Raw genomic sequence first — 115,162 nt, forward strand, 5'->3', positions numbered from 1 at the left:
TTTTAACACCTCAAGTTCAAGCTCTGGTTTAGAGTATGAATAGAGGAGGGCTACACAGGTAAATCCAGTGGACATTTGTAGGTGCTCAGATAGCATAAAGGAATAAACAGCTCCTAATATAGAATGGTGTCCAGACAATTTTACTGTTGGGCAACTAACATGAAGTTGTTCTGAGCAACCTAAAGGATAGGCCCTTTCAGACGGAAATTTGAAGAGGTGGGACTAACAACCAGTCGACTGGGTTCAGTTGAACCAAGGGTCAAGTGCTGATACCTGATTACTGTCACCTAGAGGTTTTGCCAATATTCCAGTAACCAGAAGGAATGACCAGGAAGGTAGGACAACCACTAGGTATCTCAGAAGCCAGGACAGATGAGGAGGTATGGTCGGCTGGGCTAAATGCTGCTGAAGGAGCAATGAGAACGAGGACTGAGCAAAATCCATGGGTTAGTTCACTGATCTGGAGGTCATGGCAGATGCAGTTTCACTGGGAGGATAAGAGCTACTTGCAGGGCGTTAACTGGTGGTAGAGGATGAGGAAATGGAGGGGCTCGTGTGTTCTCTTTCAAGCAGTTTGATGGTGGCTAGTAGGAGAGAGAGGATGGAATCCAAAAGGATAACTGGATCCAGGGAAGATTTCCTTTTCTGGAAAGAGGATTTTTAAGCATACATAGAGCAAAACATGGGAAAAGATGGAAGAGAAAGAGAGAGGAGATGATGGAGCAGGATGCTGGGAGAGATAATTTAGTAGAGAGCTGGAAACGGGAGGGTTTGAGCACCTCTGGTCCTTCCTTCAGGGAGCTCGAAAGAAGACCCTGAAAAGGCAACTTTCACCCAGTACTAAAAGAGACTCATGCGCTTTGCCCTTTGCGACACACAGGTGTCCATGAACACATGGAGTATTAGTCTGAGTGTTTTTGAGGGCAAGTGGGAATTCAAATAGATGAGCCCTACCTAAGGCACAGCCAGATCCAGGAGTTCGAAAGATATCATCTCTCTCCCATCTCCATCTCTCAGCAAGGCCTGCCTTCAGTCTTAGCCAGGATGGCCACTGGCAGCCTCACACCTCCATCAGCATTAGAGCCTAAGCCTGGAGAAAGAGAGAAGGGCCAATCAAGAAGAGCCAAAGGAGGAGCTATTCCAGGGGACCAGCAGGCACAAAGGCCTAGAGGCAGGAGATAGGTTGATGTGGCCAAGGATGAGAAAGGAAGCTGGGCCAATGCAGGTAAGAGGAGAAGAAGGAGGGTTCTAGCAGATGAGGTTGAAGAAGTAGGTGGGGCCAGGACACGAACAACTTTGCCATCCCCGGAAGGAACTGGGATGTTATTCTCAGTGCAATGCAAAACCCCGAAAGATTGTAAGCAGGTCAGTGACATAATCTGATTTATGTTAAAAGATCACCCAGCCTCCATGGATCTCAACCTGGTGATGGGTGAGGTGGGGCTGACTGGTATCACCTTTCCCCCAGAGCGACATTTGGAAGTCAGTGGAGGCACTCACTTGGGGGGCTACTGGACGGAGGCCAAGGATGCTACACACTCTGAAATGGACAGGTCAGCCCCAGTAATGAAGCCTCAACAATGAATAATGATTAGCTAATGCCCCAAATATCAATAGCATTTATTTATTTATTTATTTTTTGCTGTAGGGAAAATGGGTTGTAGCTGGGATAGGAAGAGGACTAGAGCTTTCTAGGGGAGGGATAAGTGTGTACTTTAGGCAGGAGACGTGGTGAAGCCAGGATATAATTTTCAGGTAGAAATCCTAGCAGCTCCTGACGGGTTTGATGCGGGGGTGAGAAAGAGGGAAGGGAAAGATAACTCCTGGATTTGTGGCTTTGCAGACTGGGTACGTGGTGGTGCCATTCACTAAGAGAGAGGACACGGATTCATTTCATTTGAGTTACCTTTCCTTCTCTCCTCTCTGACTTGAAATTGTGCGGTTGGTTCTCCTTTCCTTTCCTTTCCTTTCCTTTCCTTTCCTTTCCTTTCCTTTCTTTTCTTTTCAAGATTTATTTATTTATTTTAGAGAGAGTGTGTGTGTGCGCGGGCACATGGGCGAGCACAAGCGGGGGAGGGGCAGAGAGAGAGGGAGAGAGAGAATCTCAAGTAGACTCCCCACTGAGCACAGAACCTGACTGGGGACTCCACCCCAGGACACTGAGATCATGACCTGAGCTGAAATCAACAGCTGGCCCCTTAACCGACTGAGCCACCCAGCGCCCCTGCAGCTGAGTTTTCTCTGTCAGGCTTACCCATGCCTTGATCTCATGCCTCTCAAGGAAGCATTGAATCCAACAGACCTGAGTGACCTGGGTCGAACTGCTTCACCTCTCGCTTCTCATTGCCCTCATTCTACAACCAGGTGTATGCAGCAGCCTGGCAGGGCGACAGCAAGGATTCAATGAGATGCCAGAAGTATATGCTTGGGACTTTCTTGACATGTGCTAGGTTCTCAGTAAGTGTCCTCCCTATCTGCCTCCTGTCCTCTGATTTTGGTGGCTTCAGAAGATTATGTGCTTGACCTTCTCTTAAAGGTGTACTCTCTCCTGAGCAAGTCTCATGATTTAAACTCTCAGTCTTGAACAGATAACATCCAACTCTACAGCTCCAGTTTGGGTCTCTTTTTTGAATTCCAACATTGCGTTTCCAGAAGTCTCCAGGATTTCCTCACTTGAATTTACCAAGAACAATTTCCTATGTGATTTATTTTATCTAAGAGATGCAGACCTGAAGACTCAGCATTATTCAGAACGTGCACATTCTAGAAAAATGTCTTCACAAGAATAAACATAAATTGGAGAGGATGAGTTATGGAGCTGTGAAGTCTCCTGCACTTATAGCACATTTTTTGCATTCACGTTGCTCTATATTTTCTCAGCACTGTCTTCAATATTTTGCAGACGGCTCTCTCCTAAATTATAGCATTGCATGCGTCTCACTTACTTGCCATCTTAGTGGCTTTTTAATCACATCTAACTCTTGTTCCAAGGTTATTGAATTTCAGGTGTATTTTTCAGTACTGGTGCCACCACCACGAATTAACAATGTTTGGTGAATATTAGGATGATACCAATATTTGCAACTATGATAACATTGAACATTAGAATAAATGAAGAGCAGTCATCAAAATCACTCTTCGAAATTTTGCTACTCATGGAAAAAGTGTGGTTCCCATGATACTGACAAAGGGTGCTGGGTATTTCTCTTCCATGGGACAGTCATACGGCAATGTCATAAATAAGGCTTACAATGTACTTACTTAAAAAATACTCAATCTTTGGCTAATTTTTTTTATCTTTTAAAAATAATTTTTTTGAAAGGCAGAGAGTGCGTACACATGCGTGAGCCAGGGTGAGAGGTGGGGGGAAAGCCAGAGGGAGAGGGAGAGACAGCATTTTAAGCAGGCTCCGTGCCCAGTGCAGAGCCTGACACAGAGCTCAATATCATGACCCTGAGATCAGGACCTGAGCTGAAATCAAGAGTCAGATATTAAACTGACTGAACCACCCAGGTGCCCCAATCTTTGGCTAATTTTTAAAATTGGGGGAATTCAAGTTGTTTCTAATTTTGTATATAAGGTGAGACTTTATTGCTATTTTAATATCCCACTGCTGAAAATTTGCATGATTCAAAATCATGCGATGTCACTATCATAAGATATAACTATTTTGTATGTGCAAACTTCAACCGGTCCATTTCTCTTCCAAACTGACTCCCATCCCTGCATCTTTCCCATTTTGTTTCCTAACACCTAGTCACCCAACAATTAAAATTTTATTCATCAAAAGGTAAATTCTGGTTTTTTTAGTCTTTAAGATTTAGGGCAAGTATATGTAACCTATATAATATAGCACTCTTAACATTGTTTCCCAGTTAATTGCTTTCATAAAATATTGCTGGTACTAGCATATACTGCTCCTCCTGCTTCTAGCCCTTTCCCTACCCACCCCTACCCAGGCCCCCAAGCCCCCAAGGACCACTAGGACTATGTGAAATACAATGCTGACTTACTAGCATTCTAATCACTATATATATATATAGAGAGAGAGAGAGAGAGAAAATAAAAAGGGTTCATTCAGTAGGTGGTGACTCTAGCCCTCCTCTCATGGCCTTCCCGAGCTGAGAATATTCACAGTGTTTATCACAGCATTATTTGAAAAAGCAAAAATTGTAAACATCATACATTTTCTGTAATGATGACTGACTAAATTTTGTTACATCCATTCCATGGACTACTACACAGAAATTTAAAATCATGTTACCAAAACATAACAATTCATATAGGAAATTATTCATTATATATTTTGAAATCACAAGGCAGTTTTTAAAATTAGGATCCTAATTTTGTATATAGGCATAATCATATTTACACACAGGCGTGAAAATTACAAAATAACTGAAAGAAGAACACTAAAATATTAATAGTGATTGAATCTAAGTTATGGAATAATGAGTTGTTTTTCTTTATTATATTCTTTTCTATAGTTTCTAAACTTTCTATAATGCTCATGTATTAATTTTATAGAAAAAACTTTTTATTTTATTTTGTTTGCTTAGAGTGGGGGTTAGGAAACTTCTATCAAGGACCTGCTAGTACATGTTTTAGGCTTTGTGGGCCATATGGTCTCAGCTACTTGACTGTGTTGTTGTAGCAAGAAATAGCCATAGACAATACCTAAACACAGGGGCATGGCTGTGTTCCAATAAAACTTTATTTACAAAGTTAACAGTGAGCTGCATCTGACCCTCAGATCGTAGTTTACCACAGTGTCCTAGAACAGTAGAAACAAAGAGAAATGGAATTGGGAGACCAATGGTGTTCCTAGAGCAGGGTGATTCCCTGTGGAGTTGGGTGCTGGTCCCTAGAGTCCGCGTGGTCAAGGAAGAAAGGAGCTAGACTGTTGCCATGGGGATGATGAATTTGTCTGAACAATAGCAGGGTGAGGGTGGAGGGCAGGAGTGTAAGCCAGGGGCGAAAAGCTTCCCAGCAGAGAGGGAGTGAGTGGAAGGTCACATGACCATCACCGGAAGTGGGAGGCTGATGCAGCCATGTGACATGACTCTCAGAGAAGCAGGGTTTACAGAGGTAGAGAGGCTTAACCATCTGGAAACAGCACTGGAAATGGGGAGGGTGCCAACGCTACCAGATGTATACATCTATCCCACAGTTTTTATGGAGCAGCTGTGCCTTCGGTTGAGCCCAGGAACTGGCAAGCTTAATAACATAGGTAGGTTTATTTACTAAGGAAAGGGCATTTCAGAAGGCACAGTGGAAAGAAAGATTTAGGCAAAAGAGGGATGCTTGATGGTATATCAGTTTGCAGGAGATGACACAGAGAGCACAAAGATGACACTACCAAGAGAGGACAGATAGCAAAAGGGGTTCTGTTGAGGGCACGTGGGACCTGTGAGGTTAGTGTTGAGAATGAGTAGGCAGTAGTTTGGTGATTCAAGGGCAGGCCATGAGACGAGTCCATTTCCAGGCCTTCAATACAGGAAACAGCAGCAATCTCTGGAAGATGCGAGGCCTTTCCCTCACGAGGTCACTGCCGTGCCCTCCTCCACCAGTCTCACCTTACCCACAGTCCATCCATGACTCTGTAGCCTTTAGTCCCCACTGACACAAGCCCCGATGTAACTGGACTCAATAATGTGTCCATCATCTCTATTGCCTCCTCCACTGTATTCCTTTCTATTTACTTTACCTCCTCTCGGGGCATTGCCTAGAGGAAGAACTCAATGAGTAAGTAAAAAAAGATTGACCTCCTAACAGATCTTGTCAGCTCCAGCCCGCCTCCTTCCAACAGTCTCATACTGGGCTGCCAGAGGCCCATGCACAAAGACCAGGTTGCAGGACTAACCTGCAAACGGAGGATTCGTATGACCTCAGGTCTCCAAAGCAAGGGGTGCACACCCCCGGGAGTGCACAAGATAAATCACCGTCTTGTGGGGGACGAAGTGTCAGAAATCTATTTCTCTGGCTTTTAATACTTTACTCTATTTATTGGCTGTGTACATTTGGTCATATGAGAGTGAATTTTATTATTTTTTCTAAAGATTTACTTATTTATTTATTTATTTACTTATTTTAGAGAGAGAGATAAAGAGCAGGGGGAGGGGCAGAGGAAGGAGAGAGAGAGAGAGAATCCTCGAGCAGACTCCCCACTGAGCATGGAGCCAGACATGGGGTTTGATCCCAGGACCCCAAGATCATGACTTTAGCCAAAATCAAGAGTTGGATGCTCAACCGACTGAGCCACCCAGGCACCCCATGACTTTTCCTTTTAAACAGACTTTATTTTTTGGAGAAGTTTTAGGATCACAGCAAAACTTAGCAAAAATACAGAGAATACCCAAAGGCCTGTCCCCACAGGGGCCCAGCCTTCCCTACTATCAACATCCCTGACTAGAGGGTTACATTTGCTGTAATGGGTGAACCTATGTCGACACATTATTTTCACCCCGAGTCCACAGTTCATATTAGGGTTTACTCTTGGTGTTGCACATTCCATAGGTTTAGACATGTGCATAATGACATGTATTTAGCATTATGGTATCATACATACATTTCACTGCCCTGAAAGTGTTCTCTCTCTTCCACCCCCCCGCCCCCAGCAACCACCGATCTTTGTACTGTTGTTTCCACAGTTTCACCTTTTCTGGAATGTCACATAGTCAGAATCATACAGTATGTACGAGCCTTACATCGAAAACTGGGGATGTACTGTATGGTGACTAACATAATATAATAAAAAATCATTATAAAAAAAAAAAGAATCATACAGTATGTAGCCTTTTCACATTGGCCTTTTTCACTTAACGATATGCATGTACAATTCCTCCATGAGTTTTCATGGCTTGATAGCTCATTTCCTTGAGTAATAGTAATATTACTGAGTAATAGTCCATTGTCTGGTTGGACCACAGTTTATCTGTCCATTCACCTATGGAAGGACATCTTGGTTGCTTCCGAGTGTTGAAAATTATGAATAAAGCTGCTGTAAACATCCCCGTGTAGGTTTTTGTGCGAACGTTGTTTTTGTTTCATTTGGGTAAATACCAAGGAACATGGCTGCTGGATTGTTTGTATGGTAAGAGTATGTGAGGGGTGAGGGAGGGGCAGAGAAGCAGACTCCCCACCGAGCGTGGAGCCTGATGTGACTCGGGGCTCGATCTCACAACCCTGAGATCATGACCTGAGCCGAAATCAAGAGTCCAACACTCAACAGACTGAGCCACCCAGGTGCCCCTGCCATTTTTCAATCAGGTTGTTTATTTTACTGTTCAGTTTTAAGAGTTCTTCGAATGTTTTGGATGCAGTCTTTTATTAGATTTATCTTTTACAAATATTTTCTCCTGGTCTGTGACTTCCTTTCTCATTCTCTTAAAAGAATGTTTTTATTTGTTTTTACTTACAAAGAAAGAAATTAAGCTTTGCTAATATTTAATATATTAATTGTTGATATAAACACATATAATAAATTGTCATACATATATTGGGGATGCATATTCTAACATTTTACTACTAACAGGGTGCATGATTTAAAAAATTTAGAACCCCCTAATGCATGGGATAAAGTCTAGATTCCTTACCTGGGCATTCAGGTCCTTCCAAGATTGGCTCCCTCCTCTTCTATACCCTGTTTCCTGTACATACTATGTTCTAACCAAACTCAGCTACTAGATCTCATCTGAACAAACCCTGGGATTTCTGGTTCCTGTACCACCTCATGCTACTCCCTGTCTTCTCCCCAACGCCCCCAAACCATATGTCTAAGTGCTATTCTAAGACCCATCTCCAATACCCTCTTCTTCAAAAAGCCTTCCCTAAGTCCCAGCTGAAAAACCCCACCCTTTTCTGGACCTATTTTATGGCACAGAGCCCTTTCTATTCATTTTTGTGGCTATTTGTTTGCATGTCTCAGATTGTCTCGTTCATTTTAATTCGCCCTTTTACTCTTCAGCCTGCATAGCACGTTGCCTTGTCCTTAGAAAGGCTCAAATAAAATCTTTGTTGAGATGACACATGGTAAATGACACCACTTCCCTCCCACATCTTGACCCTCAACAGATTGAGATTCCTAGCTTCCAAATAAAATAAATGTTCCCCAGTGAAAAATCCCTCCACTTCCCTCCAGTACATTCTAGAGTTGCCCATTCTTACCTCCTCTCTTGCTCGAAACAGATGTCTTTCCCCTCTCTCAAGCTACTCTCTCAACCCGACCATCATCTCCCCCTCACCATCCCTGATTACTGTGTCCTTCTCCTGGCATCTTTTCTCTCCTAAATCAGCCTCACCCTTCCCCCTGACCACAAACCCTTTCAGATAATCCCCATCCTAAAAACCCACTCCCTCTCTCAAGCCACTCTCCTCCCCCTCCCCTTCCCTTTACCACCAAACCTCCTTTTAAAAAATGCTTAATTTTTTTTTAAATGTTACATGTTCACGAAAGAAAACCCAGAACATCCTGAAAACTGAAAGAATAAAAATAGGGATCTCCTATATATAGTCCTGTATCTCTGATACAGGCACTAGTAACATTTTCCTATATTGTATTCATGCAACCCCTGCCCCCAGCATAGAAATGCTTTATAAACACTATAAAATTACCCTGTAGTTTCAATGGTCTATCCAGCTCTGTAATTTAACATAATAACATAAACATCTTTCCATGCTATAGGGCTCACTGACATAATTTGTGTTAACTAGTCAGGATTTTAGCAAACGAACATACTACAGTTTACTTAACTCTTCTCTCTTGTCGGAAATTTAGGTGGCTCCCACATTTTTGCGGTTATAAGTAGGCTGACAATAAATATTATTAGGCATAAATTTTCCAATATTTATGAATACCTTCTAAGAGTAGAGTCTTAGAAATAGAATACTCCAAAATATGAATATTTAAAGTTAATGGCACTTACTGTCAAATTGCTTTCCAAACACAGTTTACCAAACTGCACTGCACCAGGGTGCCCACTGAACTTCTGCCATCACTCGCAGTGCTCTCCCACAAAGTGCTAACTTACGTCAAATAGAAGCGACTTTATCACATTCTATCACAGCTCAATCAGCCACACTTTGGCTGAGGTTCACCCCAATATAATGAAATTACTCTGGGAAAAGATTGCCAGTAACCTCCTTATTTGCTAAAACCATGGATGCACTGGGTTGTTTCTCCTTCTTACACGGTTTATTCTCTCCGTGAGGCTGTGGTCTACCTCCCATTCGGAGCTCCTTCTCCGTCTCCGTCTCCTCCAGCCATCTCCAAAGCGTCCCAGGGAGTCTCCCGTCCACTCTTCTCACTTTGAAAGCTCCTCCTGACAAGTTGATCCACAATGTCAGCTCACGGAGTGGGGTTCTTCCATCGTTCCCCCCCTTTTTTTAAAGATTTTATTTATTTATTTGAGAGAGAGAGAGAGACAGCCAGCGAGAGAGGGAACAAAGCAGGGGGAGTGGGAGAGGAAGAAGCAGGCTCCCAGCAGAGGAGCCTGATGTGGGGCTTGATCCCAGAACACCCGGGATCACGCCCTGAGCGGAAGGCAGATGCTTAACGAATGACTGAACCACCCAGGTGCCCCATCATCGTTCCCCCTTCTGCTCTCTTTCTAATATTTCCTCTCAAATGGGCCCATACCCTCAGCAAACATACTCAGATTTTTCCATTTCTAGAAAGGTCCTTCCTCAATCCTGTATTCCTTTTGCTCATGTGTTGCTTTTTTCTATCTACAGCCAAGCCTTTAAAGATAGTGGTCCTGTCTCAACTTCTTGAACTCCCATCTTATTATTTTTTTTCTGCAATTTGGCTTCCACCTCCACCCCCACCCCACTGAAACTTCTGTCAACAATGGTCACCAGGAACCTCCTGGGTGCTAAATCCACTGGACCCATACTTAGCCCTTCTTTTGGTTCAAGCTCTTAATGGCATCTGACCGTCTGACCCCTCTTTCTTTTCTGAATTCTTCCGCCCTCGTCCGTGGAGTCTGGATTTCTCCTCTGCAGCCTCTCAGACTTTATTCTTATTATTTTTAAGCTCACCTTCCTCTGCTTATCCCTTAAATATTAGTTTTTCCAGAGTTCCACCTCGATTCTTATTACCTGACCTGCCTTCCCAGAGGGAGCTCACCCATTGCCACGGTGTTAGCCTCCGTGTGGTACTGATGATGGTCCTGCTCAGCCCCCATGAGCTGTGGGTCCATGTATCCAACACCTAGTACAAATCTCCACTTAGAGATTGTCAAGCTTTTCCGATTTAGCAGTCTCAAATGCAGGTCTCCAGCTCTCCCTAACCACCCCCCACACCCCTAGCCAAAATCCCTCCACCCAGTCACCTCACCTGCAACCTCTGGGGTCATTCTTGAGCCCTCCCTCCTCCTCATTGCCATTTTTGGTGGGTCGCCAAGTCTTGACTCCCTACATGTTTAACATCTCAGATCCATCCCTTCCTCCCTGGATGCACTGTCACTTCTGTCTTTGTAGCAGCAGCACCTCCGATAGGCCCCCTTTGTTCAGGATTGTCAGGGGTCAACCAGAAGAACGGAATCAGTGGGAGGTATTACAGGGAACTGACTTATGCAATTATGTCCCCCCCTTATTGTGGGGGCTGAATAAACAGCTCCTGTAAGACTGTGTTCATATCTGCTACTGGAGCCTGAAGTCCATGGGGCAGCTGTTCAAGAACAGAAGATCAATTGTGAAGTGGGGTGGGAGAGCAGGCTGGAACCCACAAACATGGGCTGGAACCCCATTAGGATGGATGGACACGCAAGTCCATTCTTCTGCCTCTGACATTGGTGACATGGGTATCCTGAAGAAGCTGGGCCTTCCATCACTGCTACCTTGAATGATCTTTATGAGAACCAAATCCTTAAAACCCTTTCACTTTAGGAAATGATGAAAATTCCTTTTGTCCAGGAATCCCATTTCTAGGCATTTGTACTAAGAAATAATTAAGGGCATGAACAAAGACTTACCCACAAGAATGTTAATTGTAGCATGTTCATAACAGCAGAAAATTGGAAACACTCTGCATATCCATCAAAGACAATTGGTTTGGGTAGCTGAATCCACTGTCGATGGACTACTGTGTAGTAATTAAAAATTAAGTTGTGCAAGTGGGTTTATTTATATGTTAAGGTGTTCATGATCTATTATTGGACTTTAAAAGCAAGTTACAATATAGTAACTCAGTATTATGTTATCTGTATATAACATGTTTATTATATGTGCATAGAAGAAAGTCTAGAAAGATATCCATCAACTATTAATATGCAGTGGGATATTGTCATCTTTTTCACTTTCTGTCTTTTTGATTTTTCTATAATGTGCATGAATTGCTTTGATTATATTCTTTTCATGAGAAAAAAGTTTAAATAACTTCTGGTGAGTTCTCTAAGCCTTTCACCCAACATCATTAATAGGCATAAATACCTTTTAACCAAAAAGAAGGAAAAGGAGGAGGAAGAGGAGGAAAAGATGACCAAGTATTAAGACTTAAAATTGATGGAACATGCATCACACACATGATCTCATTTAGTCCTAGAAAATATACATGTTGTTCCCATTTTTACTGAAAAGAGAACTGAGTGTTGGAGAAAATAAATTGTACCTGTGCCTGAAATCACACAGTGACCGATTCCATTCAACGGGCCTACCCAGCTAGAAGTCTTGGGCCTTTCATGCAGTGACAATATTCCACTGCATGTTAATAGTTGATGGATATCTTTCTAGACTTTCTTCTATGCACATATAATAAACATGTTATATACAGATAACATAATACTGAGTTTCTATAGTGTAACTTGCTTTTAAAGTCCAAAGCAGAAGGCCCACTTGGAAGCATCCACCCTTGAGGCCAGTGCCCGCACCGAGAAGGGTGAAAACAAATTAGTTCCCGAGGTCATTGTCCTCTGATGTAAGCCCACTGGAGGCCAGGGAACCTTGGATTAATAGAAGTTAGATCAAAGCTAGGGGGTGTATATTGGTTTTTCCCTGCAGTTAATGGATTATTAGTCTATCTGTCTGAGTATTTACCCAACCAGATCCATGATGAAGGAGAACAACAAACACCACCCACTCACTGAGGAAAGCACAGGCGTGGAGGGTTGGTGTTCAATCCCTGGCTGGACGCATGGTCTTGGGCAGGTCATTGAATTTCTCAGGATTGTGGTAGATCATTTAAAAAAAGTGGAGGGTGGTCTGTTCAATCTCTAAGGACACTTCAATACTGTGATAAAAGGTATATCACACAACATGTAGGAAAGGCATCTTCTTACAGGTAGCAGAACAGGAACAAACATTTCCAATGTCTCAAAGACCCCAGTTTCATCAAACCTCGGAGAGAGTTTTTCCTGTTCTTATTTTCTTTTTTTTCTAAGATTTATTTGTTTATTAGAGAGAGAGAGCATGCACAAGTGGGGGAGGGGCGGGGGGGAAGCAGACTCCCCTCTGAGTGCAAAGCCTAACTCCGGACTTCATCTCACAACCCTGAGATCATGACCTGAGCTGAAACCAAGAGCCAGACACTTAACCGACTGAGCCACCCAGATGCCCCTCCTATTCATATATTCAAGATGAGAAAACCGGTTCTTTAAAAAGATACAGGGACAATTTCTTGAGCTTTTGAGTATCTTCCTGCATAGAACTTCACACTCTTGGGGCGCCTGGGTGGCTCAGTCGTTAAGTGTCTGCCTTCGGCTCAGGTCATGATCCCAGGGTCCTGGGGTCTAGCCCTGCATCAGGCTTCCTGCTAGGCAGGAAGCCCGCTTCTCCCTCTCCCACTCCCCTGCTGGTGTTCCCTCTCTAGCTGTGTCTCTCTCTGTCAAATACATAAAATCTTAAAAAAAAAAAATCTGCCTTTGGCTCAGGTCATGATCCTAGAGTTCTGGGATCGAGCCCCACGTTGGGCTTCCTGATCAGTGGGGAGCCTGTTTCTCCCTCTGCCCCTCCCCCATCCTCATGCTCATTCTCTCTCACAAATAAATCAATAAAATATTTTTTAAAAGTGGGGGGCACCTGGGTGGATCAGTTGGTTAAGCATCTGCCTTCGGCTCAGATCATAATCCCAGGGTCCTGGGGTCGAGCCCCACATCAGGCTCCTTGCTCAGTGGGGAGTGTGCTTCTCCCTCTCCCTCTGCCTGCCTCTCACCCTGCTTGTGCTCTCTCTCTCTCTGTCAAATAAATAAACAACCAAAATCTAAAAAAACAAAAACAAAAATTTCATATTCTTTCTTCCTCTCCCCACCCTTTCCTTCTTTTTAAGAATCTGTGATTATGATAACTTCCAGGTTTTCTAGAAAATGAGTGAAGGATAAGTTAACACTTTTGCCAACAGAGTAGCAAAGGGCTGACACATCTTTTTCCTCTGATGGTCCCATGGAAGTCTCTGCCCAGCTCAGCCTCACTTCCCCTTCGGCCTGGCTCAGGGCGTGCAAGACCAAATCTTTAAAGGGACATTCCTCGAAGCTGATTTATCATTTCTTTATTTCCCAGAAATAAACTCTGAATGCTGCAGACTCTTGTCTCCACCCAGAAATCTCTCACAGCCTCATTTTCTCTGGATGCTTGAGGAGCGGGATCCTGAGAGCTCACACATCCAGTCCTACCAATGGTACTGCTCAGAATCTCCCAAGACTTCTCCACTGAGATTTGAAAGTGAAGGAAATTAAACAAAGTTTTCCAACATTGAAAAGTGGCAAGGTAATGCTCATAATTTAGAAAGAAAGAAAATGACTTCAGAAATTTTGTTCTCTGTTCATGTCCTAACAGGAAGATACTGGTGCAGTGGGAAAGAGGCAGGAAATGTAAAAAGATCCCCCACTCCCTGAAGATTCACGGTAAGAGTTTTCAGTCTTCCCTCCGTCTCCGCTAACCCACCCGTGTATTCTCATCCCTCTTCCTGCTGCCTTCTTCACTCTCTTTCCCACCCACGCTTACTCTTCCAGCATCAACAGGAACTGCTCAGCTCAGCAAGTACACGGTCATTACCAGCAACAGGCGTAATTGAGGTGTCACATCCTGGAGGACATAACCCTCGTCCTGCCTCCAGTGCCTTGCAGACAGGGTTTGCTGCCTTCTCTCCTCTGTGCTGCCGCAGCATTGTGTCGGGGTGTGTGTGTGTGTGACAGAGAGACAGAGACAGAGACAGTGAAAGAGGGAGGCAGTCTTCATTACGTGGGGATCCTGTATTTGCGAGTTCACCGGCTCACTAGATCTAATTGTAACCCCCACAGTCATAGCCCTACGATCTTCGCAGTCGTTCCAGACGTGCGCACAGTGGTGAACAAGTCGAGTCTCCCGAGGCCGCCTGAGCGCCTTCCTGGCTGAAGTCAAACAAAGTGCGTGGCTCCTTGTTTCAGCTCTCATGCCGCACGCAAGCGTGCTTGTCACCGTCTATTTAGTGCCACTTGTTGCACGGTTTTGTGCTTTTGTTGATTTTGCTGCTTGACATGACCCCCGAGCATCATGCCAAAGTGCTGCGTGGTGTTTCTAAGAACAGGAAGGCTGGAAATGCGTGTGTCAGGGAAGCGCGATTCAGGCATGAGTTACAGTGTCGGTGAGCACGGTGTTAAAGAACTGACAGTGTGGAGGAGTTAAGATGGCGGAGGAGTAGGGGACCCCTTTTTCAGCCGGTCCCCTGAGTCGAGCTGGATAGGTAACAGACCAGCCTAAATAACCACGGAATCAGCCTGAGACGCAGGATGATGCATCTGGATCTCTACAAATGAACATCTCCAGTGCTGAGTATTGAGGTACCAAGAGGGGAGCTGTAAACCGTGCACGGATATCGGAAGATAAACGGAAGGGGGAGGGAGCCGCCGTGTTTGGGCGCCGGGAAGCGGCAGCCACCTGCACGGGGTAGCGGGCGGACTCACGGAGGGCACCCGCGAGAGAGCGGACTGAGACCGGTGAGCCCTGAACGCGAGCGCCACCAGGCATCTCCCGGAACACCGGAATCCCGGTGTGCTCACGGGATCCAGACTGAGACCGGGAGCTCCCGGAGCGCGCGCGGGGCGGCTGGCGGCTGGCGGGCCACCTGCACGGGGGAGCGGGCGGACTTGCGGTCGGCACCCGCGAAACAGCAGACTGAGACCCTGAACCGGATGCGCGCGCCACCAGGCTTCTCACGAAACTCCGGAATCGAGGTGTGCTCACCGGGCATAGACTGAGACCAGGAGATCCGGGAGCACGCGGGCGGCCGGTGGCTGGCGGCATTAGAAACACAAAGGACAGAGACCGGAGGCCGGCGGCTGGCGGCATTAGAAACACAAAGGACAGAGACGCGCCGGCCCTGGAAGTGAGGGCAGGGTCGCCGAGTTGGTGCGCACATCCCGGGACGCTGCAGGGTTGAGCAGCACCAACAGTAACAGAGTTAAAGTGGCCAGAACATCAGCGGAGAACGGGCCGCAATCCCTCTGTTCTGTGACAATGCAGCCTCTGCTGCTCTGACTCTCAGAAGAGGCATAGCCGGCCGCCAGGGAAAGCCGCCAGAGAACAAAAGCCTGGAAATACCAGCTCAGAGAGTGCCCATCCCCATCCCCCCTTGCAGGGGACACGGAGACTCTAACCAAACAGGGTTGCCTGAGTATCGGCACGGCAGGCCCCTCCCCCAGAAGGCAGGCTGAAAAATCAAGGAGCCCACAACCCGGGCGCCTGGGTGGCGCAGTCATTGAGCGCCTGTCTTCGGCTTAGGGCGTGATCCCAGCGTTCCGGAAAGGAGTCCCTCATCGGGCTCCTCCGCTGGGAGCCTGCTTCTTCCTCTCTCACTCCCCTGCTTCTGTTTCGTTCTTGCTGTCTGTCTCCCTCTCTCAGATAAGTAAATAAATAAAATCTTTAAAGAAGAAGCCCACATCTCTAAGATCCCTATAAAACAAGGGGCACGGCCTGGGACCCAGTCAATAATTTGGGCTCTGGACAACCCCGCAACCTCTCCTCATCAGAATGACAAGAAGGAGAAGCCCCCCCCAGCAAAGAAAAGACAGTGAGTCTGTGGCCTCTGCCACAGAAGTAACGGATATGGATGTAACCAAATTATCAGAAATGGAATTCAGAGTAACAATGGTCAAGATGATGAGTAGACTTGAAAAAAGTATTAAGGAAAATGTTACTGAGAATATAGAATCCCTAAGGGCAGAAATGAGAGCGAATTTGACAGAAATTAAAAATTCTATGAGCCAAATGCAGGCAAAACTAGAGGCTCTGACGGCCAGGGTCACGGAAGCAGAGGAAAGGGTTAGTGAATTGGAGGATGGGTTAATAGAGGAAAAAGTGAAAATAGAAGATGGTCTTAAAAAAATCCATGCCCACGAATGTTGTCTACGGGAGATTACTGACTCAACGAAACGATCCAATGTTAGAATCATCGGCATCCCCGAGGGGGTGGAGAAAAACAGAGGTCTAGAGGAGATATTTGAACAAATTGTAGCTGAAAACTTCCCTAATCTAGCAAGGGAAACAAACATTCGTGTCCAAGAGGCAGAGAGGACCCCTTCCAAGCTCAACCACGACAAACCTACGCCACGTGACGTCATAGTGCATTTCGCAAATATTAGATCCAAGGATACAGTATTGAAAGCGGCCAGGGCAAAGAAATTTCTCACGTACCAAGGCAAAGGTATCAGAATTACGTCAGACCTGTCTACACAGACCTGGAATGAGAGAAAGGGTTGGGGGAGCATATTTAAAGCTCTTTCAGAGAAAAACATGCAGCCAAGGATCCTTTATCCAGCAAGGCTGTCATTCAGAATTGATGGAGAAATAAAGACATTTCAGAATCGACAGTCACTAACCAATTTTGTAACCGCGAAACCAGCCCTACAGGAGGTATTACGGGGGGTTCTATAAAAGTAAAAAGGCCCCAAGAGTGATACAGAACAGAAAGTCACAGCCAATACAAACAAAGACTTTACTGACAACATGGCAGCATTAAAAGCATATCTCTCAGTACTCAGTCTTAACATTAATGGTTTAAATTCTTGCTTAAAACGCCACAGGGTTGCAGATTGGATAAAAAGAAATGACCCATCCATTTGCTGTCTACAAGAGACTCATTTCGAACCCAAAGATACATTCAGACTGAGAGTAAGGGGATGGAGTACCATCTTTCACGCAAATGGACCTCAAAAGAAAGCTGGGGTAGCAATTCTCATATCAGATAAACTGTATTTTAAACTACAGACTATAGTTAGAGACGCAGAAGGCACTATATTATTCTTAAAGGAAGTATTCAACAAGTGGATATGACAATTATAAATATATATGCCCCCAACAGGGGAGCAGCAAGATACACAAGCCAACTCTTAACCAGAATAAAGAGACATATAAATAAAAATACATTAATAGTAGGGGACCTCAACACTCCACTCTCAGAAATAGACAGAACACCCTGGCAAAAACTAAGCAAAGAATCAAAGGCTTTGAATGCCATACTCGACGAGTTGGACCTCTTAGATATATATAGAACACTACACCCCAGAACCAAAGAATACTCATTCTATTCTAATGCCCATGGAACATTCTCAAGAATAGACCATGTTCTGGGACACAAAACAGGTCTCAGCCGATACCAAAAGATTGAAATTATCCCCTGCATATTCTCAGACCACAACGCTCTGAAATTGGAACTCAACCACAAGGAAAAATTTGGAAGAAACTCAAACACTTGGAGACTAAGAACCATCCTGCTCAGGAATGACTCTATAAACCAGGAAATCAAAAATCAAATTAAACAATTTATGGGGACCAATGAGAATGAAAATACAACAGTCCAAAACCTATGGGATACTGCAAAGGCAGTCCTAAGGGGGAAATACATAGCCATCCAAGCCTCACTCAAAAGAATAGAAAAATCTAAAATGCAGTTTTTATATTCTCACCTCAAGAAGCTAGAACAGCAACAGAGGGACAGGCCTAATCCACGCACGAGGAAGCAGTTGACCAAAATTAGAGCTGAAATCAATCAAGCAGAAACCAGAAGTACAGTAGAGCAGATCAACAGGACTAGAAGCTGGTTCTTGGAGAGAATCAATAAAATTGACAGACCACTGGCAAGACTTATCCAAAAGAAAAGAGAAAGGACCCAGATTATTAAAATTATGAATGAAAAAGGAGAGGTCACGACGAACACCATTGAAATTGGAAGGATTATTAGAAATTTTTATCAACAGCTATATGCCAATAAACTAAGCAATCTGGAAGAGATGGAGGCCTTCCTGGAAACCTATAAACTACCAAGACTGAAACAGGAAGAAATTGATTTCTTAAACAGGCCAATTAATTATGAAGAAATTGAGTCAGTGATAAACAACCTTCCAAATAACAAAACTCCAGGCCCGGATGGTTTTCCTGGGGAATTCTACCAAACATTCAAAGAAGAAATAATACCTATTCTCCTAAAGCTATTTCAAAAAATAGAAACAGAAGGAAAGCTACCAAACTCATTCTATGAGGCCAATATTACCTTGATCCCCAAACCAGGCAAAGACCCCCTCAAAAAGGAGAATTACAGACCGATTTCCCTAATGAATATGGACGCCAAAATCCTCAACAAGATACTTGCTAATAGAATCCAACAGTACATTAAAAGGATTATCCATCACGATCAAGTGGGATTCATACCTGGGATGCAAGCGTGGTTCAGTATTCGCAAATCAATCAGCGTGATACATCATATCAACAAGAAAAGACTCTGGAACCATATGATCCTCTCAATCGATGCCGAAAAAGCATTTGACAAAATACAGCATCCTTTCCTGATTAAAACGCTTCAGAGTGTAGGAATAGAAGGTACATTTCTCAATCTCATAAAAGCCATCTATGAAAAACCTACTGCAAATATTATTCTCAATGGGGAAAAGCTGGAAGCCTTTCCCTTAAGATCAGGAACACGACAAGGATGCCCACTCTCGCCACTATTATTCAACATAGTACTAGAAGTCCTTGCAACAGCAATCAGACAACAAAAAGGGATCAAAGGTATTCAAATCGGCAAAGAAGAAGTCAAAATGTCTCTCTTCGCAGATGACATGATACTCTATATGGAAAACCCAAAAGAAGCCACTCCCAAACTATTAGAAGTTATAGAGCAATTCAGTAACGTGGCGGGATACAAAATCAATGCTCAGAAATCAGTTGCATTTCTGTACACGAATAATGAGAACGAAGAAAGAGAAATTAGGGAATCCATCCCATTTACAATAGCACCAAAAAACATACGTTACCTTGGAATTAACTTAACCAGGGACGTAAAGGACGTTTATTCTAGAAACTATAAATCACTCTTAAAAGACATTGAGGAAGACATAAAAAGATGGAAAAATATTCCATGCTCATGGATCGGAAGAATTAACATAGTTAAAATGTCCATGCTACCCAGAGCAATCTACACTTTCAATGCTATCCCGATCAAAATACCGAGGACATTTTTCGAAGAACTGGAACAAATAGTCCTTAAATTTGTATGGAACCAGAAAAGATCCCGAATCTCCAAGGAACTGTTGAAAAGGAAAAACAAAGCTGGGGGCATCACAATGCCGGATTTAGAGCTGTACTACAAAGCTGTGATCACAAAGACAGCATGGTACTGGCACAAAAACAGACACATAGACCAATGGAACAGAATAGAGAGCCCAGAAATGGACCCTCGGCTCTTTGGGCAACTAATATTTGATAAAGCAGGAATAAACATCCGGTGGGAAAAAGACAGTCTCTTCAATAAATGGTGCTGGGAAAATTGGACAGCCTCATGCAAAAGAATGAAACTTGACCACTATCTCACACCATACACAAAAATAAACTCCAAATGGATGAAATACCTCGATGTGAGACAGGAATCCATCAAAATTCTAGAGGAGAACATAGGCAGCAACCTCTACGACATCGGCCAAAGCAACCTTTTTCATGATACATCCCCAAAGGCAAAAGAAACAAAAGATAAAATGAATTTATGGGACTTCATCAAGATTAAAAGTTTCTGCACAGCCAAGGAAACAGTCAGAAAAACTAAGAGGCAGCCCACGGAATGGGAGAAGATATTTGCAAATGACACTACAGATAAAGGACTGGTATCCAAGATCTACAAAGAACTTCTCAAACTCAATACACGAGAAACAAATAAACAAATCAAAAAATGGGCAGAAGATATGAACAGACACTTTTCCAATGAAGACATACAAATGGCTAACAGACACATGAAAAAATGTTCAAAATCATTAGCCATCAAGGAAATTCAAATCAAAACCACACTGAGATACCACCTTACGCCAGTTAGAATGGCAAAAATAGACAAGGCAAGAAACAACAAATGTTGGAGAGGATGTGGAGAAAGGGGATCCCTCCTACATTGTTGGTGGGAATGCAAGTTGGTACAGCCACTCTGGAAAACAGTGTGGAGGTCCCTTAAAAAGTTAAAAATTGAGCTACCCTATGATCCAGCCGTTGCACTACTGGGTGTTTACCCCAAAGATACAGACGTAGTGAAGAGAAGGGCCATATGCACCCCAATGTTCATAGCAGCAATGTCCACAATAGCTAAATCGTGGAAGGAGCCGAGATGCCCTGCAACAGATGACTGGATTAAGAAGTTGTGGTCCATATATACAATGGAATATTACTCAGCCATCAGAAAGAACGAGTTCTCAACATTTGCTACAACATGGACGGCACTGGAGGAGATAATGCTTAGTGAAATAAGTCAAGCAGAGAAAGACAACTATCATATGATTTCTCTCATCTATGGAACATAAGAACTAGAATGATCAGTAGGGGAAGAAAGGGATAAAGAAAGGGGGGTAATCAGAAGGGGGAATGAAACATGAGAGACTATGGACTATGAGAAACAAACTGAGGACTACAGAGGGGAGGGGGGTGGGGGAATGGGATAGGCCGGTGATGGGTAGTAAGGAGGGCACATATTGCATGGTGCACTGGGTGTTATACACAACTAATGAATCATCGAGCCTTACATCGAAAACCGGGGATGTACTGTATGGTGACTAACATAATATAATAAAAAATCATTATATAAAAAAAAAAAGAACTGACAGTGTGTATTACATACGATGTCTTTCATCAGAAACACAGAAAACGAGGCTATGTATTATTGATCAGTTGATGAAAATGTGGCCAGAGGCTTCTTGGTCTCACACACACACACACACCCCGACAATGTCTTGTATTTTCTCTTTACAAATAGCTCCTCTCCTCCAGGCTCCGAGTGCTTTATGAGTCGGGACTCCGTCTTATTCACAGCTCACCTCCCGTGCTACTTAGTCCCTGGTACATGTAGGTCCTTGGGAGGAGTTTGGTGAATGAAGCACCAATGACCATCTTCTGGAGCTGTTTGAACCACACTGGAAAATCCCCAGTTCGTCGGACACTTCCCACAGGCTTGAAGCCCCGTGTGGGTTGTTCCTCAGTTTTCTCCAGGTGATGAGTGTGGGAGGTGTCAAGGCAGTTATTTGTAATAACACCGACTGAATAAAACCAATGCCAGCTTTGTCCCTTCAGTTGTATTCCCTGTGCACCTGCCGTAACACATATTAATTATAATATGAGCAAGCCTTGCTTCCCTAGGGTTTACTGGCCCTGGGAGAGTAAATACTGACCAGATAGATAGATAGACAGATAGATATGTAGATATGTAGATAGATTGATATAGATATAGACATGATGGGCTGGCATCTTGTAAAGGATGGGTCCATCTTACAAAAGAATGAGTCTTTTTCCTTAGAAAGTTACAGAAATGTATAGAACTCTGACATCCAGTCTATAAAATCCGCACAGAGATAGTACAAAAATATTGTCCTTGACTCTTGCCCTAAATTCAGCCCTGGTGGCCTTATTGATCGTCATAGCTTCCACTGTCACCCCCAAGGGGTTGTCTTGCAGCCCTCCCACTCAGTCGGAGAACACTGAGCAGCTGCTGTCTGGTAAACATACCCGGATATCCTGCCGCAATATTTAACCTCATACTTATTCCAAAATTCAGCTCCTCGTGTCTTTCCTATCTTTCCCTCGAAGCTGCTCTCCCCTCTGGTACCTCGTTTCCATGGTGCTCCTTGCCCACATTTTCCCCAGACCACAACTCTGCAGCCGTGCAGCTGTTTCAGGTCCTCTTCCTCCCTTGTCCCCCATCAGCTGCCTGCCGAGGCCCCGCACACATGTGGGATGAATGAACAAACTAAGGAGACTAGTGACTCAGTCCTGGGTTCAAACTGTTGAAACCTTCCCTCCTTGATGGTGTCAGGCTCTGAAGTGTGAGGCAGAGATGATCAGATGTGAGGGTAAGGAGGAAGGCACAGGGCTGAAGGCTGGGTCAGCACACGCAGCATCTGGCTTCTGGACCCAGGGCCCCAGAGGTGGTGTGGGATCCCCTGCGCGGTGAGTCCCTTTGTAGAGAAATGGGCGCGTGCACACATGACGTGCTGGTGGGAGTGGGAATTGGGCACTTTGGGAATCCATGTGTACTGCTGTTGGACATGTTGGCTCAAGGGATATGCAAGGGATAAGAGCATATCTTCCCCTTGGGAGAGCACCTGGGTTTCCTGTTATTTGGTGCTTAGTCAGCTAGGGTTGCTGGAACAAATCTCACAGACTGAGTGGCTTAAACGGCAGGAATTTACTTCTCACAGCTCTTCATGCTAGATGTCCACGGTCAGGGCGCCAGCATGGTTGGATTCCTGATGAAGGTTCTCCCTGGCTTGTCACCTCATGGTTGCATCCTCCCATAACTGAGAGAGGGAGAGAGCTCTGGTCTCTTAATCCTTTAGGCGGGCACTAAACCCATCTTGAGGGCTCCACCCCATGATGTCGCCCAATCCCAATCATCTCCACAGTTCCCGCCTCCAGATACCATCACACTGGGGACAAGAGTCTCAGAATATGGACTTTGAAGGGACACACACATTTAGTCCATAGTATTCGGGGATTTATGGTAAACAATGACATTAATAATTTCCTCTTCCTAACCATTATATAACTTATATAACTAGCAAATTTTAATTTTTATAGTACTTCTAACTTTTTATTTTGATTATATTCAAAAGTGCAGAATTATAAAGTACCATATGCCCTTTGTCCAGATTCACCAACCACTGATATTTTGTTGCTTTGATATTTTTTTGATTTCCCTCTCTCGCTCTCCTTCCCGACATACACACTCACAATCTAAAAACTTCATGTCTGTTTCATAAGAACAAGCACATTTTCTTACATAATCACATTATAGTTCTCAAATTCAGAAAACCTAATACATACATACTATTATATAATTTACATTCCATATGCAAAATTTGCTAACTATCTCAATGGAGTTCTTTAGAGCAATCTTTCCTCCTTATCCCAGGATTCACATTGGAATGACACATTGTACTTAGTTATAAATTCATTTTTTATTATTATTTATTATTTTTTATTAAGTAATCTCTGTGCCTAACATAGGGCTTGAACTCATGACCCCAAGATCAAGAGTTCCATGCTCTGACAACTGAACCAGCCAGGTGCCCCAGTTATAAATTCTTTTTAATGTCCTTTAGTCTAGAACAGTTCTTGAGGCTTTGTCTTTCATGAATTGCCATTTTGGAAGAGTATAAGCTACTTGTTCTGTAGAATGCCCTTCAAATTTGGGTTTGTCTAACCTTTGCTCATGATAGAGTGAGTCTATGCTTTCCCCTCCCCCCAGGAATACAAGGGATGTTGTGTCCTCAGAGAAGCACATCAGGAAACACATAGTATCTATGTGTCCCATTATTGGGGACGTCAACTCTGATCCCTTAGTTAAGGTGATGTCTTCCAGGTTTCTCTGCTATTTAATTATAATTTGCCCCTTATAATGAACAAGTAGTTAATGAAATCAATTAATTATAGTTAATTAATTATTAAGTAGTCTGTAGGGAGATACTTTAAAGAGTGTATAGATATCCTATTCCATATAAAATTTTTCCTCACTAGTTAATAGACTGATGATTCTTGCCTCAGTTCATTATTAGAACAATGATTACAGTGTTAATTTTCTAACTCTATCGTTTCATTGATGTTTTTAGTCATTGGCATTTTATTGTGAGGAAAGTTTTGCCTTTTCCCTTCTTTAGTTAGTACTAATATGCGATCTCTATTTTATTCAACAGATTTGAATACTCTCATTATACTCTCTCTCATATATACTCTCAAAATACTCAAAAAGTAATTTGCTACTCTCATTCCTCGTTGTAATGCCCAGGTCGTGCCAGATTCCCAAGTGGCTTCTTTTTGCAGCCCCTCGTCATTCTTCGAGTGCTTTCTTACTTCCCGGCACAAGCTCATCTTGTACTTCCCTTCCCCAGGGTCAACCATTTCTTGCAGGAGCTTTGGCTGCTCCTAGTGGGGAATCCCACCTAGGAAGCGAGACCTGGGTACTAAATGGGCTGAGTGCTCTCGCTTCTAGGCCTCCACAGTGGATGAACATGGGAAGAATAGTCATTTCATTAGGTCCAGCGCTCATTCATGCCATCCACGTAAAATTATGAATTCGTACTACTCCCTCTAGCACCAAACCAAACTCCCAACTCAGAATTTTCCTTGTCTTTCCCTGTCCCCACTCTCCTCCTTGGTGAGAATCCTGGTTCCCTAAGTACAAAACAACAGTATCATTTGCTCGATATTGCAACACATAAAATAGTTTCAGGAACTGCTACACCCATTCCGCTATGAAAAACAAGCCTACTAAGTAGAGTTCAACATTTGTTTGTGTTTCTTTTTTCTTCAGACTGATGATAGACAATCAAAGAATTGTGTTCAAAAGTTACTTGGATTAGTCCACATTTCCCCTTTCACTGTGTCTGGTATTCATTTGAAACACAGGCTCATTTGTTTCTGTTCATAATAAGTTTCCACTTTCTCCCCCCAGCTTTATTGAATTAATTTAATTGTTTTGAATAATTAAAACATTAACATAATTCCAAAAGTCAAAACTCCACAAAAAGGAATATTTAGAAAATAGTACTGGCAATTTTGACTGATTTTTTTGTCTCTTATTTATATTTATTTTATTATTTTTTAAAGATTTTATTTATTTATTCGACAGAGATAGAGACAGCCAGCGAGAGAGGGAACACAAGCAGGGGGAGTGGGAGAGGAAGAAGCAGGCTCATAGTGGAAGAGCCTGATGTGGGGCTCGATCCCACAACGCAGGGATCACGCCCTGAGCCGAAGGCAGACGCTTAACCGCTGTGCCACCCAGGCGCCCCTCTTATTTATATTTAAAATTCTCTTTTAATTACCAGTTATGCCTCCCTTTAATAGGATTTGGTGAGATTTCCCCTTGAACGCGCCTCCTCCTTGCTCCACTCAACCTTGGCCGTCTCACATCCCTTTCCTTTCCAGCTTTATGGACATATAATTGACATGTAACATTATGTAAGTTTAAGGTTTACCACCTTAACCATGATGACTCGTACACGTATATATTTAGAAATGATTACCGCAGTAAGGTTAGTTAACACATCCGTCACCTCACATACTTACCATTTGTTTCCTTGGGGGGGGATGGGCATTGTGCTGGTGAGAACATCCAAGATCTCCTTTCTTAACTTGCAAGTATACAGTACAGTATGGTTGACTGTAGTCACCATGCTGAACATTATAGATCCTCCAACTTTATTCATCTTTCAGCTGCAAGCTTGTACCCCGTGACCACCTTCACCCATTCGGACCACCCTCGAGCCCATATCCTTTTATCTCTTCATCAGAATCTCCTTAACCTCCAGCATTCAAGCTAAATCCGGAAGAGAAGTCACCGAATTGAAGCTGAGCTTCCACTGAAAGCGAATGTGCCAGAGCCACCACGCCTCCGCGACCGTGTGTCCTAGGGCGAGTTCTGGTTCTGTGACTCTGGGAGATGTTACCGCACAGGGAGTATAGGAAAGGGCACATGCCCTGGGGTGACACAGTCATCCGATGGAGATAAACATACCTTCCAACAAAGTCTGAGGCTTGAGTGTGAGACCTCCCACCGGGAGTGCTCCCTCCCCTCCCTGCTTCGGTCAGTGAACGGGCAGTACTGGTTAGGATGGAGTACTGCAGTAAGGCCAGCCACTGGCAGTGAGACCCGTGAGAACCAGCACTTCTGGGAGAAGGGAGCCATTTGCTCCACGTTGGCTCGTACAGGTGTTGGTGAGGTAATGTGGGAAGTCCCAGGTCTAAGCAAGGTGCTGGGCGGCTCCTCAGAAAGAAACCGCACCTAGTTAAAGAGGAGCCTTCTGCCCCCAGCTCTAATTTGGGAACCAGTGGAAGGCAGCTAATGAGGGCTGCAGCCCAGCCAAGTGCATCGTTGCCTGGCCTGCCGAAGGGACAACGCGGTCTGTTTGCAAGATGTGAAAGGGGGGTCGGAGGGGAAGAACTTGTCAGTGTCTGTCCAGCCTGCTGGGGAGATGCTGGAGAGGCATCCTTCTCCGGTGTAAATTAACCAGCAGGCTTCTGGTTTGTACATCAGTTGCTTGTGCATAGAGTTAGTGTGAGTCAGCCCCCATGTCTCAGTGACTCTGGGTCCTTCAGAGAGCCTGAATGTGTGGCCTGCACAGCTGACCATGCTTGACATCTCTTCATAAACCAGCGCTGCTCCCTTTAACTCATGCACGATGGTGAGTAGGAGATGTGCGTTTGGAGATCCTACCTGCTTTTCCTTAGGGCACTTTCTTACCTTTTAGAAACCCTTTGGAGAGGGTTTTGTTTGTTTGTTTGTTTGTTGTTTTTTTTAAGATTTTTTAAATTTATTTGACAGAGAGCGCACAAGCAGGAGGAGTGACAGGCAGAGGGAGAAGCAGGCTGAGCAGGGAGCCTGATGCTGGGCTCAATCCCAGGATCCTGGGATCATGACCTGACCCGAAGGCAGATGCTTAACTGACTGAGCCACTTTCAGGCACCCCTCTTTGGTGAGATATTGAGGAAAACTGTGTGCCAGGCACTTTATTTGTGTGTGGGAACCCACCTAACCCTCACATCCGTCCTATGGTGTAACTATGGCCTCATTTATCAATGAGGAAGCTGAGATTCAGAGGGCGTGAGGAGCCCATCTTTCGTCACATGACTGATTAGTGGTAGAGCTGGAGTCCAACAGAGGGTTGTTCGAGCCCAGCGTCTGTCCTTTGGCTACAACACTATATGGGTTCTTAGAAGAAATCCCACTCGTGATACTATAAGGCAGGTTTGCCCAATGAATATTTTTGATACTGAAGAAGGTGCCCTAAACATTCTGAATTTTCTCAAACATTGCTTAAATATGATTGATGGAAGTAAGGGAAAGAAAGAGGTTCCAGATGTAGGGTACTTTAGGAGACAAACTGCCAAAAGTTAACAGAGGCCACTGAGTGGGTTGGGAGAACAAATACCATTCAGTTTATAGAGGAGACAGCTGAAAGGACATGGAGGATAAACTATGTAAATCACATTTTAAACTTTTACTGAATCCTGATCCTACTTGCTTGGGCTCCCCTCCTATCGGGCATACTTTTACTCATCCTTCAAGCCCCGAACAGAATGTCATCTCCTCCGAGAAGCCTTTCTTGACTTCCCCAGCAGAGCTAGTTTCTCCTCTGGTTGCTTTTCTGGTACCCACTCAAGAGGGCCTTCCTCTCCGAAGCCACATAGGCTGGATGCAAACCCTAGCTGTAAGACTTCGGGCGACCTACTTCCCCTCTCTGTTCCTCAGTTTCCCCTGTCTGAACAACGAAAATAATAGCACTCACAGCCCTGGGGTGGCTGTGGACTTGCAATGAGAGAAGGAGCACACAGTGTTTAGCACGCGGCTGGACACGTCCTGAGAACTCATTAGTGTCGTTTATTATTTATAACGCTGGGCGTTGGCAGCATATGGAATAAATGTTCATTCAGTATTTGTGGAAGGAAGAAAAGATACAGGGAGGGAAAGAGAGGAGAGAGAAGAGACCCAGCGGCCATCTTCAGCCAGGGCAGTGCCGGCCTGGCCTTTGGAGCTGTGGGTGCCGCCCAGTTCCCCTCCATACACACCCTGCCCTCCCAGGGCAAGACTTGGTGCCTGTATTTCTAACTCCCCAGAGACCTAATCCCATGCACTGCGCCTCTCCCAGCTCTGCGGCGAATAATGACTCACCCGTCTGACCTCTTCCTACTCTCGAACAATCACGAATCACACCTGTGTCAGCGGGTGGATGGGAGGCCAGGTACCGCCCCTCCTAGATCAAGGAAAACCAGCCCTGTCTCTCGTGACCTGGCCGGCTTGGCGGTGACTCCGTTCGGGTGGACCCAGACAAGGCGACCAGCAGAGTGGCACGGGATCTGCAGTGTGTGAGACAAGGTGAGGGCCGCAGGGGACATTGCAGCACTGCTAGCAGAGAGGGTCGCCGTGCTTCCCAGGGCCCCGGGCTGTGCCAAGCACCCTGCACGCACCGGCCCTGAGTCCGGTCCTGACCGCAGCCTCAGGCGGCCTCTGCCCGGGAGCAGCCGTACGGCCTAAGCAAGTGGCCACAACGGACCGCTGAGCCCCTTCACTGAGGTCTGCCGCAGTGTGAAACGGGGGCCGCTGGCTCAGCCCCAGTGTTTCTGTTAATTACAGATTGAAATGATGGTGTTTTGAATACACTGGGTTGAGGAAAATATTAAAATGAATTGCATCTCTTTTTTTTTACTTTTTAAACGTGGCTGCTAGAAAATGTAAACTTAAACTTGGGCGTGGCAGGTTAGGTGGTGACCCTAAGCAGACCCAGGACGAATGTCTCCATGGCCCCGCTCTTCACTCTGATGCTGAAACCAAACTCCGAGGCCGCCGCTCAGATCATCCCCACACGTGATGGGGACCAAACATAAGTGTTACCTGGGGTGCGGTTCCTGGGGAGATGAAATATGTTCCCCTCTTTCTCCAAGGGGGTGCAACTGCGTGTGTGTGTGTTTCTGGAGAAAGAAACTAAGTGTTAGGGCACACCCACAGCGTCTGAGGCCCTCCGCCATGCAGATGGTAGAAGGGGAACTTAAACCCAGGTCTGTCTGCCTCCAAAGACTGGCCTCTTCCCCGAGGCCTCTCCCAGGGCTCCCGTACTCCGCAACCTAGAAGGAGGCTGGGCCCAGCTTGTTTGAAACAGAGTTGAAACCCAGATCCCATGGAAATGGAATGCTGTTGGGTAAAGAGAAAGGCAGGAAGGCCTTCACGCAGCTGGAAGGGCTCTAGGAGATCGTGGGACCCCAAACCCAATTTCACAGGTGAGGAAACCGGGCTTCAGAAAGCCATGCCTCTCCCTCTTGGTTACACAGCTAAGGCCTGAACCGGGACATCTGGGTCAGAGTCTGCTTTACTCTCTGGTCAGTGCGTCATCGGATTTTAATCTGGTTTTTGGAGCCCTGCCTTTCATTCCGGTTGCAGTAGCGGCCTTCAGCTGTGCACATCTGATGCATGTCCTCAGGCCTCAGACCGCCTCCTCCTGTCCTGTGTCCTCCGTCCTTCCCGACCTCTTTCCACCCGTGGCTCAAGCCCTGTGAACGTTTGTGCACTCACTGGCTGGAAATCTCTGTTGGACCCTGGAATTTGAGTATCTAGTTTCCATGCCCATTTTCTGGCTTCCGTACCCCCTTCCTACCCATTTTCGCAAACAATGCCCAATGCCCAGGTCTAAGTAGTTGGGATCATTAGATCTGGGTTTGTAAATCAAGCCTCAAAAACTCTTTACTTGCTTGCAGAAATCAGCGAGGGGCAGTATTTTATTAATCTAATTAGTCTGATTTCTTGATTCCAGAAAGCCTCCCACAGTCCCTGGCATTGTAGGGGTGCTCAGTAAGTGCTTGTGGAATTTCAAGGAACAATCATGATCATACTGACAGCAATAGCTCCCACTGTGTGCCAAGTGTGGGTCTAGCCCTTAGTGTGCTTGTAATCTCCTATGAGGGAGATGTTATGATTAGCCCATTTTATAGATTTGGCTACTGAGGCTTATAGTGGTTAAGTGGTTTTTCAAGTTCATTTAGCTGGTAATTAAAAGAGTTACAGTTAGGTCATTGCTATGTGTGGTTTAGAATTCTAAACTGGAAGGTTTCTGTACTGGTTCTACCGCCAATTCGTTTATGAGTTTTGTTTACACACGCTGCATTCCTAAACCTCGGTTGTCTCACCTGAGAAGCGTGCTGGTTAGATCCACCCAATTTCCATTACAGGCACTTCTCAGTGAGGCTGGATACTACCACCAGGTGACCTACAGCACCATGATTTAGCTAAGAGCATGGTTACTAAATAAGAAAAAAACTATTTGGGGGGCGCCTGGGTGGCTCAGTCGTTAAGCATCTGCCTTCTGCTCAGGGCGTGATCCTAGGAGAGTCCCGCATCGGGCTCCCTGCTCTGCTGGGAGCCTGCTTCTTCCTCTCCCACTCCCCCTGCTTGTGTTCCCTCTCTCGCTGGCTGTCTCTCTCTCTGTCAAATAAATAAAATCTTTAAAAAGAAAAAGAAAAAACTGTTTTCCATTCAGCTTTTAAATAAAAGTTTAAAATTTATCACAATAGCTAATTACAACAGTCCTAACCAGCAACACAAATCATTATATTTAAGTTTCACATGAAATCAAAGTTTTAAACCCAGGTCAATTGGAATGCCTTGCTCCCATTGAATTTGCTGTTATCAGCCATGGCTGACCGTATCCTGAATTTTGGTTCAGGCCAGAGGGACATTCCTTCAATCCATCTGAAGTATCTCCCCCTCCAGTCAAAATCTTCACACCTCTCACCAGCTTCTTAGCAGAAAACCTCAGAGATAGCTATCCTTAGCTGCACATACAGCAATTGCAAAGGCGTATTTTGTGAATTCTTATTAAGGTTTACAAAAACCTCTCCTACAGTCAAGTAAGTATAGGAAACTGTGGTATAAGGAGGTTTCTTCCCCTTAAAGGTTTGGAGAGCTTTCCACAGGCTAATGTGTGTTGTGGATGCAGTTCCTGGAGGTATCTGAGCACAGAACACTGAGGCCAGGGGTGGGGGTGGGGACACATTTCCTGGACTAGCATTCTACGGAATACCTTCTTGTGAAATCCTAATCTAGAAGCTTCCTTCCAGTCCTGCCTCTTTTCTCTTGCAACAAACTACCTCTGATGTGTGTGGGAGGTTTTTTAATAGAAAAATTAAAATGATATTTGTGTTTTGTAGTTTCAATCTGTAGAAACTTCCTGAACCCCAAGCAGAAGCTGCAAGAAACAAAGCAAGAAACAGTGTATTACTGGCTTTCCAGCCCACCTACTAATTATTAGCTGTCTCTTCTTTATTGTTTGATGCTTGTACACATAAGTTAATTTTTTTAAGTTTTCATTTTAATTCCAGTTAACATACAGTGTGATACTAGTTCCAGGTGTACAATATAGTGATTCGACCCTTCCATACAACACCCGGGGCTCATCAGGACAAGCGCCCTCCTTAATCCCCATCACCTGTTTCACCCATCCCCCTGCCCACCTCCCTCTGGTAGCCGTCAGTTTGCTCTCTGTAATTAAGAGTCTGTTTCTTGATTGGTCTCTCTCTCATTTTTTTCCCCTTTGCTTGTTTGTTTCGTTTCTTAAGTTCCACATACAGTGAAATCATATGGTGTTTGTCTTTCTCTGATTGACTTTTTTCACTTAGCACAATACGCTCTAGCTCCATCCATGTTGTTGCAAGATCTTATTATTTTTTATGGCTGAGTAATAGTCCATTGTATATGTGTACCATATCTTCTTTATCCACTCATCAGCAGTCCACAGACACTTGGGCTGCTTCCATATCGGGGCTATTGTGAATAATGTTGCTATAAACATAGAGGTGCACGTATCCCTTTGAATCAGTGTTCTTGTATTCTCTGGGTAAACATCCGGTAGTGCGATTGCTGGATCACAAGGTAGTTCTATTAACTTTTTGAGAAACCTCCGTACCGTTTTCCACAGTGGCTGCACCAATTTGCATTCCCCCCAACAGTGCATGAGCGGTCCTTTTTCTCCACAGCCTCGTCCACACTTGTTGTTTCTTGTGTTATTGATTTTAGCCTTTCTGACAGTGTTGATTTCCGTTTCCCTGATGATGAGTGATGTTGAGCATCTTGTCATGTGTCTGTTGGCCATCTGCGTGTGTTCTTTGGAGAAATATCTGTTCATGTCTTTGCCCACTTTTTAATTGGATTATTATTTTTTGGGTGTTGTGGTTTTTTAAAATTTTTTATTATTATATTTAATTAGCCAACATATAGTACATCATTCGTTTTTGATGTAGCGCTCAACTATTCATTAGGTGCATATTAACACCCAGTGCTCATCACAAAATGTGCCCTCCTTAATACCCACCACCCAGGGTGTTGAGTTTTTTAAGTTGTTTGTGTATCTTGGATAATAGCTTTTATTGGATACATCATTGCAAATATCTTCCCCCGTTCTGTAGGTTGCCTTTTAGTTCTGTTGATTATTTCCTTTGCTGTGCAGAAGCTTTTTATTTTGATGAAGTTTCAATAGTTTATTCTCGCCTTTGTTTCCCTCGCCTCAGGAGACATAGTTAGAAAGAAGTTGCTATGGCCAGTGTCAAAGAAGTTACTGCCTGTGCTCCTTTCTAGGATTTTACAGTTTCAGGTCTCACACTTAGGTCTTTAATCCATTTTGAATTTATGTTTGGGTGTAGTGTAAGAAAGTGGTCCAGTTTCACTCTTTTGCATGTGGCTGTCCAGTTTTCCTAACACCATTTGTTGAAGAGACTGTTCTTTTCCCATTGGATATTCTTTCCTGCTTTGTTGAAGACTAATTGACCGTATAATTGTGGGTATATTTATGCGTTTCCTATTCTGTTCCATTCACCTGTGTCTATTTTTGGGCCAGTACCGTACTGTTTTGATTACTGCAGCTTTGTAATATAACTTGAAGTCCAGAATTATGATGCCTTCAGCTTTGCTTGCTTTTTCAAGATTGCTTTGGCTATTCAGTGTCCTTTATGGTTCTCTACAAATTTTGGGATTGTTCTAGCTCTGTGAAAAATGCTTTTGGTATTTTGATAGGGATTGCATTAAATGTGTAGATTGCTGTGGGTAGTATGGACATTTTAACAATATGTTTTTCCAATCCATGAACATGGAGTATTTTTCTATTTCTTTTTTTTTTTTAAAGATTTTATTTATTTATTTGACAGAGATAGAGACAGCCAGCGAGAGAGGGAACACAAGCAGGGGGAGTGGGAGAGGAAGAAGCAGGCTCATAGCGGAGGAGTCTGACGTGGGGCTCTGATCACGCCCTGAGCCGAAGGCAGACACTTAATCGCTGTGCCACCCAGGCACCCCTATTTTTCCATTTCTTTGTGTCATCTTCAATTTCTTTCTTCAATGTTTGTAGTTTTCAGTGTACAGGTCTTTCACCTCTTTAAGTTCATTCCTAGGTATCTTATTATTTTTGGTGCAATTATAAGTGGGATTGTCTTCTTAATTTCTCTTTCAACTGTTTCATTATTGGTGTATAGAAATGTAACAGATTTCTATACATTGATTTTGTATCCTGCAATTTTACTGTATTCGTTTATCAGTTCTAGCAGTTTTTTGGTGGTCTTTTGGTGTTTTCTATATAGAGAATTATGTCATCTGCAAATAGTAAAAAGTTTTACTTCTTCCTTACAGATTTGGATTCCTTTTATTTCTTGTCTGATTTCTGTGGCTAGGACTTCCAGTACTATCTTAAAAGTGGCAACAGTGGACATCCTTGTCCTGTTCCTAACCTTAGGGGAAAAGCTTTCAGTGTTTCCTCACTAAGGATAACGTTAGCTATGTGTTTTTCATATATGGCCTTTGTTATGTTGAGGTATGTTCCCTCTAAACCTTCTTTGTTGAGGGCTTTTATCATGAATGGTTGTTGTACTTGGTCAAATGCTTTTTCTGCATCTATCAAAATGAGCATATGGTTCTTATCCTTTCTCTTATTGATGTGATGTATCACAGTGATTGATTTGGGAATATTGAACCACCTTGTATCCTGGGAATAAATCCCACTTGATCACAGTGAATATTTTTTTAAGGTACTGTTGAATTCAGTTTGCTAGCATTTTGTTGGGTATTTTTGCATCTATCTTCGTCAGGGATATTGGCCTGTGGTGAGTTTTTTATGTTTTTTTTTTTTTAATGTCTTTATCTGGTTTCAGTATCAGAGTAACGTTGGCACCATAGGATAAATTTGGAAGTTTTCCTTCCTCTTCTATTTTTTGGAATAGTTTGAGAAGAATAGATAGTAACTCTTCCTTAAATGTTTGTTAGAAGCCTGAGACCATCTGGTCCTGGACTTCTGTTTGTTGAGAGTTTTTTGTTTACCAATTCAATTTCTTTGCTAGTAATTGGTCTGTTCACATTTTCTATTTCTTCCTGTTTCAGTTTTGGTAGTTTATATGTTTCTAGGAATTTATCCATTTCTTCCAGGTTGTCCAATATGTTGGCATATCGTTTTTCATAATATTCTCTTACAATTGTTTGCATTTCTATGGTATTGGTTCTTATTTCCCACTCTCATTTGTGACTTTATTTTTTGGGTCCTTTCTCTTTTCTTTTTGATAAGACTGGTTAGGGGTTTATCAATTTCATTAATTTTTTTCAAAGAACCAGCTTCTGGTTTCATTGATCAGTTCTATTGTTTTTTTTAGTTTCTATATCACATGTTTCTGCTCTAATTGCTATTATTTCCTTCCTTCTGTTGGGTTCAGGCTTCATTTGTTGTTCTTTTTCTAACTCTTCCAGGTGTAAGGTTAGGTTGTTTATTTGAGATTTTTCTTGCTTCTTGGGGTAGGCCTGTACCACTATGAACTTCCCTCCTAGGACCACCATTTTTGCTCATCCTAGAGGCTTTGGACTATTGTATTTCCATTTTTATTTGTTTCCATGTACTTTTTTATTTCTTCTTTTATTTCCTGGTTGCCCCATTCATTGGTTAGTAGCATGCTGTTTAACCTCCATGTATTTGTGGTCTTTCCAGATTTTTTCTTATGGTTGATTTTTAGTTTCATAGCATTGTGGTCAGAAAATAAGCATGGTATGGGGCGCCTGGGTGGCACAGCGATTAAGCGTCTGCCTTCGGCTCAGGGCATGATGCCGGCGTTGTGGGATCGAGCCCCACATCAGGCTCCTCCACTATGAGCCTGCTTCTTCCTCTCCTACTCCCCCTGCTGTGTTCCCTCTCTCGCTGGCTGTCTCTGTCTCTGTCGAATAAATAAATAAATAATCTTAAGAAAGAAAGAAAGAAAGAAAGAAAGAAAGAAAGAAAGAAAGAAAGAAAGAAAGAAAGAAAGAAAGAAAGAAAGAAAGAAAGAAAGAAAGAAAGAAAGAAAGAAAGAAAAGAAAAGAAAAGAAAAGAAGCATGGTATGATTTTGATCTTAAATTTGTTGAGGTTTGTTTTGTGGGCTAATATGTGATCTCTTCTGGAGAATGTTCCATGTGCACTTGAAAAGAATGTGTATTGTACTGTTTGAGGCTAGAATATTCTGAATATATCTGTTAAATCCATCTGGTCTGGTGTGTCATTCAAAGCCATTGTTTCTTTGTTGATTTTCTGTTTAGACGATCTGTCCATTGATGTAAGTAGGGTATTAGAGTCCTCTACTATTATTGCATTATTATTGAGTAGTTCCTTTCTGTTTGTTATTAATTGCTTTATGTATTTGGGTACTCCTATGTTGGATGCATAAATATTTGCAATTATTGTGTCTTCTTGTTGGATTGTCCCCTTTATTACCGTATAGTGTCCTTCTTTGTCTCTTGTGACAGTCTTTGTTTTAAAATGTTTTGTCTAAGTATTGCTACTCCAACTTTCTTTCCAGCGACATCTATTTGCATAATAAATGTTTCTCCATCCCTTTACTTTCAACCTGCACACGTCTTTAGATCTAAAATGAGTCTCTTATAGGCAGCATATAGATGGGTCTTGTTTTTTTATCCACTCTGTCACTCGATTTCTTTTGATTGGAGTGTTTAGTACATTTACATTCAAAATTATTATTGATAGGGACACCTGGGTGGCTCAGTCAGTTAAGCCTCTGCCTTCAGCTCAGGTCATGATCCGGGGGTCCTGGGATCTAATCCCACATCAGTCTCCTTGCTCAGCAGGGAGTCTGCTTCTCCCTCTGCCAAAAACAAAAACCAAAATTGTTATTGATAGATATGTATTTATTCCCATTGTCTTCTGGTTGTTGCTGAAGATTTTCTCTGATCCTTTTTTGTCTTTCTCTCACATCTTGCTGATTTTCTTTAGTGATGTATTTGGATTTCATGCTCTTTATTCTTTGCATGTTTATTAGTGGTTTTAGATATACAGTTACTATTAGGTTTGTATATAACCTCTTCTTCAAATAATAGTCTGTATTATGTTGATGGTTCAAGTTTGCACCCATTCTTTTCTCCTCTCCTCCCCACGTTTTAGGTATATGTTATTATATTTTATATCCCTCTTTTTCAAAGATTTTATTTATTAGAGAGAGAGAGCATGAGAGGGGGGAGGGTTAGAGGCAGAGGGAAAAGCAGACTCCCTACCGAACAGAGAGCCTGACGTGGGACTCGATCCCAGGACCCCAAGACCATGACCTGAGCTGAAGGCAGATACTCAACTGACTGAGCCACCCAGGCACGCCTATATTTTATATCCTTTATCTCGTGTGAGTTCCTTGACTGCTTTTTTACAGAAATACTCATTTTACTGCTTTTATGTTTCCTACCCTTATACTTTCATTTTTGGTCTCTCCTTTCCACTCAAAGAGTCCCCTTTAATATTTCTTGCAGGGCTGATTTAGTGGTCATGAACTCCTTTAGTTTTTGTTTATCTGAGAAACTCTTTATCTCTCCTTCTATCCTGAATGACTAGCTATCTCTTCTTAACCATAGTGTTTAACGAGTTTGCTTCCATACAGATCCACAGAAAGAGAGGTAGACTTGCAATATGATGAGAGAACTATTGATGTATCATTCACTTCTTTTTTCTTTATTTAAATGAAGACTTTGTTTTGAAAAACTTAAATAAGGCTAAGTAGAATACTTTCTAGCCACGTCCCAAATGCATTAGGAATGTCAGTGGTGCTTTATGCAGGTGATGTGAAGTTAGAGCTCTTTTCCTGATCTAACAAGACTGGTGAACACGGGAAGTCAGGCAGGAAATCTGAACTCACTGAACACCATTGGGACCGAACCCCAGGTTCCATGCCTGAGTAACTATTCCTGTGGCCCAGGACATCGGCTGGAGGGCAGGTGCCAGGGGAGAAGGAAGAAGGTGACAGTCCACATATTCTGGTTCGGATGGAGCCCTGGACACAAACCAGAATCCAGTCATGACCTCCTAGGAGCCTTGACCCAAGTGTTTATTATCGTTTCTTAGGAAAAGGTTAGGAAACAAATTTGTTTACATGACACATGAATATGAGATTGCTCCGGGGTCTAAGGTTAGAAGCATTGGCAAATCCCATCCAAAGTATTGACTAAATCCACATTTAGAATTCAAGGAGATAAGATGAAACATCGGGTTTCAAAACCTGGTTACTGGTTCAGGCTGTGATTACAAAACTGCAAATTGGCTTTGCAGAGAGAGTGCTGTGAGCAGCCTGATCCCTGAAGCTCTACATCCTGACTCATCCTGGACCTTGTTCCCCACAGAATGGGTCTGCTCCTTCCGCTGGTGCTCTGTGCCCTGGCTGCATGCTGCAGGGCCAGATCTCCAACCGCGCCGCCCCTCCCCTCACCTGTCCATTCCCGTGGCTGCAATGACTCAGATGTTCTGACAGCCGCAGGCTTTGCCCTTCAGGACATCAACAGGGACCGGAAGGATGGCTACGTGCTGAGCCTCAACCGAGTGAGCGATGTCCGCGAACACAGACAGGCAAGTGACGGTCCCCTATCCTGGGCAGGTGCTTACACAAGCTAAGGAGGCCAAGCAGGGGATGGGACCCCAGAGACATGCGTTGACAGGTGCTTTCCATATTGGAAACCCTGCTAAGAACGTTCCTTTCTTCTCTGCAAGGGTGTGCTACGTGTTCTTGTTAGTGTGCTAACAGTTATCCTACTCTGACGTTTGTCTGGGGTCCCCCAGGTTATCCAAAATCTTCAGAAACACCCCAGACTTTGGTTCTGTCATAAAACAGAGACTTTTTGGCCAGCCTTTAGGGGTTTCTGCTTCCTGTGGGGTGCAGTGCATTTCTCAACCCCCTCACACAGGTTGGCCTGGGATCTCTGTTCTATCTCACGCTGGACGTGTTAGAGACGGACTGTCATGTACTCAGCAGAAAGGCGTGGAAGGACTGTGGGGTGAGGCACCTTCATAGATCGGTAAGTGCTTGTGCGAGGGTTCTCTGACCTGGGAGAAGGTTGCTCAATGTGAGCCATCTCTTTAATGTCCTTCATTATAACCTCTCGGGCACGGTGCCCATGTGGTTTTGCCAATGCTGTAGATCAAAGAGTTTAAGCAAAGGCGTTTCTGAGGGTCCCACTGGGAGTCATGACCTTAACATTGAAGTTGCCCCCAAGTTGTTTCCTACCTTCAAGACCCTGAGGCTCTGAGCTAGTGTTTGAGGGGTGAGAAAAAAGAATTGAGATGTAGTGCTCTGGATGTGTGTGTGAGGAAGACTATCGGAGCAAAGGCGAGACAGCTGCTTTATTGGTTTTATTTTGCTTTGTTTCATTGAACACTGATAGGAAATATGAGGCTGGGGAGAGGGAAGGCTTACAGTCTGGAAGCTCCCAGAGGTGTCATGGAAGGATTTCCTGGAATTCTAGAACCTAAAAGTCCTCAGGATTCAACCTTTTAAAGGCGACTATTGAAGAAGCTTGAAAATAACATTGTCAACTATCTTTTGATTCCCAATTATCCTGAGGTTATATCCATTAATTGATACGAAACTTTACATTTTGAGTGCAGAACTGTGTTTAGAAGTAAACTATTTGATCGATATATCTTTTTTAATCATTTAACCAAATCTGTCAAATTACACCTATCTGGTTTTGAAGAGCAAAGAGTGTCCTTACCCTGTTGTGAATATTTGTTAAGGTGACACTAGCTGCTATAATATATATACCCTAAAAAATGTATACTGATTCCAACATGATAGAAGTCTATTTCTCACTCTTGTAAAGTTCAAAATAGAAATTCCTGATCAGGGGCGCCTGGGTGGCACAGCGGTTGGGCGTCTGCCTTCGGCTCAGGGCGTGATCCCGGCGTTCTGGGATCGAGCCCCATGTCAGGCTTCTCCGCTGGGAGCCTGCTTCTTCCTCTCCCACTCCCCCTGCTTGCGTTCCCTCTCTCGCTGGCTGTCTCTATCTCTGTCGAATAAATAAATACAATCTTTAAAAAAAAAAAAAAAAGAAATTCCTGATCAAGAGGGGGCTTTCCTCCAGAAGTGATACAGAGACCCAAGTTCCCTCTCCATTGTGGTTCTAGACTGCCACCTTCAACTCGTGCTTTCTCTGACCGCCGTGCTGATTTGCATCAGGCTAGGGAAAGAGAAAGAACATGGCGGACAGGTCACATGTGAGAAAACTTCATGGGCCACTTGGAAATGGTTGCAATCACTTCTGCTCACCTTCCTGTGGTTGCAGCTCAGTTATACCCAGTCACACCTAATCTGGAAGGAGGCTGGGAAGTGTAGACTAGGTGCGTTTCAGAAGAAGCGTGACCTATTTGTTGATTTGCTGGCAGTTTCTCACACCCCAAACTGCTAACACTGACCTTAGTTTTTCATTATTTAAAAAGAAAATGTCCGGGGGCCCCTGGGTGACACAGTGAGTTAAGCATCCGACTCTTGGTTTCAGCTCAGGTCGGTGATCTCAGGGCTGTGAGATCGAGCCCCAAGTCAGGCTCCGTGCTCAGCGTGGAGTCTGCTTGAGATTCTCTCTCCCTCTCCCTCTGCCCTTCCTCTCTCTCAAGTAAATAAATCTTTAAAACTAAATGTCCAATCTAATTTTGGAGATATTTTTAAAAGACAGAGTTTGTTCCACCATCTCATAAAATGTGTGTGTTTGTTCCAGGTTTATGGTCAATGCAAAGCATTATTTTATGTTAACAAGCCAGCAAGGGTTGTCTACTTACCTGCTTATAACTGCACTCTTCGCCCAGGTAAGAGAGCGCTCTGATTTTGTTCGTTTTAATAAAATATGGAAAAAGAGCATTAAATAGGGCTATGCCTAGAGTATATAGGATTCTCCCAGCCTTACTGCCTATTCATACCAAGGCCATGTTCTTATACCCAGTGTTTGCCCCTCCTGTGATGTTCAACCTGTACTGCTCCTCTTCCCACAAGGAATCTTCTTTAAAAACCTGCTTAAATCCTTTATTATAGAGGGCTGCATTAAATCCTAAATTTTCAGTCTGACGTAAATGGCTTAATCTCTACTCTGGTCCCCAGGCTCCCTTTCTAGCTCTCTCTGATGTTATTTCCCAGACTACACCAACTCCTCACTTTCTGCAACTGGACGAATGCTTTGCTATTTTCCGAACACACATTGAACTTTCCAATCTCCATATCTACTGTTGGCCTCCTTCTCCCCTGAGGATGCCCTCGCCTGACACCCTCTGCCCTTAGAACTTACATTCTTTGAGGACCCCTGCCAATGCTGCTGCTTCTACCATGTTCTCCATTCCAGAAAGGAAAGGTGTTCATCTGTTCTCACTCCTATACAACTTTAGCCTAACCACAGAACAGAGACAACGTGATGCCTCGATTTGGGTTTATCTTCTATCAAGCAGAACATGTGTTCTTTCTGCCTGTCTGCCAAAGCCCTCCCTCCATTCCTATTAAGTGTAAGGAGTCCATAGTATGGTTGAATAAATGAACTAAGAATGAGGCTGAAACTAATGATATTTCAAATATGCACGTGCATTCGTGCTGGATCCTTCTTTGGAAAGCAAGCATCCAAGGCATGGGAAGATAGGATGTGACTACTCGTCAAACTGTATGTGAATGTGACCCCCCTGGTGGATCTTGTTCAAGTGCAGATTGTGATTCTAGAGGTGTGGGGTGTGGCCTGAAAGTCTGCCTTTCTAATAAGCTCCAGGAGATAACAGAGTCACTGGTTCCTTTGGGAAATAAAGCAACAAAGTGAGTATTTTATTAGCCGCAGTTTAAGCTTCCTGGTTGCGAAGATGAGTCTTACATAAATAGTCCAGAGAACAACCAACAAGACAGATTGGAATTTAAAGGGAAGTCATAGGTGTCAGAGATATGGGAGGTCAGGAAGTGACTTGTGGGGACAATGGCGCCAGGAGTGACAAGCTATGGAAACTGCCTCACAGTATGCCCAAATACATGCAAATAAACACGCAGTTGATCAAAACAATATATTTGCTCCACAGAAATGACTTCCGGAAAAGTTCCCCAGCCTTTCATGCGAGTTTTGCCACCCCCAGGCCCTCACAATCAGAAATGCTCGCTATACCTTTAGCACGATTATTCTATCCAGTCACACAGTGATTTGACCAATATTTGTTTTCTGGCTCTCTTGTATTTTCTAACTCGGGAGGGTATGCTTATCTTCTGTATGTCATTCAACAAGCATTTGCTAAGCGCTTACAATGCATTAGACATTATGTTAGGTGTTGGGGACAAAAAGGTAAATAAGACGTGACACTAATGAAATCCCAACATTTTAAGACACTCAGTCTGCCTGACAGAGGCAACGATGGTGGAAGATACTGAGCTAACTGGGGGAAAGCTTTTATATCAATATAACACACATATGTTTTTGAACACAATTCCTTGGGTAAATACCTTTGTGTGAGGTGAAAAAAATCTTTTTTTTTTTTTTTAATGAAAGTAGTACAGAGCCATTGCAGAAAACTCTCTGCTGACAGCTTTCTTTCTAGGTAATGCCTTTTCCACTCCATCCCTGCCGAATGATTTTTTTTTTAAATCTCTGGCTCTGTTGTGGTCATATGACTTATGGGATTAAAAATAATTAAGGAGGGGCGCCTGGGTGGCACAGCGGTTGGGTGTCTGCCTTCAGCTCAGGGCGTGATCCCGGCGTTATGGGATCAAGCCCCACATCAGGCTCCTCCGCTATGAGCCTGCTTCTTCCTCTCCCACTCCCCCTGCTTGTGTTCCCTCTCTCGCTGGCTGTCTCTCTCTCTGTCAAATAAATAAATAAAATCTTTTTAAAAAATCATTAAGGAGTTTCATTTTTAAACTTCTCTCTTTGGCGTTAACAGTTTCTCGAAGAAGGATTCACAGAATGTGCCCTGACTGCCCCAGCCCCAGCGCCACTGACTTGTCAGATCCCAGCGTTCTGGAAGCTGCCCTTGAGTCTCTTGCAAAATACAACAGTGAGAGCACCTCAAAGCAGTATTCTCTCGTCCAAGTCATCCAGGCTTCTAGCCAGGTGAGGCTGAAGTGTCATTACACCAACAATGTGTCTCATAACTGTTACTGACAGTTCCCAAGCTGAGAGGTGAGCATCAAGGCACTCCTTTTGATTCGAACTGAAAAGCCTTTTCTTTATTCCCTACTTGGGTAGACCTGATGTACATTCGGTCGTGTTTCAGTGTCTGAGATACGCCATGGGATTTCCACCAGAGCTGTGGGACTCCATTTTACTTCCTTGGCCTTAAGCTGAGAAGGGAAATAGACTCACAGTCTCCTTGGTTATTCTACTTAGGTTCACTATTTGCTGCTGCATTTTCTTATTTAATTGACCGTGGACCATTTAGCAAGTCAATTTCTGCTTCATCTTAAGGCCTGGAATGGATCGTGAGTTTTACAGATTAGGGAAAATGGAGGCTCATTCATGTTTGGGTGATGTTGAATCTATTATATAGGGAAGAGCTAAACTAAAAACAAATCTACAGGAGGAAAAATCAGCTCACCCAAGGGAAGGTTTTTAGAGCCCTTTCAAATCCTTAAGAAGGGAAGAAAAGTATGGTGATCGTTTTTTAAATAACAAAATCACAACCCATGCTTTGGTCTTGATGGGGAGTACAAGGAGAGCAGAAGACCTGTGCTGACAATGATTTTCACTGAGGACGTTTGGTTCTCGTAAATAAAATGCTGCCAAACCTGAATCATTTCTCCGCATGGTAAGATTTCATTTTTATTTCTCAACTCTCGTCTCATACCAGTGGGTGGTTGGCCCTTCCTACTTCGTGGAATACTTAATCAAAGAGTCACCATGTACCAAATCCCAGGCCAGCAGCTGTGCACTTCAGCCCCCTGACTCTGCAGTAAGTATTCCTGAACGTCTTCCTAATTTAAGGTTTGTGATCATGAGTCATCCATATGTACTTACTGAGCATAAATTATTACATCAGGTGTTGTAAGGCATGAGATGCTTTTCTGTCCCTTAAGGAACAACTGACTAAGTAGAGACTGTGAGGGCTCAGATGCAATAATAAAGGATTTTATTTTATCATAATTGTGATTTTTCATCCATAATATGATACCTTTGGGGAAAAAATGATCATAGGACACTGTGAAACATAGAGGGATCTTCTCAGTGGTTTGTGATGGTCCTGTTTCTATGTGAACAAATCCAGCTACAGTTGGAATACAGCATGGGATGCCATTCCTGGGACCACTCTGTAAGAAGGACAAGGAAGTCCAACAGGCCTTCTTGCAAAGAATGCGTCCAAGACGGACAGGGCACCTTGAAACCATCGGAAACACAGGGGGTGGCAAATGTTGAATGACACAATGTATTGTAACATAATCAGACAAAGTAAGTCAAAAGGCTGTTTTCTCCTTACTTATGCCGACGGCTTTATTAAGATAATTTACACATCATAAAATTCACCCTTTAAGATATAAGATCCAGTGGGTTTTTTACTATATTCCCAGAGTCGTGCCACCATCACCGCTATCTAATTTTAGAATATTTTCATCAGCCCAAAAAGAAACCCCTTACCAATTAGCAGTTGTTCCCCTGACCCCTCACACAAGCCCCCAGAGAACGCTAATCTACTTGTTGTCTCGATGACTTTGTCTTCTTCTGGACATTTCGTATAATGGAATCATGCTGTGTAGGGCCCTTTGTGTCTGCTTTTTTTTCACTTAACATAATGTTTTCAAGGCTTATCTGTGTGGTAGCCTGTATCAGTGCTGCATTCCCATTTATGGCCAGATAATATTTCATTGCGTGGGTGTACCATGTACTGTTTCTTCATCCATTAGTCAATGGGTAACTGGGTTGCTTCCCTGTGTGAGCTATTATAAATGATGGTGCTAGGAGCATTTGTATACAAGTTTTTATGTACACTGTGTTTTCGTTTCTCCTGGATATATAGTTCGAAGTGAGATTGCTGGGTCACACTTTATGTTTAACCTTTTGACTCACTGCCAAACTGTTTTCCAAAGTGACTGCACCAGCTCTAGAATTCCATCTACAAAGTATGAGGGTTTCAGTTTCTCCACCTTTTTGCTCATACTTATTATTATCATTATCTGTCTTTTTTATTATAGCTATCTTATTGAGTATGAAGTGGTATCTCATTTTGGTTGTTACTTGCATTTTCCTCAGGGCTAATGATGTTAAGCATCTTTCAATGTACTTACTGGCCATTATCGTGTATATATTCTTTGGAGAAATGTCTCTTCAGATCCTTTGCCCATTTTATTTTTTTTTATTTTATTTTTTTTAAAGGTTTTATTTATTTATTCGACAGAGAGAGACAGCCAGCGAGAGAGGGAACACAAGCAGGGGGAGTGGGAGAGGAAGAAGCAGGCTCCCAGCGGAGGAGCCCGATGTGGGACTCGATCCCATAACGCCGGGATCACGCCCTGAGCCGAAGGCACACGCTTAACCGCTGTGCCACCCAGGCGCCCCACCTTTGCCCATTTTAAAATGGGATTATGTATTTTCTTATTGTTGAATTGTAGGAGTTCTTTACATATTCTAGATACAATCCCTTACATACATGATTGCAAATATTTTCTCTCATTCTCCGGGTTGTCTATTCATTTTTTAAATGATGTTCTTTGAAGTACAAACGTTTTTAATTTCCATGAAGTTCCTTTTATTTATTTTTGTTGTCATTGAATGTACATTTGGAGTCATCTCTAAGAAATCATTGCCTAATCCAAGATCACTAAGATTTATTCCTACGTATTCTTCGAAGAGTTTTGTACTTTTAGCTCTTGCGTTTAGGTTTGTGACCCATATTAAGTTAATTTTTGTATATTGTGTGAGGCAGAAGGTTCAACTTCATTCTTTTGCATGGGGATGTGCATTTGTCCTAGAGTTATTTACTGAAAAAAGTAATCATTTCCCCCCGTTTAAGTGTCTTGGCATACTTCTTGAAGATCACTTGGCCATAAATGTCAAGGTTTATTTCTGCACTCTCAATTTTATTCCATGGATCTATATACTTATTCTTATACCACGACTTCCCTATCTTGAATACTATAGCTTTGTAGTTAATTGTGAAATGAGGAAGTGTGAGTCCTCTTATTTTAGTCTTTTTATTCAAGATTATTGGGATATTCTGGATCCCTTGCATTTTCATAAAAATTTTAGGATAAGCTTGTCATTTTCTACTTTTAAAAAAGGCAGTTAGAAGTGTGATAAGAATTGCACTGAATCTGTAGACCAATGTGGGACATACTGTCATCTTAATAATATTAAGTCTTTCAGCCCATGAATATGGTTTGTCTTTCTTTTTTTTTTTTTAGGACTCACTTAATTTCCTTCCACAATGTTTTGTAGTTTTCAATCTTCAATACTCACTTATTTGCATATCTAAATATTTTATTCTCTTTGATGCTAAAATAATGTATTTGTTTCCTTAATTTTATTTTTGAATTGTTTCCTGCAAGTGTATAGGAATACAATTGATTTTTGTATATTGATCTTATATCTTAGAACCTTGCTGGACTCATTTACTAGTTCTAATAGTTTTCTAGTAGATGCCTTAGGATTTTCTACATACAAGATCGTGTCATCTGCAATTAGAGATAGGTTTACTTCTTCCTTTCCAATCTGCATGCCTTTTAATTCTTTTTCTTGCCTAATTTCCCTGGCTAGAACTTCTGTTACAATATTGAACAGAAGTGGGAAGAGTAGACATCCTTATCTTATTCCTGGGGAAAACATTGAGTATTTCAAGATTGAGTATGATGTTAACTATAGGTTTTTCGTGGATGCCCTCTATTAAGTTGAAAAAGTTCTATTCCTAATTTCTGAATTTTTTTAAATCAAGAAACAGTGTTAGACTTCATCAAATGCTTTTTCTGAGTTAATGAGATAACCATGGTTTTTTTCTCCTTTAATCTATCATTATCGTATATAACAATGATTGGCTTTTGCATGTTAAAACAATCTTGCACTTCAGGGACGAATCCTAATTCATCATGGTATGTAATCCTTTTTATGTGTTGCTGAATTCAATTTGTCAGTATTTTTTACAAGATTTTCTATTTATATTCATAAGAGATATTAATCTATTGTTTTCTTGTATTGTCTCTGCCTGAGTTTCATATTGGCCTCATAGAATGAGTTGGGAAAATTTCCCTCCTCTTCTATTTTATGTTGGAAGAGTTCGTTAAGGATTGGTGTTCATTCTTCTTTAAATGTTTGGTAGAATTCACCATAGGCCTGAGCTTGTCTTTGTGAGTTTGGGGTTTTAAAAAAATTATTAATAATTCAATCTCCTTACTTGTTATAGTTCTATTCAGATTTTCTGTTTCTTCTTAAGTTTGGTAGTTTGTGTCTTCCTAGGGATCTGTCCATTTCATCCAAGTTACCTAATTTCTCAGCATACAGGAAGATGTTCATAGTATTCCTTTCTTATTTCTCAAAGATTGGAAGTGGTGTCCCTTCTTTAATTCCAAATTTAGTAATATGAGTCATTTTTTTCTTGGTCAGTCTAGCTGAAGTTTGTCAATTTTGTTGTTTTGTTGTTTCAAATAATCAACTTTCAGGTTTATTTCCCATTTTTGTGATTATCTAATTCATTTATTTCCTCTCTGCTCTTTATTATGGCCTTCACCTTGCTTGCTTTGGGATGAGTTTGGTTTTTGTTGTTGTTGTTGTTGTTGTTTTTCTGTTTCTTAAGGTAGAAGATTATATAAATGATTTGTTATCATGTTTTTTTTCTTTTTTTTTCCTTTTTAAAGATTTTATTCATTTTTTTAAATTAACATATAATGTATTATTTGTTTCAGGGGTATAGGTCTGTGATTCATCAGTCTTACACAATACACAGCGTTCATCAATATTTTTTCTTTTTCAACAATAACATTTACTCCCCTCTTTGTGGTTCACCCTAGATTCAGCATGAATTAGAGTAGCTCAGCAAATCCTAGTCAGAGTGGAAGTAGCCAGGCTCTACTTGGCACAGATAACTGCAGTCTCTCCAGAAGGTTCTCTTAGAGAGTGTCCCCTATATGATTTGGTGATGAATTGGAGAAGGGAGAGGCTGAAGCACCATTCTCCAAGGACTTCCTACATTAATGGATTTTCTCATCTTAAGGAATTTCAAATCTTCTCTTTATATAGTCTGGACATGGGTGATAGAGTAATATTCAGGCAATCCGTTTAGACACATTTTAGTAAATTCCCTGTAAATGTTCTTAAGAGTTCTTCTTTAGAAATTGAGACATTTTATTACAATAGTCTACTTGCACTCGAATATATGTATACTCTATGACTCTAAAATTCCTCTTCTAGGAATTTACCCTAAGAAAGTAACTGAGAACTTGTTAAATAATGCAGAGGAATGTTAGCTAGTGATTATAAAGAAGATCATAGAAGACTATTTAATGTCATTAAAGGATTTTCACACTATATTATGAAGTTAGAGGAGAGAGTTATAAAATATGTAATATAATCTGATCTATCTAGAAGAAAAATATATATGCATAAGAAAAAAGGTTAGAAGAAAAATCAAATCTTTGTGGGAAACAGGTAACTTTCATGCAATTACAGGCCTTCTTTTGTTTATCCATATTCTAAATAACTATTTATAACATTTGTATTAAGAAAACAAAATTATTTCTAAATAAAGTTGAAGGAGCTGAGAGGAATTTTATCTGAGAAAACTCAGGGGAAAATACATAGAAGTCCACTACTATGTGAGAGGTGAGAACAGGTTTTAAATTGACCCATGGGGAGAAGTAAGACCAAGAGGTAGATGTTCTATAGACCCAGATTTCTGCTCAAGACAAATAATTTTCTAATGGTTTGTTCCTCAAGAAATCCTGAGTTTAGAGGCCCCTGGATGGCTCAGTCAATTAGGCAACTAACTCTTGATCTCAGCTCAGGTCTCGATCTCATGGTCGTGAGTTTAAGTCTGGCATTGGGCTCTGCCCTGGGCATGGAGCCTACTTTAAAAAATAAAAATAAATTTAAAAAGTAAATCCTGAGTTTCACATCATCAGAGGAAATTTAGCCTAGTTTGGGTGATTATTTGATAAAAATGATCTAGAAAGAATTGGCTCAGAGCCTACCCATAACATGGTAGGAACATAAAAATGTTGATTGACTGTGTGTCTACACAAGCAGAAAGCAAGTTGATTTCCATTTATAATCACTGATAATCATAATACTCACAGGATGTTGTGTTTTCTCTGTCTTTAGCCTGTTGGTCTTTGCAAAGGTTCTCTGATTAAAGCAGGAATAGAAAAGTTTGTCTCCGTGACTTGTGACTTCTTTGAACAACAGGTATTTTTCAATTTAATTGTTTGTCTTCTCATGAAAAGGAGAGCAGATAATCTAAATCCGAACCGCCCTCTCCCTTTAATTTCCTAAAATCCATGATCCCCACTTTATTCAGGCTGCCCCAAGGTCACAACCTCAGGTTGGCTGGTTAAAGACTGGTCATACTTTTTTTTTTTTTTCCAGTCACAATGTGTTAGTAAGACTCCTTCAGGAACAAAGATATCCTAGCTCGGATGGCCCAGGCCTCTGAAACATTAAACCCAGTGTCCCAAAGACCCTTACCCTTTCCAGAAGTATTTATTGAGTGTTTACTATGAGGCAGCCAGCTATAGTTGAGAGGGTGATTGAGAAAGGCCACCTTGTCCCGGGCCTGCTCTGGCACCTGTGAGGTGTGTGACTCTGGGCAAGTTGTACCTCTCTGAGTCTTGGTTGCCTGGTCTGTAAAATGCGGTTGCAACACCCACTTTGTTCAGATTCCAGTGGGAAACAAGGAGAGGAACTGGATGAAGGGCCCTGCATGGGGCCTGGCAATGAATAAGCAATGAATCAGGGTGGCTGTGGTTACTCTGCCGGGAGCACGGTGACAGTGCCCCAGGGACTTGGAAGAAGCCATTTCACCTCTCCCAACCACTGTTCAGCTCTGCATTTCTGAGACTTGCAGTCAAGCTTCCATTGTCTGCTTTTGCTTCTTAACCCTCTAACGAGAGGTTCATCCCTCTAGCTGGTCTCGCTTTGAGACATTCCATCAGTAAGTCCCAGAACAGCTTAGCTTGGTCCTAGCAAAGGCAGGAGTTTTTCCGGGGGATGTTCTCTTATTTGAAAATGTTCTTATTTCAGGTTCCTGCCCCCGGAGGAGAAGACCCCGCTGCTAACCAGGGCCCTGCGCACCTCCCCGGGGTGGAAGAGTCCCAGCAGAAAATCATAGCCCCGACTCCCAACTCGCCCCCCAAAGCTGTGCCTAAAGGATCTGTCCAATGCCTCCCGGACTTGGATGATGAGAAGAAGCCCGAGGATGCTCAGGAAAACAGCCCTGTTGAGGCCTTCCCTGTGAAGCTGGATCTCACCACAGATCCTCGGGGAGAAAGCCTGGATGTTTCCTTCCTTTTCCTGGGGCCTATGGAGGAGAAGCTGCTTGTCCTTCCTTTTCCCAAGGAAGAACAACGTTCTGCTAAGTGCCCAGGACCAGCCCAGCAGGACAACCCTCTTATTCTCCCACCATGAGAACCACATAGAGAATTTCATGGGGGTACAGTGCCCTGCAGGAGAAGAGAGGTGCTGGGGAAGGGGGACAGAGAGCTCGAATGTAGAGAGTGCCTAATAAAGTAGGTCTTTTGACTCTTCTTGGTCTCATCATGTTATCTGGAAGTATAAGTAATAAGACTACACTGTCTACTTGTACATGGGGCTGCGTGTCTTCTGAACCAGCCAAGGCCTCATACCACGGACAGAGGCTCTCTGCCTCCCCTGTCTTCAACCTCTCCCTTTGCAATCTTACTGACTTTTTGCTAAGTCTCTGATATAGGGCCTGCCATACTTAGGAATGTCCTCTTCTTTCTGGGCAAGAGCTCACTATGATTCTTTTAATCAAAATAAAATGAAAATTGAAGGATATAAAGAGACTAAGGTTCATGGAGTGTCATTCTCCCTTTATTCCGTAATTATTTCAACACCAAGTATTGGTCAGATATTGTCTACACAGCCTTCAACCTGAGGGTGGAATTTTGTGGTTTTTTTCCTGACCTGTCTGAATAGTCTCTGAATCCCAGAACTTGATAAACTCACCTATCGATAGGAGCAGTGGGAAGAGACAGTAGCCTGCGGCCTGTGGCTGAGCCTGGGGAGAACCAAACATTGCTTCAAGCTGGGGAGCTTTCTGGCTTCTACAATAGTTTTGCTCAGAGTAGAAATTAAGAGCCTGATAACATTCATTCCCAATTTTTTTCACTTAAAAAAGAATATATATGTATATAATATATATTATACACGTGTGTTTGTGTATATATATTTACACAAATATATGTAATACATTCATATACATATACACACATATCTTTTGAAATTTGACAGGTGTCATGGGTTGAATTGCTTCCCCAAAATTCATATACTGAAGTCCTAACCCCCAGGACCTCAGAATGCAGTTGTATTTGGATATAGGTTTTTAAAAAGGTAATTAACCCAGAATGAAATCATTAGTGTGGGCCCAGATGGGCCCATGGACACAGAGGAGCACAGAAGCAAGACCATGTGGGGACACAGAGAGAAGGTGGCCAAGGAGAGAGGCCTCAGAAGAAAGTAACCTGCTGACACCCTCATCTTGGACTTCTAGCCTCCAGGATTGTGAGAAAATTAATTTCTGTTGTTTCAACCACTCAGTTTATGGTACTTTCTATGGCAGCCCTAGCACGCTAGAACAACAGGGAATTTGCAGATGTAATATTGTGCTCCGACCCAGTAGCTGTTTCTTAGAAGAGGCACAGAGGCCTTGACAGCATTTGTTTAAGAGCAGAAGACAAGATTCACACTGTTACTCTTAGCTGCTTCCTACAGGAAGGGAAAATGATTAAGGGGCGTCATGCAAAGTGTTAGACCCTGTCTCACTCAGAGTCTAGCAAGAAACACAATGCCTCACTAGCACTGTATTGACCTTGAAGGTTCAATGAAGGAAGGGGAAGAGAACACACGGCTTGCGTGAGCACACTGAAATCTCAGCAAAACGGTAGGAAAAGCTTATCCTCATCCTGGGAGCCTCCCACGCCCTGCTTTTCCCTCCACCAGCATTTAGCTCCCCCACAGACACTGGGTATTGGGTGTGGCCAGTACGGCAAGGACAGAAGCCTTAATTAAGGAGCTCAGCTCATTGAAACATAGAAGTTTTTGTGTTCATCTATAGCCTTCTCCCTACGCCACCCCAGGTTCGAGCCCCATAGTAACACCTTGGCCAGATTCCATACTATTCCTGTCATTCTAAATTTCACTGAAGAAGTCCTATTTCGGTATTCAAAAGCTAGCGTCGCTAACACTAAAAGTTCAGTAACAAGCACAATGCAAAGGTGTGTCTTCCATGTTTAGCTCTTGCTAAGCCAACCTGTGACTCTGGGAAGTGAGGCCTGCTGTTCATATACCCTCCCCTTTCCTTCTCTCTTCCAACCTTTCCCTCCCTTTGGGGTCTGTTTAGAGCCCAGTGGTTCTCAACTGTGGATGTATATTGGAATCACCTGGATGTTTCAAAGTACCAATACCTGGGTCCACCCCCAGAGATCCTGATTTAATTGCTCTGGGGAGAGGCCTACACGTACGGATTTTAGAAAGCTCCTCACTGCTATGGCCTTTGCAGACACTCACTGCAGAGAGAGCAGGAAGTGGGAGTTACTGTGCAAGGGACTGGTCACGGGAGGGAAACTGGGCTGATTCCTTCTGGTCCTTTCTGATGCTGGTTGCTACTGGTGAGAAGAGTTCACACAGGTATATTGTTTCTCTAGAAGGGTGGGGGTGGGGTATACGCTTAATCCCAGGTCTGCCCCCCATGCTGAGCCCCACCTTGGTATAGTCCTCCTAACCCCCTTTCTGGGATGGGCATCAAATTGCTTGACTCCTACCCTCACCACCATTCTCTTCCACATAAACTAATTATCTTTAGAACACTTAGGGGGCCACAGAGAACCGGAATGGCATGGGGTCCCCCCAACTTCTTCTCAGATACACTGATGATAAGAACGATAACAGGAAAACATAGCATCATTTATTCAACACCTGAATCTGTGCCAAGAATTGTACTAGTTACTTTCTACGTGTTTTCTTATTTAAGTATCACACAATCCTGCCAAGAGTTGTGAGTCTCCACTTTGTAAATGAGAAAATTAAGAATCAGAGGAATTTTATAGCTCACCCAGCATCACACAATAAGAGAACAGGGCAGGTTTGAAATTCAGATCTGACTCCAAAGTAAGAGCCTTTCAATCCTTCTATTTTATTCAGAGCTCAATTCTTTTTATGGCGTTAACCATTTAACGTGTTACCTCCCTTAAACAATGCAGCAACATTCTCCTGAGGAATAATCAGAGGAGGGAGAGATGGTGGGGATTTCTGGCGGAGACAGGCAGGCAGATGGAGGAGAACTGCTTTATTTCTAACCCTACCCCACACACCCATGTAGGCAGTGCTTATGGTCAAACACACACTCCGGATCTGCTAGTACTAGAAAAATCCAGATTTTGTGCAGATCACGTGTCTACCCACTCACCAGCGGTGTGTCGCAACTTTCTGTCCCCAGGGACTCACTAATCATTTACAGCATGTTGACAGATGTTTTAACCAGGGGTCAAGGTGACTCTCCCCGATTACACAACCGAAATCGATAAAGACTTTGTTTAATCAATCATGTGTGTGTGTTTATATGTGTTTTAGAAAGTCTTTATAAAATTCTCTGCTGTGATAAACTATAGCAAGGGAAGGTTTCACATTTTAGCGAAATGAGAGCCTTCTCGGCCGCACTGTTCCTCCTCCCTCTGATCGCGCTGCAGAACGCCGGTGCTGTGAGTCCCGAGGACTGCGATGCTACCGAGCCCTTTGCTGCGAAAGTGCTAGACCTGATCAATAAGGAACGGCGGCATGGTTACCTTTTCCAGTTGCTGCGGGTCGCTGATGCCCATTTGGACAAAGTGGTGAGGAATCGGCAGGCAGGGCTAGAGCTGAGCTGGGAGAGCAGGAGCCCGGAGGGGGGAGGGGCGGGGGGTGGAGTGGGGGGAGTGGTTCTGGCCCCTAAGCTCCGGGCTTTGTATGGTGGAGTGGCTTTGGCTAGGGTTTCCCCGTTTAGTTTCTGCCGCTGCTCTACATGGTTCTTTTTTCCTTCAAACTAACATTTGCTGTTCGCATGTCCTTAATTATGAATCAATCTGTAAGTACCTATAAGCATTTATCCTGAGCCAAGTCAAATGGTAAGTACTGTAAGACAAGACTGAGAGTAAGCTGTGGGCAGGGCCCTCAAGGAAAGAATCATTGGCTCACAGACACACACAGGCAAACTGTGTAAGACAGCACACATTCCCGAAGCCAAGTGAGTGGTAGAGACGCGGAAGCAATCTAAGGAAAGGAGATCTATTACAATTGGATGGGAGAAGGATGTGGGTAGGGAATCAGGAAGGGGGGTATCAGGGAGTAAACGCATGTAAGCCGAGGGTGAGGGGGGTGGTTCCAGAAGATTTATGTGGGTTTTGAAGCAGCTATCAGGTTGGAAGAGAAACTAGGCTTATCTTGAAGCAAAGAGAGCCTACTGCTTTCACTTAATAATAAGATTATATGCTCATTTGGAGTAGATTTGAGGGCTTGATAGAGATTTGGGAAGGGGGCTTCCCTCCCCACCACACCCCCAAAATAACCTACCTTTTGGTGGAACCACTGAAAGCAAGGAGGCCAGACGATGGAGCAGCACAGAAGACAACCGGAGAAATTTCTACTTGTTCCGAGTATTAGAGAAGGAGGCATTGCAGGTTGCAGAGAGCAAGAGGGACTGCAGGACTTCAGGATTCAACCCACAATTTAGTGACCGTTAGTCCCATTTCGGGCTCTCTGCCACATGTGCAGGGACAGGATGGCCTGGCACAGTGCTGCCTCTGGTGGTGAGAGGGTGTGTGGGTGGGTGAGGCAGGGCCACCGTGTGTCTGGGGAGTTGGAGGCAGGTGACATGAACTAGGAAGCTGTTTCATGGGTTCAGGAGGGAGGAAATGAGGACCCGCCCCAGGCAGCGGGAATTAGAGCAGGGAGAATGAAGAAAAGACAGGAGACATTTCAAAGAAAGACCACGGCAGGCCTGGCGCCTGGAGAGTAAAAGCAAAGGAAGAAATCAAAGTCGATCTCCCAATTCTAAGCCAGAGACTAAGGCCATCAATAATTAATGATACCTCGGACAACAGACAAGGGAAGTTGAGAGAGGGAGCTGGTTTGCAGGAGAAGAAAGCGGCTTCAGCTTTGGGCAAGTTGAAATGAAGGCAAGCAATCCAAGTTCAGGAATAGAGCTGGGTGAGAGGACACAGCTGCACGCACAGATTGCAGGCTGTCATCGCTTACAATTCTGGGCTCGCACCTCCAGCACCTCCACCCAAACCCACACTGCTATTTAGTGGTTGCTTTTTAGAGCTCGTGGGCAGAAGCAACAGCATGACCAGTTAAAAAGAACATTTGGAAGGAACTCTTTGAAGCTATTCAAAATTAGTAGATCAAATGGCACAGAGGTAGGACATGTGTGATGATTTGGACAGCGGCAGGAATTCTGTTTCAGAAATAAAGAGACTGCTTTTATGGAAAAAGCCCTAGGCTCCCACATGCTATTCACCTGTTGCTCCTTCGGCACTCCCCAGGAATCTGCGGCCGTCTATTACCTAGTCTTGGATGTGAAAGAATCCGACTGTTCAGTCCTATCCAGGAAGCACTGGGATGACTGCGCGCCCGCTCTTTCTAAACGTGTATCTGATATAGTAAGTAAGCCAGTACCATTCTCCTTCTTTTATCGTTCCTGACCTCCGTCTACTCTGCCTACTCAGCGTGACTGCAGGCCTGTGCTAACACAGTGAGAAAGAAGGAGCAGATTCTGCCTCTTGACCCATGAAGGCTATGTTGACTTTGAGGAATAGTCTCTTGAGAGCCGTACGTGGGATCCTGGTTCAAGACGCATCAGTGGGGCTACGGTCCCGTGGGATAACATGCCCAGCTTGAGACCATGGGCAAATCACCTTAAGCTGCTAGACTTTTGCCTCCTCAACTGTAAAATAAGAGGAGGGGTTTGGAGTAGCTGGACCCTAAGGTCCACTCGGGCCCTGACGGTCTATGGGTCTAAGAACCTATGAACTTGTGAGCGTGTCTGGTAAACACTGGCCCCATCAGCAGGAATAGCCCAAGGGATTGATTGCAGTGACCTTGAGGAATAGGGTCTCGTTCTCCACATTGCTCGTGGGCACTCAGATGCCAGACTCGCCACCACAGCAAGAGAACATAAAGATGAATAAGCACGTATATAAGATTTCACTTCTAGAAAATAAGACGTTTACATACCTGGGGCTTCGAGCACTTTTTTCCCTTGGAAATGTTTGGGATGTGGTCATGATCTGTTTAAACAATGTCTCCCTGGCTCTCATGATGGTTTGGGATGCCTATAGCCTCCAGCTCACAGAAACAGACGAAGAAAATACAGGTTTTGAAAGAGGATTTGGTGAGAGAACACACAGGTGAATTCTCAACGGCAAGTGGGAGTACGTGACATCACTTTTTGTCCCTTCACGTTCAACCCAAGGAAAACAGTCTTCAATGGCATATGAACTCTTTTCTCTTACAGGTGATCGGACAGTGTAAGGTGTTAGCCACACAATGTCTGAACGACACTCAGTATTTCAGAGTGATGGACTATAACTGCACCACAAGTTCTGGTATGGTTATCTGTTAAAATGCTAATTCTAGATTAATACAGAATTCAATCATACTGTGGTATTCATCATATAACGCTGAGATGTACATATCAAAAATGGTCCCTGTGCTCATGGACTCAATTATTATTTGCTCTCTGCAGAAGAAAAGGGAGAGGGTTTTCTTCAGTTACTGGTATAGCTTCCTTTAAAGAAATTCAAGATGGAAGAACGGAAATCTGTGAGAGGCAGTGCAGTGTCATTGTGGAGAATGTAGGCTCTGAAGTCAGATTTGAGTTTGAATCCCAGCTTCCTTATTTATTAGTTGTATCGTTTTGAGGGCAAGTTACTTAACCTTTTTAAGCTTTCCTCTTTTTTAAATAAGGATAATAATAGTATTAGCCTCCTGGATTCTTCTTAGAATGAAGTAAGATGCAAAGTACACTTTGCAGAATACTTAGCACTCAATTATTGATTTCAACACCTGAAAGTTATGTGTTACTGGAGAGTTCGCAAAGCGGTTACACGGACTATCCCATTTCATCTTACAACAAGACCATACGCGGTCAAGATTATGACACTTTGTATTTTAGAGATAAAATTACTGAGGCTCAAAGAGGTTCAATGACTTGGTCTTGGGAACACAGCCAAAATGTGGCAAAGACATGATCCTGTTTCACCAGTGTTGACTCAATGCCATGCTCTTTTTATTTTTTTTCAAAAGAATTATCACAGAATTCCTTTAAAAATTATCCATTTCAACACATCAGTATACAACAATTTAATAGCCAAACAGCTCCTTCCAGAAGTCACCTTGAAGAAAAGTTGACCTGTATTTTCTCTCTCTGGGCAAAACTCTGTTAATGATGCCTCTCCCTCCTTGGAGAGACAGGAGGAGTTTAGTGAAATATTAACACTTGGTGAGTGACAGGGGGGTGGTGTTTCAATGGGGCCACAACAGAGACATAAGCATCAGAAGGATCTGGATTTCAGTGTTGCTCTGCTGCTGATTGGCTGATTTGATCTCAAAGTACTTAGCTTCTCCAACCCTCAATTTGCCCATCTGTAAAATGGAAGCTATCATTACTCTTGCCACCATGCTTGTGTATATTAAGTCCCGGCATTGACATTGCTGTTTCCCAACCTGGTACTGCAAAATTGCCATCTTCTTTCTCCAGTCTCTTCGGCACTGGCCAATAACAAAGACAGCCCTGTAGTCTTCGACTTCGTAGAAGATACTGAGTCTTACAGAACACTAGCCGACAGAGCCCTTGAGAAGTACAGAGAGGAGAATGGAGATTTTGCCTCTTTCCGAGTGGACCGAGTGGAGAGAGTTGTCAGAGGGGTGAGTCTCTACTCATGTCAGCTAGTGTCTGAGCGCCCATCTCCAACCTGGCAGGTGCAGACTCAGTGGCACTGGCCCTCTCCACTGGCCTCACATGTCTAGCTCCTTTCTAACTGAGGGCCCTTGTTGCAGCCTCAATAGAAAGGCAAGAGATACCAAAAAAACTGCTTTCCTGCAGTTTTATATTTTTTGGAGTTGTGGGGAGTATGAATATCTACTGAAGAGGAGGGAAAACTCAGGGAGGAGGGAAAGACAGAAGAGCATATTAGGGTTACATGAGTTGTTAAAAATCATCCTGTCCAAAATCCTTGTATGATGATGGGAAACTGAGGCACAGAGAAACTATCTCAGCACACCACGTGGTGTGGCTGCGGCAAGACAGCTCCCTTGCCTTCCAGTCCAGGGGCTCAACTGCCTCCCACCCAAAGTGGTCTCATAAAGCAGCTCTTTGATGTCCATCTTGCATTTTGAAAATGCCAAGTTAAATGAATTACGGTGTGTACAAGTCATGGAACGAATAGGGCACAATTACTAGAGAGAATGTTTGGGGTCTGCATGCACTGGAAAGAGTTCCTAAGGGAAAAAGCAAGTTAGAGAACGATACTTAGACTCTGAGCCCATGTATGTTAATTAGATATCTGTGTATATGGGCAACATATTTAGGAAGAGGCCAGGAGACACACACCAGGTACGTGGTAGTGGTATTCTGGGAAGAAGACACCGGGTGCAGGAAGCATGAGTTTTCACACTGTGCTTGGTTATGTCTATATTATTTGACCTTTTCAATGAAATAGTATTTACCTTACCACTTGGGTGATAAATTTTTAAAAGGCAGAGGCCACAAGAGAAAGGGCACGTACCGGTGATCTTGAATCCCTGGGGTGCTTCACAGTCTACTAGGTACTAGGTACCTTCTTTTAACTTTCTATGTGTCTGAAAGTGCTTTGATCCAATTTGTTCCAGAGAGGAGGGGAAAGAACCACTTACTACGTGGACTTCTCTGTGAGGAACTGCTCCAGTAGCCGCCATTTTCCCAGGCACCATAATGTGAGTATAATAAACGTCTCTGAAATACGAGGTAACATGTAGAGACCACCCCCCACGTGTCAGGCACCCTCCCAAGTGCTTCACACATACCTCATTACCCCCCCACCACCACCCTGTGAGGAAGGTATTATTGTTATCTCTCTTAGAGATGGAGAAACCAAGGCACAGGGAAGTTAAGTGAATCATAAGAGTATGATTTGTAATATGCTCAATAAATACCTAAACTAAACACTGAGGTTTTTTCGAACCCACGAGGATTAAAGACTTAGCTAAAACTCACAACCGGCTTGCGTTAAGAGGCTCCACCCTGGGTGCCTTCGTTCACTTCATCTTGTTGACTCTTCACAGTGACCCCATGTGACCAATATGGAGGTAACTGAGGGCCAGCGAAGGAAGCGTCTTGCCCAATGTTCATAACCAACTGAGATTAGAATCTCATTCTCCAAATACTCAGTCCAGTGGGATTTTCCCCCTAATCGCATATAAATGGATACTCGTGTTTGTAGAAAGCTTTTATTAATAAAACTCAGCACTGTAGGGTGACAGAGTTTACAGAACATCTCCACGCATGTCATTGCCTTGCTGGACCCTTGTGACAACCATGCTGAGGAGAAGCAAATGTCTGCCCCCGGTTCCCTGGGACAGAAGGGCCCAGGAGTTTAACCACGTGCCTAAGGGCACTTAATCAGAAAGTGTTAGGACATAGGACTTCAACAGTGGCCTTCTGATTTCAAGCTCAGGGTAATTCTGAGGCTTAACAACACATTCTCCAGGGTCAGAAGAGAGGAAGCATTCATGACTTCCTTTTCTGGCTGGTCCGTGTTCCCTGCCTGAAGCAGTTCTAGAACCCTGCTTAGTGGCCACCAGAAAAGATACCTCCCTCTCCCACTCCCTTCTTCAGCAAATCCTTAACAACCCAGTGCGGAAACATGGCAGCTGGAGAAGAGGCGTCTCAGGGCTAAGTGTTTTTGCAGAATCATCTCATTTAATTAAGCCCTTCCACGACCTGAAGGTAACTAGAAATTTCACGTAACTTGCCTAAACTCACACAACTAGTAAATGGCGAAGCCAGAATTCACATTGCTCTATCTGACTCCAAAACTGTTCTCAGAATCTCAGTGCTTAACTGTCACTTCTAGAAAAGCATTGTCTTCTTGTCCTAGTCTAACTTTGACAGCTGGGTGTAGGGGCCTCTGTGGCACAGGGATGCCAGCCAGTCATAGTTTAGGATAGGGTGCTAAGTCACTTTGACAGGGTCCAGCAAACCCATTTTCATACTGGTTCCCTCCTTTCCAGCACTTTCCTTCAAGGGTCTGGGTAAAGTTGTACAAATCCCTCCTCTGCACCACTCTTCATTCTCTCTAGGCACAGGAAACATAGGTCTTCAGTGCAGAAGGATTGAAAGAAAGACAAGACCTCAGTGATGTGGTATTCCTCACGACCTCCCATGGGGTGACCCCGGGTGGTGACCCCTCATGGAAGAGAACCACAGCAGCATGAAGTGAACCACTTTGGAAACTGTACTTTCTCTAAGTATTGACAGGGAAAGATTGTTAAAGAACTAGCAGAGATATTTGACAATATTCCTCTGCTTTTTCTAAAGCTCATCTTCTTTCCCAAATGTATAAAAGTTTATGACTCTAGCTATGCACCCTCATACCACCTGCACACACACACACACACACACACACACACACACTAACAGGCTTCTGTCTTCTTTCTAGGCCCCTGGATTCTGCAGAGCAGATTTGTCCTACGAGGTAGGGGCCTCTGACTTGGAAAACCCAGAAGACATTGCCATAAACTGTGAAGTCTTCAATTTCGAGGTGGGTTGCTTACGTGGTCTTTGTTACGTGCAGTGCCAGACTAAGAGATTTTCATACACATGGTGTGTTTCGTTCTTATAGCTCTGGGGCTGGTGGGGAGATAGAGAGAGAGGCAGAGAGATGAGAGGGGACTGAAAAGAAATACAGAGAGAATAGGCCCCTGGGGAACGAATGGGGTGCAATTGCTGATATGATACAAAAAGTATAAAAAATTTCCAACTGGGGAGAGGTAAGATTTGTAAGGTAAAATCATGACCGATTCAATCAACCTCTTAATGAAGTTGAAAATGGTCCTTGTAGCCAAGGTTCCAGTCCCGAGACTCAATTCCTAGCTTTTATTATCAAGCCTAGAACCGAAGGGGAATGAATTAACCTCAAACACATTATATAAAGGTGCATAAAAGAAGGCACAAAGCAAGATTTCTCATCTGTCCCAGAAAGCTTTGTTCTCTACCAAGATATTCATGACAGTATTTTTCACATCAGCAAAAACTGAAAATAATCCTAATGTCTATGTGCCAAACCATAAAACAAAGGGGGGGAGGGGCAAACCAGGTTTATCACCAGGATCATGGCTCCACAGATTTTTTTTTTTAATTAAACTCTGAACAAGAAGGAGAGTGAAGAGATGAAGTCCTCCTCCTTTAGGAGTAAGAGACGCTTATACCATAAAGCCTCAGAATGCTGTTGAAGACATAAATTATAAGGCACTAGTTTTCCAAATGTTGGTCTACAGATAACCATTCTACAATATAATTTCACCATTTTGTGTTGAAAATAGAAAAATGGGACAATAAGGAACGTTTTTCATAATACGACATTTATTGCATCTGAAGAACCACCCTTTACTCTGAGATACTTTCTGACTCTTGTATCATCAAAATAATATTCCGATTGTGAAATAATGATGGCGGCAGAAGATAGTTTTTGCTTGTATTTTATTTTATTTTTTTAAGATTGATTTATTTATTTGAAAGAGAGAGTGCATGCAGGGAAAAGGGCAGAAGGAGAGGGAGAGAGAGAGAATCGGAGCCTGATGCAGGGCTTGATCTCACAACCCTGAGATCATGACATGAGCCGAAACCAAGACTCGGACGCTTAACCGACTGAGTCACCCAGGCGCCCCATTGTCTGCATTTTAAATGTCAGTTTGGCAGGGTAAAAGTTTGAGAACACTTTTCGCTATCCTATTTTTAAAATTGATTTGTGGAATCCAAAAATCTGGAAGCCATTGGTCTAGATTGAGTCGCACATCTACCTTCTCCTTTTGTGTTATGTAATAACATTCACTTTTCTGTGTCCCTTACCAGGAATGTAGAAACTTCAGTGGCCATCCCTTCCACTCTGGTGGACATAAGCATTTTGCTGGCAAGGCTCCATTTAAGCCTGATGAATTTAGAGGTCACCATCCTCCTCACAAGCCACATAAATTTGGATGCCCACCTTTTCCAGAAGACAGACCACCACTTCCCCCACCAGGGTCAAGATGTCATCACCCCCATTTTGGCAAGAGTGGGACCCATGGACACCCTCATAATAATAGTTCCAGTGAGAACCATCCCCATGGACCCCCTCCTCACGGACCCCCTCCTCACGGGCATCATCCTCATGGGGATCATCCCCATGGACCCCCTCCTCATGGACCCCCTCCTCACGGGCATCATCCTCATGGGGATCATCCCCATGGACCCCCTCCTCACGGGCATCATCCTCATGGGGATCATCCCCATGGACCCCCTCCTCACGGGCATCATCCTCATGGGCATCACCCTCACGGACCCCCTCCTCATGGGCATCATCCTCATGGGCATCACCCTCATGGACCCCCTCCTCATGGGCATCATCCTCATGGGCATCACCCTCATGGACCCCCTCCTCACGGGCATCATCCTCACGGACACCGTCCCCATGGGCACCGTCCCCATGGACACGATTTCCTTGACCATGGGCCTTGTGACCCACCACCCCATAGCCAGGGTCCCGAAGATCACCCTCGCTGGGGCCATGGCCCACCCTCTAGGCACTCAGAAGAAAGAGGTCCAGGTAAAAGGCACTTTCCCTTCCACTGGAGACAAATCGGATATGTTTACCGGCTCCCTCCACTAAAAGAAGGTGAAGTTCTTCCTCTTCCCGATGCCGATTTTCCCAGCTTCTCATTGCCAGACGACAAAAATCCTCTAGCGCCAGAAATTCAGCCCTTCCCTCAATCAGTTTCTGAATCATGCCCAGGGGCATTTAGGAGTGAGTTTTCACATATCTCGCAGTTTTTTGCATACTCACTTCCCAAATAAAATCTGATTTCCTCAATGGGGAAACATTAATGTCCTGACTTAGAATCATAAATAAAATATGATCAATAAATGAATACGAAATTCAATTATTTTAACCTTATTTTCATATTCGGGGTAGGGCAAATGTGGGTGGGGGAGGAGATGGCATGAGAAGAGAGAGACAAATGGAAAGGAGAGGAAAGATGTCAGTGCTACAGGTCAGTCACTGTCTACTAAATCCTTGAAGCAAATCTCTGATCCTCTTGCTTTCCTGGACTTAACTCCTTTGATTCTAGAGTCTTTCCTCACTGAGCACTTACGCTGTAGCTGGGCATACCAAGAAGGTATGTTTTATCAGTCAAAGGATTATTCTTCTAATCCAAAATTCAAGTTCCCTCCTCCTTGTTACTAACAGTCCTCTAAATTTCCCTTTGGAAAAAAAAAAAGTTCTAAATTCACTTATGATGCCATCAAGGCTTGGGCTATGAATTGCAAAGAACATTGCAGGTACAAATCATGACCATAAATTCAGGTGCAGAAGAAATATCACTTTATTTTCCGAACAAATTAATTTCCATTTCAGTCTCCCATCCTGGTAGGTTAATAGGAGACTTAACCTCAGTCCTTCTCGGAGTTCCCTCACCCTGCTTCTTCCCACACGAAGTTGTGCCACAGTTCCAGAATTTCACGGAGTGCCTAGGGGTTTGGGTGGTGGGCATGAGAAGGAGGTTTGGGTCTCCCTCACTGGTCCACTAGGTTCTCTCCTGCTGAGGGATGCTCACTACTGTACACATCGCTCTTTGGGTCTAGTTTATCAGCTACCATGGTATCGAACTGAAGGTGTAAGCGTCTCTGCAAGACTGATAATGAGCGTGTCTGCCCTGGGCTCTTCTCTCCCTGAGATCTTGCTGCCTTCCAGGCTCTCTGCCCAGAAGGCAGGGCAGAGGCCCAGAGACCTCCCCCCCCCACTTTTTTTTGTTTTAAAAATTTTATTTATTCATTCGGCAGAGAGAGAGACAGCCAGCGAGAGAGGGAACACAAGCAGGGGGAGTGGGAGAGGAAGAAGCAGGCTCTCAGCGGAAGAGCCTGATGTGGGGCTCGATCCCAGGATGCCAGGATCACGCCCTGAGCCGAAGGCAGATGCTTAATGACTGAGCCACCCAGGCGCCCCCAGAGATGTCCCTTCTTCTCATATCTTCCCCCCCAGGCTAGGGGTACTCTAGTCTCAGGCAATTTCTCTTTGCTCAGTTTTGGTGCCAGAGGACTCTTTCTCCACAAACAAATCTCTTTCTTTTCCCTTCTTCCCAAATCAGGGCTCAAGCATTTAGACATAGGCTAATAAGGTTTGGGGCTCGCTACCTGACTTACGGGAAGCAGTTGCGGGTACATAGTGCTGGCAGAAGAGAGACTCGTGTGTGTGTGTGTGTGTCCGGGCAGGAGGTATAGAGGAAAAAAGACTAAGGCCAAATGAGAAGTGGGTAAGTTGGTTGTTAGGCTGGGACAAAGGAGGGGCCCACAAAGAGGCAGAAGCTGACAACCGGGAGAGTGGGGAGACGTCTAACTGGCCTGGCGCTGGAGGAGTTGGCCTCAGAACTCGGGGTTTATCAGAAAGTTTCCTTAGGTTTGGTGATAGACACCCAAATCCACCACCCCGGAAAAAAGACGCAGGGATGGGGGACACGGGCTTCACTCGGCCCATCTCTTCTTATGCTTCTCTCCTGTCTCCTCCACCCTGGGGAGCATTTTCCTTTCTAGAACCAATACAAGAGAGTGGAGAGAGGCTGACTTCACCAGAGACCAGAGGGGATCCCCCTATTTTATTTTTAGTTGCACCAGCGTGCTGGTGCGGGACTCCCCGCATGAGCTCTGTGCCCGGGCATCGCTCCCCAGTCATGCCACGTGATTGGTGGTAGCCTGCTTTTCTGCAGCTAGATAGCTTGCAAAGAAATGATTAAAACGTTTCTGTACATTGTACTCGTTGTGGCATTGTTGTTCCATGTCATGACCTTCATAGAGGGCTTTGGGAAAGTCATTTGGGAAAGGGACTAGCAGGTGATTGGTGTTTTTTTTCCTTCTCCTTTAATAGTTTCTGCTCTGATTTGTTATACAACATTGTGCAATCACCTGGAAATGGGCTCAGGGCGCCCACGTGCTTCCTGAATACAAACAAGCAGGTTAACGACCCCAGTGTTGTAATATTTCAGCCTGAAATCTGCCTGGATAACCCAACGGGGCCATTTGTGCTTTGGAAATAGGGCGAATAGTGTATGGCGGCAGGAACCCGCCAGGATCGGGAGTGACCGGGCGGAGAGACGCGCGTACAGAGGACATAAAGGGCTGGGAAGAGCTAAAATCAGCATCCAAGTTGGCGCCCGATTCTCGGTGAAACCATCCCTCGGCTCCTGGAGGGAGACTGCTAAATCATGAGATTACTTGCCTTGCTTTTTCTCTGCTCCAGGCTGCTGCCGAGTGTAAGCCAGGAGTCCTCACAAGAAATCGACTGCGATGACGAGGACTTATTTAAGGCGGTGGACACTGCGCTGAAAAAATACAACAGTAGAAACCAGATCGGTAACCAGTTTGTGCTGCACCGTGTCACGGAGGTCGTCAGGACGGTGAGTGAGCTGTTTTACCTTGAGGCCATTTGAGATGTGTGTGTCATAGGAGCCCAGCTCCTCCCCACCACACACACACACACACACGCACGCACACACGCACACCCACCACCACCACCACCAACAACAACAACAATCACCAAAGAACCAAGAAGCAAAGGTAGAAGCTGAGAGCTCTTAGAAAAGATCAACACCGCTCTTCGCCGTGGGGAGCAGGGGAGGGTATGACTAGTCCGTGGGCCACCAAGCTTGGCTTCCTGGGTGATCAGGAAAGCAGGGAGCAGTGAGACGAAGGTAGATGGAGTCATTTGAAAGAAACTCTTCAGAATGGGAGAACCCAGGAACTCAATGGGACCGCGGCAAAGGACTTACTGGGTGTCCAGCCCTTAGACTAAAATATGAGGACCTCCAGACCTCAGGTGGGGAGGGGGTGCTTACGTCTAACAAATGCTGTGTGATCTCACTTACATGTGGAATCTAAAAAAAGTCTAACTCACCGCAGCAGAAAGTAGAATGGTGGCTGCCGGGGGCTCAGGCTGGGGGAAATGGGGAATGCTGGTCAAACGGTACACACTTCCAGTTATAAGACGAGTGGGTCCTGGGGATCCAATATACAGCATGGTGACCATAGTTAATAATACTGTATTGTACACTTGAAATGTGCGAAGAGACTAGATTTTACTGTTCTAACCAGACATACACACACACGGAAGGTAACTATATCAGACGATTGGATGTGTTAATCAGCTTGTTTGTGACAATCACTTCACAAGGTATGTGTGTGTATGTATATATGTATCGTCACGTTGCACACTTTCGATATATGCAATTTTCATCTGTCAATTATACCTCAAGAAAGCAAGGGGGAGGGAGAGTTACATCTAAGAGGAGGCAGAAATGAGATAAACGGGCATTAGATCAAATGTCTACCAGTCTGTATGGCTGAATGCATCAGGGGTAACGGCAATGTTCTAGATGGCTTTTAATATTTTTTATAACTAATTGATGCACTCAGGTTGGAGACAAATCCTGACCGTATGTGTGATTTCAAAAAATAAAAGTCTTTCAATAGTTTATTTAAATGAATTTCACTGTAAAACTGGGTGCCTATCACAGGAAGTAACTGTTTACTTTGGCAGAGGAGAAAAGTCTAGTCATTTGACATGATCAGGATAAAGAGAAAAGCCCACAGGACATGATTTTGTTTTTTTCTGAAAGTGAGATTGAGCCATTCTGTTTCACCAGCTAGTGTGATGATGTAGACATTTGGTCCTGGTCCTCTCAAGCAACAGTTGATTGGTGTTCTCTTCATTGGCTGACATCCATGACAAATGTGGTTTTTTTTTTTTTTTTTTTTGGTTCTCAAATATCCGTGGAATCATGCTTTATCTTTACTTTGCCATATGGGCACCATCTATACCACTACTGCCTACTTTTTTATCACAATCCGAGACCTGGAAGGAACTTGGGGGACTATTTTGTTTGATTTGATCATCCCAGAGGCAAGTAAAGTGACGCAAGCAGGCTCTGAGAGTCAGGAGACTTGGGATCTGGGCTGGCTCTGCCTTTTCAAGGTGTGGGGGCTGCCCCAGCCCTGCTCATCTACTTGGGGCTTCCTTTCTCTCACCTGTAAAGTGAGGGGCTGGACAACATCACCTCTCTTGTCCCCTGCTGTTGGACAGACCAGAATTTTCCATTTGGAAAGCTCACCTAACTCAGCACCTTCTTTCTTTCTTTCTTTCTTTCTTTCTTTCTTTCTTTCTTTCTTTCTTTCTTTCTTTCTTTCTTTCTTTCTTTCTTTCTTCTTTCTTTTTTCTTTCTTTCTTTCTTTCTTTCTTTCTTTCTTTCTTTCTTTCTTTCTTTCTAGTATAGTTGACACACAATGTTACGCTAGTTTCCAGCGTACAACATAATGGTTTGACGACTCTATACGCTATGCTGTGCTCACTACAAGCGTAGCTTCCATTTGTCACCACACAACACTATGACGGTATCACTGACAGTATTCCCCGCGCTGTGCCTTTCATCCCTGTGACTTACTCATTCCATAATTAGAAGCTTGTACCAACCGCTCCCCTTCACCCATTTTACCCATCTCCCACCCTCCTCTGCCCTGGCAACCATCAGTTTGTTCTCGGTATTTAGGGGTCTGTTTCTGCTTTTTGTTTGTTCCTTTGTCTCATTTTTTTAGATTCCACATATAAGTGAAATGATATAGTATTTGTCTTCCCCTGTCTGATTTATTTTACTTAGCATATACCCTCTAGGTCCATCCACGTTGTCGTAAATGGCAAGATCTCACTATTTGGCATGGCTGAGTAATATTGCATTATATATATGTATACCCCATTATATATGTGTGTGTGTGTATATATATGCACATCCACACACATACATACACACACACCTTTATCCATTCACCTATTGATGGACTTTGGAGTTGCTTCTATATCTTGGCTATTGTAAATAATGCTGCAGTAAACATATGGATGCATATATCTTTCCACATTAGTGTTTTGTTTTCTTTAGGTAAATACACAGTAGTGGATTGCTGGATCGTATGGCATTTCTATTTTTAATTTTTTAAGAAAACTTCATGCTGTTTTTCATGGTGGCTGCACCGATTTACGTTCCCACTGACAGGGCAGGGGGGTTCCTTTTTCTCCATGTCCTCACCAACACTTGTTATTTCTTATCTTTTTGATTCCAGACATTCTGACAGATGTAAGGTGATATCTCATGGTGGTTTTGAACTGCATTTCCCTGATGATTAGTGATGTTGGGCGTCTTTTCATGTGTCCGTTGGCCATCTATATTGCCATCTTTAGAAAAATGTCTATTTAGGTCCTCTGCCCATTTTTTAATTGGATTATTTGTTTTATTTGGTGTTGAGTTGTATAAGGTCTTTATAATTTGGGATGCTAACCCTTTATCAGATATGTCATTTGCAGGTATCGTCTCCAGTTCAGTAGGTTGCCTTTACATTTTGTTGATGGTTTTCTTTGCCGTGCAAGAGCTTTTTATTTTGAGAAAGTCCTAATCATTTAATTTTGCTTTTGTTCCCCTTGCCTGAGAAGACATATCTAGAAAGATGTTGTTATGGCCGATACCAGAGAAATTACTGCCTATGTTTTCTGCTAGGAGTTTTGTATTTTCAGGTCTCACTGTTAGGTCTTTAAAGTGCCTTTGCACTTTAAAAGTTTTATTTATTATCTCATGTCATGCTAGAAAAAATGGAAAAAATAAGGCAAATAAAAATACTAAATTTACCAAAAATTAATCCGCCATCCAGAGATAACTGTTAATGTTTTTTTCTGAAAATGAAAAGTGGCCTCTCATGTGTTTTCTCACTGTAAAAGAAATATATGTTTATTTTTTTAAAAGACAACTCATAAATATTTGTTTAAAGAAGTAAGACAGCTGTACTCCCACCACTGAAAGATAAACATTTTAATAGCTTTGCTTCCTAACTTTCCAGACTTAAAAAAAAATCATATATGTACCTATAAATTGGTTTCTACAAAAATAGGCTAATACTATGGATACCACTTTGTAACTTAGAAATACATATTTGTAAATATATTATGAACATTCTTCCAAGTAAATATTTATAAGTTTCAGTATTTTTTTAAAGATTTTATTTATTTGAGATAGAGAATGAGAGAGAGAGCGCGCGCGCTCGTGCACAAGCAGGGGGAGGCGCAGAGGGAGAAGCAGGCTCCCTGCTGAGCAGGAAGTCATCCCAGGACTCTGGGATCATGACCTGAGCCGAAGGCAGCCGCTTAACCAACTGAGCCACTCAGGTGTTCCAACTTGCAATATTTTAAAAAATGTTTTGGTCTCATTGAATAAATCAAGATCAAACACTCATATCTGCGTTAGAGCCCACTCAAATTATTTGCTGTTGGGTCAGTTATGTGTCTCTGGTTGCTTTTCTTTTTTTCAGGATGACCCTGACACATTTTATTCCTTCAAGTACCAAATCAGGGAAGGAAATTGTTCTGCTGAAAGTGGCAAAACCTGGCAGGAGTGTGACTACAAAGACGCTGCACAAGCCGTAAGTGGGTGGGGGGCTCCCGGGCTCCCGGGTCTCGGTCGAGATGGTCAGATGTTTTCACCAGAGCTGGGGATGGTTAGTATCCTCAGGCCTCTTTGTAAGGGATGCAGATAAACGAAGCCAAGCGCTTGGTGTGTGTGTTCTCGTTCTCTGTGTCAGAGCACGAGAGGCCAGCAGGTAAACATAGAGAAAGCGCTCCCATGAGAAGGGGACCCTCGGGGCGCCTGGGTGGCACAGCAGTTAAGCGACTGCCTTCGGCTCAGGGCGTGATCCCGGCGTTATGGGATCGAGTCCCACATTGGGCTCCTCCGCTGGGAGCCTGCTTCTTCCTCTCCCACTCCCCCTGCTTGTGTTCCCTCTCTCCCTGGCTGTCTCTGTCGAATGAATAAATAAAATCTTAAAAAAAAAAAAAGGGGGGACCCTAGTGACCCATGAGGGCAGTGGGCCAGGCCCCAAAGAGACCACAGATCGACGTTTGGGCCAAGATCGAGGGCTGGTGAGGGGACGGCATGGGTGCCTTCATTGCATAGGCTCTGCCTCCCGCGAGCTGTCCCCGCAGAACCTGTGTGCTGCGTCCTGAAGGGGAAGTCACATTGCGCTCATCAGGTTGTTGGAGGATGAAATGAGGCAGGCATGCAAAGAACCTTCTTTTGACAACAATGGCTCTCTTAACCAAATGCCTCACACCTGCTGGTACGGCATTGCTGCTTGTTTGCCTTAATGAGGGAGGAGTGCGGACAGAGTCGGCCCGAAGCAAGCCGCTGCTTCCCCAGTCCAGGGGTCCACGCCAGCAATGGCACAACGCCGGCCTCCCGCGCGCGGCTTCGGCGCCGAAACTGCGGGGTACGTCAAGAGGAGGGTGTAGCAGGCTGGCTCGCCGCACTGCACCCATGCTGGCGAAAAGGAAACTTGCTTTTAAAACCTCGCCTTTTATACTGCCTGTCCTCCAACGTCTCGTGAAATCAGCGGCTTGTAAAAATCCTCATGAGGCTACAAAAACTTTCATTCTTGTGTCTCAAAACTCTGTTTAAAAGAATCTTGGCAAGTTCAAAAAAAAGGAAAAGCTCTATTGAGCCATAGCATTAGGTGGACTTCTGCATCTGAAAGGTGAAGATAGATGGTTTCTTTTTTTTTTTCTTTTTAGGCCACAGGAGAATGCTCCGCGACCGTGGGAAAGAGAGGGAATACAAAATTCTCCGTGGCTACGCAGACCTGCCAGATCACTCCAGGTAGCCAGTACAGCTGGGGGTGCTGCCCTGGGGGAAAAGGAACTGTTCTCGGTGGTGTCAGGAGCACAGCCTGGGCGGGGCGCGGCGAGTCCTAGGTCAGGGCCAGGCCCGGGCCAATCATCCCCTCCACGCTCTCCCGGCTCTCCTTCCACCTGCAGCCTTGCATCGGGCCTGTGCAAAGGCTCTGAGAAGGGACCAGAAGACATGAGAACTGCCTTCAACTGTAGGCCAAGAGGGAGGGAGAAAAGCACAGGCTTTGAGGTCAGACTTGGCCTGGAATCTTTCCAAATTCCTCACCTTCTCGGCTTTTCTCTTCCTTATCTCTAAAAGGGCATGAGGGACAACCACGATTCCCCGTCAGAGGGTTGTTGTAGACTGCAGCTGGAAGACATGCGTGAAGGTCCCCTCGCCATAATCTAGTCATGATAGTGAGAACTAACGTTTACTGAGCATTTCCTGCCAGCCACAGTTCTCAGCGCTTCGCGTGGATTAACTCGCTTAGTCCTCGCAGCTCTATGAAGTCGGCATTACTAACCCCACCTTACAGAAGAGACACGAGGCCCACTGCAGTTGCCTATCTTGCCCAAGACCCCACAGCTACTAATTAGCAGAGTGGGTATCGAAGACGCCAAATAAAAGCAATTCCTTTGGAATTTAAGTACGGAGCAACTTCTCAACGGGTACAGCCACCTGTTGGCCCCTTTCGGAAAACGGCAGAGGAGCCAAATGGTGTTGAAATGACCCACCTGCAGTTTTGCCCCTCTCACTTGACTTTTGCCCAACTGCTTCACACCAGGGACCGTTCTAATGAATTAATGGACCCACGGGGCCTAGCTCAGCACCTGGCTGATGACGGCAGGTGCAAAACATGTTAGATTGAATTGGTACAAAATGTATTATACTCTGAACTAGGCTTCAAGGAGCTTTAATTCATGCTAAAAAAAATATATCTATTATGTTTTACTTTTTTAAAAATTTATTTATTTTAGAGAGACCGAGCGAGAGAGCACGGTGGGGGGGGGGGTTGCAGAGGGGCAGAGGGAGAGAAAGAATCTCAAGCAGACTTCCTGGTGAGCGTGGAGCCAGAGACCGGGCTCCATCTCACGACCCTGAGATCATAACCTGAGCTGAAATCAAGAGTCGGATGCTTAACTGACTGAGCCACCCAGGCGCCGCAATGTTTTCCTTTTTGTAAGAGGATAAATCCCTGTTGCTTCTATAATTTGAAATTACTTTTAAACACATTTAAAATAACTATGCACAACAGTATGCATGTAAGATGTTCCTAAGCAAATGAGAGGTTTATTGTTCTGGCCAGAGAGCAGTCTGGCAACCTCTTTTTTTTTAATGCATACCAGGATTTACTGGAAAGTTTATGAGGGCTTTCCAAATTATTTAGGGCAGTGTATCTGCACGCGGGTTTCCCTCATTAATGCCGTCCCTTTGCCCGCTCTTTGTCAAGCCGAGGGCCCTGTGGTGACAGCTCAGTACGACTGCCTTGGCTGTGTTCACCCCATCTCGACGGCGAGCCCTGACCTGGAACCCGTTCTAAGACACGCCATTGAACATTTTAACAACAACACGGCTCATTCGCACCTCTTTGCTGTTAGAGAAGTGAAAAGGGCCCACAGACAGGTTTGTTCTTTAATTGTTGATTTCACACGGTAGTCAGTGTTACGGGTTCTTTGCAGAGACAGTGAAATGGAAAAGTTATTCTGTCCTTAAGGTTTAAAAAAAACGATATCATTACCCAGCTATCATGAGTCAAACGTGGCTCCAAAAATTAAATCGTACCTAAAAAGTTGGCACAGCTTTCTGGGTATCCTCTAAATTCTAGGTTCCATATCATCAGGGAAAAAAAAAACAGTAAATACTTGTAAATCTGGTCTTTTCATTGCATCGGTTCACTACGCTTTTACTGACAGTTCACTAGGCCCTGTGTATTCGGGCCTGTAATTATGAAGGACTTACTTTGCTCAGTAACATGCCTGCTTTTAAAAGATCTTCCGATTTGCTTCCATGCGGGCCCTGGGTCCTGCTCAATTCTGTCCATACCCAGCTGTATCAGGGTGCAAATAGCCGGGGATGAAGCAGGAGAAATCTGCCTGCCTGGCAGTCTGGGAACCTGAGGCCCTCCCAGTAAAAGCCACCCAAGCTTGAAAGTTTTCTTGATCCATCTAGAATAGCATTACTGATATTTCACAGTTTCAGTGGAAGATTTTCTTCCTGTTGCTTAGCGAGGGAATACTGCTGGGTCTTACTCAGGGAGCTAGAGTAACTCCCCACGTATATTGCTTTCTGTTGTTAGATGTGTAGGAATGAGGGAGGTAGGGGTTGTATGGAGGGCGTGAGAGTCCTAAAGTGTTCGCTATTCATTCAGAAATGACTTCTGCCTTGTAATCATCATCGTTCATGTTTTCGAGCACTTACAATATGCCAGGCAGCATTCTCCGCACCTGATAATGCTGTCAACGTTGTTTAAACTGCCTTTTAAATATTTGCTCCAAAACTGTTTCAGGTGGTGGCTGGATGGAACTATGAAATTACTTACTCAATTGCGCAAACGAATTGTTCCAAGGAGAATTTTCTATCCTTAACGCCAGACTGCAAGTCCCTTTTGAATGGGGTAAGTAGGCAAAAATCTAATTATAAAGATCTTAGCACGTTGTGTCCAGTCTTTCCAGGTGTGGGAACGCCCAGCTGTGTAGGGAGTCTCAGTCACTAAAATGTTGGATGATATTCCCTGATTCACATTCCCTTGGGAACTCCGAAGCCCAGGCCCCGGTCAAGCTAGTGCAAGAATCTGCGCGCCTGGCAGAGCACCTGCAGGTATAAGCAGGGACTAGGAGAGCCTGAGACCAAATGATGCCATGATCAAGTTTGTCCTTTCATGCCTTCACTCTCCCGTCTCCTTCCCTTCCCCCACGTGCTCCATATCCTTTCTCCCAACCTCTACCCAGAACAGTCTCTCACTTCCAACTTGTCTCTGCTTGGTTTCTCGCCTTTCCTCCCCTGCCTTTATCTCAGATAAACACATCCTGAGTCTCTATCCCTTAGTGACCCTTTCTGGGGTGATATCCTGTTGTCTGAACCAAAATTATGTTAAAAGAGAGTATCTCGAGGTAAGAGTCATTACTGCATGTTAAGATGACCAGGGCATGATGACTTCCCCAGGGACATTGGCATAGTAGCCAAAGACTATGCTTTAAGCAAGCCCTTTAACCTAGGAATTCGACTTCTAGACTTCTGTTACATGGGAAGAAAATGAGAAATCCAGACAGCAATAATTTCAGCATTATTATTAATAGAAAAACATTGGAAGTAACATATCCTCAACAGTAGGGAATGGTTAAGTAAATCACAGGATAACCGTATAGTACAATGTGTGCAGCCATTCAAATTACATTTCTAGTTTTTAGTGGCTTAGTAAAATGCCTATAATATGTTAAGTAAAAAAAAAACTATACATAGAGTCATTCAAATATACAAACTAAATGTAAGTATAAAAACTGATGAGAAACTAATATGCCAAAACATAAAATATAGTTAGTGTTCAGTTGGAAATATAGGCGATTTTCTAATGCTTCATACTTTTTGGAACTCTTCAGTACTTCTCAAGGTCTCTGATGAAGCATTTATCATTATATTTATCTCATAATTGGGGAAAAAATGAAAAGGACGGCATTAAGAGAGTGAAAAGACCATCCACAGAGTGGGAGGCAATATTTACAAATCCCTTATTGGGGAAGGGTTTGGTATGAAGGCTATATTAAAAACCCCTACACTGCAACGACAAAAAGACAACCCAATTCAAAAACGGGCAAAGGAATTAAACAGATGTTTCTCTCAAGAAGACGCACAAATAGCCGATACGCACATGAAAAGATACTCAACATGGTTGGCCATCAGGAGGATGTAAATACAAGCCACAGCGAGATGCCTCTTCACACCCAGAGGGTAGTTATCATTTTTAAGAATTGGAAAATAACAGGCGTTGGGGAGGATGTGGAGAAATTGGAGCTTTCGTGTATTGCCAATGGGAACGTAAAATGATGCAGCCGCTGTGGAAAACAGTTTGGCAGTTCCTCAAAAAGATAAACATGGAATTCCTATGATCCAGCAACTGCACGCCTAGGTGTATGTACCCAAACAAATTGAAAATGGACACACAAACATACTTGTATGCCAACAGTCATTGCAACATTGTTCATAATAGCCGCAAGGTGGAAACAGCCCAAAGGCCCATGAGTAGATGAATGAGTAAACAAAATGGGGTAGGTAGGTAGGTAGGTAGGTAGGTAGGTAGGTAGGTAGGTAGGTAGAAAGGAAGGAAGGAAGGAAGGAAGGAAGGAAGGAAGAAAGAAAGAAAGAAAGAAAGAAAGAAAGAAAGAAAGAAAGAAAGAAAGAAAGAAAGAAAGAAAAGAAGAAAAAATTCTTTAGTCATAGAAAGAAATCCCAACACATGCTACAACATGGCTAAGCCGTGAAAACACGATGCTAAGTGAAAGAGGCCAGACACCAAAGGACGAATGTTGTGTGATTCCACTTATATAATATCTAACATATGCAAACTCATTCAGACAATAAGTAGATTAGAGTTTATCAGGGGCTGGAGGAGGCAGAATGGGGATTCATTGTTTAATGGTACAGGATTCGTGTTTGGGGTGATGAACACTTTTGGAAATTGATAGCGGTGATGGTGGCACGCCACTGTGAATGTAATTATGCCGCTGAATTATACATTTGTAAATGGCTAAGATAGCATATTTTATGTTGTATATGTTTTACCATAATAAAAAAAAATAGTAAAAAGAGAGAGAGGAAGCCTCTAAAAACATATGCTCTCACTGCTATTTCACTTTGTCAGTTTGATTCGGGTCCGGCCACTCCAGCATCTATTAACCCACGCTCTCCAGCTTCAGTCTGTCTGCATTTCTTTAAGGCCTCTGTTTAGTTTTCTCTTCACAGCACAGAGAGACGCAAGGGCGGGTTGGAGTCACAAAGCCAATCAGACTTTTGGAATAGCTTCTCTGAGCCTCCACTTCCCCGTTTATAAAGGAATGAAGAATAGCAACCCCTGTCTCGCAGAGGGGCTAGCGTAGTGCCAGGGCGTGAAACAGAAATGAAATGTGTTGCCCACAATTGGTATCGTTTAAGGCCTTGGAATCCAAAGTGAGTTACAATGAGCAGCATCAGCATTACAGGGGAGGCTGTTGGAGAAGCCCCTCAACTCCACCCCACACCTACTGAATCCGAATCTGCATATTAACAAGATTCTTCGGTGACTTATTTGCATACTGAGGTCTGAAAAGCACTGATTTAAGAGGTTTCATGAATAGTTCTCGGGCCATGTTGCATATTAGAATCACTCGGCTAGCTTTAAAAAATGCCTGTTCCCAGGCCATTCCCCCAGGTGTTCTGAGGTTGTTGGTCTGGGGTGGGTCCCGGGAATCAGAATAATCTAAAAGCTTCTCAGGTGAACCAAATATGCTGATAGAATTGAGAATCTTTGAACTACTTAGAGCATCCTCTCCCCATTCAAAAATAAGTCTGGTGCTCCCTGTATTTTTCAAAAATATGACATTTCTTATATAAATGTTCCTTTATTGGAAATATACATGTATAGAAAACTTTAAGAAAACGTAAAAACATAGATAAAAATAATACTGAACCACACATGCCCAAACACCCAAAGATATCTTAGCCTATTTCCCTCTTGTCTTTTTTGTAGGGGATATGGACAATTTTTGGTGGTTTTTTTTTTTGTCTTTTAATAGTTGTATTTATTTTACGTGCTACATTTTTTTCACCTAAGAATTTTCGTATGCCATTAAGACTCTCAATAAACTTCTTTTTAAATAACTGTGTAATATTCTAGTGAATATACCATAGATTATTTTTTAAAATTACTTTCCTTTTTTAGACATTTGGGTTATTTCCAATTTTTATTAGAATTAATAACCCACCAGACATTTTTTAGAATAAAGCTATTTCCATGTTTGGCATTTTTTCCCTCAGGATAAACTCTCAACTTTACACATAGCATAAAATTGTATAGGAGCTCTTCAAACTCTTGAGAAAGAACAAAGCTGGAAGCATCATGGTCCCTGATTTACTACAGAGCTTTACCGTAAAGCTATAGTAATCAAAGTAGTATGGTACTGGCATGAAAACAGACACAGAGATCAATGGAGCAGGATAGCCCAGAATGAACCACACTTATTTGGTCATTTGAGCTCTGACAAAGGCAAAAATATACAATGGGGAAAAGACAGTCTCTTCAACAAATGGTGTTGGGAAAACTGGACCACTGGCTTACATCATATACAAAATGAATTCAAAATGGACTGAAGACTTGGATGTGAGAGCCGAAACCATTAAACTTGTAGAAGAAAACATAAGCAGTAAGCTCGTTGATACTGGTTTTAGCGATGCTTTTTTGGATCAGTCTCCTCAGGCAGGGGCAACAAAAGCTAAAATAAGCAAATGAGATCACGTCAAAATGAAAAGCTTCTGCTCAGTGAAGGAAACCAGCAACAAACCAAAAATCAGCCTACTGAGTGGGAGAAGATATTTGCAAATCGCCTATCTGATAGTGGGTTAGTTTCCAAAATCTATAAAGAAATGATACAAGTCAACACCAAAAAAACAATCCAATTTAAAAATGGGCAGAGGCCCTAAACCAGCATTTTTCCAAAGAAGACACACAGATGGCCAACACATACACGAAAAGATGTTCACCACCACATCACTCATCATCAGGAAAGTGCAAATGAAACCACAATGAGGTATCTCACACCTGTCAGATTAGCTAGCATCCAAAAGACAAAAAAACAGTGTTACTGATGAGGAGAAAGGGGAACCCTCATGCACTGTGGGTGGGGATGTAAACTGGTGCAGCCACTATGGAAAACAGTAGGGAGCTTCCTCAAAAAATTAAAAATAGAACTACTCTATGATCTAGTAATCCCACTTCTGGGTATTTATCCGAAGAAAGCAAAAATACCAATTCGAAGAGATTATATGCAACCCTATGTTCATTGTAGCGTTATTCACAATAGCCAAGCTTTGGAAGCAGCCTAAGTGTCCATCGATAGATGAGTGTGTAAGTAAGATTTGGTGTATACTTACAATAGAATATTACTCGGCCATGAAAAATGAAATCTTGCCGTTTGCTATAACCTGGATGGAACTAGAGGGTAATATGCTAAGTGAAATAAGTCAGAAAAAGACAAATACTGTATGATTTCACTTATGTGGATTCTGAAAAACAAAACAAATAACACAAACAGAAACAGATTTATAGATACAGGAAACCAACTATTGGTTACCAGAAGGGAGAAGGTTTGGGGGGCAGGTGAAAAAGATGAAGAGGGGGAGTGAGAAGTACAGACTTCCAGTTACAAAACAAATAAGGCATGGTGTTGTAATGTACAGAATAGAGAATATAGTAATAGCTTTATATGGCAACAGATGGTAACTGAACTTATGGGGATTGTTTTGTAATGTATAAAAATATTGAATCAGGGGCGCCTGGGTGGCTCAGTCAATTAAATGTCTGACTCTTGGTTTCAGCTCAGGTTGTGATCTCAGGGTCCTGAGATCAAGCCCTATGTGGGAAGTCTGCTTTCCCTCTCCCTCTTCTTCTGCCCCTTCCCCCACTCATGCGCTCTCTCTCTCTTTCTCCAATAAGTAAATCTTTTAAAAAGATATACCTGAAACTAATAGGACATTATACTTATAATTATACTTCAAGTTTTTTCAAAAAGCTCTTAAAACTCTTGATATATAGGGGTTGTTTGCTGAATGCGTCAATTTAAATTCTATCAGCAATGTATTCTTCTGATAGAGTTCAGTATTTAAAAAAAAAACAACAGCAAAACCTTAGGGGTGTCTGGCTGGCTCCGTTGGCAGAGCATGCGACTCTTGATCTTGGGGTTATGAGTTCAAGTCCCACCCTGGGGGTAGAGTTTACTTTAAAAAAAAAAAGTGAATTAAAAAGTCATGAAGACTAAAAAAACTTAGATAATTTCATAGACAAAAACCTTTTTAGTTTTCATTTTTATCAGTCAACAAGTAGTTAATATGCATTTGTTTAACCAAAATATTTTCATACATGTGTTAGAAATTTATGGGTTGAATTTAGAAATTGTCTTCTATATTCTTTGCCCATTTCTCTTTGGAATAAATCTTAAAGATTTGGAAAATCATATTTCTATAGTAAAGGTATCAGTGCGTTGTCATATTTTCTCAGTTGTGTACTTTTTCATTTTCATTATGGTATTTCTGACTTACAAATACTTTTTGTTTATAGGTTGCCAGATCTACCAATATTTTCATTTGAAATTTTCCGCCATTTGCTCAGCAGTCACTTTATTTTTTTCTTCTAGTTTTCTATGGTCAATATTTCGTAATGTAACTTTTCATTCTATCTGGAATTAATTTTGATGTATCTTGTGATTTTTTTCAAAATTTTTAAGAGAATAACCAGATATCTCCAGTCTTTCCTTCTACATAAATTCATGACAACCTTTATTCCATAACAGTGTCTTCCAAAAAATCTGTTCTCTGTTTTTGTACCAACACCACCATGTTTTAACAGCCATAGCTTCGTAGAAAGTTCAAATATGTGATTTATTATCCAGTGTTTATATCTTCAAAACCAACCTTAGAATAGGTTTGTGAGAAAAACTTACATTGTCACATAGATTGGAATTCCATTTCATGTCTAAATTAATTTGTGGAGAACTGGCATACAAACCCTTATTTAGTCTTTTAGTCAAGAATTTGGTATACATCTTTATTTAGACGAGTTTCATTTTATATTTCTTAAGTTGTGGGAGTTTCTTTATATAGATCCAGAATATTGCTCACGAATATTATTTCTAGGTTTCATTTTGGTTTTTTTGTTTTTGGTTGTTGCTATCAGGAATTAAATCCTTTTGTTTTTATTTTCTTCTCTTTTTATTAAGTTATTATCAGATACAAATGTATACTCTTTAATGCATTTTTCTTACGTACAGCAACTTCCCTGAATTCTTATCAGCTCGAACAGCTTCTCATTGGTTCCTTACGGATACTATATATCCGTAAGATATATAGTAATATCTTACGCAAAAAATACGTTTCTTTTCTTTTCTGATGGTTATTTTTTTGTTCTATGTCTTAATGAATTGGCCCAAACAGATGTAATTTTTGAAATAACTGTGATCACACACCGTCATGTTTTATTCCTGGTTTTATGGGAAAGCCTCTAGGATTTTGTCATTATGTATAATACTTGCTGTGGGTTCCAGGCAGACATTCTTTGTCATATTCGGGAAGCGTCCTCACATTGCTGTTCTTTAAAGAGTTTTGTTCTTTTTCTTTTGTTCTTAAATAAGGAATTGGTATTGAATTCAGCCAATGGTTTAGAACAGATATTAAAATATCATATTATGTTTTCCTAATTTAATCTGTTATGTTGTTTTGACAGCTTTCCTAAAGTAATCTTTAGGTTCCTAAACTAAACCCTATTTGTTTAGTGTTAATTATTCTTTAGATAGGCGTTTGGATTCTATTTCTAGTTTAGGAATTCAACATCTAGATTTATGAGTGAAGGGTGTTTAACAGTTTTCTGGGTGTGTGTTTGTACGTGCATTCTACTTTTTCAGGTTTTGATGTCAGGATTGTAATTTTATAGAATGAAAATAGTTTGTCACTACTTTATTATTTTAAGTTTATTTTTTTTAGTAATCTCTACACTCAACGTGGGGCTCGAACCCACAACCCTCAGATCAAGAGTCGCATGCTCTACTGACTGAGCCCACCAGGCACCTCTGACACTATTTTCTATATTCAGAAACAGTTTATACAACAGGGAAATATATATACTTCTTTAATTCTTAAAAATTATCCATAAAACATCTATGTGTTTTAGAGGTGGGAAGTGGAATGAAGTTTAGAGTAGGAATAGCATTGCCTTCTCCAGTCATTGGCCCATTCAAGTTTTCTTCTTGTTTTTAAGTCAGCTGGTTATTTATAATTCTCCAGAAAATTATCGACTTCTTTGGAATTTAAATTATCATATACTTGTTCGTAATATTCTCTCGTATTTTTATACTTCTCTGTATACTTTGCTATGTTGCCTTTTTTATGCGCTTGATTTTTTTCCTCACCCCAAGAGTGATCTTTTGAATTTATTTTTTAACACTAGTGCTGTTTTCTAACTTCTCAGTTTTGTTTTTGCTTTCATTGTTTTCTCCTTATTTTCCTGAAGCCTGTTCATTTTTCTTTTCTTTAACTTTTTGAGATAAACACCTAGTCTTAGGGATGTTTTGTTTAGTTTCTTGCCTCTCTCCTTAAATTACAAAAGCATATAAAGCCACGAGTTAACTCTAAATGGTGTTCTGGCAATACGATGTGGAATTCTCATTTTTGCTTTGTCTTTTATTTTTTTCCTTATCCAAGGAACCCTAACTATTTAGGCAAGTGTGTTTATATTTCCAAGTAGTTTGTTTTTATTTGTTTATTTGTTTAAACATGTCAGTAATGTAATATTAATTTTCAGGGAGGTTTGTTTTTTCTTTTTGGTGCTGAGGCCAAAGAACATGGACTGTATTATTTTTTATTTGATAAATTTATTGGGCCTTTTTTATGACCTAGTGTGGAAGTGATTAAAAATTTTGCATCATACTTATGAGAGTGTCATTTTAAGTCGTGTGTGTCATATGAAAATATGATTTAAGGGGCGCCTGGGTGGCACAGCGGTTAAGCGTCTGCCTTCGGCTCAGGGCATGATCCCGGCGTTATGGCATCGAGTCCCACATCAGGCTCCTCTGCTGGGAGTCTGCTTCTTCCTCTCCCACTCCCCCTACTTGTGTTCCCTCTCTCACTGGCTGTTTCTATCTCTGTCAGATAAATAAATAAAATCTTTTAAAAAAAAAAAGAAAGAAAATATGATTTAAATAAATATTTATTATGTTAGTCAAGTGTCCTATGACCTTATCTATTTTTTAATCCATCTGGCCTGTCTTAGATTTATAGTTATATGTTAATTTTCCCACCACAATGATTTCTATCCATTTCTATTCCCTTCTGTCTTCTCTTTCATGTATCTTGATTCTGGGATTCTAGACTACATCTTTTATAAAAATAAAATAATCTTCATTACTACTTTTGTGAGTTTTTCTTACTTTGAATTTTACTTTTTCCAATATTAATAATACTTTAGCTCCTTTTTTGTCATATTTGCCTCATATAGCTTTGCTCATCCATTATATTTAAACTTTATCTTTTTTATTATATTATACTTGAAGATGTAATACATTAATTTTGTTTTTACTTCATCTAGAAGTCTCCGCCTTTCTAAAAGAAAATTTTATCCGTTCACTTATATGGTTATTATTTCTAGACTAAGTATCCATATCATCTTGTTTCATGTTTCTGTGGGTTTGAGCCTGTGTGTTTGTTGTTGATGCTGCTGTTTTTTATTCTCTCTTTGCAATCTGACTATGTTTTGTTTTCATTTTCTATGTGATGATTTGTAAAGTCAATATCCTATTTTTAGTTATACTAGTTGTTGTTCTTAAAAATATTCTTACTTTATGTACCTATATACTTTTTAAAAACCAGGATATCGGAGAATGTACAGATCACGCACACATGGATCTCCAGCTGAGAATTGCTTCTTTCTCGCAGAAGTGTGACCTCTATCCAGGTAGGAGGTGATACGTGTCAGTGCTTTACTAGTACATGTTGGTCCCCGACAACGGGTTAGGTCTTTTCACAGGAATTGTGCTTTGGTTTCCATGATACGCCACGAAGTCTGTATGATCAACAGACCTTCCCAAGAACAACTGACCCCATCTCCGCCCAGCTGTGCGGTGGCAGGTGCAGCCGAGACTGCTCTGCAAGTAGCCAGAAGGGACTCTGGTGACTAGAAGGGGACATGGCTGGCCTCTGGGTCCAAACCAGCTGGTCTACCCTGTGTGCAAGACGTCCCTGTGTCAGGTGCGATAAATTGGGAAAGCTGCATCCATTTTTAAGCACCTAGAGTAAAATCCTTTCAATTAAAGATTTTTTTTTTAACCCACACGTTATCATGGCAGGAAAGGGAAATACTGCAAGATTATGGTCAAGTCCTTACTTCTTTATACCAAGAGTTGGCTTTTCTCCTTTTGGAAGATAGTTGTGTGCATTCCATGACGAGAAGCGTTACTGAAGCTGCCTGCTCACCAGAATCATAGGATTTAAAACTTTCCCACTAGAGAGTCATTCCTTTAAGGGAAGCACTGCTCTTTACAGGTGGTTCCAGCAAAAATGCAAAAACGTAGGAAAACTACAGCATATTGATTGAGCTACTAACACCTACTGATTCAATGTTTTCCTTTTTTTTTTTACGAATTCAATATAGTTGTTTTATTTATTTATTTATTTATTTATTATTATATTATGTTAGTCACCATACAGTACATCCCTGGTTTTTGATGTAAAGTTCGATGATTCATTAGTTGCGTATAACACCCAGTGCACCATGCAATACGTGCCCTCCTTACTACCCATCACCAGCCTATCCCATTCCCCCACCTCCCTCCCCTCTGAAGCCCTCCGTTTGTTTCTCAGAATCCATAGTCTCTCATGCTTCATTCCCCCTTCTGATTACCCCCCTTTCTTTATCCCTTTCTTCCCCTACCGATCTTCCTAGTTCTTATGTTCCATAGATGAGAGAAATCATATGGTAGTTGTCTTTCTCTGCTTGACTTATTTCACTTAGCATTATCTCCTCCAGTGCCGTCCATGTTGCAGCAAATGTTGAGAAATCATTCTTTCTGATGGCTGAGTAATATTCCATTGTATATATGGACCACAACTTCTTAATCCAGTCATCTGTTGAAGGGCATCTCGGCTCCTTCCACGATTTAGCTATTGTGGACAATGCTGCTATGAACATTGGGGTGCATATGGCCCTTCTCTTCACTACGTCTGTATCTTTGGGGTAAATACCCAGTAGTGCAATGGCTGGGTCATAGGGTAGCTCAATTTTTAACTTTTTAAGGGACCTCCACACTGTTTTCCAGAATGGCTGTACCAACTTGCATTCCCACCAACAATGTAGGAGGGATCCCCTTTCTCCACATCCTCTCCAGCAATTGTTGTCTCTTGCTTGTCAATTTTTGCCATTCTAACTGGCATAAGGTGGTATCTTAGTGTGGTTTTGATTTGAATTTCCCTGATGGCTAATGATTTTGAACATTTTTTCATGTGTCTGTTAGCCATTTGTATGTCATCATTGGAAAAGTGTCTGTTCATATCTTCTGCCCATTTTATGATTTGTTTATTTGTTTCTCGCATATTGAGTTTGAGAAATTCTTTGTAGATCTTGGATACCAGTCTTTTATCTGTAGCATCATTTGCAAATATATTCTCCCATTCCGTGGGCTGCCTCTCAGTTTTTTTGACTGTTTCCTTGGCTGTGCAGAAGTTTTTATCTTGATGAAGTCCCACAAGTTCATTTTATCTTTTGTTTCTCTTGCCTTTGGAGATGTGTCAGGAAAAAGGTTGCTTTGGCCGATGTCGTAGAGGTTGCTGCCTATGTTCTCCTCTAGGATTTTGATGGATTCCTGTCTCACATTGAGGTCTTTCATCCATTTGGAGTTTATTTTTGTGTATGGTGTGAGATAGTGGTCAAGTTTCGTTCTTTTGCATGTAGCTGTCCAATTTTCCCAGCGCCATTTATTGAAGAGACTGTCTTTTTTCCACCGGATGTTTATTCCTGCTTTATCAAAGATTAGTTGCCCAAAGAGCCGAGGGTCCATTTCTGGGTTCTCTATTCTGTTCCATTGGTCTATGTGTCTGTTTTTGTACCAATACCATGCTGCCTTTGTGATCACAGCTTTGTAGTACAGCTCAAAATCCGGCATTGTGATGCCCCCAGCTTTGTTTTTCCTTTTCAACAGTTCCTTGGTGATTCAGGGCCTTTTCTGGTTCCATACAAATTTAAGGACTATTTGTTCCGGTTCTTTGAAAAATGTCATTGGTATTTTGATCAGGATAGCATTGAAAGTGTAGATTGCTCTGGTTAGCATGGACATTTTAACTATGTTAATTCTTCCAATCCATGAGCATGGAATATTTTTCCATCTTTTTGTGTCTTCTTCAAAGTCTTTCAAGAGCGATTTATAGTTTTTAGAATATAGATCCTTTACGTCTCTGGTTAAGTTAATTCCAAGGTAACGTATGGTTTTTGATGCTATTGTAAATGGGATGGGTTCCCTAATTTCTCTTTCTTCAGTCTCATTATTCGTGTACAGAAATGCAACTGATTTCTGAGCATTGATTTTGTATCCCGCCACATTATTGAATTGCTCTATAACTTCTAATAGTTTGGGAGTGGATTCTTTTGGGTTTTCCATATAGAGTATCATGTCATCTGCGACGAGAGACAGTTTGACTTCTTCTTTGCCGATTTGGATACCTTTTATCCCTTTTTGTTGTCTGATTGCTGTTGCAAGGACTTCTAGTACTATGTTGAATAATAGTGGCGAGAGTGGGCATCTTTGTCGAGTTCCTGATCTTAAGGGAAAGGCTTCCAGCTTTTCCCCATTGAGAATGATATTTGCTGTAGGCTTTTCATAGATGGTTTTTATGAGATTGAGAAATGTACCCTCTATCCCTACACTCTGAAGGGTTTTAATCAGGAAAGGATGCTGTATTTTGTCAAATGCCTTTTCTGCATCTATTGAGAGAATCATATGATTTTTGGCTTTTTCCTTCTGGATAAAATCTAAGACGCCAATTGATTTGCGAATGTTGAACCACCCTTGCATCCCAGGGATGAATCCCACTTGGTCATGATGGATAATCCTTTTAATGTACTGTTGGATTCTATTAGCCAGGATCTTGTTGAGAATTTTGGCGTCCATATTCATTAGGGAAATCGGTCTGTAATTCTCCTTTTTGCTGGGGTCTTTGCCTGGTTTGGGGATCAAGGTAATGATTCAATGTTTTCCTAAACACACTTGGCTCTAAGAGAAAAAGAGGGGAGACCGTAAGGTGAAGGTCAGACAGACAACCTCTACACACTCACTACTCAGCCTCAGGCTGTCAGGTGGCCCTCTGAAAATGGATGCCAGATCACATGCAGGAGAGCTCCTGGGCTAGACTTTTCCTTCCGCTGCACATGCTAACTTAAAACCTGTTTCTTTCAGCGGAGGATTTTGTACAACCTTCCAAGATTTGCTCTGACTGCCCCAAAGATATACCTGTCAACAGCCCAGAGCTGGAGGTGGCTCTGAATCATTCCATTGCAAAGCTTAATGCAGAGAATAATGGAACTTTCTATTTCAAGATTGACAGTGTGAAAAGTGCAACAGTACAGGTCTGTAAATTATGCTACAAAAATAGTGATATTATAGCCTATGTGTGACTTGCTGACCAATCTTGCCATTGTCCTTGGCTCTGCATTGGGAACCAGCATACCCAGGGAATGGGATTTGGGAAATTTGAATTTCACGTGCCAACCTCGCTGCATTCTTTGTGTGTGATCTTGGAAAAGTCATTTAGAACATGTTCTCCATTTTCTATCTGTAAAGGATAGGGGTGTGGATCAAATAAGAACATATATGCCAATCACTTTTCAAACTCCAAAGTGCCCTGTAAATACTAGCAACTAGCATATAATTGACAAAATTCAGTGCTAGGAAAAGCAAGACTTACTCTCTGCCTTTCTAGACTCATTTTCATTGTAGCATCACTTAGTGCCTTGCGCTTGGCCCCTTCGGTCTGTCATTGTCCACATTCTTCACTCTCACCCGCATGTCCTTTCTCCCCTGCCTTGGGTAGCCTTCCCTCCTACAGATGTACCCTCTGGGGATTCAGCTCTCTTGCCATGCCCTGTCGATAGAAGCTAAGGAGTGTCCCACTCCGGGGGTCCGGAGACCCAGCTCTACCACAACACCACCACTGTCCTAGGTGACCCTGGAGTCACTCAGACTCACTCAGCTCTTGTAGCCCCAACTGAGAAATGAGCGGTTGGATGCATAGAGCCCAAATTCCTTCCACGCCAGCAGCCTATAACCAATGTATTCATGGACAGAGTTCCAGGATAGGCCTCAAAACCGGCTTCCCTAAATACAAGCCAAAGAAGAGCAATCAAAACAGAACCAAACTGTGACCGCAAACCAACATGGTCTTTATAATCTGGCGAAACAAATATCACTAAAAAAATTCATACTTTTGGCTCAGTACTGAATTTCTAGAAATATAAACTAGAAGGAGACTTTACATACAGTGATCTTCATTGCAGCTTCAACTATAAAACCACCCTCCAAAAGGTCAGCCGTCAAAACGATCGGTAACCTAGAAATGATTCGATCTGCCTGGCATTCCCCGACAATGGCTATTAAGCAGCAATTTGAAAGCATCTTCGTGAAGCGCTCTTGGAGCGGGCAATGACTCGTGTTAAAATATGCTGGGGAAAACAAGAGGCCGTAAAGCTGAACATACATTCTGTCCTCACTTGTGTTATTAAAAGCACAGAAGCCAATACTGAACAGAAACAAACACCTCCGACTAGTCACAACGGTGTTTTGTGTTCATCTTTCCAATTTCCTGTTCTAGTCATATGACTGGAAGAAAACCTCTAAACAAACAGGATTAAATCAAACTTGACCCTTTGAGCCCTAGTCAGGGGCTTACTGCTGTCCCCGAGGCTGGCGCCCTGTCCCTGGTCTCACCGGCATGTGACCAGCATGGGTTCCCCCCAGGTACACGCGAATCCATGCTACTCAGGTTTGTCCGCTCTTCTTGGCGCTTCACCTCCCTGCTTTCCTCGGACCGTCCCTGGTTCTTAACGATGCAGGAGTAGTGCAGTACCTTGCCATTTACTGCAGGGCTGAGACTTGCTGTCAGGAGGAGAACCACTCATGCCCCAGCATGAATATCTAGTCTTCTTGGTAGTTCGAGTTCTCTCTGCAAAGGAGCTCATCAGCTCTCTAGCGTGAATGCGTCTTTGCTTGCGCTAAGGGTGCCAGGAAAGCACAGTACATACTTCTGGGAATGGAAGGCAACTGACATCCCTCCCATTGCCAGATCAATCAGGAATATTGTGAAGATTTCAATCTTACCTTTAAGAGATGGATCTTTACTGATGCTTGTGTTTCAAGAGAGAGCAACTGGACTGCTCGGACACAGATATTCAAGGCAGCCTTGGTGGAAGCAGCCCCTTTACTACAACTCAATTTATCACGATGAATTTGCAAAAAGCCAACCTCCAAATGACCAGTCTACCAAATTGCTGAAGATTCCTTTTGCAGTTTTAGTCTTGCCTTGGCTTTGCATGTTTCGTCCTGGGTGGATGCATATCTATTTCAAGCTGGTTTCATAGTTCAGAAACGAAGAACTTCTCAAATCCTCCATTTTTTGCATGTGAGTGGTTGCGATTTCTGTCACATGCCCCTTATTTTGCCCGCCCCTGCTGCTGCTGTCCCCCCTTCCGTCAGCGGTCCTCCCTGCCTCTGCTCACATGAATATACTTCAGGGATCTGTGCGTGCACATTCAGAGCTTCTCCTCTGACAAAATCTTGGAAATGTCAAGGAATGTGTCTATGTCCAAGGCTTAATGCAAATGGCCAGATTACAAAATTATTTGCAGTTATGCCAATTTACATTCACACCAACTGGATATAAGACACTGATTGATGGTCTCGAATTTTATTCCTACCAGCAGTGGTCGAGGCTGCATGTTCCCCACACCTGGCCAACAGCAGGCAGCGTCACTGGCTTCCGTTTTTGCCAACATGGAAGACTAAAAACACTGTTGCATTACTTTTTTGATGTGCATATCCTTGGTTATTAATGAAGTAAACTTTTTTCCAGCATAAATGATCATTTTAACTTCTTTCTTGAAATACCTGTTCATGTCCTTTGCACATTTGTTTTGCCATTGGACTTCTTATTAATCCTACATCATATTTTTCCCAAATTGCCCTGCTACTTTGCTTACTGTGATTTTGAGAATCAGTTTTCATTTTTGTCTAGTCAAATTTAGACATTTTCTCCTTCCTTTAGGTTTCCTTCCTCTGCTCTTCACCTAAGGAAGGCCTTCCTCATCCTGAGATCGGATGAATATTTACATCTGTCTAGCTCATTAATTTTAATTTTTGAACACCATTAGAACTTATATGGGTATATAGAGTTCTCCATTTTAAAAACAAAACTTGGACAGGATAGATTTCATCAGGGAAGACTTCTGATAACAACGACACTCGATGATGTTGGTGATATATGGATGTGACCTTGAGGCCCTCTAACAGAAGATGGTATGAGGTCTCCTTCATTCCTCCCCTCTGGACCCTGAATACAGCTAAGCCACATTGATCAACTCTAAGGCCAAAAAATTGGATTAAATTATACCCTGAAATGAGCAAGAAAATTTATGATCATTGAAGTATAGATGCTAAAACCCTCTTAGAAACTTCCATCCTACTTACACATACACTTGGAGTTTTAAAAGTTAATTATTATATTGCTTTTAAAATTTTAGCCATGCTTACCCAGCAAGACAATGCCAAGAAAGAGAGAGGAAGAGCTTAGTTCTTCCTACAACTCTGCTTTCCTTGCCTGCTTCCAATCATGCTTTCCCCATGTTTTTACAAAGTATAAAGAGATAGGGAAGACTGTTAAATTAAGGTTTGCTTTTACAAAAATGTGATTGTACTATCACCCTATAACTTCAGTTTTTCAATAATGCTCATCCTTCTAGGTCAATAGTTATGCATGATATATTCTCTTGACTGCTATGTATTCTCTCTCTCTCTCTCTCACACACACACACACACACACACACACACACACACACACACACACACACACACACAGAGAGAGTCTACTTAGACTACCATAGCAAAATATCAAAGATTGGGTGATTTAAATGACAGGAATTGGTTTCTCACAGTGCTAAAGGCTTAGAAGTCTAAAAGCCAACCAGTTCAGTTCCCTGGTGAGGGCTCTCTTCCTGGCTTGCAGATGGCCACCCTCTTGCTGTGTCTTCAACTTCAGAGAAAGAGCGAGCTCTGGTCTTATAAGACCCTTCTAATGACACTTCTTATAAGGATACTAATCCTGTTATGAAGGCACTACCCACATGACCTCATCTAAGTCTAATTGCCTCCCAAAGGCTCCACCTTGCAACACCATCACATTGGAGGTTAGGGCTTTAATATGAGTTTGGTGGTGGACATATTCAGTCCATGACACACACACACTTAAATCCTAGAATTAAATACCTAATAACTTGGTCTAGAAACCACATCAACTTTTTAACACATAATTTAAAAACATTTTTGTCAAGTGTATTTTTCAGTGTATAAAAAATATAAGATGGCATTCTTAAAATACTTAAAAAGCCATGCCTGGGATTTTGTTGAAGTCAGAGTAGTTTAAAAATGAGTTTAGGGACACCTGGGTGGCTCAGTCGTTAAGCGTCTGCCTTCGGCCCAGGGCGTGATCCCAGCGTTCTGGGATCGAGTCCCACATCAGGCTCCCTGCTGTGCTGGGAGCCTGCTTCTTCCTCTCCCACTCCCCCTGCTTGTGTTCCCTCTCACTGGCTGTCTCTCTCTGTCAAATAAATAAATAAAATCTTTAATTAAAAAAAAAGTTGGCTTCTCAACCAACTGAGCCACCCCCCCAAAAAAAACAACAACAAACAAAAACAAAAAAAATGAGTTTAATTTCTTAAATAAATAAATGAGGTGTGCCTCTTCCAGACCAAAAAAAAAAAAAAAAATTGAGTCACAAATTGCTTAATGGAAGACAGCATTGTATAATGATTAAAACTCTTGCTAGAGATTAAAAAATATTCTTTTTTTAAATGTTAGCCAGCATATAGTACATCAGAAGTTTTTGATGTAGTGCTCAACGATTCATTAGTTGCATATAACACCCAGTGCTCATCACATCACGTGCCCTCCTTAATACCCATCACCAGGTTGCCCCATCCTCCCACCCCCTCCCTTCTGTAATCCTCAGTTTGTTTCCCGGAGTCCAGAGTCTCTCATGGTTTGTCTTCCTCTCTGATTTCTTTCCACTCAGTTTTCCCTTCCTTCCCCTGTGGTCCTCCACACTATTCCTTATGTTCCACATATGAGTGAAACTTTATGATAAAAAGCTTTTGCACAGCAAAGGAAATAGTCAACCAAACTAAGAGGTAATCCATGGAATGGGAAAAGATATTTCAAATGACATTTTGGATAAAGGGCTGGTATCCAAGATCTATAAAGAACTGATCAAACTTAACACCCAAAAAACAAATAATCCAGTCAAGAAATGGGCAGAAGACATGAACAGACATTTCCCCAAAGACCTACAAATGGCTAACAGACACACGAAAAAATGTTCAACATCACTAGTCATCAGGGAAATACAAATCAAAACATATTCTTAATATAAAAAAGAGAAGCAAGCTCAAAAATCCAAATAATTTTTCTAATCACATAATTTCTATAGTGGTACCAACTCAGTATTTCTCTGATGGCAGGATGATAAGGCATTTCAAAGAAAATATTTAAGTTTTTCTTCCTACTTTTCTTAGATTCTGTTACAACTTGAGCCTTTGAATTATTTGTGAATTTTGCAGCTGTTAATCAATAAAACTCAGGAAAATATAAAAATAGAAATTATGGCTTGCTTCCCCCCCACTTAGAAAAGGAAACAAGACCAGTCATTAGCCAAATATTTTTCACATGCATACAAATTGAAAGTTTTGTTGTCAAACATTTGTACTTTTCTTTATAACTCTCATTTGTTCAGTATATAATTAAAATGTCAATATTCTCCCCCAAAAGTTCTTAGGGTGAAAACATATGATTTATTATACAGTATTAATTAAGCTCCTACTTTGTGCTAATTAATTATCCAGATGGTGGCTGGAAAGAAATTTTCTATTGCGTTCATAGCCAGGGAAACCACGTGTTCCAAGGAAAGCAACGAAGAGTTGACAGAAAGTTGCCAGATCAATAAATACGGAGTGAGTAGTACTGCAACTGGACTTGTTCCCAGGAAATCTTTCTGATGATTTTTACTTGTTTAAGCATCTCATGAATAACACTGTTCTCTCTTTTGGCTTCTGTTTTCATGGGTAGCACACCCTAGAATGTAAAGCTGAAGTTTTTGTGATACGCTGGGAGGAAAAAATCTACCCTACTGTCAACTGTCAGCCACTGAAAAAGGTATGATTCTAATTACAGTCGGCTTGGGTCAATTTTGCTCATTATGAAAAGTCATATTTGGGGATTGAAAATGAACCATTATTTAAATGAATTGGGAGACTATCTTTTTGAAGTAGGGGAGAATGCTCACATTTCTGTGCTGACCTCTTTATGGCTAGACATGAGAGCAGCAGTCCTCGTAATTACTTGCCACGCCTTGTCAGCGTCCCTTTGGCAGGGGGCCCTCTCTTGGCAAAGTGCAGGCCCTGCTGCGGAGGCCCCTGCTAGCTGTGCACCTGCGAGGGGTGCCCGAGGCGAGGCCCCGCTCTCCCATGCCCACTGCTTACAGCCGAGGAGCTCAGGGGAAATGCAGATCTCAGCCTCCGCTCTTCATCTATTGACTCAAAAGCTGCATTTTTAACATGATTGCTGGGGGGAGAGGTGCGGGCGGGGGGGGGTTCATACCCATGTTCAAGTCCAGGAAGCGTTAGTTTGCATCATTTTTTTTTTAATTTTTAAAAGATCCCTGGGAGGTAAGTAAGACGTTTCCCATTGTCAAGGATGACATACTAAAAATTACAAAGGTGCTGAGGTCCTAGGGTGAATAATAACATTACCAAGTGCATTCTCTGTCCCAGGCACTGTACTATCTTCACACATATTTCCCTCCTGACGCCTCTACGAGGCAGGTGCTGTTATTATCCTATTTACAGATGAGAGGAGTGCAGCCAGTGATGTTCGGATTCAAATCTAGATCAAATCAGAGCCCACCCTATTCACTATGATGCTGATTCCTAGTTGGGTCTGACTTATTTCACTCCCCAAACCATGCTCTTTGTACCACCAAACACTGCCGCTGACCATCACGTTTTCACAGGTAGTGAAAGTGTAGTTGTAAATAACCCACGAGACTGTATCTTCAGTGCGATTTGCCGCCTCTTAGTTTTTTCTGATTTAGGTTTTTGCCATGTGTCAGTATGTACATAGTCTAACAGAAACATTACACAAAGACTGCATTTCAAGCTGGTGAACATTCCTAATGTGTTTCAATCCAACAAAGTAGTTGTGGATATACGCTCCCTAGATATTCAGCTCAGAAAGCCACTTAGTGCCTTTTAGGGTAAAAACGGTAACTGTGCTAATAGAAACAGTATCAATGAATATATAATATGTCGTGGTTTTATATAACCATAGGCTTAGAAGGTCCTCTAAAGATTATGTAGGACCACCACCCAATTTTTCCCAATGAAAGAAAAACTCCAGTTTAGAGTATTAAGAACAATAATCAATGCCCACAAATTATAAAATCAATCAAAAGAGGAAAAAAATTCATTATCATCCTCTCTGGAATATTAATATAATATTTAAAGTCTGCTAGATTTGCCCCATTGTAAACCAAGACAGCATCGCCAAGACTCAGTCCCTTCTTTCTTCATTGATAGTGTGGTTTTCGCGGTAATGCATTCGTTTTAATGTTTCCTGTTTAGATCATCTTGATGAAACGGCCTCCAGGTTTTTCACCTTTCCGATCAGTACCCTTGGAGAAGACAGAAGAAGGAACAACTGTAAGTTCACCCCACATTTCCATGGCACCTGTACCAGATGAAGAGCGGGATTCAGGAAAAGAACAAGGACCCACTCGTGGGCATGGATGGGGCCATGAAAAGCAAATAAAACATGGCTTTGGCCATGGCCATAAACCTGAGCATGACCAGGGCCGTGGGTACCACGGGGGACGTGGCCTCGGCCATGGATATCAAAAGCAACATGGCCTTGGACATGGACATCAAAGGGAACATGGCCTAGCCCATGGACATATACGTGAGCATGGCCAAGGCCATGGAAAATATAAAAATAAAAGAAAAGACAATGGAAAGCCCAATGATTGGAAAACAGAGCATTTGGCAAGTTCTCCTGAAGAAAGTACTACCTCTTCTGCACAGACACAAGAGAAGACAGAAGGGCCAACACCCCTCCTGTCCCTAGCCCAGCCAGGTATAGCGGTTACCGTGCCTGACTTTCAGGACCCAGATCTCATTGCAGCCGTGATGCCTAACCCATCAGCTCCCAAAGAGAGTGATGATGATTGGATCCCTGACATCCAGATAGAGCCAAATAGCCTTTCATTTAACCTGATACCTGACTTTCCAGAAAAAACCTCCCCCAAATGTCCCGGACGCCCCTGGAAGCCAGTTAATGGAATGAATCCAGCTGTGGAAGTGAAAGAATTTCCTGATTTCGATCTCACTGATGCTTTGTATTAATTTATGCCTCCATAAGTCTTTCTTTAACATTTCATCATTCCTTCTCCCCGTTGTCTAAATATCCTGATATAACGCATCAAAAGCCCTAAAGCTTCAGAATGGCCTAGAGAGAAGGGGTGAGACTCCCGATGGGGACACCGTCAATCTCTAGGGATGACTTAAAACTGTGCAGAGCCCTAAATCCCCTCTGGGTCTTCCTCACAGGTTTTTTTAACTAGCACAGAAAATGGACAAACTCATGGGCCTTGGCCTACTGCAATTTGCTTTTCTGATAACAAATGTGTACCTTAAAATGTATGTCATCGACTTTCATACAAAGATTCTTGATATTCTGAATAAACTGTGGCATGTGGTCCCTGAATACACGTGAAAATAAGGGAAGTCAAAAGACCGAATGCTGAATTTCTTAATGGGAAAAGAAATAATAATAAAACCTCCAGAGGTTAAAGAGGGACAACAAGCAAGACAGACCGACCCAAGAGCGGACAGGGGGAAGTAAATTAACTGACTTTTGGTTTCAGAATGACTAGTATATCAAATAGTTACTCCCACTTGACAAAGCTGTCCTGATAATTCTCTTTCTGGGTGAGAGGGTTTCTTGTAAGTCAATCATTTCCGTTTACCCATAAGTACCCTTTGCAACAAGGCTTTCAAATAGGAGTTTTCTGTTTGTTCTCTTGTTGCCCACGCTACATTGAGCTCCCAGCAACTCTGAGTTTACTAATAAGGATGGAAAGCAGAGGAAGTAATGTAGAGGCAGTTTTGCCAAGGAACACATTTTAAAAATAATTGACAAGGGAATATCATGAGATGTGATGCAAATTTCATTTGGAAATTTTATGAGGAAATTCCTCTTGAGCCTCACTTTATGATCGTATCATCTTTTTGCTAGGACATGGAAGAGCACTGATTTTTGCCAAAGAAAATAATTGCCTTATAACATGAGAGAGGCGTGTATTTTACAACCCTTGCTGTGCTTTTGCCTAGGGAAACAAGATAGGGCTTTAAACAGCTACACTTACCTGTGGATGAATGTGTCACTGCTACCCCAGTTGATGGGATGCATTTGAACTTCTGAGTGTTTATTTCATTTCAAATATTATCTGTACTTTTAAATAAAGAACCAATGATGTCAGGAAGAAGTCTCCTCTTGTCAAATGGTTGCTTCACTCTTCTTTGATTGAATGAGAACCACAGAGTAACAGAGTTTTACTATACTTACAGAGGCACCTAAGGCCCTGCGAGTACAAGGGCCGACCTCAGGAGGCAGGGGCAGAGCCAACATCTGAGAGCGAGGTCTCTTGACCGGTGGACAGAATCTTCACGCCTGGTACAGTAGCCCCAACAACCTCTATCATCAGCCCTTCATGGAAGGACAAGAAGATGGGATAAAAGTTAGAGAAGAATGCCATTCTACTCTTCTGTTGCTGGGTGAAATAAAGTTCAGTCTTGATGCTCTCATTCCTGGTGAATTCATGGTGGTCTTTTGGCCACACCCATCCTACAGCAAAGTCCAATAGATCAGAGAGCCGGTGCTATGGCTCTGTCATGGAAACTCATAGCCCAGCTCTGGAGTACTCTTGCTAACCAAGGAAGGAGTCCCGTAGGTGAGGCTACCTTCCCACCAACACTTCATCATGGGTGCTAAATTAATGGTCAGTGGGTCATGTTTCTACCAGCAATCTAAGGACTCTCTACCTTCCCTTCTCCCTCCCCCTGATTCCCAGCCTAAACTGAAGAGTAATTTGTCTTATTCTTGTTTTATTTTTTTATGATCTAGATAATTACCAAAAAGAAAAAAAAATCTTGTGTTAATGGGATGTCTACCAAATTCTCATTATTAGAAAATAACCACAAAAAAGTTTTAAAAGAATTTTTAAATTATCCATCTGATCTGAGTAAAGGAGTTAATAGAAATCCAGTAGAAGAGAAAGTGACAGGGATTTCTAATTTCCTGTAGTAAAACACACGTACTGAATGCCTATGATAGCCATTTACTGTGCTGGACAATTTCCTTTTGGTGTGTGACTTAATCCTCACAACCACTCAGAGGTCCCCATGATCACCTTTCTTTTACAATGAGGAAACTGTAGCTCTCAGTGCCCTGCCCAGAGTCACACAATTAATGTGACAGGGCTGGAATTCAAACCTTTTGAACTGCACTATACCATATCATAGTGAGGCTTTGTTATCCAAGTTGTCATTATAAAAAAACACATCAAGATAATTTCGATTCCAAGATGATCATTATCTCAATCCAAAACCCTTATGAAATAGCTCATTGAGGCTGGTGCTGTCCTAGGTACTACTCAGGGTAATTGAGTCAGGTGCCGGATTGGCTCTTTTCCATTTGTTTAGGTCCTGAGAAGAAGAGAGATTTTAAAAGCCATAAATCCTTTCTTTCAAAGAACTTGCAATCACATTGGGCAGTCAAGACTAAAGCACATAGAACAGACATTTCATCCAAGCCATGGTCACTTGTGGAGCAGTGAATGAGCCTGACTAACTTGATAGGAAGATATGAAGAGGTGGAGGGACCAACGTGGAGAGAGAAAATGAAGCCCAGTTGGGAATTCATATCGGAATAGGCCACGGAGTGCCTTTCACATTTCTTGAGCTAAGATGTGCTGAAAGGGGCGCCTGGGTGGCTCAGTCGTTAAGCGTCTGCCTTCGGCTCAGGGCGTGATCCCAGCGTTCTGGGATCGAGCCCCACATCAGGCTCCTCTGCTGGGAGCCTGCTTCTTCCTCACCCACTCCCCCTGCTTGTGTTTTCTCTCTCGCTGGCTGTCTCTCTCTCTCTGCAAGTAAATAAATCTTTAAAAAAAAAAGATGTGCTGAAAGAGTGTTTAAGACCCATTATTCGGAAGATTCTGGTGAGCACAGGTCAGAGTGAGACCAACTGCACTCAAGACAGTATCCCAGGCATCTCTGGTTCGTCACACCCTAATGGAAGAATGGCCACTCGGGCTGGCATGCAAAGCTACAGTTCGCACTTTACTCAACAACATGAAGTATTGCCACTTCGGACCTCTTTGAGATAAAATAATCTTGAGTTTCCTGTGACTCAGCACCCACCTTTTACTCTTTTTTAAATATTTGCACCCCTGAACCAAAGGCACACCCATATTTTCGACTTTGGCTCTAGAACCACACATTTCATCCCTTCCTGCTTCTCTTCAACATGGGAATTTCCTCTTGCCCACTCCAACCGACATTCCTCACTTTGCCTCGGCCTGGCAGCTCAAGCAGGATGCCCTTCTTGCCTTTTTACCCCATCTTCCATTTCCTGCCCCTAAGTCTGGTTCCAAGAGACTTGAGGCTTGCTGGTCTCATCCCAGTACGAACTGCACCCAAGCTCCGCCCCCTCTGCTGCTGCTCTTTGCACTGGCCTTGTGGGAAAGGCCAGACCTCCCCAAGGCCCCTATGAGAAAATGCGAGAGGATCCAGCAGACATGATACCAACCCACTCTTTGAGGAGTCTCCGTGTCTTTCCCTATAATAAGTCCATCAGAAAGCAAAATATTCTCTCAACACCTTGCAGAAATGCTTTTGTTAAATTATTTCCTTCGGCCTTTATTTTACAAGAATCTCCATTTGAACACCATTCTGTCCTTTGGACAACTTTAACTGAAGATATTGCCCAATGCATTCACATCAGAGACAGTGCAGGAAGTGGTCAAGAATCAGATTCTACAGTTAGTCCAAAAGTTGCAGTTTACTTAATTCCTCAAGACCTCAGTTTCCTCATCTGAAATACTAGGTTGATAATATACTCACATCACAGATGTGTTGTTGAGACTTAAAACAGCTAATTCCTTCAACTGGCATAATGCTTAGCACTTGGCAAACAGTCAACAATGGGTAGCTATCAGGGACACCTGGCTGGCTCAGTCCTCGGAGTGACTCTTATCTCAAGGTCATGAGTTCGAGCCCCATGTTGGGTGTAGAGATTGCTATAAAAAATAAAGGGTAGCTATTATTATTAGGACGTACACAATATATTATTTTTAGAGTCTAACTTTGGGGAAAAATGTTTTGTCAGATAATGAGAGGTGTTGAACACAGCATATGTCCTTTTTTGCCTTTGCAGCCATACTCAGGATTCAAAGGCTGTAATCAGCAGATAGCAAGAGGCTGGTAATATCTACTTCTACGTGTCTAATCCCACAGGTTCTGAACCTTGGCTGCATATTAAAATCACCTAGGGAGCTCTAGACACTATGAATCCGAATCTCCCAAGTATCATTATTTTTCATAAGTTCTCCATTGTTTGTAATGCAGCCAACAGTGAGAACAATTGATTTAGGCCCTCTCTGTTCTCTTTTTAATCTTAATTTTCTAGTTTTATGTTGTTCCACTTTATTAACTCTTTTAAATCTTTTTGAAAACAGGAGGGTTATGAGACTCACGAGGGTTGGATAGAAGGTCGGACAGATGACTGTAAGTATTACGTGTGCTAGGATGGTCACAATAAGGATGGAGAGTACTAGATGGGTATAAATGACATTTCAAAGACTTGCAAACATTTGAAGAATGAAGGACAGGAATAAATCAAAATTGACAAAGTTTTCCGGTCTAGTGTGCCTAAGGGAATGGATTGACGCAAGCAAGGAGATGGGGAGCTGGTCTGTGCTTTCCAGTGACTCCCGAAGAGACTGATCCAACATGCACATCATTTCAGATATTTCAATCGCTGAATGAACATAGGAAATCAATGTGCAAGTGGAGTATACACCCGTCCTCTGTCTCACCGCATTACGTCATTTACTCTGCTATCTACGGCCCCCTGCATATACACAGGGGAACGTCATTAGCTACTCCTGGACTAAGCTTATGGAAACTGTAATCATAGGACTCCTTCTAGCAAAAAGAACAGAAAGGGAAGAAATTACTCTCTGAAAGTAATCTTAACTTCCGTTTCTACTAGTGAATCAGAAGCCCAAATCTAGCAAAAGACCTTTGTTACAACAGCTTTCCTGTCTTTCGTCTCCTTTATCTGGCGTGTGGAGGTTGTATCATATTGAGTGGGTGGAAATCATACTCTTTTATCATGACTGTTAAAAATAATGAAATAAGGGCAGCTGGGTGGCTCAGTCGGTTAAACGTCTGACTCTTGGTTTCGGCTCAGGTCATGATGTCAGGGTCTTGGGATCGAGCCCCGCATCGGGCTCTGTGCTGAGGAGGGAGTCTGCTTGAGGATTCTCTCTCTCCCTCTGCCCTCCCCCTGCATGCACTCTCTCTCTCAAATAAATAATTTTTAAAAAATAGATGAAATAAATACACTTATCATGAGCACTGAGTAATGTAGAGAACTGTTGAATCACTGTACACCTGAAACCAATATAACACTGTATGTTAACTATACCAGGGTTACAATTTAAAAACTTAATAAAAAATAAAATTAAAAGCCAAGATCCTGCCACTCCCACACTTACAGCTTTGCAGCAGTTTTAGTTCACTGAGAATACTAAAACCCCGTATGGTCGTCTGCAAGAACCCCCGTAACGACCTCTTACTCATCTCTCCATCCTTGTCCCCAGCCACTCCCTTCTTTGTTCACAGTGTTCGAGTCACAAAGGTCTTCCAACAATCTCCGAATATGACAAGCTCTTTCACACCGTAGGTCCTTTGTACTTCCTGTCCCTTCTTGCTGAATGTGTTTCCCCTGGCTTGAAGCAAGACAGCTTCCCTCTCATTCTTGAAGTCTTAGTTATCATTTCAGAGAGATTTTTCTCTGACAATCCCATTCACCACCCCCCACAGTTACTTTGTTTTTAAACACAACACTGCATACTATTTTTTCCTTCAGAGCCTATGTAACTATCTGTTATTATTCTTTATTTCGTGTAACTGTTAGTATTTGATTGATCTCATTTTTCAAAAATTTTGAATGGCTATCACGTTGTTTTATTCTAGGTTCTAAGGGGATAGCAATGCATGTGCTCATGAGTCTTATTTTCTAGGGGGAGAGATGGGAAATACAGCAGCATAAGAGAATATACAGTGGGGAGAAGTTTTGACGGCGACTAGGATGGGATTTTCTGAAGAAAAGATACTTAAGCTTAGACTTAACTGACATAAAGAAAAGATTTGGAAGCTATGAAGGAAAAGAACCCCCTGCCATAGATTCAGAGTTTGGGTTCTGGACGTGTAATATGCCTACAAACACCAAGTGGAAACATCAGTAGGTGGGTGGGTATACAGGTGGTGCCTACTAGGAGATGTGGAGGACAGGTAGGTAGTTGAGTACAGAAGGAGCGTGGCCCCTGAAACTGAGTGTAACTTGCCCAAGATAATGTTCTAGGACCAGGCAGGATTTTCAGGGAGAGATCAAGGTAAGGCTGGTTGGTTGGTGCAGAGACGGTAGAGAGCAACTGGCAAGCACATTTTGAGTTAATCAGTAACGTCCTTTGTGTTTTGACTTCAAGTCTCTGACTCTTATGGTTCTCACTAAATGGAACCGCACAGTTAATTGCCAAAACTGCCAAGGATAGAGAACAAGGAATTTTTATTCTGGTATTATGGGCTTTGCTTTCCTTCCAGAATGAGTCATGTCTTCTTGCTTTCATTCTTACACATATATGACACTCCAGCCTCTGCGCTCAGCTTTATGCCAATCACGTGGTTTTTCCTTCAGACACTTGCCAGGCATTTAACGTGGGCCACTTTGGAAGGCACAGATATGGACAGTTTTTAAAATGTTTAGTACTCGAAACAGGTGACAATTATTAACTGACATTTGATAGCTAAGGTGATGGGGAGATAGAGATGAATGGTATTATTAAAGTTGAATGTTGGGGGGGACATGGATGAAACAGTAGTTCTTGGGGGGAAAAAATGTAAGTGCCAGCTTTTTAGGGAAGTACTATTTACGAGCTGAGTGATTTAGTACCACGTCAACTTGGCTAAGCAGGGATTATGTTTCTAGAAACCCCTCCTTATATGGTTCTAGGTTAAAGTTGCTCCAAAGAGAAATCCGTGTGTGATGAAGAAGGTGGAGTGAGGTGGAGGCACTGCCCTCGGGCGCCATGGGGTACGATGCCGGAGTGAGGACACAGGGGTGCGGAAGGGCTCCAGCCTGTCCTCCTCCTCCCTACTGTGTGTGCAGCTCCCCCTCCCCACCTGCCTGCCGCTGGCCAGGCTGACCTACAGCCACACTAGGCCACCACGACAACAGCCTTCCTCGGATTTCTTCACTGACTCCCCGTCCCAGGCCCCCTGAGGTTGGGTGTGCTTGTCCAGATTACCCTAAGAGCTCGGATTTGTCCAACAGCACAATACCCGAGGAAGCCTGATGAGTTCCTTTTCTCTGACCCTCCCACTTCTTTTCCCTGGATCTTACTTCCCTACCCCTTCGACAACAGTGTAAAATCTAATCCCCGAGAGAAAATCCTTATACCATAAATCTCATGGTGGTTCTGCCTCCCTGATCAAACCTTGAGGGACGAACCAACCTTTTTTCTCCTATCATTTTGCATTAGGGGAACACATTCCATTGCTTTCGAATGCAGACCCAGGCCCAGCTACGCAGCTGCTTTTGAGCATCTCCTAAGACAATGAGTAAAGGCAGTTCCTGCTCTAAGGAGATCAGGTTAGTGGGGGACACAGACCTACAGAAATATAAATCAGTCAGCCTAAAGAGCACAGGCACAGGAAGAGGTGTGCCTAAGGGACGGCGGAACCAGAGAGAAGAGGCAAGTCTGAGGCTGTAAGCAAGCTGTGAGGCAAGGACCTGTCTCATCCAGCATCGTATCCTCAGGGCCAAGGTGCGGTGCCTTAACAGAAAATTAGAACATTTCCTGAGTTGAATTGAACTAAACTGAACTAATCTGCGTATGGCGCCGCATTAAGCCACAGGAACGTGGCCCTGAACAACACAAGCACAGCTCATGCCTTTAGCCTACGATCTAACGCGGTCATTCGCAAGTGTTCGCATGCATCTGAAGCGCCTGGAAACTCGTTAAAACCCAGATTGCTGGGGCCCTTTTCCAGAGTTTCTCTTTCCATAGGTCTGTGGTGGGGACCTGGAGCTGAGTTTCTAGCAGGTTCCTGGGAGATACCGGTGCCGGTGGTCCAGGGACCATACTTGCAGAACTGCTATTCTCAGCCTGGCTCCACGTTAGAATCACTTGGACAAGTTTTAAAAAAATACCTTCCTGAGACTATCATTCAGACCTATTAAATCATTTTTTTTTATCACAACTATTACCATTATATTCCAATGATGGTTTTTTATTTTTATTTTTTTTTAAGATTTTATTTTATTTTATTTGACAGAGATAGAGACAGCCAGCGAGAGAGGGAACACAAGCAGGGGGAGTGGGAGAGAAAGAAGCAGGCTCATAGCGGAGGAGCCTGATGTAGGGCTCGATCCCATAACATCAGGATCACGCCCTGAGCTGAAGGCAGACGCTTAACCGCTGTACCACCCAGGCGCCCCCTATTAAATCATGTTTTAAGAGCTCTGCCGGTGATTTTAACCTGGAGGTCAGGGTTGAAACCACTGATCTGACAATAGTTACCGTTTATTACCTACTTGCTATGTGCTAACATCTGAAGATCCCATACACATTCTCACATCTATGAACCCATTTTACGGGTAAGAAAACTGAGGCTCAGAGAGGTGAGATAAGCTGGCCCAGATCACAAATCAAGTGTCAGGAGGAGAGGCAGGATTGCACTCAGGTCTCCCTGAGCACAGAGTCCACACTCATAGCCACCAATGATTGTGGCACAAAGAAACAGGGCACCTGACTTGAATGTTGAATGATGAGTGGAAGTTCTGGGGCAGACAAAGGGGGAAAAGCATTTCAGAAACACTGATGTCAAGGCCGGAAGTCAGAGGCATTCTGGGAAGGATTTCTAGCTCGGTAGAAGGGCAGGGCAAGAGGACAGCTGTGGCCCATCCTCCTGAAGAGTCTAGAACCATGTGATGAAGCAATCTAGAACCTGAAGGACAAGAGGAGAAGGAGAAAGATACGGGCAATAATTTGCTCAGCGATGCCTAAAATATTTAGCAGATGCCTCTTTCCTGCATGTAGTCTCTCTATTTTGAACATCTGTTACTGCTCGGTTCAGAAACCTTACCCACCCTGAAACAACCTTATGTTCCATATATGTGCAAGATAACTATGAATAAGTAAAAGCCAGGACATGTGACAGAAAAATGTAGGACTAGGATTGAGGCTCTTCATATATTCATATTGAAATATTCATTTAAATGGTCAAATTCCCTATTAATGTTTCTCTCAGGGTCTTAGTATGTGTGCTTTTTTTTTTAAGAACCACTTTTTTAAATGATTTTTTATTTTATTTTATTTTTATAGAGAGGGAGAGAGAACAAAGGGAGAAGGAAAGAGAGAATCTCATGCAGGCTCTGTGCCCAGCACGGATCCCACCACCCTGAGATCATGACCTGAGCTGAAATCAAGAGTTAGATACTCAACCAACTGAGCCCCCCAGGTACCCCCTGTTTTTCTTTTTATATATTTTATAGTATATAATACTTTAATGTTTTGTGTGGGAAACTTAGAAAATACGGAATAATGTAAATCAGAAAATAAAAGCTATTGTCATCTCACCAGCTAAATGCAATACTGTGGAAATTTTGGTTATAACTTTCTAGAAATGTTTTCTCCAAATGTCTGTAGGTGTGTATATTCCAAAAAGGGACTCATGCTGTAAATGTAGTTAGTATATAAGCTCTATTTTTTTCCTCAGCATAAATCATGACCATTTTTTATGTTCTTAGATTTGATTCCCATAAATTCTTTCATAATTATAATAAATATATGAATACCTTTTAAAGATTGTTTTATTTTTGAGTAATCTTTACGCCTAACCCCAGTCTCTACTCACATCCCCAAGATCAAGAATCACATGCTTAACCCATTGAGCCAGCCAGGCACCCCAAATATATGAATACCTTTTTAGGGGTTTTGTTTTTTGTTTTTTAAAAAGGCTCCACACCCAGCATGGAGCCCATGCAAGACTTGAACTCAGGACCCTGAGACCTGAGCTGAAATCAAGAGTCAGAGGCTTAACTGACTGAGCCACCCAGGCCCCTCTATGGATACATTTTAATTGCGATACACTGCCAAAAAATTGCAGTGGCTAAGAAAATGCAGTAAGCATGGTACTCGTTGCTTTTATTGTACCGCCCTGTGCCTGATCGTACAAAAGGTGGACCATAAAATAGGTGGAGACCCATCGCTAGTAGCTGACTCAGAGGGAGGGCCAGCAGTCTTTACTTTTTGAATATGTGTTTCTACACTTGAGAGGTGATTCAGCTTACATCTCATTCCGGTGAGTGAGGATTCTTAGTGAGATTTCAACCTTGGTAGGAAGCAAATGCTCCCTCACTGGTAAAACGAGAAGTGGAATGAATGAGGGCGAGAGGCCAAGCTCCTTTTCCAAGGTTATCCTTCCTCCTTTACGGGGAACTGCTGCCCCCCAGAGGATAAATGCATAGGCGAAGGTCTTTCTAGGAAACTCAAGGCGCTGGGAGAAGGGCTTTCTCTTCTTCTCCCTTTTCTTTTCTTTTCTTTTCTTTTCTTTTCTTTTCTTTTCTTTTCTTTTCTTTTCTTTTCTTAAGATTTATTCATTTATTTGAGAGAGAGAGAGAGAGCGAGCGTGCACACGAGTGGGGGGAGGGGCAGAGGGAGAGAATCCTCGGTAGACTCCCCGCTAAGTACAGAGCCCCGCCTCGGGACTCTATCTCAGGACCCACGAGACCACCACCCATGAGATTATGACCCAGGAGCTCACGACTGAGCCTAAACCAAGAGCCCGTTGTCCAGCCAACTGAGCCACCAGGCATCCCACTTTCTTTTCGTAATGAATACATTTCCATCCTTTCTTTTCCTTGCTCTTACGGAGTTGCTGTACAATTTCCATTTGCCTGGGAGTTTACTAATTCCCTTTGTTATCTGGCTGTGCGTTTTTTTCCCATATGAAAGTTCTTACGTACCCAGGAGGATGTGGGGCTCACAAAGGGACGCCAGCCTTTCCGAAGGCTCCGTCAAGGAAAGCTTGCTGTTCCTGGAGGACGGGCGTGGATCTGCCACGAACACCAGAGAACAAGCGCTTCCCTTGGCAGAAGCTTCTTTTTTTTTTTTTTTTTTTTTTTTTAAATGATTTGTTATTATATTATGTTAGTCACCATACAGTACATCCCCGGTTTCCGATATAAAGTTCGATGACTCATTAGTTGCGTATAACACCCCGTGCACCATGCAATACGTGCCCTCCTTACTACCCATCACCGGTCTATCCCATTCCCCCACCCCCCTCCCCTCTGAAGTCCTCAGTTTGTTTCTCATAGTCCATAGTCTCTCATGTTTCATACCCCCTTCTGATTACCCCCCCTTTCTTTATCCCTTTCTTCCCCTACCGATCATCCTAGTTCTTATGTTCCATAGATGAGAGAAATCATATGATAGTTGTCTTTCTCTGCTTGACTTATTTCACTTATTGGCAGAAGCTTCTGAATTATATAGGCTAACTTAGCCACGGAGGAAATGAAAAAATAAAGTCCGGTAAAATATCTCAAGTTTAATGGGGCTCCTACAGTTGGTTTCAAAAGGCCGCTAAGGGGGCACCTGGGTGGCTCAGTTGGTTAAGCGTCTGCCTGCGTCTCAGGTCATGATCCTGGGGTCCTGGGATCGAGTCCCGCAGCGGGCTCCCTGCTGGAGCAGGGAGCCTGCTTCTCTCTCTGCCTCTGCCTCTCTCTGTCTCTCATGAATAAATAAATAAAATCTTCAAAAAAAGAAAAAAAAAGACCGCTTAGACTTTATATGAATCGAAAAGAAAGGATCATAAAGTCTCGGGAAAGGTGAGACATTAAGCCTGAAGAAAAAAATTCTCCAGGCTGGGAAAAAAGGCAAGTAAATGCTCTGCTGTCACCGTGTCTGTGGGTGCCCAGCAGTAAAATTACAATGCTTGGCTTGTAGAAAAGCGTCAAGTATGTTAAAGTCAGTCTTCAGCAGATAGCAACTTGAAAGGGATTTTCTTTTTCCCTAGGGACTTCCAAGTGGAAAAGTTTAGGTTTAGGTGAGAATTAATATATATCTGTTTAAAATAAAGTTAAAATATATAAATGACAATATTAAGATAACCAAAGTATTAATAAAAATTTAAACAGTATATCTAGTGTTTTCTCTTGTAAACATTCTCAAAAACATTTTTAGATGAGAAAAAGGAAAAATTAGCTTTCATTGAATGACCTGGTGTCCCTTTCAATTATAAAATAAAAAAACAGAGATAGACAAATTGACATCTCACCAACAATTTGCAGTTACAAAAAGGGAATGAAAAGACAAATGCAGGAGAGCCCTTTCATTTGTAAAATGAGTAATTATAAAGGCACCGCTTCCTATTGAAAAGACGAAGAAATCCTTTTAGAGGCCACGGTGTGAAGCAGTAGGGTAAGCGTCAGACTCCTGGTTTCAGCTCAGACTGTGATCTCGGGTCAGGCTCTGTGTGCCGGCACTCAGCAGGGAGTCTGCTTGATTCTCTCTTCCTCTTCCTCTAAAATAAATAAATAGATCTTTAAAAAAAATCCTTTAACCACGATTTATAGGGTTTTCATATTACTTTTAAAATATACGAATAAAAAGTAAATATAAGCCAAGTTTATGTGATAACTGCTCAAATTCTTTGATAAAACATTTTATATATTCTGGCTGTGAAAGATAGCTATATATTTTGTCCTGGTTTTGCCATTTGAGAAATGAAAATTCAAAAACATAATATGTAATTTCATGTGAGAAGTTTAGCATTTTAGAAAATGCTAAATTAAATGCAAGTTGCGAGATTCTAAACACTTGGCTTATAAAGTATTATTGCTTTACACTAATATTTTAAAGTATGTAAACGTGACTATGGGCATACAACTGGATTTAGTTTTTACTTGAATAACAGATATCACTGGAAACCAGTCTCGCAAACCTCAGACAGCACTGCAACTTGGGAGAACCCACAGAGTTCTTCCATTTACCCTGATGTGGAAACTTAGAAGAGGTGAGATCTCTGTGATAAAAGTTGAAACCCAGTATTATATTGAAATTTAATGCCAACTTAATATTTTGTAATCCACAATTGTCTTTGGAACCTTGAATTAATAGATTATTGAGATACTTAGTTAATAATCAACATTCACCGAGGGACTTTTAAAACTGTTCAAGTTCAGAGTGCCAAGAACTGTGAATAATCTAACATTTTACTCTAGTTTCAAGCTAACAAGTTAGCTCCCCACAGTTCCATGATCCTGGCAGAAGATACGAGACACCTGAGTTCGAGGCCACATTACACACAGCAATCCCAGCGTTTCACAGGGTGACCCAAGGGGGGTCAGCTGAGACCTGCCCTGCACACACGGTGGATTGCACAGCAGGAGAGGAACCCCGAGTTTTAAGAAAACAAATATTTTACAATGAGCAGTATGACGGCCTGACCTTTGGGCTGGAAAGGAGACATTATCTTTATTATAATGGACAGTAAATACAATTGCCCTTTACTCAGGAAGGAGACTCAAACTCTACTCCCAGGGCTGTTCACTGTACAAACATCCTTGAAAGATAGTCCAGAGCAAAGTTAGCCACTGCCTCTGCTCTTAAGAGGGGCAGAATTAGGAGAACCCCATGAAGGCTTGTCTCCCAACACAAAGAGAAATAAACAATACAGCGGGTGGTTCCTACACAACCCCAAAGCGTGTTCGCATATATGAATTCTTATTTATGCAGGACTACTTTTTTCCTTCAAATACTCAGTTAAGACAGAATTAACACAAACATCAAATTATGGTAGACTTGATAAAGCTGTTTTAAAGCCTAGAGTTTTAAAGCTTTAACTATTATCATTTACATGTATATGACTATACAAGTACATATGTATGTCTATGTACATATCAGAGCTATATCAAGGTTAATGAATTTTTTAAATTATATATAACAGAGGAGAGATGACTAGCAGTTTGGGAAAAGAAAATCGGCCTCTGAATATGTCATCTGTTGTCACCGTGAAGCAGGTAAAAGTTCTTTGCCTCAGTTATGTTCCGTCGTGGTGGCAAAAATTGTCACAGCTCTGGATGTAGACTAGGTCTTTTCACACGTGTGCCAAAATTCACCCTGATCCTTGCGGTGTTCTGGAGTACTTCATGATTATACACAAGTATGAAAACAGCACAGGCTCTTCACCACTAAAGGAATTTTTTCCCACTGTTAACCTCTGTATGGCTGTTATAAAATATTCACTTAAAATTTTCGGTCACCTTTTCTATTATTTTTATCAACTGTGCAGTCGCTTCAGGCTACTTTTTCATTTTTATCCATTTCTACAATTTGATGCCAGATTCAGAAGCTTTGGGCACTTACAGGATGTCCCACTTGCTGGCCAAGGATCTTGGAAAAAATGGATTTAAATGACCAGAAATACTGTTCCTAGCAAAGAAGCAAGTAGCAGTGGTGACCTCTGGGGAGAGCAGCTGGAGGGGAAAGGGGTATGAGAAAGACTACTTTTTAACCACTTACCCCTTTCCTTTAAATTTTGTACAGTGTGTATTATTGCTTATCCCAAAGTGCATATAATAAAATAACCCTCTTCTAAATTACAATTTCACATACCTGACCCCTGAATTGCATTTCTTATGGTTATACCTGCTCATATGTACATGAAGATGGTACAAAGCTGTTCACGGCAATGCGGTATGTCATAGCAAAAGATGGGAAATGTCTAAGTGTCCACTGAAGGGGATCAGTGAAATGAACTGTGTAACCATACGGTAGAATGCAATGCAGGCCTGAGCGTGGATCGAGATCATGCACTCATATGGAAATGATATCTCCAAATATATTAAGCAAAGAAAAAAGAGAGATCCAGAAAAGTCAAGTATCTCTCATTTTCCGTAAATGAGACATGATTTCCTTGCTTATGCATTAACATCTATATCTAAAGGATACAGAGGGAATTAATATCATTGGTTGAATCTGAAGAGCATAGTTAGGTGGCAGTGAGACAAGAGTGAGAAGGTGACCCTTCACTGTATATACTTTTGTACCTTTTAAACTTTAAATCTTTTTTTAAAGATTTTATTTCTTTAGAGAGAGTGCACATGTGGGCGGGGGGGGGAGGGGCGGGGGAGAGGAAGAGAGAGAATTTCAGGCCAACTCCACGCTCAGCGTGGAACCCCACACGGGGCTTGACCTCACAACGCTGAGATCACGACCTGAGCCAAAATCAAGAGTCAGACGCTTAACCAACTGAACTACCCGGGCGCCCCTAAACTTGAAATCTTATACATTGTTACCTATTCACAAAATAAAAATAAACATTTTTAGAAGAGGAAGATAATTGTGAGGCGTTAACCAATTTCAGAAAACCTCATCAGTATGCGTTTTCTACACCCCCACCAAAGCTCAGTGGGCGTCCCAGTGAAGTCCATTCAGACTGTCTCAGAAAGTATCCTGAGATTGTGTGAAGTTGAAAGAACATGACAACTGAACTATTCTGTAGAGACAAATGAGGACACCCAGGTAGTTTTCATAGATACAAATGTTTTTTAATGTGTAAGTATCCAAACATCAGAGTGCTCTTCTTCCAATGAGCTTTTCCAAACTTTTAAAGTTGTGACCTAATTTTAGACGGACAGAAGAGTTACAAAAGTAAGATGGTTCTTGTATGTAGACTTCCCCTAATGTTAACATCTTATATACTCCCAGTACAATTATCAAAACTAAGAAATTAACATTGTAGAGTATCATACAGGAGTAGACACGATATACTGTAGTACAATATAATACATAGTATAATACTATTCACTCCCCTGTCATATTCTCCTCATTTCCTGTGGGCTTTTAAATGATGTTTTAAAACCTACTTGATTCAAAAAGCAAACCATTAGTAAGAACACAAACATATTGTTTCTTTCTGTTCACAGCAAAGGTTTGGGTTTTTGGTTTTGGGTCTGGTTTTGTCTTCAGGTCTTAACTTTTTGTCACATATATTTTTGCAAATGTTCAAAATAGCTAGATTGTATTCTGAAGATTTTTAAATTTCCATATGCATATATGAGAAGGCACATTTGTATTTATAATGGAAAAAGCGGGATGTTAAAGAATTGAGGATTTGTCTTAAGGGACTGCCTAAATTATGGCCTGAGGGTGCTGTTTATCTGTCTCATCGCTTGATCACAACATTGTACTCGTCAAATATTTTGCTAATTAACCAGTTGATTGAAAAAAATTCAATTCCATTCCTGAGTCTACCATGAAAAGCAGTGGTTCTCAAAGTGTGGTCCTCAGACCAGCAAGTCAGCAGTAGCTGGGAACGTGTTAGACATGCAAACATCCAGCAATCTGTGTTTGAGCAAGCCCTGGGTGATGCTGAAGGTGACACTTTAAGAATCTGATTAAGAGAATTGTTTTAATGACTAAAGGGACAGGAGGGAGGGAAAGAAGGAACTAATAGAGACATTCCCAATGGGACATTCAACCTGACAATTAACAGAAAGGTCTTGCTTCAAATTTGTTTTCTAGGAATTTGATTGTATGTACTTTCTTTCTCTCTCTCTCTCTTTTTTTTTAAGTCAAACTTTATTCTATTTTTTTTAAGTAACCTCCATGCCCAATGGGGGCTCGAGCTCATGACCCTGAGTTCAAGAGTCCCGTGCTCTACAGACTGAGCCAGCCAGACACCCTTGTACTTTGTCTCTTGTAAGTACTGACTCACCTTCCTGTGCACCAAGGTTGAACCTTAGCCACCTTTTGACCCGAGTAACTGATTCCAAAGACTACAAAGTAATTAACATAGAACTTCTATCTTGATAACGTCTTCTGCCAGAAACAGCTTTGATCATTTTCTGGACCTGTCATGAGTACCGGCAATCCTTACTTGGCATGGTTCTGATATCCACAAATTTCAGTAGTTAAATGAAGACCAGTCCCCCAACAACGCGGTGCAAATTTCAGTTACCAAGGTAACTTACCTGTGAGTAATTACATAGTGTAAATTTCACGGCCCTGGAAACACAAGGGAAATAACAGATGTGCATCCTGATTAGTGGCCAATCACATCTCTTCCTTCAAAGTCTGTCCATGAGCCGTCAGTGTGTGTCTGTTACTCAGTTCCCGTGGTCAGCCAGGCATGCAATTGCTGTAGAGGCTGCTTTTAGCCAACCAGGTTCAACAATGGAGACCTGACTACGGTAGAAGGGCCCACAGTGACCCCCCGTCCCCGGCAGAATACAAACAGGCCCGTTAGGTGACCCCCCACAAAATATCCATAAACCCTAGCTGACCAAAGGGTTACTTACACCTGGGACCAAAAAAGATAAATTCCACACATTCCCACCCCTCCTCAGCCTCCCCACTTAACTACATCACCCCCACCTCACCCTTGCCTTGTCGCAGTCTCTCATTTGCTCCACACCCCTGTCCATTGCAGTGTATTCAAGAAACTTCTATCTCCTTTGTTCTGCCTCAGGTGAATCCTTCCATAGCCCCGTTGCTGGCTTCCACCCAATCGGGTTGCCCCACATTTGGTGGCCCCCATCCGATCTGGAGACACCACAGTGGACACTGTGTCTCCCAGTAATAAACCCATATGACATTTTACAAAAATGGGTGGTGGAAAGAGAATTGTCCGACAAAGATAAAAGTGCAGCAAAGAAAGGAAAAGGGTTACCGCAAAAGACAAATCGGATGTGGTTAGAAGTTACTGACGGGGAATGTTGATAAAGCTGCCAGACTCTAGACCGCAGGTACACAGCCAGGTACACGGCGAACTCACTGACATAAACACAGACCTCAGTGGCACACAAAGGGTGGAGATGTGCCCAGTGGAAGTGACCCTTGCAAGCCCTTCACATCAGAGCATGCTCAGAGGTGTTTCAGAACACTGAATGCTCGAAGGATGGAATCTTGTAAGCAAACGGAGGTTGTCAAATTACATAGTCCCTGGGAGCTGGGACCTGTACGGATGCCCTGCCATTGACTCTCGGGAAATTAGGGGCTAAGCAGCTGTAGAGTGAGTTGGAACTACGGGAGTTCAGAGAGACACCGTTGCCATGTCTTCTATAGGTTACATTTGGCCCCTCAAGTTTGATTTCTTGCTGGCTGCCATTCTTAGCAACTTACCAGTCTGAAAATAGTATCTACATGATGGTCTGTCTCTTTTTTCCTGAAAGATATATAAATACTTGTGGATTTTCTGTATTAAGCTAGAAGAGAATTTTGGGCTCTTCTCCCGTGTTATGGTGGTTAAAAGAAAGGAGGGGAGGGGCACGAAGGGGAGACAAAGAGCAAAGACTGGAGAAAGGAGGAGCTGTGTTCTCCACCCACCCGGCCCCTTCTGAATTGCTCTCCCTCCCCGGTATCTCATTCTTTTCTTAGGGATTCGAGTCCTGTGGATCTTAGTCATTTTAAGTGTTCTTATTTCAGGCTCTCATTCAGATAGCCTCTCTGTCACCCGGCATTCATGGCAACTGAATCCTACTGCTTGTTGTAAGGACTGACTCTTGCGTGGTGCCTTGTTTCCATGTGTGTCCGTGTTTGACTATGAGATCATCTGTAGCCACGCTTGCCTTTTGCCCCAAGAACCCACTGTGCCCTGGGGCAAAAAAGAGTCCTGGCAGATCCATTCTCTGTAGCTTCTGACAGGTGTCTTGAGATGTCACCGCACTGGGACACATTCTTGCGTTAAGTTCTCACTTCGCAGTTTGCACTTTGTTAAAATTTACCTAGCATTTCTGGGAGTTATTGTAGGTAGATTTGGAGATCCTATCGGCTCACTACGTGTGGATTTTTAACTCCCTATCGCCTCTTTAATCCACACAAATCAAGCTTCTATCCCCACCGTCATCATTGACTCAATCTTTCATTAGCGTTTGAACGGTTGCACATGGCTTCCTTGAACCCCTGTTTATCTTGGTTTGCCACTTATTTCACTGGCCTCTTCTCAGACTTCTTTGTGGATTCTGGCTCCTTGGCTGACCTTTCAATGTTGAGTGCCTTTGGACTCAGTCTGCCACCCAGTCTCATAATTTGACATCACTCTCTCGCTGATTCTATTCAGTCCAGGGATTTTACATGTCATAGACGTGCCAATGACTGTCAAATTGAGATCTTATGACCCGATTTCTTCTGCGCCCACCCCTGGGCCCCCAGACTCATGTATACTGTGTAACTGCCTAGTCAACACCCCTACTTGAATATCAGACTTAATATGACCCAAACTGAACTCTGAATTTGGTTCCAACAATAACAGAATATGTTGTCCCGCAGAAGCCTGTGGTAGGCCTGGGCCAGGTCTGGTGATGTGGCAGCAAACAGAACAGAAAAAATAAATCCCTATGGCATAGCAAAATGCTCTCCATACGGTAGTAGGTAGACCTTTCAGTATGAACTTGGCCCTTACGAGACAGTAAAACCACAGTTCTCTGCATTAACCACCAAATTTCTAGTGTACCTTCATGAGGCCCCTCAGTCCAGAGACCTACCACTTCACTGTATTTGGAGAATGAAACCTCTAGACTAGCCAGCATGGAGGAGGGGAAGTTGCCTAACTGTATGGGGTAAGGGAGGAATTCCTGAAGTCTTTTTCCTTTTTCTTTTGTCCTCATTTAATGTCACATTTAATCTCATTGCATTGGGCTGGGAAAGGAAAGAGTCATGAGTATATAGAATTGTTCTATTTCATTATTTTTCAGACAGAAATGGGATCCAGGTTCCAGTTTTCTCTAAGTTCAGGATCTGAATCAGAGTCAGAGGATGCTGACACCTGTTGGGAGCTGGGGCCTGCTAGGAGACAGGCAGGAAACAGGAATGTACTTGACTTCGGAGGCTGCATGTTCCAGGGCTCGCATTCAGGGACCTAAGGACCCTCCAGGCAGATCACATGTGGAATATGAATGGTGCAGGCCTAGGGCTGGGCTCAGGAGGTGGGAGGTCAGCCGCATGTGCATAGAAGGACCTGAGAAGCCATTGTCCTCTTGTCTGTACCCCAGGATCCTGCGGAGGGCCTCTGCATAAGGACAGGACCAGGTTGGCTCCTCGGCCTCTGATTGACCTCATGAATAGTAGAGAGTAAATCCTGCAAACTGGTGAGCATCTGGAGACATTGTTGCCATTTTTCTTCAGGCCTCTGTGCTTGAGACCCTGGCCAGTTGCTGTTGACCATACGGGATTCTCCTTCCTCACCTCTTCATGTTCAAGGAGTTCTCGTTCTTGGAGGAAACTCTGGATTTCCTAGTTTCTCTGAGGTTTCATTAACAGGCCCATGGGCTTGTCTGATTCCTGGGTTTCTTTATCCTCCTTTACTTCCTGGAGGTTTCTCCAGTCGGATGGGTGACTTTGTCCATTTCTACTTCTGAGTTTTCTCTGCAGCCCCAGGGTTCTAATCCGGGGCGGGCAGAGAGCGGGTCCTTGCTGGGCCCTGCTGCAGCTCGGCCGTCTGGAGGTGCCCCAGCACAGAAATGTGCTTGCCTCTCTCTGCTCTAGCGGTTTCTAACTGCTTTTGCAAAGGCATTTCAACCCGTATTCGTCATTTAGTCTCACCTCCATGTCCAAAGGAACCTGATGCTTCCAATTCCTGAGGCTTTCGGCTGTTTGCAGCATAACTGGGTTGCTCTCGGCTTCCCTCACTCCCCATTTAGGACTAAGCTTTCTCCCATCTGTTAATTTTGTCATCATTTCCCCTTTTGCTTTCCAATTTAAGAAGCTTTGTGGGCTGTTGTCTCATTTCCAATTTTCTTGAGTGTTTAAGTCTTTTTAACCAGACTTTTTATCCTTATTTTAGTTAGCTCTTAGCATCTTCCAACTTGAACCCCAAATCAAGACTGTAATATATCGAGACAAAAAGCCCCTCTTTAAGGCAGAGGTCAGGATGGAGCAAAGGTGGGGCTGTTAATGCCTCTAGGAGCCTAAAGCATCTACCTAGATCCACAAACTGAATTATTCAGAGTTCCCTGGGAAGCTCTGAGGCCTCAGTTCACACTTGTGAACCTAAGGGATTGCCTAGGGAACTCTCATTTCCCTCCACTCAAGCAAAGCATTCCTATGCAAGCATTTCAAGATGAACCATTTAATCTCTGTGCTATCCAATCCCTTCCACAGTTTACCTCTAGGAACCAAGGTCCCTGCAAAGAAGGAAGGCCACCAAAGTTGGGAAGTAGGCTCCCCAAAAGAAGATGTAGTCATTATGCTTCCATCTGTACCCGGCTGAGAATCTATCCCTTGGCGATTCTCACCGTCCCACAAGCATACCTCTGTCTTATCAGACGACCTTTGATCTGATTAATCTAAACTCCTATAGAAATGCACTCCCTGCCTCTACTTTTTCTTTTTTAAAGATTTTTTATTTATTTATTTGA

General features: G+C 42.7%; 3 protein-coding genes across 4 annotated transcripts; all 3 read left to right on the top strand.

Moving 5' to 3' along the window:
- Nucleotides 1-37,504: 37,504 nt before the first annotated feature.
- On the top strand, nt 37,505-49,909 carry FETUB (fetuin B). The gene is made up of 7 exons (XM_045811252.2): nt 37,505-37,815; nt 38,151-38,261; nt 39,957-40,044; nt 42,133-42,302; nt 43,039-43,140; nt 48,489-48,572; nt 49,407-49,909. The coding sequence occupies exons 1-7, from the start codon at nt 37,594-37,596 to the stop codon at nt 49,788-49,790; spliced, it is 1,161 nt and encodes a 386-aa protein (XP_045667208.2). The 5' UTR covers nt 37,505-37,593; the 3' UTR covers nt 49,791-49,909.
- Nucleotides 49,910-52,987: 3,078 nt separating this feature from the next.
- Nucleotides 52,988-62,555, top strand: HRG (histidine rich glycoprotein). Its single transcript, XM_045811251.2, has 7 exons — nt 52,988-53,230; nt 54,923-55,039; nt 55,894-55,984; nt 57,139-57,305; nt 58,269-58,352; nt 60,077-60,178; nt 61,489-62,555. The coding sequence occupies exons 1-7, from the start codon at nt 53,039-53,041 to the stop codon at nt 62,467-62,469; spliced, it is 1,734 nt and encodes a 577-aa protein (XP_045667207.1). The 5' UTR covers nt 52,988-53,038; the 3' UTR covers nt 62,470-62,555.
- A 2,228-nt stretch (nt 62,556-64,783) lies between these two features.
- On the top strand, nt 64,784-95,259 carry KNG1 (kininogen 1). Of its 2 annotated transcripts, XM_045811208.2 has the most exons (11): nt 64,784-65,063; nt 69,010-69,120; nt 70,265-70,349; nt 71,812-71,984; nt 72,868-72,975; nt 81,963-82,047; nt 85,538-85,707; nt 91,246-91,353; nt 91,469-91,555; nt 93,022-93,099; nt 95,023-95,259. In XM_045811208.2, the coding sequence occupies exons 1-11, from the start codon at nt 64,872-64,874 to the stop codon at nt 95,101-95,103; spliced, it is 1,278 nt and encodes a 425-aa protein (XP_045667164.2). In that variant the 5' UTR covers nt 64,784-64,871; the 3' UTR covers nt 95,104-95,259. The 2 variants fall into 2 exon arrangements, with proteins under 2 accessions (XP_045667164.2, XP_045667163.2); XM_045811207.2 differs by lacking the exon at nt 95,023-95,259 and having other exon boundaries at nt 93,022-93,894.
- The last annotated feature ends 19,903 nt before the right edge of the window (nt 95,260-115,162 follow it).

The sequence above is a fragment of the Ursus americanus genome, chromosome 4, assembly GCF_024610735.1.
Source record: "Ursus americanus isolate L20-20 chromosome 4, mUrsAme1.1.p, whole genome shotgun sequence".
Taxonomy (NCBI): Eukaryota; Metazoa; Chordata; class Mammalia; order Carnivora; family Ursidae; genus Ursus; species Ursus americanus.

Excerpts from the sequence above, each read along its gene's own strand:
- FETUB (XM_045811252.2), top strand. The coding sequence starts at position 37,594 with ATGGGTCTGCTCCTTCCGCTGGTGCTCTGTGCCCTGGCTGCATGCTGC. Across the intron at positions 40,045-42,132 it reads TAACTGCACTCTTCGCCCAG|TTTCTCGAAGAAGGATTCAC; the intron begins GTAAGAGAGCGC and ends TGGCGTTAACAG. Across the intron at positions 48,573-49,406 it reads GTGACTTCTTTGAACAACAG|GTTCCTGCCCCCGGAGGAGA; the intron begins GTATTTTTCAAT and ends TTCTTATTTCAG.
- HRG (XM_045811251.2), top strand. The coding sequence starts at position 53,039 with ATGAGAGCCTTCTCGGCCGCACTGTTCCTCCTCCCTCTGATCGCGCTG. Across the intron at positions 53,231-54,922 it reads ATGCCCATTTGGACAAAGTG|GAATCTGCGGCCGTCTATTA; the intron begins GTGAGGAATCGG and ends GGCACTCCCCAG. Across the intron at positions 57,306-58,268 it reads TGGAGAGAGTTGTCAGAGGG|AGAGGAGGGGAAAGAACCAC; the intron begins GTGAGTCTCTAC and ends AATTTGTTCCAG.
- KNG1 (XM_045811207.2), top strand. The coding sequence starts at position 64,872 with ATGAGATTACTTGCCTTGCTTTTTCTCTGCTCCAGGCTGCTGCCGAGT. Across the intron at positions 71,985-72,867 it reads TGAAAAGGGCCCACAGACAG|GTGGTGGCTGGATGGAACTA; the intron begins GTTTGTTCTTTA and ends AAACTGTTTCAG. Across the intron at positions 91,556-93,021 it reads ACTGTCAGCCACTGAAAAAG|ATCATCTTGATGAAACGGCC; the intron begins GTATGATTCTAA and ends TTTCCTGTTTAG.